We start from the raw sequence: 144179 nt of genomic DNA on the forward strand, positions 1-144179 counted from the left end.
TATAAACTGGGCACAGAGCCATCCATAATAAAGACTATTTGCCATTGGGATGCCTGGGTGGCTCAGTTGGTTAAGCATCCAACTTTGGCTCAGGTCACGATCTTGCAGTTTGTGAGTTTGAGCCCTGTGTCAGGCTCTGCTCTGACAGTACAGAGCCTGCTTGGGATTCTCTCTCTCTCTCTCTCTCTCTCTCTCTCTCTCTCTCTCTCTTTTCCTGACCCTCTCCCACTGGCACTCTCTCTGTGTCTCAAAATAAATAAATAAACTAAAAAAAAAAACAGGTTAAAAAAACACAAAAAAGACTACTTGCCAGCATTCCTTGCACTAGATGTTCCATGTTCTATGGTCAATGGATTTAAGTATTAATAGCACATGGTCTTCTCCTGATCCTTCCTTCCTTCTGCTGAATAGAATGCGAACAAAAATGATGGGGTTGGGGAAACTGCTAGACCAGGATGTGGAAGACAAATCCTGAGGACAGTAAACAAGGAGCTAGAAAGACTCTTAATTCTTGACACCTTGGCCCTATTCTACTTGGAGTTTACGTAAGAGAGCAATCAACCTTTTTCACATTTACTGTTATTTGGACTTTTCTTGCAACCAAACATAACTAATAAAGCAAAGTTGGATCATTGTAACTTCCTCCCCATACCAATACTGGGGGCTCTAAATGCTGGTGGTCAAATTACATGACTAAGCAGATCATCGCCTATATCTAGTACATTCTCCAACCTCACCTGGGCCCTCAGTGCTGCTTAGCGGTGTCTCCAATTCTTTCCAGTAGCCACTTCAAACCTCCTTCATGCTCCTCGAACTTTTCTCTCTTCCTTCTTCCATTTCCCTTTCAATTGCTTGAAGTGAATAGTTGACCTCTGCTTATTTCAGAGAGAAAATACAAAAAACCATTAGATAGGAACTTCCCCCCTCAATCCTCCCCCTCCAAGATTACTCATATCTATGCCCATTCCCCGCCCCCCGCCTTTCCTCTAGTTACAATGAAATTAGCTTCTGAAGGCTAATTCCTCCCCTGTGCTAGGGATCCAACCTCTTCCATCCCACTCAGGAACTACCCTCTCTCCATCATCTTCCTCCCCTATTCCACTGTCTCCTTCCTTTCAGTTTTCAAGTACTTCAAGTAGTTCTCATCTGCAAAATAAACATACAAAAACTTTCCTTCAACCTTACATCCCTGTCCAGTTTTCTCATCTTCCCTCTGTCTTCCCCCTCTACTCCCTTCCTTTACATCTCTCCTTTCTCTCTCCCTTCCCAACTCCTTCCCTCCTTAGCCAAACTACTTGACTTTACTAGGTCTCCACTTCTTCACCCCTCAGGATCTTCTCAAACTTCCAGGGCATGGTTTCTGCTCCCACCACTCCATGAAAATGCTGTTTTCAAGGTCACCAACACCTTCCTTATGGCCAAATCCAATGGCTATTTCTCAGTCCCCTACTTACTTTGATCCTTAGTAATGTGACTCTGTGGACACTTCTCCTTAATGCATTCTCTTGCCTTCCATATCGTTCATTTCTTCTGGCTTTGTCTTTTTTCCTTCTGACATCTCTTTCTCAGTCTTTGTTATGTGTTTCCTTACTTTTACCCTACCCCTTAAAGGTTAATCTTTCTGTCCAGGTCATAGCTTCCTAGGAAGTTTCATTCACTTATAGGACTCAGGCTGGTGATCCCCAAATCTTCATTACTATCTCCAAGGTGGATCTCATTTTGGGGCTTCAGAGTCCTGCATTCAACAACCAACAGAATAGCATCATGGATCTCTTATAGGGATCTCAAACTACATTCATCCCCCATCCCTAAACCTGCTCTTCTGTTATTCCAATATGGTAAATGAACAACCATCCATCTTGTTGCCCAAGACAGTCATGGGTCCTCTTTAATCAATCATAAAGTCTTGCCAAGTTTACTCTTAAATATGTTTCAGATCCATCCACTTCTCTCCATTCTCACAGCTACTTCCCTCACGCAGTTCCTCACCATCTCTCACATCGGCTATTCTAAAACTTTCACTCTGCCTCCAGTCTTGCACACCCATTCTCCACGGTATGGCTGAGTGATGTTTCAAAAGTGCAGATCTGATCTTGGCATTCCCTGATTCCTAGTGGCCATTAGGATAAAGTCCAACACCTCGGTTTTTCTTACAAAAGCTGTCTGATATGGCTCCAGCCTGTGTCTTTGGCCTCTTCTCTTGCTGTTCCCCTCCTTTTATTTTCCACTCAGCCCACATTCAACTTCAATTCCTCAAAATATCTGCTACTCTGTATTGGTGCTGAGCCTCTGCACAAGCAGAGCTGTTCCCTCTGCTGGGAATCCTACTCCTGCTGCCCTAACCTGCCACTCTCCCTCATCCTTGACTACCCTTCCCTCCTTTCAGGTCCCTGATTGATATCACTTTCATCTAGAGAGTCTTCTTTGACCTCCCAAGTTTGGTTCAGTGCTCCTCCTATGTGCTGCTCTCTACCAATCACAAAGATTGACACCTTTATTTCTGTCATAGCACTTACACATCATATTGTAATTGCTTATTTACCCATTTCCTTTTACTAGATTTTCAACATTGTGAGGGTAAGGACCATGTCTTTTCACTTATCTTTGTATCCCAGTGTTTCTCACTTACTAGATAGTCAATGTATTTTCAGTGAATACATGAACTCAAAGTAGGCATTTGGTATTCAATACATGTTTCCCTTTCCCAGTGGCTAAACACATCTGACTAGTCAGGCAATTAAGAGATATTCAATGAAACAATTCTCATGGTGAGTGAAAAGAAAGAATCTCTCTTTTCAGACATTATTTAATGTTTTTTTCCTTAATCACTAAAGTTTAACAAATCTCTTTAAATTGTGATGCTTATGCAGAGAAAAAGATCAAATTAAGATCTGCTCTTGCTTTCCAATTAAGTTGTCAACAGGCTTCCTTCTCTGAGGCTTCCCCAGGAATCCCACAGGACGAGGAGAGAGAAAAGGTGTATCAGAACTGTCAGCAAAGATCCTTATTACTTTCCTACTCTGTTCAGGAGTGGAGTTCCTCTCTCCTATCTTGTGACCTCAAGGTTGCTGGAAAATTAAAAATAGCTCTTTATCATTCATGAAGGATGAAGGGTCCACTGCTGTTCAAATATTCAAAGAATATTTAACTGAATGCTGACTATATGCAAGGCATCCTCTTATTTGTCACAATCTCCGGTTTTATGAGGGATCAAACTTTTTTCTCCTGTTTTTTACTTTCTTATAGACCTCCTTTCAAGAGGGAGCCCCTTATTCTATTACCAAAGGCCCCCTAGCCTTTAAGAAGGCATCTGACTTTGGCTCGGGTCATGATCTCGCGGTCGGTGAGTTTGAGCCCCACATTGGGCTCTGTGCTGATAGCTCGGAGCCTGGACCCTGCTTCAGATTCTGTGTCTCCCTTTCTCTGCTCCTCCCCCACTCATGCTCTGTCACTCTCTCTCTCTGTCAAAAATAAATAAACTTAAAAAAAAAAAAAGCAGAATGAAGTCAGAGAAATAGTTTCAGTCTAGGTCATCCATGTCCAAGCCACATTAAGACTTAAGACACTAAAAAGAATTTCGCCCTGAGCTGTTTTTGTAATCATATTGATCATGATGCATTACACTACTTATACTCTGATTCAGTTATTCCCGATGGCCCCTAACTTAAAATGGTCTGACTTAACATTTTGATTTTATGATAGGTCGAAAGCGACACACATTCAGTAGAAACTGTATTTTAAATTTTAAGTTTGGATCTTTTCCCAGGCTAGCGATAGGCAGTTCGATCCTCTCTCGCGATGCCGGGTAGCGGCATCAAGCCACAGTTCCTACCTAGTCAGCCATGCGATCAGGAGGGTAAACTGCCGATACACTTACAGTCACTCTGTACCCATACAACCATCTGTTTTTCACGTTCAGTACAGTATTCAATAAATTATGTGATATGGGATACTTTATTATACAATAGGCTTTGTTAGATGATTCTGCCCAACTGTAGACTAATGTAAGTGTTCTGAGCACATTTAAGGTAGTCTAGGCTAAGCTATGATGTTCAGCAGGCTAGGTGTATTAAATGCACTTCCAACTTAAAATGGGTTTATTGGAATCCAACTCCATTGTAAGTTGAGGAAGATCTGTATATATTAGCCCCTGATACAAGTTTGCTGGTCATAAAATGGCTTTTCTCCATGAGAAGATATTTGGTCCAGAAAGGGATCAAATTTTAGAATTATTAATAAGCCAAATCCACTATCTCCAATTCATTTAGAGAACTGATCTCCTGGAATTCCCGGAAAACATGGCATTCATTACCTCATTGGCATCCAGATCAGTTGAGTTGGCTTAGACACGATACCACAAAACAAAAAATAAATGCTGGCATTTTAGAAATGCTGTGTTAGCTGGAAATAAGCCATGCAAATTGAAGCAAATGAAGGAGGGTCTTAAAAGTCACTGTGTTTTTGCCAGCCAGGAAGTTGATGTCAGTGCATAAGATTCCATTTTGTTTCATCATACCTAGTTCTCCAAATAAAGACTTCTATCACCTTTCCACATAAGGAGAAACTGTAAAAAAAAAAGCAAAGTCACTAACTAGATTTCCTGGAAGTGTTCTCACTCGTTGCCATGTAAATCATCTCTAGCGGATGCTGGGTCCTGGTGGTTACAGGTGTACTTGTGAATCAGACCAAGGGTATTTATTTCGGAATCCAGAAGGTTAACTGGTAGCTCATCAAAGTGTCAGCTGTTATGAACAATGATAATGGTATATTATCACTATAAAGTTAATGTAATATTCTCAGAGTAAAAATTCAAACTACTACATGTTGTATCAATTCTTTCATTCGTGTCTCTCCCATTTTGTAGTATATTTCACGGGTAAGCAGGCTTAATCCATCATAATGAAGAAATACATAAAAAGGTTAAGATCCACTATTCAAATTCCCAGCATAATAAGCCCATGCAGATCGAAAACATGTTCACACTGTTGTCACAAATCAACATAGAACTAAACTCTGATACAGGCTCATAGGGGTGGCTTCTTGGAAACTGTTAGGGGATTTCTCAAGTTGCATCACTGCCCTGAACTCTGCCCCTCAAACCAGACCCTTTCAGAAGCATTTCAGCTATGAATAACTTAGAACATCCTTTTCATCAGCCACTGATTAAAAAACAAAAAACAAAAAACAAAAAAAAACCACTTAAACTGAAGATAATTTTATAACTTCTTTAAGATTCTTTGGTTTTGTTACATTCCGAAGAGGCTTCTGAGCTCTCCAAATGAAGAGGCCATACATCTACTAATCTGGGGCCATCTGCTCTGACAAGTCTAATTCCACACAAAGGACCAGCACCAAAGTCCTATGGGACTAAGGCGAGGTAGAATGAGTATTAGTTTATTGATGCCAAAGAGTTGGATTATCTTATTCCCATGGGTTAGCAGGTAATGAGATTCCTAACTGTAATAGAGCAAAGGAGTTAAACATAAAAGCATGTTACAAAATTACAGGAAATTCAGTATAACTGGATCCTCTCCAAAGGGGGACTTCTTATCTCAGTATTTTCGAACTCTCCTCACTGAGTCTCTAGTTTATTTACAGTGAATAACTGCTCATTGTTACCTGCTCTGATAAAAAAAACATCTAAGGACTAGTATCTGAGGCCAGACTGGATTAAGGTTTGGACTCAAGCCTTGTCTGAAGAATTCCTTGTGTTTGTGAAATTCCACCCAGATATTTTCAATGGTCTTTTTGTATTTCTAAAGGAATTAAAACACTTTGGTAAATAAATATGGCCATATTTGAAGTCAGTAGTAATAATGAAACCATGAAAGCACTTTTAAACAAACTCTGGGTTGTAAACTCTCAAACTTTTAAACTCTAATAGCACATGCCAAAGTGGTAAACGTTCTTTTAGTGCTTCTCTGCAAAAGGCCACGTCTCCAGAGCAGTATCTTTGACTTTCATAGCATCACATCACGGCTTCATTTCATAGTTCTATTCGTTACCTCTGTGACTGGATACCAACACCTCGTTCAGGGATTCCTGCTGTCGCTGAGTTCTGAGTAAAATCAACATTTGCCCTCATGCAGTGTGGCTAATATAGAAATTACACTAACGAATGTGTTAGAATTTACACACTCAGGTGAACACTGGTTCTTTGAAAAAGTCACCTTGAGAAGCTATATTCTAAAATTGGAAGCGGCTGTTTGGGGTGTGTGTGTGTGTGAGAGAGAGAGAGAGACAGAGAGACAGAGAGACAGAGAGCTCTAAGAAACTGCCAATCTTTTGATGTTATGATTCCTTCCTATAATTTCCACACCTGGATGTATGGATAATTATGGTTTGGGGGGGGGGGGCACAACAAATTCTGTCATCCCCTATCCTTTTCTTAAAAATTCTTTTAAAGAGATGGTGAGTAGGGGAGGGGCAGAGAGAGAGAATCCCAAGTGGGCTCTGCGCTGACAGCACAGACCCCTATGTGGGGCTTGATCCCACAAACTGTAAAATCGTGACCTGAGCTGAGACCAAGAGCCAGATGCTTAACGGACTGGGCACCCAGGCACTCCTGTCATTCCCTACCTATCCCCAATCCCTGTTTACACTCAACTTTGGAAGTAATTACTTTAGGGATCCTAACATGTTACCAAGACCCACAGTGGGAAATTCCTCCCGCTATACCTCTGCACGTGCACCTGAGCCCAGCCCAGCCCAGCCCAGCTTTGGGAGCTCTTACCTACTGTAGACCTTAGACAGTCATTTTGTGGGAAATTCCTTCTTTATTCCTTGTACAGCTAGCCCAATTCAACTACTGTCTCTCCACGTAGGGATCTGTCCCTCCTGAGTCAGGCTTTGGACAACTTTATGGACACTTAGGGTTTGGGTTGCTATTATTATTCGATTATATCATGGATAAAAAAAAGATCTTGAGTTGCCTGGCAATATAGTAATTTTAACATTTTAATGAAACATTACAATCACCATTTCAAATAACTCCTTTTCCAAAGGTCATGTGACAAGCCAACTGAAAGCGAGGAGTATCTGAATGTGTTGCATTCTTGCAGAGGTGTGGTATGCAAAACAATTGTGCTTACTTCACAATACACAGAAAAGGTAAAATAAGAGCCTTGTCATTTGAGTGAACACTCATGTTGGCTGAATGATTCAAGTAGAGTACTAAGGGGCTATTAGTGAAAGTACTGCACAAGGCTTTGGTTTTCACTTCCTATTCTTGTGTTTCATTTACAAAGCAGGCAGCCTTTTAGTTGAAAGATTTCTGAAACAGACTATCCTCTAAAATTGGGAATCACTGTTTATATCACAATGAGTTGATGTTTTTGACTCTATTGGCACCTTTAATTTAAAAATAAAAACAAAGTGCAACATAGTTGTCTCTGCTTCAACAAACAAAACTCGGGAATTTAACCAAATCTTGGTGACTCAAGTTCCTGTGTTAGGATGGACATAGGAAACAAGTTCTAGTACCAGATTTATCAGTCGGTAGCCACTTTGTCTGATTAGGCTTTGGTTTCTCAACTGTAACTTGATTGCCAAGATCTCTTCTAGTTTCATATTCTATATTTTTATAACAGCTACACAGTAATAAGATACAGTAGAACTTCAGGAAATTCCAAGGCAGACAGACTTTAGTTTTCCCTTTCAGTCTTGGATTGCTTTTTGTGCCTTTTGGACCGATGATAGGCTTTCAAGTCTGGATGACATGCTTTGAGGCTATGGTCGATATTCCTTCTCTTTTCTCCAGGAGAATCTTTTTTTGTTCTCTTCTGGCATCATCTATGGGCTTCTTCTTGTTGCCAAGTCACCTACTTATTGTCACTTTTGGCAATGTCTCCATGTCTTCCATTTTTATCTTTTCAGCCAATAATGACACATTTTCTGATCAAATAGCTTCGCAAACTTCATTCTTTTGACTGCTTTTGTTAATGCTCCTACTTACAGAGTGTTTTGGTAGCTTAATGGTTCAGAGTTCTAACAGTTTCCTACAATTACCTAAGAAATAGTTTCTGACGGGCCATGATAGCTCATCCGCTCGGGAAAGAATTCCTTCAGTGTGTTAACGTGGGGAAGCAGGAGACAGGACACCAAAAGCACAGGCAACAAAAGCAAAAATCAACAAGTGGGACTCAAAAGCTTTTGCACAGCAAAGTAAACAACAAAACGAAAAGACAACCTGTGGAATAAGAGAGTTTATTTGCAAACCATATCCGATAAGGACTTAATTTCCAAAATATATAAGAAACTCTTAGAACTCAATAGTAAAAAACCCTAGTAACTCAATTAAAAAATGGGCTAAGGACTCGAATATCTAGTTCTTTGAAGATATACCAATGGCCAACAAGTATATGAAAAATGCTCAATGTCACTAATCATCAGGGAATGCAAATCAAAACCACAATGAGATGTCATTTCACATGTCAGGTTGACTATTTTCAAAATACAAAAGACAACAAAGTGTTGGCAAGGATGTAGAGCAATTGGAACCCTTGCACAGTACTGGTGGGAATGCAAAATGGTGCAGCCCCTACGAAAACAAAAAAAAATTTTTTTAATTCCTCAAGAAATTAAAAATATAACTACCATATTATCCAGCCATCCCATTCATTTCTGGGTAGTTACCCAAGAGAATTGAAATGAGGGTCTTGAACAAATAATTAGCACTCTCGTGTCCACTGTGGCACTATCCCCTCGGACCCAAGGCATGGAAACAATCCAAATGCCCAACAGGTGTATTAATAAAGAAAAAATAGTATATACATACTCTGGAATACAATTCAGCCTTAAAAAAGGAAATTTTGCAATAGGCAATATGGATGAACCTCGAGGACATTATGTTAAGTGGAACAAGCCAGACACAAAAAGACAAATACTTCATGAATCCACCTATATGAAGTAATGCTACTACATCCTGGATGTGAATTTTTCTGGTTGCAGGACTAGAAATGATCATGAGTTTCTGCATCAGTGAATTTGTTGCTACCTTCCAGGCAGCGGCATGGATCTTATAACTAATCATGTTTAACCTGCGAACACCTTTGTGCTAAATTGATTTGTGGCTCACATTTAGCAAATTTATAGGTCTTCATTAAATCTATTCATGCCACTTCTGGTTCTATCTTCTTTTGTTATAATACCAAACCTTTTTTGTTGTTATTCTTTTAAAAAATTTTGATGTTTAATCTTCTTAGTTACAATTTTGGTTTGCTACCTTAAATCATTTTTTAAAAACTGTGCAAGACATAGACTTCAGATCCCACTCAGTGAAAAAGGGGGAAGGAGCAAATATGGTAGTTGCATACACAGGTATGCAGCAAGACTTCCAAGGTTCAAATTCCAACTCTTGTACTCATGAGCCATATGAACCTCGGGCAAGTTCCTAGGTAATGCTGTGCCTGGTTTTTGTTGTGAAAAGGAGACAAGAGTTCCTACCTCACAGGGCTGTTTTGAGCTTTAATTAATATACTTAAAATTGTGTATTTAGAACAGAGCTTGACACATAACAAATACTCAAATGTTAGCTGTGAGGAATTTATTTTACGCTGTGGTTTAACATACATAGCTGAATTTACAATCTAATGTCAGCCTGAAGACACCAGCATTCGCATCATATCATTTAAGAGAATGTTTGGATTTGGATGTGATGCTTTACAACACTTACTAGGAAAACTCTTATCTTATTTACTCCATTTTCTGCTGACAGTATTATCCAATACAGGCATATTTCTTTAAGGGAAGCTGGACTTAGAGAGAGGTTCAAGAATTCTTTGTTTTCCATCAACACCTGCATATTAAAAAGATTTTAAAAAACCAAACACAACTTGTGCTTTGCCACGGTCAGAAAGAATTTGAAACAGCAACATATTAAGATTCAATAAAATAGGACTTTTTTTTTTTTTTAAGGCAAGACCTAAGGAAAAAGATGTACATGAATGAGAAGGGAGAAAAACTGTATTAGGATACATTGGTTAAAGGAAGTTACTGTAGTTGAAAACAGAACTTCATTTCCTCAGAAGGCAGCTGAAACAAAGAGAAACATGAGAGGTGTCCCAACTCTCTATTTCAGTGAAAGGAAGTTTGCCATTAATCAGGAGAAATACTTTTTTGTTTCTAAGGCAGCACAGTGTATATGGAGAACATTGATCATGATGGTTTAAGAACTTTGACAGCACCTTAAAAAAGCAGAGACAGTTTACCTTTGGCAAATAACTTGTCTAACAGGGAGTCTCCATCTAATGTCCGTCCAAGGCTAAGTTCCTGATTCCACAAGCAATGCACCCTCCCCCCAAACTTTTATTTTCATAATCTCCACTTCAAACAGTAATTCTATTCTTCTAGTGCTCAGGCTAGATGAGCCGAGTCATTGACTCCTCTTCTTTTACAACCCATATTTGATCTGCCAGCAAATATTGTCAGCTCTGCCTTCAAAATATATCGATTCTGTCCACTTTTCAGACCAGCCCCATTGCCACCACTTTGATCCATGCCACCATCATTTCTTTCCAGGGTTACTGTGATGGTCTAACTGGTCTCCCCACTATCACTTTGGTCTATTTGCATCTATTAAAATAGAAGTCAGATCATGTCACTTCCTTGCTCAAAATCCTCCTGTTGCCCCCGTCTCACTGAGAATAAAAGCCAAGCCTCAGGAGGCCCTTCATGATCTAGTTTCATCCCCACACCCCACTTATCTCTATCACTTTTCCTTTTTGGCCTTTCACACTATATGGCTACACTGGTGTTTTGCTATTACAGAAATATTCCAAGCACACTTTTACTTCAAGATTTTTGCAATTGCTACTTCTTCTGCCCAAATAATCTCCTAGATGTGGCTTTCCCTTGCCTTCCTACTTAATACTGCAAACATTCCACACACATCACATAAAACATTTTGTATCTCCCTTCCCTGCTTTATTTGTCCCTTCAACACTCTTCACTATCATGCTGTATCTTCTATTTTTCTTACTCATTTCTATCTTCCCCACTAAAATATGAGCTCCGTGAAGGCAGGGATTTTTTTCTTGTTAAATCACCCAAAGTTTAGAACAAGGCTTGGTGCATAGTAGATATTCAGATATCTGTTGCAAGAATTCGTGGATAAAACTTGAGGGCATGGACTAAAAGCATACTTACTTCTGAAAGTGGGAGTAGGAGACAGAAAGAATAATGCAGTTCAGTAAGCAGCATTTTGATAATCTCATTTGCTACAGGGTTAATGCTTAGAACACAAACACAAAAGAATGGATCACCCATCTTTTGGCCAGTGGTCTCTAAGGTGGGATACCACAAAATGATCCATCACAATGAGGGGCCAAAGTGTTAAAATTATATTCATCTTATAAATTTAAAGAAATAATGGATGGATTTTCATTGGTGCCCTCACTCACTTGCTCAGTCTATATGTCAGAAGGTCATGCATCACACATGGTTCTTGAGGTATCCCGAGGGAGGAGTAGAGTAGCAGTATTCATGTTAGATGTAATTATATATTTATTTACATGATTATTTACCCCTATACTATTTTGCATGTGTCAGAATGTTTTTTAAATGATGGAAGTAAGCAATTACAGCTTCAGGAAGATAGCCTGGTAAAAGACTCCTCCTTCTGGATATTTACTCTTTCTTGCTTCATGACCCTAACATGTTAGATGAAGGAAATTCCCTACACAAATTAAGGAAGTATTTAGATAATTAGATCACTTTCATAAAAGAGTTAAGCCATAAAGATTACCTTTGGGAGACCTAAATGCAACTTTTTCTCCTTGGCCAGAATACTGACATTCCCTTAATACAACTGAGTAAGTAAAAGTGTTTCATTAGATATAGGCAGAATGACGGAACCAATATTCAAAATGCTTGAACAGAAAAACACCTAATGATTTAAATAGCCTGAGTTTTCAAAACTTGAATTTGATAGAAAATGAATCAGACTTTTCATAGCTGGGAGGAGAAAATTCAGGCACTTTGAGAAGAACGTGGACCTTTCATGGACATCGAGGCACTGTGTAAACAGTCTAGTATTCAACTTGCAAAGAGCCAACTCTCTAGCAGGACTTAACTAAAGCCTCAATTATTCAACCACTACACAAAGTTCCTTTATTAATAAGTAAGAGATGCTTTCCCAAGAGGACCAGCGATTTAAAGTGTTACATTAAATGCAAATTCTTCACCTATTTAAAGTGAGTATTTTTGAAGTGGGGGAGAGGTAGATTTGTCCACAAGTTTTTGTGTCTGGTTTCCCATTCTCAGTTATGCAATAATGAACTCACAGAGACAAATTCAAGTATCTATTTTGAAAAGTATTTACTTAGTTTGAATAAATTAATTGCAAATAAAAATTAGCTACAATATATAGCCTGAATAGAAATGACTAGAACAAATACAACACAGGACTTGATTTCCTTGCATTAGTCACAAAGCATGTGACTATGTGGAAAACTTCAAAATCAATTATATTTCTTTGAAAAGGGGATAACAGCAGTTACTGATACATCACAACTAGTAAACTTATAATACAAGTTTCCTGACATGCATTTCCTGAGTGAACCCAAATGATCATTTTTAAAAACAAGGAAATTCTGACAAGTTCAATTAAAGTAAAAATAGTTCATGGCTTCTAAGCAACAGGTTTTTTTTTTTTTTAAACTAAAAGAAAATTCAGAACAGCATAGTAATAGTTATGATAAATTAAAGCTATACTACCACATACAAAAATTTGCTAGAGTCAATTAAGTATTACACAACTTTCAAACTAAAGGAACACAAATCAGAAGATTAAAAAAAAAAAAAAAGATCCTGTCTAATCTAAAAGTGTACTGATTTCTACAAGGTCACAAAGGGTTTGATGTAGTGCAACTGTCTATGCGTCCCTTGTGGTACATTATGAAATGGGGAGGGGAGGGAGTGAAGAAACATTTTCTTGCTTCTTGAAGCAAAGAACTCATTGGAATTAGAGAATAAACATACCGTGCAAGTATGTTCCTCTACTCGGCTGTCACTGGTGCTCATCTGCCAACCAAACATTTCCTCGAGTCACACGGTGGCAACTCTCCTTAGAATTCAAAGCCCACACAGTTAAGGCTGGTCTGCTAGGTTAAAAAAAAGGGGGCACTGTTGTCATTCAACCCTTTATCTCTTTCTAGATTTCTTAATGCCTGGGAAGACCACATACAGAATAATCAATTAGTTAAGCATTTCTTTTTCTAAAAGCAAATCAAGTCACTCTCTTCCTTGTTAATTTATGCTTTTTTCTCATGAGAATGATTTTTTTCTAGAAACAGTGAACAGATGAACCACAGTTTATATCTAAAAAATAAACTTGCCAAATGTTGCTGGTACTAAAAACAGATTAGTTATCATGGGAGAAAAATAGATAATCTAGATTAAATTGCATATTCAACGGAGCATATAAAATGTTTCTTAGCATTAAGTTTTCGTTATATACTACACTTGAGAGAAACATTAAGAAAAAGAACTTTCCTGATTATATTCAACGTGGTTAAAAACAAACAGCTCTTACACAATAGTAATTAATATGAATTTGGTTTTACAAAGTATTCTAATTTACCAAATTCCATATTTAGAAGGGGAGTGGGGAGAGGCTCTCTTGTCCTTCTTTCTAAGCTTGCAAATCCTTGAGCTATACTCGCTAAACTACCATTCACACCAAGAGTGTGACACCATCGTTACCATGCTACTCTATCAAGAACATTCGAAGATATTTTCTATAATAAAGATAAATAGAAAAAAGTTAATATACACGTTGCTGTATTTTACAATGTTTGCAACAAACTGTAAACTAACATAGTTTGAACCAACAGTACCCTCAGTTATATAAAACAATTTTTCAACACTGAGGATGGGTGATTCAAAAACACTAAAAGGAAGGCAACAAATTAGACTATGTCTTTTTATCCTCAAAATAGATTTTCAAAACTCAGAATTCAGAAGTCTGGTACTTTCAGAAATTCTTTTCTTGAGTTTCCCAGATTTTTTGATCAGAAATTGTTGCTATTTATTATAAATGTTTAAAAAAATTCTTCATCTTAATGCAAATGACCAGAGCAGAGAAACTGTGACATGGACAACAGGTTGGAAAACCCAACTCACTTAGCTTATAAATTTATAATGTAGTCCTGGAGGACAACTGTCTGTTAGTCTAGAGGTCCTTGGAAAATAAGTCTGATGTAGCCTTGTTCACCAGCCAACTGATGTGCACAAAAGGGGCAGGCTGCGTGAAAAGTATGAGTACCATGAGGAAGTGGGATCTGGGACCAATAGGCAGTTGTCTTTTCTGAACACACATGCCCGCATGGGCTGAACGCATGGGTTGGAGGGCCGGCGTCCACATAAAATCCAGCTTCACATCCAAGCCACAGAGGGACATAGGGACCAACAGACCTACACATGGGACATTCACGATCTTTTCCATCACGTTCTTCTTTGTTTCCCCAGTTATGATAGCCATGCACATGGCCGCAGTTTAGATATACCCATGGTTGTTTTTCATCAACAACATCTTTCCTCTTCATACTAGGAAACGCTAGTGTGTTGAACCCGACAGGGCACTGAGGTCGTGCTGCATTGATTTCCTGTCTTAAAGCTTCTAAATGCTTCACTGTAGGAGTGTGGGAAAGGCCTTCTGCAGTACGCCACAGCAATGTTGCACCGCAGAGGTCAATTAATGAGCCATCTTGTAATTGATTGGTTTCAATTTCCACCTAGAGGAAACAAGAATCAAAAAACACATTCACCACTGTGTTTTCAATTCTCATGTGAGAGTTTTGGTCTTACATGCTCCTTACTCAAGAATTGAGATTTCCTATGACTGTTACTAAATAGAAGAAACTCTAATGGTAGTCATGAAAAATGTAAGCTTGAAAACCAAAGGTAAAATATTGAGCAGGAACAGATTTCTTTTCAGCCTTATGGTAAAGACGACAGATGATTAAAGCATGTGGCTCATCAGTAAGTCTAATATTTCCAATATATGTCATGATCGAAGAGATATAGATACAAGTAGAAAATCACAGTGCTATTTAACTTAGAAAAGCTTAGGTTTTAAAACATATTAACATGATATGAAAGAATAAATTTTTCAAGTGTCTTGATTAAAACATTCAGATATTATCCTCTAGTATAATATTTAGTAGTCCTTGTTTTATAGTCAGACTTGTGTCAGCAAGAGATTTAAGAGTTTTTGGAGGGGCCCTTGGGTGGCTTAGTTGGTTAAGCATCTGACTCTTGATTTCGGCTTAGGTCATGATCTCAAAATTTGCAGAGTCAAGGCCTGTGTCGGGCTCTGCACTGACAACATGGAGCCTGCTTAGGATTCTCTCTCTCCTTCTCTCTGCCCCTCCCCTGCTCATGCTTTCTCTCTCTCAAAATAAATAAACTTAAAAAAAGAAAAAAGAGTTTTTGTAAATACGTAATACATTCAGTCTAACTCACCTTAGGTACAGCTTACTGTACCTAGGTAAGAAACTACATCTCAATACTTACCATTTTTCCTCTCTGCTGAGCTGATCTGGTTTCCCGCAGGCTGAACACATTTCCACACACTGATATTTCTCTCCATATTCCAGGCTTGGAGTCTTCTGTGAACCCATTGCGTGGATGCATAACAAGAACGCCATTAGTGGTCAAACCATCCATCTGCCCATCTGATGTCTTCCATTTGGCAGCCTTCTCCTAGTAGCAATAAGAATAGTGAACTTCCATTTATTTGTAAATTGGAAACAGAAGTGGTTATAAAATAACACATCATTTAGGAAAACAGCTTTTTACCCCAAGGAAGATGTTTTTTGATGAGTCAAATCCTGCAGCATAAATCCGTGCTGTAAAGGGGGGATTCCGTTCACATATGATTCTACAGGCAAACCTTGATATAGTGCTTTGCACGGACTGGGTATCAGAATTACTTTGGCTTCCGGGAACTGTGTCAGTTACTACAAAATCAATTGGACTTTCAGTTGACCGACCAATCTAAGGGAAAAAGAAATATCTATAAACCTATTGAAAGGAATACAGTGGAAAATCCATTCAAGAAAGGTATAATAAGATGAAATCATTAAACTTCTAGAATTTCTAAAGCTTAATAAACTTATACTGAACTCTGAGAGCATCTACACCGTAAAAAACTAATCTGTCAAACTTGTTCTGATGTAATAATCATTTAGAGCACAGAAAGAATTAAGTGGGAACTTACCACCCAGAATATATGAAACCCTCAGGGAATGCAGAGCTTAGGATGGCTGAGATTTTAGATGGCTGCAAATTTTAGTTTTAACCCCTTTGGATGGAAATATGCCTACCATGTATTACTCTACCTTCTTTACCAGAATGTAGTGAACATACAAGTAAATCTTTTATGATGACTCAAGGACATTAAACTATAAATACCATTTAAATTAAACTGAAATGCAGTGATGTCTTCAGGTACTATAAAGGTGTACAAGAATGCTGATCCTTATGTTAATGTTAAGAGCTTACACAGGTTTGCTTTGAGGTCTTATGTATACTTTACAGATATTCTTGTGTGTTTTCTGTCAGCTTGTCAGCCATCATTTCTTACTGTTGGGCATGCTCATCTTTAGCAGCATGCTCGCCTCTAACCAGTTAACTATTATTCTGATATTGGTTGAGAAATCAAAAAAACTAAACCTCAAAGAACAGTATTTCAAAAGGTTCTTGGTGAGATCTTAAAAGAGTCTCCACAGAGCAAAGAAAAGGAATTTCAGCCCATGGCCTGTGTGGCCTTTATTTTATATGCCAGATGTCCTTTTTTATTTTCTTCCTGGTTCTTGGCCATATTTCTGAAAGATAAGGTTTCCAGCTAAGGAGAGTTCTGGTGGGTGGGTCAGCAAATTAAAACATCTTCAGAAGTACCAGCTAGTAAAGAAATTAATTTTCATTTTGAAAGATGAAAGTTGAAAAGGAAATCAGTGGAACAGATGACAGAACTGACAAGTGTCACAGGGCTTTAAAGTAAACATTTAAAAATGATCAGTTCATTCACGGGTTTGTTACAAAGTAGTATCTAAAATTGAGGAAACTGGATACTGAGAAAAAACACTGACCCTCCACAAAGATGACACTTCAGTCATTCTTTGCATAGTTGAGCCTCAAGAATTCCTCATACCTACACACCTTTGGATAAAATACTTTTAGTGTTTTTGTCCTATCATCAATTGTAAGTCATTAGTTTGGACAGTTTTTGAAAGAAATTGGTTGGTTAACAAATGTAAGACTGGATGTCTCTTTTCCTGCTTTTTAAGATAATAATAGCCAAAGAAAATGGTCTCTGACTTTTGAAACTAAAAATATTTCCAAAAATAAAAGCTCTTTTATTTTTTTTATTAAAAAAAAATTTTTTTAATGTTTTATTTATTTTTGAGACAGAGAGAGATAGAGCATGAATGGGGGAGGGGCAGAGAGAGAGGGAGACACAGAATGCAGAGTAGGCTCCAGGCTCTGAGCTGTCAGCACACAGCCCTACGCAGGGCTCGAACTCACGAACCACAAGATCATGACCTGAGCCAAAGTCGGATGCTCAACCAACTGAGCCACCCAGGCGCCCCAAGGCTCTTTTAGATCCAAAAGATGTAGGCCAGGAAATAGATTGAGGATTGATATTTAGAATCAAGAAATTCAGAAATGGCACTTATTTGGGAGGAGAGATTATTCCAGAAGAGTTGATATTTGATCTGGGACTTGGAGGATATTTAAGACAACAAAGCAATATTGGTAAAGACAGGTAAGAAGGAAGAAATCTCATGAATTTATAAAGAGAAGAAACCTCTGTGATCATGATCAGATTCCAAAATATAATTTTTGTGTGTTAAGATAAATTTTGTAATTCTTTCTCTTTTGAACTGCTACTATGAGCTTTAAAAACATATATCCCTATCATGTTATCTCCCACTCTCATTAAAAACCCCAATGGTCTCTTACAGGCTATCCAAACTTCTTAGTTTCTTATTTCTATAATAATTAGAAACTGACCTCACAATTTGCTTCCCACCAATCCAGTTTAATTTCCTATCATTGCTATTCACACGAAAAGTATATTCTAGCTACAAGCAGCTTACTTGTCAACCTACCACACTGTGTACTTTGCCATCTCTTTTGTCAGAATGCCTTTCTACTGGCTGGACTGGCAAAATCCTGCTCAACTTGACTAAAAAAAAAAAGGAGAGGGGCACCTGGGTGGCTCAGTTGGTTAAGTGTCCAACTTCAGCCTAGGTCATGATCTCACGGTTTGTGGGTTCAAGCCCCACATCGAGCTCTGTGCTGACAGTTCAGAGCCTGAAGCCTGCTTCGGATTCTGTGTCTCCCTCTCTCCCTCTGCCCCTCCCTTGCTCGTGCTGTCTCTCTGTCTCTCTCTTGAAAATAAACAATGAAAAAAAAAAGGCCCGGATAAAAAGGCACTACTATTGAAGTCTTTCCCTCACCCTTCTTCAATCCAATCAGAAGCTTCACATTTAGACTACCAGTGTAGGCTATGAATACAATCAACTTGTAATGTCTCCTTTATTTAACTTCACAGTGTCCACCAATGCAGAGTTGGAGTTTGTATAGCTAATGAATTGAATAATAAATTATCTTGTTCAGTTTGGAAGCAATCCTAGAATGTGTATACAACCAGTTTCTCAAAGACTGGCTAATTTATCAGGGTGGTTTCTGATGTATCTCCATTTTTTTGATATAGAAATGTTTGGATTTTCCATACACATAATGCTTGTAGAAGGAGCATCATGTCTATTATATTGGGAAAAACTCTCCATTCCTTTTTGAAAAGGAGAAAACCAAAAATGGCACAACTTATTTAAGGACCTTCATAAGATGGTAAAGACACTGTTCCATAATTCAGAATGCCCGGTTTAATCCCAATTTTGCACCCACCTAACTTTGTAACATTGAATTCACAAGATTTCAGTAACTTTATTGACAAAAAATAAGGGATAAACAAATAAATTTAAGGTATTATCTAAAACTAAAATTCTGGGGTCAAACATCTAGATAGCATCTTGATTCTTAAAAAAGTTAATTAGGCACATTCATTTTAACTGGCTATCAGTGAAAAAAAATGTGGAAATCATCCTAAAGCTTGTGTTAGGTTCTCATTAAGATCCCAACCTTCATCTTCATTAAGGGTGTTATTTATTTTAAATTTTTTTGGGAAAAGCAAGAAAGACATAAACATACAACCATATTCTAATATTAACTACAGAGACACTATTCTAGAAAATTCAGTATTCTATTAGAAGGGCAGTGAGTGACTTCAGAGAAATATTTTGTTACTGGTTATAATTAAAGACATCCCAGGCCTTTCCACATTCAATCTTGTAAATAAAGAAAAACTGCAAAGTCACTGGGACAGTAATTATAAGAGCAACATTATCAGGTACTAGTAATGTCCTATTTGTTTCCAAAAAACCCAGGGCTTTACAAAACCAAATAAAGGAGAAGACCATGATTTTAGTTTTCATCTTTCGGTTTGACCGCTCTATCATATATCAAGTTTACCAATGTACCAATCAGCACTGGATTGGTACAAAAATGAGAGAAAAAAACCTTTTACTGCATCAGTAGTAGCTTGGAGCAAATATGTGCTGGAAAACAAGCCTGACACATACATGATATGGACAGTTTACAGACTGCCCATACATTTTGTTGCCTCGAGAGGAAGGTGGGAAATAGTGGCAAAAAAGGTCATAAATATGTGCAGAATATTTCTTGGTTCCTTTTTTGGGATAATAGCTAACTGAACTATTATTATAACTACTATTATTAATAGCTAAGTGTTTACCAGCCACCTGGCAGAGCTTTGAGCACTTCACATGTACTAACACATTTAAGCCTCCTAAATGTCATTATGAGGGAAGCTCTATTATCTGCACTTCATAGTAGGAAACTGAGGCATAGAGTGGCTAAGTAATGTTTACTAGGAATTCTGACTTCAGAGCTCATTTCTTAACCATGCTATGCTGACTTCTATATATGAGATTTAGAAATCAAAATATATTTTAATGAAATATGTGGTTAAAATATACTAATCATTAATCTGAACACAGGAAAAGTCACTGACAATAGGTTTTTAACTTTTTTGTTTTAAGGAAAAAAAAAAATTCAGATGTCATAATACCTGAAACATATCAGTGTTGCTGTCATGAGTATATTCAACCACTACTGTCTGGGCCCGAGATAAGGTATACGATATGCTGTGCTGGTCCTTGTTGCTTATTGCCTAAGAAAGAAAAGATTAATAGCAAAAATTAGCTGGTAGGGTAATCAAATCAAATTTAAAAAAGAAAAGTAATGTATTACATACTTGACATATTTTCTCCTAAAATTTAAGGGAGAAATTAATAACTCTTCCATAACCTCAGCTGTGACAGTAGCTTCTTGGGTTGAGTGGGGTGTAAAAATAATCTGAAGATGTTATAGAGTAAGAACATAATTTCATTGTATAAAAACACTATAAAACATGGATCTCCCTTACAAATATTTTAAATGATAAAATAATCAAAATCAAGTCCCATGTAGAAACTGAAAACAGTACTGAATACTGTTCTAATAAGGAGAAAATAGAGTATTTTTCAAGATAATGAAGAAAATTATTTTTAAAGTAACTCAAAGAGTTATATTAAGTTACCACAAGCAGAGTTAACTGGTTTTAACCATTCTGTGGCTCTACAGATGACAAATATTTGCCATACGCTGGGCCAAATATGGAAAAATTCATAGAATGATTAAACATTACCAAAGGAAATGGACATAATGCTTACGACTGTATTTCTGACTTATCCCAAACTAAAAACATTGCTAAAAAGAACTTTTTGGTTTTGTTTTCAGGCGTTTTCTATGTATATGAGTTGAAGATAATATCAGAAAGGGGGAAAACCTACACAAAGGAAGTGGAAACAGACTGCATAAAAGGAAAACAGAAAAGAATGATTATACACAGCAAAGAAGCTAAATTTAAAAATGTTTCTTAACTAGAACTTTGGTATTATAAATCTTTACTTGGTTTCAATTTGTAGGTAATCTGTAATAGATAAAGCCCTAAAACAATAGCTTTAAAATTAATTAAGATTGTGAAATTTTCCAATATTTAAAGAGAATAAACAAAACACCTGGGTACCAACTACCCAGCTCTATCAAAGCATAATAATGCCACTTTTACTTCTGATTTCTTAAAAGAAATTAAATTCAATAGGTAATATCAATGCTGCTTACACGTTCTTCTTACTCTCCTCTCTTCACAGAGGTATCCAACCTCATTAAATGCACTGTAGATCCATTCCCATGCACGTTGTTAACATTTTAAAAATAAACATTATATAATCGTTTTACAGGCTTTAAAACCTAGAATTACTTTAATTCAGCACAAACCAATGATTTTTCAAATAACTGCCCAGAACCTTAGAAGTTAATTCTTAATGGCTAAAGAGATTTGAAAACACAGGGTTTTATGTACATTGAGACTGTAATCCCTGGCTTTTTTTTAGCTATTAAACCTACTCTTAGATTAAGAATAAGAACTATGTCAAGTTAAGTTCTCACTGGACTGAAAAGCAGGGTTTAATCATATCCTAGATGACTGCCAGAATAGGGTATTTTAAAAGTGGGATCAGAAATATTTTCCCTATGATAGTGGTTCTCAACCACAGGTAGTATTAGCTGTGTAAGGGGCACTTGGAAATATGTAGGTACATATTTTGGCTGTCACAATGATTTGAAGGCTTAAATGGCATTAGTGGTTGGGACAAGAATATTAAATGTCCTGCAATATACGGGACAATCCTGCATAGAAATGGCATACCCAAAATGCAATAGCACTCCTGCAGAGGCAATTCTGGAATAAAGTTCCTCAGGTTGGATCAATTAGCCGTTCACTTTCACTACCTGCTTAGCACATCCCTTCTCTGCAAAAAGAGACACTTAAAAGAAATTGTCCCTTTTCTACATTTACTGGGTCTCAAACAGTAATAGAGAAGGCCTCGTCAAGGCAAGAGGACTGTTCTAGACACTACACTGGACACAAACAAATCCAATTAACTTCAGGACTGGAGTTATGACCTAAAACAAGTCATCACATGTCAATTTCTCTCTCATTTATTTAGCTGACAAAGATATGCCTCAGATGGTATAATATTGATGCACATCCTGGGGCTGCTTAGCTAAAAACACAGGTATTTCCAGAAGCTCAGAGACACTTTGTAATTTTTATTCATTCAACACGATATCAAATACAGTTTATGTTACAAAGTTGGAAGTAGAGGAATTCATAGAAATGTAAAGATTTGAAATTCCCCCTAATTGTCTATCACTCCAGGAAAAGCCCAAGTGTTCTGAAATGAGGGCCCAGTTCTGGAGATTTGGATAAGGAAAGAAAAAGGAGCTAAGAGCATTAAATATGTGAGGAGACTGAGAAGTTAAACTGTAGATACAGCTGGGTATTTGCTTTTACAGCTTTGATTCATTTTAATAATTACTGAGGTCTACTTTGTTCAAGGCACTATATTAAAAGCTATGATGGTCAGAGGCACCTGGGTGTCTCAGGAGACTCTTGATTTCGGCTGAGGTCACGAAATCATGGTCACCATGGTCACCAGGGTCATGGGATCAAGCCCCGCATCAGGCTCCGCTCTGAACATGGAGCTTGCTTAAGATTCTCTCTCTCTCTCTCTCTCTCTCTCTCTCTCTCTCTCTCTCTCTCTCCCGCCCCTGACCTCTGCCCCTTTGTCCTGCTAGTGCTAAAAATAAAAAAGAAAAAAAAAAAAAGGAAAAAAAAGCTATGAGGGTCATAAAATGAGCAAACAAAACATATGAGAATACACAGAATCTCTGATAAAGACCCTTACTTTAGAAAAATCACCTCATCCAAACTATGCTTCTAGAACCTGAATATGCTTATATACTACATTCCTTGTCCAGCCCAGGCAAGACCTCCTTTGGTAATAGTGGAAGCCCTGGCCCAAACCTACCTTTTTTTTTTTTTTTTTTTTTTTTAAAATAAGAAAAGGGAATGTTTCCTTCTAATTTCCACCCACTGATCCTGGTGTGTCACTTAAAAAAAAAGTCTGATGCCCTTCCATACAGCGGCCCTTCATATATTATGTCTCCAAAGAGTCTTCTCCCATCCAAACAAAAGGAAACTTCTGGTACAGAATGTGAAATGAATGCTAGAGAATATAAACAACATGTACATGTCTTTCAATTTCTCCAAGTTAACAGATTTATTTTAATCTGTGTTTGTTTGTTTTTTACCTTTGCAGCCTGAGGAGTACAAGCAATATGCACAGTGCTGGGCTTCACCCCATTTGCCTTAGGTCTTTTAAACAAAGCAAACCTACTTTTCCTTCTTCCTCTATCGCCGTTTGGGAGAGATCCATTATACCTGGTGGAGGGAAAAAGTCTAGGTGATCTCTTTTAAGAACCACACAATTTTAAATTAAATGCTTTACTTTTGCCTTACAATAAGAATCAATCCCCAATTAATCATTTATTAGCACATTGTAAGTATCTCAAATTCCATTTAGTCACTGCTGATCCCCAGACCAGCTGTCTACGAGTATGAAACAAAATGAGATTTTGCTTACATTCCAAGTTACAAAGAAGTATTTTTTGGATTATAAATAGTCTTAAGTTATATGTATTTTTCTTCCCTCTTTTATTCAAGATAATCAAGAGCTGATTAATGGCATATCTGATTCCTTAGGACTCATTCTGTGTCTTTTAAAGGTAAATGTTTGCATGTGCTAATACAACCTTTAAAAAAGTCCAGTATGAATTGTCTAAAACAGAATCTCCTTTAATTGTCATTTAAATAGCTGAACTTTTGAGAGTTTTTAGATTTGTTTGATAAGTCTCAGTGACTTGAATGCACACATACACATTCACATACACATTGGCAAAACCTGTCCAAAGGAGATGCCTGATAAGTAGTGATTAAATACACTTTTGTTGTTCAGATCTCGTAATCATTTCTCCATGATAACATATATATGTCTTGAAAATAAGCAAGTAAGTGAGGACTGAATAGGAAAGAAGTTCACACCAAAACACTGGGTGTTTACTATGTATTAGGCACTATTGTGTTCTTTACCACATAACATCTCATTTCATCTATCCTCATAGAAACTCTTGAGATTGGCATCACTCAACCTTTACAGGTTAGGAATTAAGTTATTCCTCAGAGGAATAAGATTCCTTAGAGGCTTAGAGAAATTAAGCCATTTTCTGAAGGTCACACAAATGATAATGGAAAAACTAGGATTTGAATCCAGGTGTTTGTCATGCTTTTTTCATTCTTTATTGCTTCATTATGGCACGAACAGTGCCTTAATAATAATCTCCTCATTCACTGTCCCATGCCCTCTGACAAAATCTTTGGTTTGCTAGTCTCTCATATATAGTTGGTCAATCTGAGGGAAAATGAGGCAGGGACTAAGGACAGTTTTGAGGTTGAAGGAGAATATAATTGTAAAATGGCCTACATTAGTGGCTGAGAAGGAAGAGGAAGAAACTTACACTGCCACATACAGAAATTATACTAACTCTTTATACAAAACTAAACACATTGATTTCTATTGGAGAAAGCCCTTGCTAATCAGAGTTCAGAGCAGTGCCCCTTAGTTAATATACTACTCATTCCAGGATGTGTGTTGCCACCAGACCCACTGTGGGTACCTGACCCTTCTGTCTGCCAAGTTGCATGACTTGTTTCTCTTCTGGGAATATACTCCCCTCCCTCATTGTGTTACCATCGCTCAAAGCTCTTTTCTAAGTAGTGACAACACCAAACTGACAACCATATCCAGCTTTATTTCTCCTAGGGGGCTGAAAAGTATTATTTGTATTTTAAGATACCAAGAGTGCCAATGCAGAGACAACCACTAACTGAGGGTTAAATGAGAAACTGCTGGGCTAAGAAAGGCAGTTTAAACCATATACTCAATTTTAAATTCTAGTCTTCAGGGATGCCTGGGTGGCTCAGTCAGTTGAGTATCCAACTCCTGGAAGTTGAATCGCTGCCTGGGATTTTCTCTCTCCCTCTCACTCTGCCCCTCTACTGCTTGTGTTTATGCACATTAAAAAAAAAAAAAAATCAATTCTAGTCTTCAAAGGACTCAAATTTCCTGGCAGAAGAATTTAATTTGGAATATTTTTTGGTACTTAAAAGCTGTTTGTTATTAATACATTAAGATCTATGTGATTTGAAATTGTAACATTGTAGTTACTACATAATTTTCTAATCTTTTAAGTTGTTTTTATTTTTAGGTCTCAAAGGGTCTTAGATGATCTTGTCTGTCATTTTACCAAAGAGCAACCTAACGCCTAGAATGGTTAAGTAACTTGCCCAAGGTCATATATAACTAGCAATGTTGGAATAGGCACTGGAATGTAGCATTCCTGACTTCCAGTCAAGGTCATTAGCTCCATATGATCTGTCTAGTTTCTTTTACTCTCTCATCTGAAACAATGGACACATTCTCACTTAAACAAGAACTTGTACCAACCTGAGTCTAAAGCATGTTGTAATGTACAGAGAGCTGTTTTGTAGACAGAAGAGAAAGGGAAAGTAAATTTTGCAATTTCTAGTTTCTGAGATTTCTAGCTAGTAGACTAATATTGTGTCTCTGTTTTGATTAATGCAAGTTTAGACTAAATAAATTGAAATAATGGAATCATTTGTTCCTCAATCTTTAGATTGTGTTTATGTAAATGGATGAGAATACTTAGGAAGCAAATAAGTAGTGAGATCCTGGCCTTCAAAGTCATCGTATCATTATGTCTATACAACCCTATCATAAGCAGCACAGGGCCATAAGCACAAAGCAACAACTTCCTCAGAGGTATAAAGTAACAAATAAATGTGAACCTATGTGAAATGACCTCAAGGGGGGAAGGGATTTTGGTAAAGACAGCTGAGGCAAACTTTTCTAAAAGATGGGATAGGGAAGACAAATGTAATGACTATATGACTTTAGATAAATACACTATTTTATCTTAAGAGGATTTGTGCTTTCTGGGGGTGAGGGTGAGGCAAAATTTATGCATATTAGAGCACTTATAAGAGATGGCATAAAAATGAGAATTGAAAGAGTTTCTTGATTTAATATTATCAACATTATTTTGAGATAATATTACCTTGTAGCTCTAAATTGTTTTTGGAAATAGGTAGGAAATACATTCTAAAAAGGTTTGATTTAGATGCCAAAATTACTACCTATTATTCAGTTTTATGTGTCATCAGATGGGGAAAACTTACCCTAAGACAATGAGTTCACCATATTTTACTGGTGCTTTGGATGGATGATTTTCTTGATCAGGAGAAAACATGAGCTTGGCTGTCTTTCTCAAATCTTTGTTCACTGGTCAGGAGCCTTGGACACCTTTAGCATTATCTCCTAGAGGGAAAAGCTTTCATTAATAATATGAACAATGAATTTCAGTTAAAATAAAGATGTTGGGGCACCTGGGTGGCTCAGCTGGGTAAGCATCCAACTTTGGCTCAGATCATGATCTCACAGTTCATGGGTTCGAGTCCCTTATGGGACTCTATGCTGACAGCTCAGAGCTTGAAGCCTGCTTCAGATTCTGTCTGTCTGTCTCTCTCTCTGTCCCTCCTCTGCTCACACTCTGCCTCTCTTTCAAAAATAAGTAAACATTAAAAAAAATTAAAATAAAGATGTTATTTTCTAGCAGTCCTTGTGAGTACAATATTATGCAAAATATATCACATTATATAGAAGGTGTGTGACATTTTTCCAAAGAGTGGTTATATATTTGGTCCAACTGTTTAAATAGTTTAAAAATGTAAATTTGGAAATTTCCACTTCTAGGAAGATAGAGTAGGAGTATTTTTCCCTATTATTTGCACTAACTACAACTAAAAACTCTGGATATTATATATAAAATATAGGAAGACTCTGAAAAGTAGAGAAGGTGACCAGCTAGGGACCTTGGGGCACAAGGAACGACAAAGTGCTGAGTTCTCTGGGTTTTCTTTTTGCTTAATATATCCCAGATTTAGAGCTGAAGAGAATCCAGCAATCTGGAAATGTCAATTGGCAGAGACAAAAAAAAGCCACCTCCAAAGCTTGTTCACTCTAGTTAAAGGAAGGAGAAAGGGGCAGCCTTAGCAAGACAGGTTTTGACAATAGCTAGTCTACTGCAGCCAACCACCACAGAAATCACTGGCCCTACCACTGCCCACACAAGCAAGAGCCAAATGGGGAGCCTTGACTTCCACCTCAGAAGGCCATAATGAAGAGTCCCTTGCTCCTGACAACCAAGGTATTTGTAAGGGCAGCCAAGTAGGGAGTCAGGACTTCCACCCTCCTGGTTGGTAACATGTCTTCACCCCTACTCTAGCTATGTCAGTGGAGACCATATGGGGAGCCTGGACTTCCACCCTCATCTGACAGTAACAAGGATCTCCTTCCCTTGGGTGTCAATGAAGGCTGAGTATGGGACCTGGAGTTCTAGGTCTACCTGGCAGTAATAAGGAAGCAGTCCCTACTCCCCTGCCAAAGCAGTGTCAGAAAAAGACAGTGGAAGCAGATTTAAATAACATCCAGAGTCTCAGAACATAATGACAAAACGTCTAGGTTTCAATAGAAAACCATTCATCATAGTAAGAACTAGAAAGATTTTTAAGACAATGCAAAAAGAATAATCAATAAATATCAAAGCTGAGATGACAGAGATGTCAGAATTACCTGACAAAGATTTTAAACCAACTATTATAAAAATGTTTTAGTAAGCAATCACAAACATACATGGGACAAACAAACAAAAAATAGAAAGTCTTGACCCAAAAAAAAAAAAAAAAAAGATTTAAAAGCTCACTTTTTAGGATGGGCTCACCAGCAGAATAGAAGGGACATAATAAAGAATCAGTGAACCAGAAGATAGGAATTACCTAATCTTAACAAGAGAGAAAATAGGCGAAGAATAAGAAAGAAGAAAGAAGAAAGGAGAAGAAGAAAAGAAAGAAAGAAAGAAAGAAAGAAAGAAAGAAAGAGAAAGAAAGAAAGAAATCTTGAAAGCAATCAGAAAGAAAGAGAAATTACATCTTACTTAGGGGGCGAAGGGGAGGGGGGAAGAGCAATTAGAATGAGAATGGATTTCTTACCAGAAACTATGGAAGCCATAAGAAAGTAGCTTATTTTTTTCAGGTGCTAAAACAACTGTCAACTCAGAATCTTATACCCAGCAAAAATGGAGGAGAAATCAAGACAGTCTCAGGTGAGGGAAAATTTGTCACCAACAGATCTACTCTAATAGAATGGCTAGAGTAAATTCTCTAAGAGAAATGATAAAAGAGAAGAACCTTAGAACATCAGAAAAGAAGAAACAACATGGTAAGTAAAAGTATGGGTAAATACAATACGCTTTCCTTTCCTTGAATTTCTACATTATGTCTGAAAGTTATAGCAAAAATTAACACCATCTGATGTGGTTCTAAATGTATGTAAAGGAAATATTTAAGACAATTATATATGGCACACCTGGACATTTATCCTAGAGAAATGAAGACTTATGTTACAAAACCTGTACATGAATCTTTATAGCAACCTTATTCATAATAGCCAAAACCTGGGAACAATCCAGATATTCTTTACTGAGTGAATGATTAAACTGTCATACATCTATGCCGTGAAATAGTATCCAGCAATAAAAAGGAACAAACTACTGGTATATGAAATAACATGGATGAATCTCTAGAGAATGATACTGAGTAAAAAAAGCCAACCTCAATGGGTTACACAAATGATTTTATTCATGTAACATTCTTGACATGACAGAACTATAGAAATGGTTAACAGATAAATTCTTGCTAGGAGTTAAGGAGGGGGTGGGAGTAAAAGGGAAGTAGGTGTGGCTACAAAAGGACAATAGGAAGGACCCCTGTGGTGAATGGACATGTTCTGTATCTTTACCAGTGTAGTTTTGCAAGTATTACCATTGGGGAAAATTGTGTAAAGGGTATACAAAATCTCTGTATTATTTCTTCTGGCTGCATAGGAATCTACAATGACCTCAAATTAAAAAGCTTAATTTAAGGGGCATCTGGGTGAGTCAATCAGTTGATCATCTGACTCCTGATTTCAGCTCAGGGTCATGGGATTGAGACCCTACATCAGGCTCTGTGCTAAGCATGGAACCTCCTTAAGATTCTCTCCCCTCACCTCCCACCCAGTGCTCTCACTCTTTAAAAAAAAAAAAAAAGAAAAGAAAAGAAAAGAGAAAAAAAGCCTTATTAAAAAATATAAATTTGACACACATAGGGAAAACAACACTAACACTTCTGATAAGCCACAAAAACTGCTACTATAAACAATCCTCATAATACTAGCCTGTCTACTTTATCAGCAGTTTAATGGGATCAGGTATTCCTACATCTATTCTCTTTATGGTCTTCTTGTTAGACCTGTTACAAAGGTTTTACAACAAAACTCTTACTAGCTAACCCATGAAAGTCTCCTGGTTTTTTACATCCACCAACAGTTTTCATAGGAAACTCATGAAAAAAAAAAAAATGCCTTTCTACAGTACAGTGAAATACAGCTTCTATAGCAGCACTTTCAGAGAGAAGACAACACAGACTATTTGTAGCCCAATGAATGAGAACAAGCAAAAGGAAAAGGCTTAGCCATTTTCACCCTCTTTTATCTCTTGTAACTGAAATACACATCTAGACCAACAATTCAGATAAACACACTAATTTTTATTAGTAAATTTAAAAAAACACTAAATTATTTTAAAGAAATAAAACATGCTTAAGAACTATTTATTACTTTTTTAAAATGTTTATTTATTTTTGAGAGACAAAGAGGGGAGGGGCAGAGAGAGAGGGAGACATAGAATCTGAAGCAGGCTCCAGGCTTTGAGCAGTTAGTGCAGAACCTGACCCAGGGCTTGAACCCATGAACCGTGAGATCATGGCCTGAGCCGAGGTGGACGTGCAACAAACTGACCCAACTGGACGTGCAACAAACTGACCCAACCAGGTACCCCCATCCTTAAGAACTATTTAAATAAAACATACATCTCCTCCATTCAGATACACTATAAACTCCTTGCATCTCCCCAGATGAATTTCTCCCCAGAGAAATGTTTTATTTCAGTAAAATAAACTATTCTGATCATATCCCTCATTTGGAAAAAGAAACAATATAAAGCTAACTAAAATCTTCAGTGTAAAAATTTAAGAGTTTTAAAACGAATTAATTCAAATTAACTAAAGAACAATTTTGGTTCCATCTAACAAGACCTTCTGATCTATGTTAAATCATACTTTAATATGAACAAGAATTCATACCTTCTTATTTCCCCCATAAAGAAGCATCCTATTATAACAAAAAGCTAAGCAAAGCTTAATTAGAAGCTTTAACTGTGCCTTTCTTATTAGACAATTAAGGTACTGCCATCAAACAGGAAAACACCGCTTTGACACATTTCTGACCAAGAACAGCAAGAATTAAAAATGTAATAATAAGAATTAAATTTAAAGTTTAAATTAAATTTTAATAGCATAGCTTTGTCTTGATTTGGACTCCTTTTTAGAGTTACTTTGTATTTTTAGGAAGTGATAATTTTCCATTTATAGTAGTAAAATGTTCCTTTTAAAATAAACTTTAAAGAGGTAAGCAATTTAAATGGTATTAAATAGTATTAGTACTGTGATCTGAAATCTGGAAGTGATAGAAATGGATGCCCATATTTGGCTGACACTAGCACGTAGCGTGGTTAGCAAGTATTAGCCTATGTTCTAGTTCTAGCTCTCTTTGAACAAAGCAATGTTTCCTCATCTCTAAAAATGATGGGACTAAAGGAGAATGAAGAGCATTTTGGAGCTGTAAAAAAATATGAGACCATCTTCTAACATAAGAATTTACAAGTAATGTACATATAGGACTACATAGATTTGGCCCATTGCCTCTACAGCAAAAGGAACAATTTTTAGTTTTGACAAATAACTAGAGTAGGGCTAGCATACATTCACCATTTTATACTTCCTGGAGCCCTTGGCCTAATTAGCCAAGAAAAACAATAGATTTCCAATTATACTTATTCTTAGTCTGCTTAGATACATTAGAAGGCTTGATTTGGGGATATTTTATCAGTGATATCAAAGTTTCAATCACAGGAACACACTCAAACTTGGCTTCTATTTCTGTATCTAATAATCTGAAACCTATAATAAAACACTTTAGTAGTATTGTTCATACACTTAAATGACCCAAGATAAAACAGTTTTCTTAAATTTAAATGGTCAATGCTATATAAACTGGCATTCTTAAACTATGAATAACATATGCCATGATAGCTACTTCTCCAGGAACCTTCTATTACAATTCTAAAACATGTTGATAGGTGACTGTTGGAAAGAAGTTGTTAGAATCTTTATATTAGGTTCTGAAGAGTCATGATTTTCACAATAGTTCAGAATCTTTAACAAAACCCAGTTGCTAGACAGTGATATTGCACTCATTCTCTTTGTATATTCTCTGTATTTAAAATCTAAATAAGATATGGAATTCTTCAAAATTAATTCCTAAATTCAATCACTTGAGAACATGAAATGAGTAAATGTATAAATTCTAATGACTCAATTACTGGCTCCACCTGTTGATATTCAATTAAGTTAGTTGGTCTGACCACATATATTCAGTTCTATCCTAATGTGATGATCTAACAAAAATAATACTAAATAATGCCCTTAATTCTGAGACTGGAAAAAAATGACAGAAAAAAAATCTTGCTAAAATAGTAAAACTGTTTTCTATAATACCTATTATTTTAAACCTCCGCTTGATCCTTAAAAAGCGAGCATGTTCTCATCAGCAGGGGCCTTCCCAAGTTCAACAAATTTTTTTAAAGAAACCTATTCTAGAATAGTATTCTTTCTTCCTTCCCTCCTTTTCTTTTTTCCCCCTCCTCTTCTTTCTTTTCTTCCTTCCTCCCTTTCTTCCTTCCCTCTTTTTTCATCTCTTCTTTCTTTTCTTCCTCCCTTCCTTCCTTTCTTTCTTCCCTCTTTTTTCAACTCCTCTTCTTTCTTTTCTTCCTTCCTCCCTCCCTTTCTCTTCCTTCCTTCCTTTCTTTCTTTCTTTGAGAGAGAAAGCACAAGCAGGGGAGGGCCAGAAAGAGGGAGGGAGGGAGAGAACCCCAAGCAGGCCCTGCGCTGGCAGCACAGAGCCTGACATGGGGCTTGAACTCATGAACCATGAGATCATGACCTAGGGCGAAACCAAGAGTCAGATGCTTAACCAACTGAGCCACCCAGGGGCCCCAGTGTTATTTTCTGTATAGGCTGAGAAAACATTAAAAAAAATGAGCAATAAAATATACATTTCTTAGAAATAGTCTCATTACTTTGACTAATAAAACATTCTAATCATTTGTTGTTTAAAAGCCAGTGAAGTTGGGGCGCCTGGGTGGCTCAGTCGGTTAAGCGGCCGACTTCGGCTCAGGTCATGATCTCACGGTCCGTGGGTTCGAGCCCCGCGTTGGGCTCTGTGCTGACAGCTCAGAGCCTGGAGCCTGTTTCAGATTCTGTGTCTCCCTCTCTCTGACCCTCCCCCGTTCATGCTCTGTCTCTGTCTCAAAAATAAATAAATGTTAAAAAAAAAAAAAAATTAAAAAAAAAAAAAAAAAAAGCCAGTGAAGTACAATTGTTTTAACATCAACTCTTCCCAAAGGAATCACTTTCTATAATATATAATTGTCAGTTTCACTTAAAGAAGGAAAACTGGGAAATCAATCTTTTTTGTTCAGGTTGCCCTCTCAACATTACACATTTTTTCTTTTATTATCTACACTGCACACAGACTTTTGCTTACTACCTACTAAACACAAATACAAAATTCCTGCCCTGAAAAAATACAAAGCAAAACAAACACTAAGCAAAAAACAAAACCAATCTTAGGTAGATGTTTACATAATCTTCTGAACACTTCTATTTTGAAGGGGAAATGAGTAGGCATAAAGACTGCTGAGGAAAAAAAAAAAAGAAAAAGGAAAATGTTTTAAAACATGAAATGCTTCTTTATGGTGAAAAACATAATGTGGATTGCGTATATTGTCTCTAATGAAACAGATTCCCAGCTACACTAGAGTTCCCCTTTGGTTGATTTCAAAAGGATGACTCAAACAGAACTGTTTTGGTATATTTGTGATGGAGCCATTTTATGAAACCAATTAAGCTGATGATTGAAGGGAGGTGAATTTATAGCAGTTTCTTGATGAGTGAAAATCTAATCATCTTCTTCCTTCTTTTACAATCGGCAGGATTAATAAACAGCATTCATCCATAAAAGGAAAGAAAAAAGAAACAATGGAGTATGAGGTTACTACTGCCTGTCAGTGACTTTTTACTTTTAACACAGCAATGGAGGAAGTAAAGTCCATGTTCTGCTTCCCAAGATACAGGGCACCCCACGTGCAAACACCCAAGTCTTCCCTGTTAGGACAGCCAAATGACATGCTGATATTCTACCACCTACAGGGATAACATTATTTTCATCCTGATGGGAAAGCAGTTAACATCTTTCCCACACAGACAGTATTTGCTCCTCTAAACTAGGGTTTCCCAACCTTGGCACTACTGATATTTTGACATTGTGGGTGGCTGGCCTGTTCACCACAGGAGGTTCTGTAATACCTGGCCTTTACACCCTCTACATGCCAGTAGCACTCCTAGTTGCAATGATCAAAAATGTCCCACCTTCCCACCCTCCCCCCATCTCTTACTCTCCTTCCCACCCCTCACCCTATGAGAACCACTGTTCGAATCTCAAATTGAGGAGGACAATTTGTTTTAGGAGGGGGATTTCCCCTATTTTGGCATAGTGCTTGGCACAAAGTAAGATATTTAATACATATTTGCTTTCTTACATCATCATATTGATGTCTTAAAGGATTATTACCAAGCCTTGTGTTAGTGAAGGCAATGGCTTAGAAGGTAGCTGCAGTTTCAGTATTTTGTTAGTCGATAAGAGTGGCTGGAAGTGAAAACTAAAGAACTATCATCTTACCCTGATGATTAATTATTAATATTTCTGTGTATTTAAAATATCTTAATATTGTAGCAACCTCTCTCAAGTAGTTGAAGGAAAGGGACTGAAGTTGGGGTGGCCACAGAAGTAGTTTTAGAGGCCACTGCTGGGTAGTCTGACATTTAGAGAAAGGCTAATCTGTGAAGGCCAGATAAGCAATTATCTTTCTGACCTAGGGGACCCATATCTAGAGAAATTAAAAGCAAGCTCTGGAAAGCATGGGGAAATCTTTTTAAATCAAAAGGGGTGCCAATGTGAATCAACCTTGGATTAAAGTCTATCTTGCACTGGCACAGAATGTTAATTAGCAAAGTGCTTTCACATAAGATTATTTTACTTGACCCTCACAATAGCCCTGTGAATTAGGTAGCAAAGTCTTATTAACTCCATTTGCCAGATAAGGGAACTGAGTGTGTCAGTCAGAAAGGCCAATGACTGGGTTCAAGGTCAAACAGGTAATATCTGGCAAAGCTAGAACTGAAACCCATATGTTAATACAACACACATTAACTCATTTAATTTCTATCACAACTATGTCCAGTATAATCATTTGTCCCCATTTTATAAATGGAGAGACTGTGGCTCCTATAAGTTATCTGGGTTTTCTGACACCACCAATCAAATCCCACCCAAGATTGGGAGGTGGGGGCTAATTCCTACATAAGAATAAAAGGCGCTATTATGGGACCATTTAGGAGAGAGACGAGAAAGTATAGCTGGGTAAGATAAACTAAACAAATTACACTCCAGTATAGACTAGTAACAACTATGCAACTATGACTAGTATTTTTTGAGTCTGTTGAATAACTTTGTCACTTCCTTACTGCTCACTTAATTTGTCAATCCTGTTTCCTGGTAGCAATGAACAATAAAAACTTCAGTAAATGAAATGGACTTTGTATGGTTGTTTAAAAAAGGAAAAGGGAGAAAGTAACCTCAGGTGAAAAGCAGGGTATTACACCAGAGCAAATCCCTGGTACCACCAGGAAGAAAAACATGTATTAAAAGTGTCAAGATAGCTTATAGGCAAGCACCTTCATGTACTCCCTAAAAAGGGACAAGCAAGAAAAAACTGCAAGGCAGTATTCCTGACTGGCTGACCTCGATGATCACTTAATCTTGTATACGTAGAAACGTATTTTAAAAAGACACAACTAAGGTCTCAAACATTTGTACTGTTCCTGCCCATACTTGGCCTGTATGCGACCCTTTCAGATTACCAAAGTTCCAAAAATGATAATATGCTTCTCAGAAAGCAAGACTAGAAATTCCCTTAGGTTTAACCACTAAAGTCCTGAACAAAAGTCTGCAGAAAGCAGCAAATTCAGTGGGATTTGATAGCTATTTGGAACAAAAACATCGGATAAAAGTATACTCATGGAAAATTCTATCATTTTCTAAAGTCAGCACCCAACACTGGCAGTCAACTCATGCTTATGCTACCTTTTTTTTTTTTTTTCATAGTGGCTAACACTTACTGGGTTCTGTCCCTGTGCCAAGCACTGTCCTAAGCACTTTACATGTATTAACTGATTTAATCCTCAGAACAAACTTATGAGGTAGCAACTATTACAACCCTTATTTTATAGATAAGAAAACTAAGGTTGTTACAACTCAAACTCTAGCTAGTTCTCTGGAACTGCTGAAATAATTGAGTTTAAAACTATACGTGGGTGGTGGGTACACGGGAGAGAACTACAATGGGAAACCAAACAACACACAAGAAAACCCCCCAACTCTTCCTACTATAAAATATTAAACAGAGCTTACATAAATTCTACTGTCCTAACATGGAAATAAACTACAATACTGACTAGCCATTTTAATTTTCTCAGTAATTCAATCAATTGTTTAAAGCTGTATTTAAAAGTCCCTTGGGTAAAATTTAAACATGGCAAAAAAATGAATAAAATGGATTTTTCCCAACCACTTTCCCAACCATTAAAAAATGCAACAATGAGTCCATGGTCATCTTTTTTTTTTTTTTAAGATTTATTCATTTTTCAGAGACAGAGCCTGAGGGGGGGAGGGGCAGAGAGAGAGGGAGACACAGAATCTGAAACAGGCTCCAGGCTCTGAGCTGTCAGCACAGAGCCTGACGCGGGGCCCAAACTCACGGATGGTGAGATCATGACCTGAGCTGAAGTTGGACACTTAACCAACTGAGCCACCCAGGTGCCCCTCCACGGTCATCTTTTTAATCTTTAGGAGTAAACCATATTAATCTTCTGTAGGTTGTGGGCTCTTCCAAAAAGAGTATTAAGTAATAATTATTTTGGACAGTTAAATTACTCCTAGATATTTCTGGGTTCCTCTAGTCTTTATTTTTCTTGAAACGCTGACCAAGTTGTATGCATTTTAAAAAAAGCAACAACAATGGTCTCAAAATATCTCCCCTAAGACATTTATTACTTATACAGGAGAAAACAGAAACTTCATAGTGGGGAAAACCTGACAGACTCCATTTTAACCAAGTGATCAAGGATAACATTATCCATAATAAGACATTTTGAGATCATGTATCCCTTGATTATGATGCACCAAGGACCCATCACTTCTTTCCATGGTATGTTGCCAAAAAAAATGTATAACCTCAATCTAATTACCAGAAAACATCAGACCAACCCAAATTGACAGACAATATTTCCACAAAATAACTATCAGTACTCACTCAAAGTGCCAAAGTCATAAAAGACAAAGACTGAGAAACTCCCAGGCTGGAAAAGGTTAAGGAGATGCAATAACTATCTCGGACATGGGATCATGAACTGGATCCGGGAACACAAAAAGGACATTAGTGGAAAACTGGTTAAATTTGAATATGGGTTATAGTTTAGTTAATAGTATTGTATCAGTGTAAATTTCCTGGTTTTGATAAATACAATCTGGTTACATACACTGTTTACATTGGAGGAAGCTGAGTAAAGGGTGTATGTAAACTTGCTGAATTATTTTTCCAATTTTTCAGTAAGGCTAAAGTTACTTCAAAATAAAAAGTAAAAAAGACACAAAAACAGAACGCACAAAATAGCCCTTTAATTTAGTAAAAGGCATTAAAAGACGAATTCGAGATTCAAACTTTGCCTCCTTTCAGCCTTCTCCCAACCTAAAGGTGCAATGTATCTAAGCTGTGTGCTGGTCCTGTCAAGTCATAGCGCCTCCCAGGTCTCAAGTTCTTTCTCTGATATGAAACTGCCCATCCACAGCCCCCTTGCTCAAGAAAGTTGTTACTATACAAGTGTGGCCACTCGACGGACTGAGTGATACCAGAACCAAAATGACCCATCCCCACACTGACCAGAATTTTGCAGAACGATATTTCATGGATTTTTCTTAAAAAAAAAAAAAAAAAAAAAAAAAGTTATGCACATAAGGGCAACTTTACTATTAATGTTGTAGGTGGCTTTATTAGAAAACATTGTGGGGGCCCTTGGTGGCTTGGTCAGTTTAGCATCCGACTTCAGCTCAGGTCACAATCTCATGGTTTGTGAGTTCAAGTCCCATGTCGGGCTTTGTGCTGACAGCACAGAGCCCACTTCAGATCCTGTCTCTCTTTCTCTTTGCCCTTCCTCCACTGGCGCTATCTCACTTGCACTCTCTCTCTCAAAAATAGACACTTAAAAAAATGCTTTAAAGAGGGGTGCCTGGGTGGCTCAGTCTGTTAAGCATCCAACTTTGGCTCAGGTCATGAGTTCAAGCCCTGCATCAGGCTCTGTGCTGACAGCTCAGAGCCTGGAGCCTGCTTTGGATTCTGTATCTCCCTCCCTCTCTCTCTGTCCCTCCCCTGCTCACACTCTGTCTCTCTCTCAATAATAAATAAACATTAAAAAAATTTTTTTTTATATGCTTTAAAGAAAACACTTTGTATATGCAATAATATCATAGTTCCTGAATTCATGCATTTACATTTAATTTTCTTATCTATAAAGTGAAGGTTTATAATAGTTCCTTCCTCATAAGGTTGTTCTGGGGATTAAATCAGTTATACATGTAAATTCAGTTAATGTATGGACATTTACATGTAACTGACATCTTTTAACAGTATTTGAATTTGAGTTCTGTCCACCTATACACATGAATCCTGGTCTTAAAGAATTTATGAAAAGGAATAGAAGGGAGCAAGAGTTAGGAAGAAGCAGCATCAACCTATAATTCTGATATATTTCATTAAAACAGAATCTTGAAAAGCTACAAAGTCAAGGACTTTCCTGACTTATTCACTAATTACTTCATTATGATAGTGTTTTCTTTAAACTAGCGGAGACACTTGTGAAGGTCTAAGCTGTGACTGCCTAGGGTGAACCCTGAGAACTCTGGCCCTGGACAGTCATGAGGGCTAGATCCAGGTCCTTCATGAATTCTCCAATCTACTATTCTGTAGCACATGATTCTGCTATTCTGTAGCACGTGATTTTCTCTACCAATAAAATGGTGACAATATTCTCCATACTTCATAGAATTTGTCACTAGGACTAAGAACAACAAAGCTGCTTTGAGATTTGGATGTTGGGCCATCTGCTCAGTTCCTCACTGTATACTTAAGTCATAGACTTTTGGGTCTCTTAAAATTATTTAAACTGTGAGAGTAAAAAAAAATTTAAGTACTTGCTAAAATACCTAGTATGTATTTAGTTAGGCATAGAAAGTAGGTCTTATTAATACTTCGTTAATTTATGGTGATACTGCTTCATCACTTTAGATTTTTCTCAGAGATTTATCTTTATTTCTTAGTACCTAAACAAATGTTTACAATCTATTCTTTGTAAGTAAATTTGACAGTATGAAAGTTCTAGTTTTCTACTTCTTACAATATAGTTAACAGGCCCTGAAATACAAACGAAGTCCTCAAAAATCATCGCAATTAGTTTTAAGGTTGAATGTTGTATAAATGTTTGGTTTTTAATAGGGTAAAAATAGTACATCTAAGTCCAGTTGGATTTTGTATACATATTACCTGCTCATATAGGGAAGTTAACTTCAACTTTTAATAGTTTCCTAATTCCATTATAAGTTCTACTCAAAAGGACTGGAAAAAGAAAAGTGTAGTTGAAAATTCAAATTACAAATCATCTCCAATATTGTTTTAACATTAAGGTCAACTACCTATAGAAAGAGATCATTATTTTTTAATTTTTTTATATTAAATATAATTTATTGTCAAATTGGTTTCCATACAACACCCAGTGTTCATCCCAACAGGTACCCTCCTCAATGCCCATCACCCACTTTCCCCTTTCCCCCACCCCCCCATCAACCCTCCGTTTGTTCTCAGTATTTAAGAGTCAGAAAAAGATCTTATTAAAGGATGACAACTATTATTAATCTCACTAACAAAAAAAGTTTCATTTTGTAAGTTTTAGTTTTCTTTCTGGCTCATGAAAAGTTCTCAGAAGTAGCAGCTGATCTTTCTCTGACCAAATCATGTTTTCCCCATAAATTTTTATAGCAGTAATTTAGAGACATTGTGTGTGGGAGGCTAAGAACATCTATTTTTTAGCAGAGTGAATACTTTAAATCACTAAGTGTGGCATTCCTATTTAACTCTTTTCATTAGGAAAATGATACATACATATAGCTGAGGTATTTCTACAAATTTCCTCTCTCCACTCTGATTAATGTTATATTATCACATTACAAATACCCCAATTATGTAAAATTATCATGATAAATTTTTCCTTATTTGCAAGTTTTCTCTTGTTACTGACTTCGATTTTATACATGTACAAGAGAGTGAGTACCTCCCTCTCACTAACAAATTAGAAAATTTGATAAAAAATGAACACACATTACTGGGCAGCATGTCAGTATTCTAGCAAACAGATTCCGTTTTTAATAAATTTCCTATAAAAAGAAACAAAATCTCAATTATAACCATTTTTTTTAAATGAAAACACAATGCTTCAGAAAAGAATACTGGGGAACTTATGATTGTTCATTTTATAGCAGAAAGCACCCCCTCTCATCAATCATCAGATCTAAATTATTAAATCTCTTCCTATCATATCAGAGGAGGAACAACAAAACATTCAAGGTAGAAACATTACTTAAAATCCTTAAAAGCAAGATTCTCAATATTAAAAAATCTTTACAATTTTTCCTTATCTTGTAAGAATGTCTAAATAGTAAATTGTAGTTATCTCAAAGGCCTACATCTCTTTGAGAGGATCTCAAGAGGAGATTTATGGTCAAAAGACAAGATTCTGAATAAGCTGTCAATAGCTAACCAAAGTACAATAACAGCACCATCATTCTGGTTTCCAACTAATTTCCTTCAGAGAGCAACATAATTCTCAAATTTAATAATTTAAAAGAAAACAATGGACAACATTAAGTTCTAAAGCATGTAAAAAACTACATACTTGGATTGGAAACATATTACAAATGAAGAGTTTTCAGGTTTCTGTTGACCAACAGTCAATGGACAATAAACACCTGCAGTTATTTTTCTGTAGGACTGATGGGAGGTGAGATTAACATTTGTAAAGCCTCTCTAATGACACAAAAGCCTTGGAGCTTGAGATTTATTCAACCTTTTCCCTAAGACAGAAGGAAATGTAATTCATACATAACATACTTCTAAAGCTGAATGTGAAAAAATCAAACATAAGCAATCTGATTATGATTCAAATCATTCGTTACAACTACAACCTTACCTAAAACCTGAAGCACTGACGTGACACTTAATATTAAGCTACAGAATACCTACCTCTTCATTCCATCGCTATCACCACAAGCTAGATAAACAACCCACTCAGCAGAAGATAAAATCCAGATAGTATTAAAGCATCTCCCAATTACACTTGGAATCACACATTGAATAGCAGCCTGCTCAGTGTTCTTTCAGTTAAGCACTTCATAATGTGTAGGTGGGCCTGTGTTACGCAAAATAGGTAAACACTATATAACTCTAAATTCTATTGGCTCAAGTGAGAATTCACTTCTCCCTCACCTCCTCCCTAAGGAAGTCTGTGGCCCAAATGGGAAGAAACGGAAGTAAGAGGGAAGCATAGAACAGTTTTTAACACAGGCTTAATTTCAAGTTATGGAATAAGGTACCTGAAAAGGAAATATTCTATTTCTTAAAAGGCTGACTGAATTAACTACATAAATGCTCTAAAAATGTCAGAAGTATAACTAAGATACCAAACTACCCTTTCACGATAGTGTAATAGTCTATTTTTACCAGATTTGGTATAATACTCAACCTGTTAAGAAACATTCCATTAAAAAACACAGAAGAATCGACACAATTCATATGTAAAGAAACAGTGTCTGTTTAGCACTCTCTAATGAATCAGACTCTTTTTGTCTTGTTACAAAAGACTACATTATCCCAGGCATAACAACAGGTGAACATCTGATCACATTTTCAACTGATCATGTTTTTTTATATCTAATTTTGTATTTTAAAATAAACTAGGTTCATTTGGTGCTCATGAACATGGAGAATCAATAGCAATACCCAGAGGTGAGCTGGGACTGTTTAAGCTTCACCAAATAGCTACTGGACACACCGTTCAGTACAGACTTCAGATGCTCTTTTACCATCCTACTTGTAAACTTCATTTGAAGAGTTAACTTCTTGTTACTCCAAATTCCCCCATTCCTCTTAGGAAAAGAAATGTGTTTTCTTATGAAGGGTTGTACATGGAACTCATCTATTCCTCAACACAAAGGTGAGCGTGCTTTGTGCTTAATTACATTTAAGATTTTTTTAAAGCACGCTAATTAAGTCATAAGAATAAATGCTGGTTTATATCTGTTCAATAGGCTGCCTATGCGATCTATACTCTCCACTCATTAAACTGTTGTCCAAATCGAGTCTAGGGGTTGATATTCTGTTACACAAAAATAAATGCTTTTGGCTGGCCTATGTCTAATAATACCTTGTCACCTAATGCCTTGGCACAAACTACACCTCCCTCTATCTTATAGCTGCAAGTTTACTTCTGTTGCTTCCCAGCATTCCCTATCTGTGTCACATGCCCTGAAGCTGTTCTTCAGTAAGTCTACATCATGTTTCTTTTGCCCGTTCTGCTGGCAGTAGGCCTTTAAGGTTACTGTGAAGTAAATCTGCTCTAGTATCATGCTTTTGTTTAACCAGTGTAGATGCATGTCCAGTCTAGGAAGCATATCTGTAAAAATGATCTGCACACATTCTAAGATTTTGCTATTTGTTGATCCTGCCTTGTCATGTGACTCTAGGCTGACGAAACTGCTCAAGAAGCCGGACATTACAGGTTCAATAGTCATACTAAATAGAATGCAGTTGTGACGGACTATGCCTTAAACTGGATTCTACAACAAAACCTGAGGACTTGCCAGTCTTTAGACCAACATATCAACTCTCTTAATTTTGGGAGTGTTTCTTGCTCAACAACTAAGGTAACTGAGATATCAATAGCTCATATGCTATCATCATGAACTACCTTAATGATTAAAATTAAAGCATTAAGACTATGAAAGTTCCTTATATATTTCAAACTCTGTGTTTATACCAAATAGTTTCCTGAGGGAATATAGTTTTCTTAAAGAACTCTAAGAAGACATTAAAGGCAAAACATCCATATTTTCTAAGTGAGTATGGTGAATTATTTTTATAATGAAACAAAGACCCATATTCATAAAGGAGAGAAGGGCAAAAATTATATCTCCAAGTTTTTCTTTCCCAATCTGAATTCTACTTTTTGCTTTTCACATGTGCTTTATTTACAATAATGTCTGATTAATAATATCATGTAGACCAGTCAAATACAAGAAAACTTTAAGTACTCTTCTTGGCTAGTGGGACTCAAAGCTCCCAAACACTGGCAAATGGACTTGAATCTTGGTGATCTTTCTCCTACACTTCTTCCATATCTAGCTTGGCTTACAGCTGTCTTAAATTTCCTTGTCTCCATCTACAATGTCTAAACTTTTGGCCAATATCTCAGTTGAGCTTGGAGACCAATGATAAACTTATAAAAATCATTCCAGAGGGGCACCTGGGTGGCTCAGTCAGTTGGGCGTCCAACTTTGGCTCAGGTCGTGATCTCACCGTTCATGGGTTTGAGCCCCATGTCAGGCTCTGTGCTGACAGTTCAGAGCCTGAAGCCTGCTTCAGATTTTGTGTCTACTCTCTCTTTCTCTCCTCTGCTTACACACAGACACACACACTCTCTCTCTCAAATAAATAAATAAATATCATTCCAGAAAAAGACTAAACAAAAGTACACTTACCTCATGATTTATAGGCCTTTCCAGATGTTTCTTTTCTTATGGTCCTATTTTTTTTCTTATTCGTTATAGCCTAGCTTTTGATTTCACCTTTGGACACAACTAACCTCTGAAAGCTTGCTTCTTCTCTAATGTGATCTCTGAAAACTTCCGCGGATACAATCAAGGACTCATTCCTCATGGTCCCTTCACCTCTAGCCACACCCACAGCAGGTGTGTAAATTATTTCATCCTTTAGTTCTACCTCACTGATGATGCACAGGCCATGTTCTTCTAATCCATAAGCAAACCCACACAGATGGCACTGGCTATTCTATCATGTCTATACCGAGTATCTACCTGTGCCTGGTTTTTTACTTGCCAAATTCATCTAACTCCATTCCTTTCCAGGAAAAGATACACTGGGGCCTAAGATTTTTCAACAAGGGAGGGAAGGAAGAAGAAGAAAGTCACAGGTATTACTGCACCATATAGTCACATTCTAAAGCTGGAAAGAACCTTAAAGAATATTCTGTTCAACTTGCCCATTTTTCTGTTCAATTTCCTCATTTTACAGATGAGAAAAATCTATAGGTTATAGAGGGTAGGTTATTTGATGAGGTTGGAGGGCTAAGGAGTGGAGCTAGCTAACAGATATTCTGACTTCTATGTTAGTCTGGTTCATTAGTTTTAGAGGCAATACTGCAAGTACTAAATAAAGAGCAGTCAGCCAACAAGTAACTCATACTTTGCACTGTGCAAATATTATCACATGAGATAGCTAAAGATCCACCTTTAGCTCTATTTGCTGTATTGGTTGTTATAATTTATATCATAAAAAGCAAGCTGAAAATTACATAAATAAAAATTTGATGATGGAGATTTCTCTTTGCTCACAGAGATGCTATGCCTCCCTGAATTGTCTGCTCACTCTCCCACTTTGTAGGCTTTTGCTAACCTGGAAGTCTCCTTAAACCAAAGAAACCTAGATGTCAAAAGTACTGCCATAGATAACCCACAGAATGGGAAAAAAGTCCTTGCAAATCACTTTCTCACACAGATATATCTATATCTAGATACAGATATATAAAGAACTCTTGCAATTAAATGATAAAAATATAAAGCCAATTAAAAACTGGTAAAGGATCTGAATAGACATTTCTCTAAAAACGATGAACAAATGAGCAGTAAGTACATGAAAAAATGCTCAACTCACGAGCCATTAGGGAAATGTAAATCAAAACCACAATGAGATACCACTTCACAGCCACTAGGATGACACAGTAAAAGACCAATAGTAAGTACTGGATGTGGAAGAGCTGGAACTCTCAATCACTGCTGGTAGGAAAGTAAAATGGCGCAGTCACTTTGGAAGACAGTCTGGCAGTTCCTTAAAAGATTACACATTAAGTTATCATATGACCCAGGAATTCTACTCCTAGGTGTATAGCCAAGAGAAATGAAAACATATGTCCACACACAGACTTGTGCACGAATCTTCACAACAGCATTACACATATGGTCAAAAAGTGGAACAACCCAATGTCCACCAACTGATAAATGAATAAACAAAATGTGTTATGTTCATACAATAGAATATCTGGCAATAAAAATGAATAAAGAGCTATTAAAATAAAACACAAATGGTGACCAGTATTGAAAACTCCCTGAGCAGTCATACAAGCAAAGTTTAATTTAGCTTATTATGCAAGACAGGTGAAGTTAACTTGACCTGTGTCACTTCTAAAAATCATAAACAAAATAGTTCCCCCAAATTGATAAGGGGTGACCAGTTACCAATTCTTTTTAAGAAAATTCCAATATTGCAAGTATCTGAGCCTCATTTCATGTTTTGGTTGAATGCTCCCAGTTTACAAACTGTCTTTTTGGTGTATGCGCAATAAACTCTTACTAATTTCTCCTTAAGTGATTCATTGATTTTACTTGTTTTTTTAATGAACTTTTGACAGTACTGATAAATGCTACAACATGAACGAACTTTGAAAACATGTTAAATGATTGGGCACCTGGGTGGCTCAGTCGGTTAAGCATCAGACTTTGGCTCAGATCATGATCTCACGGTTTTTGAGTTTTGAGCTTGAGTTCGAGTCCCTCATCGGGCTCTGTGCTGACAACTCAGAGCCTGGAGCCTGCTTCAGATTCTGTGTCTCCTTCTCTCTCTGCCCCTGCCCCACTTGTTCTCTGTCTCTCTGTGTCTCTCGAAAATAAATAAATGTAAAAAAAAAATTTTTTTTTTAAGAAAACACGTTAAATGAAAGAAGCCACTCACAAAGGACTATGTATTGTATGATTCCATTTACGTGAAATGACCAGAATAGGCAAATCCACAGAAAGAAAGTAAAATTAGTGGCAGAATAAGGTAAGGGCAGGGAATTGGGGTTTGGGGAGTGATGGCTAAAGGCTAAGGGGTGTCTTTTTCAGGTGAAGAAAATGTTCTAAAATTGATCATCATGATGTGGGTAAACTGTATGATACATCTCAAATAAAGCTGTCATTAATAAATAACAAATAAATAAAATATTACCACATTAAAAAAACCCAACTCTTACATAGACTTGAGATCACTGAATGCTGGCATTCATCTGGAATTCAAATACTGATCTTTTAAAGAATAAGAGATCAGAAGAACTTATGCAACTTTAGAACTTGCATAAGTTAAAAAAATTCTAAATATTTTAATTCCTACTACTTGTTGAACCAGAGAAATTGAGGAAAGTAATCATTTGAACATTCTACAAGTTTTCACAAACAGAGCTTAATTAAGACTTTTCCAAACCAAATGCTTTTTGTGCCAGAGATCACAAAATTCACAATTAGGCTTGGAATTTCTAACCTCATATTATTTTAATCTAGCTTTAATTGTAGACACAAATTTTTTTGGTTCACGTTTTGCTGATATTTTACATCACGTTCAGTTGATGCAACTGAGCACAGTGTTTCCTCTAACACCAATCAATTCATCAATTCTCTGGCAGCAAGTGGGTGTCCAACAATTCAATTCAACTGACAACATCTACCTGGAGTTAACTCAGATCCCACATGTTAAAGGGCTCAATCCCAAAAGACCATCCCACTTCCAATGCCAGTCACAAATCCCAGGCTATCTTTACTTTCGACTAACAGGCTATCCATCCGGGGTTCCCATTCCCCACTCCTCATGTTCCATAATTTACTAGTATGGCTCACACAACTCAGGAATACACTTTACTTACATTTATTATAAAAGTAAATATTAGCTACATATAATACCTTACAATCCTGTTTGGTTAAATAGCTAAAAATAGTTTAAAAACTATAATTTCTAGGTTATCAGATGATGCAATCTCTACAAGACAAGATTTCAAGAGCTATCCCTCTTCCAATATTCTAGGTTGGTATTTTCCATTAAATGCTTATTAATGATTTTTTTTCTACTAAAAATAGCAACTGTAGGTGTCCCTTGTGGTTTAATTAACTTGGATGTTTGAGTAGTTTTCAAACTGAGGGCTGTGATCTCCTTACCTTTAATTTTGTGCATCTAGAGTAACTAGTAATGCAATTACTAATTCAACAAATTATCAGTGAACATTCACTATGATGCCAGAAGCTCTGGGAGTATTCAAATGAATGCAAAAGGTGTAATTCCCTACACCACCACTTGTTTATTTATAGTCAGCCCAACCTAAATCAGAACAGGGCAGATACTATATTAAAGCAAAAGACCAGAGGTACTGAAAGACTGCAAAGAAAAGTATTACCACTTTGGTGGAAGAGGATCCAGGAAAATCTTCACAGAAGGGGGTTTTTGATAAGCAGAGAAATAGCAGTTCAGGTGAAACAAACACATGCATCAAGACAAAAAAGGCAGGGAGTAAAAACTGGATTGTGTGCTCAAGAAAGGGTAAGTAAAAAGGTTCCCTGGAGGGAAGTGATTGGTTAGGAGACAGATAAACAGTAAATCTGTGGAAATCAAGGAGCATGTCTCTGTAAGCTCTGGCACTATCAGCAAACACTGAATAAATGTCTATCTAATAACTGAATGGGATGCAGCTGAAAGGCAAAGAAGTGCCTGATACAGTGGACCTTAAGGACCTGGAGTTAATCAAAAGTCTTTACACAAGGTTTCAGAGAGGGGAAGAAAACAAGTGTGTCATCTACTGGGTAGCAGGTATTAAGAACTTTGTTAAGTGTTAAACTCAATCTTTACAACTGTCTTCTAACAGATGAGGAAATCAGGCTCAATAATTTACTCAAGGTCATTTTGAAACTGCGCAGCAAAAGTTATGATCTGAATTTAAACCCTTGTCCTTTCCACCATTCCACACAGCAAAGGTCAATCAATCAATCAAACCAGGGCCAGAAATTGCCAAAAATGTTTACGATAAAAACACTGTGTTATGTCAAATTATGTCAAATTTGGGTGGAATTTTGGGACAGAGTGACCAAAATTTAGGCTGTAGTATCACACATAAAATTCACTTTGGGGATTCTTGGAAAGTCATCTCAAAGAAACAGTCATCCTTCAGAACAGATTAAACCGATACAAAAGTGAATCTGAAGATGCATAGGCATGGAGACAAAATGGATGAAGTAATGTATGTAAAGGTACAGGCAGCCTGGACTTTTTTTTCTAGTTACTGATTCTGCTCACATGTCTTGGCAATTGTTTACTATTTAGGAAATTGTAAAATATATACTGATGAATATAGGAGGCTGGTGTGGGCTCCCTCAGCATTTGTGCACGTTATTGTTCAACTTCTCCCAGAGGGAAGGCTCTTTTCCTAAGGAAGGCAGGAGACCATTCAGGTCACTAAGAGGGATGGGTTTATACCTTTATTGTTTCTCAGAGCGAATGGATCAAGAACAGGCCAGTAATGTGGGCTCTTAGAGTGAGATGAGTTACATAGATGTTTCTGCAATGCAAGTTTGTAAAAGGAATAAGAAACTGTATATGCAGCTGGAAGATGTTTATCAAACCATTTGAAACCAGCCAGGTCAAAACTGATCAAAAGAAATCTCTGATGTTGGACATGGTCTCTATACTTTTGGGTACTGAGAACCAGGACAATCTTGACTAAGTCTGAGTTTACCTTTAGGAATGAGAAGCTGGGTTGAGGCAGGCTGGAAGAAAACCAAAGAAATTCCTCACCAATAGGACTTTCAATATTTGTACACTAAAATATGAAACTTCACTTACAAAAACTCAGTTCAGGGCAAACAAAAAGCATGTCAGCGCTTATCGATTCCCCTTTATCACCTCACAATAGAGAAAATCTCTTTACCTTATATTTTTTCAACAATGGACAGACTACCAAGACCAGAAAAAAACATTCCCTTAAAACATATTAATTTGCAAAAGCCCAGGTTGTTAATATCCCTTTTTGCTGATGCTTATTAAGAAAACAACACAAGGGAGAATGAAAGCATAAAACCTATTAAATTCCATGCCATTAAGAGTTGACCTGAAAACTTTTCAGAGGCATGTTTCATTATATACTTGTTGCGAGACTATGATTTGGTAGATTATGACATCACAGCAATGTTTCCTAAACAATGTTAAGTGAGTCAGGTTTTTAACATTGGTTAACATGGCTTGAATTGGAAGTGGATGTCATCTGGAACAATGCTGTGCCAAATATTCATTTAATGCTGTTTTAACTTTTTCTCAAACTGTATTTCCAATGAGCCCCCCCAACAACTGCAATTTTGCTAATCCTAGTTTTATTCCTTGTTGTCAAAGGATTGCTGTACCTGAAATTGGAAAATACTTGTACCTGGAAAGTAAAATCTAGGCTTTTCCTTCAGTTAACATTTGAAAGTTAGAATTTAGCTACCCTCTAACAACATCTGTTAGGACTGACCACTAGATAGGAAAATTTCCCATCAATCATCTCAGATAAAAATAGACTCTTCCCATTCATATCATTTAGAAACTATATTCTAGACTCTAGATACCTGAAAAGATGGTATGCTGTTAAGTCAAGTTCCCTTTTGGGTAATTTCAGCTCAGGCTAAGATTGGGGAGATGAAACTATCAACCAGTTTTCTTCACGCTCAAAACTGAGAACCTATTTGTACCAAAATTGAGGTACAAAAGTGGGTGTGTGGGGAGGGGAGAAGTACAGTTTTATAGCCCAGAAAGATAATACTATCCTATTACGAAATTCCTAAAATTGAGGTTAGTTCAGTAAACATTTACAGGATGCCTACAAGTATCAGGTACAGTGCTAGGAGTTGCAGATACAAAGATTAAATGAGGAATATTTCTTTCTTAAAGGAGCCATTAAAATTAGGAGAAACACTTTTTTCCCTTTTAGAATTTTTCTGATATCCTTTTTTTAAATCATGTAAGCAAATACAAGCTTTAGATAAGCAAATATAAGCCAAGAGGCAAATAAAATTATACATGATACACTTCTATGCTTTTAAAACTAAAAAATCAGATTTGCAAATGTACTTTTTAAAAGTACTGCATACATTTTAATTGCCATCAACATTTCTTTCTTCTTTTCCTCTCAATGAAGGGAAAACATTTTTATAAGACCTCAAAAATTTCCTAAAATTTTACATTTTTAAAACAGTTACAGACTGAATTGAACTAATGTGACAAACCATAATGAATTTTTAAAAAATTCTTAATTTGCTTCTATTGTCATCTCTAATTATTGGTGCTAATAATGACTCCTGCTTTTATTGGAGATTTATTGTAGAATATATGATAGTATGTTTAAATTCTACACATATCTTTGAATTTCATATAGCTTACAATTCTCAGCAAGGATCTCCATTAATATTTTCACATATCAACATTTGTCAAACAATTGGACTTTACATAAGTTAACATAATTATTTTTCATAATAGAAATAAACAAGATTGTAATTAACATATTGTTCTTTCTCTTTGAAGGCCCTGACTCGGACATAAAATTGCTGATATTTGGATTAGTAAGTTTGGTGGACTGTTTTTTTTCCTTAACCTTTGACCATAAAGTATTTGGTTTATCACTGTGTTTACTGAGCCCAAATATTTATAAGGACAAATGGCAAAGCTTCCTATTCATTCCAGCTAAATCAATTAGGTCATTCACACATTTACTGAACACTTGCCAAAAGCCCCCCTACCTCTTTTGTGGTATCAATAAAAAGCAATCTTATGATAAAGGTTTATTTTGTTTTGAAAAAAAGCCAAGGTTCTTAAATTCACTGTTACTTTGCAACTCCTGCTTCACTTGCCTTCTACACTGTGTGTAGGTGGAGGAAAGAAACCAAGACATTCAGAACAAAATGTGAACTCAAGGGAAATTTTTAGACAGCAATAAATTGTGAAAATGGCTTAAAACTACTGTCAGAACAATCTTTTTCAGAGAAACATAAATGTAGAAACTTTAACATACCTTTGACATTCAATGAAAAAGTACTAGGCTCAGAGTATCATAAATTTAAATCTTATTTACTTAAACTAATTTGAGCTCTTTGACATGTAACTCAATAAACTGCAATTAAAATCATATTCAAATAGGTTCTGTCTAATCTCTTCTTAGTACTTCAAAAAAGGACATAACTTCTTAATAACTTATGAAATATATTATTCTTTTTTGTGATTATGAAAATGTTCTGCAGTAAATACTCAGAGTATTTATAAATTTCCCAAGACCACTCATTTAAAGTCCCACTGTATTTTGGAAAGTCCACTTTAAATGAACAATCTTATATTTGTAAAACACATTAATATATACATAAGAACTAAGCAAATAAATACATTGCTGATTCTAGCAGATGTAGAGTACAGACTACAATCGCTAATATTGCTGATCCATACACAATCACAGGAATTTCTTTAATGACTAATATTAGAAGATTAATCTAGCACCTTCTAAGGTAATGTATATACTACTAAGTTTTTATTCTTATCATTGATTACCTCTTGAGAAACAATGTAATTTATGTTAGAAATTATCAACTTTTATTTATACTACAAAGTGTTATTGTGGTGGCTGAAATAGAAAACTTCCCATTTGATATGTCCCAATAAGTTCCATTACTTTTGATTTTTAAGTTTTAAACCATATATCTTTAGGATCCACCATAATTCAAATTCTTCCAGCTTTTCTCTAGATTTAAAATGATATATAACTTTTTTTGACAAAAAAAAAAAAAAAAAAGAAACAATGCTCAGTAAACAATAGTTGTTTTAATGTTTATCACCACTTACTTGTAAAAAATTCCCATGTTTCAAGATCCATTTGGTATGCCTTTTCCAATCAGGAGGTCCTTCCTTACCCTCTAAACACTTATCCTCATATCCAGCTTTAGATTATAGTAGGTACAATCTTGTGCTATCTCCTATTTGAGCTGAAAATTCCTCTAAGGGAAAAACTGTTTTGCTCATTTTGTAGAACTTAATAATAAAGGAAAAGAAAATTTAAATATATGTTTAAGTTAGATATTGTGAACTCTTCATTTTAATTTGGTGAGTAAAGAATAAAGATTTCTATAGTGTTAAGAAATCTAAAAGAAAAAACCCTAAAATTTCCTAAATACTATAGAATGGTAAGGCCTTATGGGGATGTTTGTACTCATTCACATATATTAATGTGACATAAGAAAGACATGGAAGGAGGAAAAAAAAAAAGGAAGGAGCTAAGGAGCTCTCTAAATGATTATATTAGAGACTGAAATCTAAATATAATTTTCCACTTCATTTCATATTTTTGGTGTTAAAAAGAATAAAAGTACAATAGTTATTTAATTTTCCTTTTCAGTAATAACTGAGTTTCCATTTTCAGACTAAAATCAGTTCCAGTAATGAATACATAAAGCCTTTGTTAGTGTCCCTCATCACCCCTTACTGCTTCTCCTCTCCCCCAAGGCCCTGAGTATCTAGGGGAGGTTCTTTATGAACTTCTTGTTCTCAAAACCCAGTGTGCTCAAGGCATTAAAGTCTTAACCTAGAAAAACACAGAATCTATAAAGACACTGTTGTATATCACAAGAACTAGTAGTTATCAGCAAATTTGATTATTACAGCTAATAGGAAAATTAATAGCATGGTATTTGTTAAAGTAGGACCACATTAAAAAAAATTGATATTCTCAAAGTTCTTCAAAGGTGAAAAGTCTTAGCAATTACCATTTATATATTGCTTTAAAACAGTAATTTGGAAGTGAAATCATATAAATTCCAAATTAGCACTAAATATTAAATTAAAAAAAAAAAATCAAATTGGTCTTCCTTAGATGAGCCCTAACTCTTAAAATGGAAAAGATACAAACCAGAGTTAAGGACATCTATTTTCTGCTGCTCAGCATACATTCATGCTTCCTGTAACGGTATCTTCATTTCCTTTCTGGAAATTACAGTTTATGTGTATCTGGTGGTGTTGATTGTGCCCTCAAACTCGATGGCTGGGCATATGGCTTATTCCCAGACAAGCCAAGCTTCACATTCCCATGGCCACAAGGGGAGTGGGCCAGTCTGAGCCAGTAAAATGCAATGAGACTTTTGCTGGGGCTTCTAGGAAAAAGACGGTCCCTCTTTCCAGATACAGAGGGCACCTTAAGGATTTAGGGGCTGAAGGGATTAAAGTTATCTTTTGCTCAGGTAGGGCTCCAGAATAAAGCCAACAGGGAGGAAGCAGTGCCAAGAAAAGCACAGAACTTGAGTGTTGACATTATTAAATCCTTGGGTGGAGTCATTCTTGAAGCCATACCTATCCTGGTCCAGTTTACACAAACCAGTAAACCTTTTCCCCTCTTAAGCCAGTTTGAGTGGAGTTTTCTGTCTCAATAGAGTCTTAACTGATATAACAACTATTTTAAGTGTGTTTGTTTCCCTCAAGAGTAAATACAGTAGGTCATAGAATTCAGTTCCAAAAACAAGGTAAAACAGACTCTTCCTCATAAATGATTCTGGTTCACAGTCTACTCTCCTTCTCAAAACCCCCTCTCCTTGCTAAGTTCAAAGGCTACAAACGACTTTTTATCTTCTGCCTTTATATTGTCTTAACACAAAGGAATTTTTTTTTTTTGCCACAAAGAAATAATAAAAAACCAACAATGGAAAAATTATAAGCAATGGAGAAGTGGGGGAGTAAATCATCTATAGAAACTGTAAATAATAACCAAATGCACTTTTTACTAAAGGCCTAAATGAGAGTCAGGGACTAAACCTTACAAAATTAAGCAGATTCAACTACATACAGAACCTAATACAAAGACCTCAAAGTACTAAAATTGAAGTTCCTATTCAAAAAGCAGCTGATAAAATCAAAAGGAAAACTTCCTTGGGAAATTGAAATGTCTTTTAAAAATAGGCAAATAACTACATAATTTCAAAAGAGGTGATCATAATCACAAAAATTATTGCTTTTAAGCATACTATGAAATATGACATGTTTTTGAGCTCCCAAGTTATCCTGAAAATATTTAGCAGAACAAGATTTAACAGAGTAATTCACAACAACTAAAGACACTTAAGAGTAATATAAAATTAGTACTTCTACTTCTTAGGGATTTGTGACTTAACTGCTAACGAGAGAAAAAGAAACAATGCATGTGGAATAAAACGGAATTAAAATGCATATCCTTGTGTTTCTCATATCATATTAAAGTGAGCTTTTACCTGCATATTTTAGATCTTTTACATTTTAAACACCAGGTATGAGTGCTAGAATGAATTACAATACTCTCATGGTCACAATGAGACCATTAATATGAAGTCTGTGTGCAAGAGGATGAGACAGATTATTATTAGTTGAGATGAAGTACAACAGAGTGGTTAATGGAGTTCTGGAGTCAGACTGTCTATGCTGACTCCTGGTACTGTCATGTAATAGCTGTAAGTCTTGGGCCAACCCTACTGAGGCTCAATTTCCTCACCTGTAAACCTAAGATAATAAGTAATACATTAACATGTACACAGTGCTTATCGTAATAGGTGCCAGGTATTTTTGAAAGAGCTTTATATATTTATTCTCTAACTCCTAATAACGTTCTTGGGAGATGAATAATATCATCTCTGTTTTATAGATGAGGAAACTGAGGCCCAGATCAGTAAGTTACCAGAGGTCATACAGCTAATTAAGTGGTAAGGCTGGCATCTGGAATGGGAACCTGAGAAGTCTTGGTTAAGAGTCGATACTTACAAATAAGCATTATAGTCTATTACCTTTCAATAACATACCATCACCCACCTCAAAGAGTTGTTTTCCAAAGTAAGTGTCTAGCACATAGCAACAGCTCAATAAAGATTTATTGTTATAGATTTTTGACAGTTAATTTCTATTTACTTGAATATTTATATTGTCAATTAGTTTAAAATATTTACTTTAGTATAGAAACTACCTTCTGCAAAAGAGAACTGGGGTGAGGCAGACAACAGTGGAAATTAATTTCTATGAAGGGTAGTAAATAACTCTTCAAGAACTTTTGTAGCCAGGTACTCTTGAGGCTTCTGTAAGTTTGACTTTGAGCATGGCAATCTGAGGTAACTTTCAGATATCCATGGAGAGTAAGAAGCAATTATATATACAAGTCTGGAGCTTGGGCTGGAAATATAAACCTGGAAATATTCAACATACAGATGAAATTACCTAGGGAATGAATACAGAGTTTGAGAAGAAAGTCTAGAGAAGCACTGAGGAGTTCAAAAATTTAGGAATCTGAAAGAATAGCAGCAGTTCCTGAAAGCGATTTTAAAAAGCAACAGCATCAAGGTGCTGGTGTATGGTGTATGATGTCCTGGAAGTGAAGAAGAATGCTTCAAAAAGTAGGAAGCAATCAACAATGTCAAATGTTGCTGAGAGGTCAAGTAACTAAATACTGAAGAAAGTATCACTAAATTTAGCAATATGGAGAGAGTAAGTGACCTCCAGAGGTATTTCAAAAGAATAACAGGATTTTATTAAATACAGTTATATATCTTTTTATCAGGAACAGCAAACTAACATTTGATGTATGTTGATCATTACATTGAGTCTCCCTTCTTCCTACCTCCAGCTCCCATAATGCCCATCCAAGGAAGGCTGTATTGATGAAATATTCCACAATATGAAACTATAGTCTACTGGAATTTTCCTGCATGTTAAGCACAGTAATGGGCACCACATAAACAAGGAAAACCAAGACTCGGTTTTTGTCCTTAAGAAATGATGTAAAACAATTTAACATCAACGTAATATGGTAAAAGTAGTCTCAGGGCCTCATGGAAACAAAGAATACTCATCCTAGTTTAGGGGTAGGATTAGACTGCTTTATATAAGAACAATATCCAGTCATTCACTTTCTGAGCAGCTGCTATACACTAGATCCCAGGAACACAAAAACAACAAGCTTAGATCTCTGGATCCACATAACCCATGGTTTAATGAAATGTGTCCAGGTATGTCAAAAGAGAAATTCTAATACAATGTGATCAATGCTATAAAAGATGTATTACCAAATGTTAACCAAATGGCAGTAAAAAGGCCCAAGACCCTAACCTAAACATGAAAAAGTTGGAGAAAATTCTATAGAAGAGTAATATTCAAGATAGGATTTGAATGGCAAAAAGGCCTCAGCCAGAGAGGTTTATTTCAGGCAGTAACATATGTAAAGGTTCAAAACTGTTTTGAGAACAATGAGAATTTCATTATGGCTTATGCACAGTAATAAAGGGAAGTGAGGGAGAAGCTAAGGGTAGATAAGGGTCAACTATTTAAGGACTTTATAAGATAGAATTTGGACTAGATTTTTAGGAAATGGGGAACCAGAATAGACTGACATAATTATATTTGTTTTTTTCTGACTCTTAAACTTGACAAACTAGACTCATGATTCTACCCCCTGCTCTCACCTATCCTATCCCTAATTTATTTCAGTAAATGGCACCACTATTAACCCAGTAATTGCTCTTACCAGAAACCTGGAAGTCCTTAATAACTCCTTCCCCCTCATCTTCCATATACTGTCTATCACCATGTCCTATCATTTCACTTTTAAAAACCTACTCGAGGTCTTTACACATGCTGTACCCTCAGCCTGGAACAGCACTGTCCTGCTCTTTACCTAGCTGACTCCTCATTCTGGAGATAAAAGCTTAAATGTTAATTCCTTAGAAAGCATTCTCTGACCACCCAATATACAATATAACACAGGTCCCCTTCTGTCATTCTCTCTTAGCACTCTGTTCTGTATTTACTTATATATTTACTTGTTTTTAATATCTATTGCCCTTCCTAGTCTGTGACTTTCATCAGGAGCTGTCTCATTCTGTTCTCTCACCATACACTCAATGCCTGCAACAGCCTTCTACATAGTAAGCATTTAAGAAATACTGGTTGTAAAAATTAAAAAAAAAAAAGAATTTTTAGGAAAGTAACTTTGAAAGCACTATGGAGGATGTGAAAAACATGAGGAGTCTAGAATCAACAAGATCAGATACAAAGAGCCCAGGTGAAAGAGGATAAAGAACCCAGGCAAAGGGAACGTGGAAATGAGGATAGAGAAAAGCAGTACCTGAGACACCAAGGCGGAACTGACAAGTTCCTGGCTTGGGCATGTGGAGAGTGAAACATTAAGTTCCATCAGGACTGAAGGAGGCAGAACAGACAGGGAAAAAAATAATAAAGAGATCTTTTTGACAATGGCAAGTTTGAAGAATTTGGATTAATATGTCTAGCAGGCAGTTGAAAATTTGAATGTGGCACACAGCGGGGAGGTCCTGGGTTGGGGACAGATCTTTTCTTCTGTTTTTCCACTTCTACAAATCAAGATGCTAGTAAGAATAAAAACAGCTTCCAATTTTTTTTTTTTTCAACGTTTTTTTATTTATTTTTGGGACAGAGAGAGACAGAGCATGAACGGGGGAGGGGCAGAGAGAGAGGGAGACACAGAATCGGAAACAGGCTCCAGGCTCCGAGCCATCAGCCCAGAGCCTGACGCGGGGCTCGAACTCACGGACCGCGAGATCGTGACCTGGCTGAAGTCGGACGCTTAACCGACTGCGCCACCCAGGCGCCCCAAAACAGCTTCCAATTTTTGATCACCTACATCACACTTGACATTGTGCTGAGGGCTTTATATATTATTTCTATTCCTTTCAACAACTCTGTAAGAAGGCTTTCAAAGCTTTGAGAGGTTAAGTAAACTAAGTCAACTGTCCAAGGCAGCAAAGCTGCTAATCAGTGGTAGGACTTAAATCCAGTTTTCTTTAAATCAAAGCCTCTTTTTAATATACTACCTTACCTCTAACTTGAATGACCACCTATGAAGTTGGTTCTGGGAAGAGAGAAAAAGCAAACCTAAACGAACTATCAAACTAAGAAAATAGGGAATAAGCCTAGAAAAATGAGGCTTCAAAAATAGGTTTAATGAAATTTCATGTGAAAGAGTCAGAGAAAAAGAAGTGGAGTTAAGATTTGAAGACCCGGGCAGAAGAAACTCAAACCATCATAACACGTTTATAAAACATGTTCCACGGTACACAGCAGTTAACACACTTGGGAGCCTGTTAAAAACATAGAATTTCAAAGACTCATCCAGTCTTAGAGAATCAGAATATGTATCTCAATATGACCCCCAGATAATCTGCGTAATGCATTAATGTTTGAGAAGGAATGGTCTGAAACCATTACACGAAGACACTAACCAGGTTAGTGTCAAACTTCTAAGTTTGCAGAGCTAGAACACTTCCCTCTCAGTCAGGCATTCATTCTGCTTCACTATGTGCCCTTCAAACAGACATATCACTTTGAACCTCACTAACCTGAAGCTTTGCCATAGAAATATTTAGGAGTTGAAAGGAGTTTAAATCAAGCCATCACTAACCACTCTGAATGTTTCCACTCCACTAGGGATTTTAAGTGTTCCCATGAATCTTCTCCAGTATTTGTTTTTAACATCACTTAGCCCACTGGGGCTGTTCGAACAGGATACTACAGACTGGATGGTTTATAAACAACAGAGATTTATTCCTCACAGTCCTGGAGACTGAGAAGTCCCAGATCAACACTGGCAGATTCGGTGTCAGGTGAGGGCCTGCTTCCTAGATGGTCATCTTTTCACTGTGTCCTCACACTTACAGAAGGAGTGAGGGATCTCACTGGAGTCTTATGGTCACTAATCTCATTCATGAGGGCTCTGTCCTCATGACCTAATCCCTTCCCCGAAGGTCCTACCTCCAAATACCATCATATTAGGGATTAGGTTTCAACACGTGAATTTTGGGGGGACGCAAACATTCAGTCTATGGAATTACACAAAACATAAACATGCCATCTCTGACTACATAGAATTCTTAATTCACACAGTAAGTTTCAATTCTGAATGTTCAATGTGAAAAAACAGTAAAGACTCAGAAAGAGACAGCCTCTATTGGCAAGTCATTTAAACTCATGGAATCATGGAGATGGAAGGGACTTTATAAGGTTGAGGTGACAGACTTCATCTAGAATGCCAACTATACAGCTGCTGACAGTGCAGCACCAAAAAGGGAGTATGAAGCTGGGATGGGGTCAGCTATTAGCTATATCTACCATGGACTGGCTCCAAAGAGGGCAATCATAGGGCAAGCTGCTGACCTTGTAAAGATGAGGAAACTAAAGCCCAGAGAGGTTAAATGAAATATATGAGATGCATACTAAATAAACGGACCAGAACTCTCAGTCTCTTAGCTTCTGATATAGTGGTTTTTATCCTGAATCCTCCTGCTGTTCCTCTCTGATACATTTATTCAATATAAAATCCTTTAAATATAATAGGAAAAATCAAACCAATTAAAAATTAACTGAGAACAAACAAGTCCTCACAATTTCAAGTCCTGTAACAAAGACTTACATGCAAGTACATTCAGAGATTTAAATGAAGTCCACAAGCTCTAGGTTGTATCACCGTGATCAATGAAGGATCTGTGACTCAGATTGTTTTCTGACAATTTTACTTCATGGTGAGTTTTTCCATGTTACACTTTTTCTTTAGAGTTTAGCCATGATGACTCAGGGCACCTAGATGCTATGAAGGAGCTTTCAATTTAAGAAGTAGGAGGAGAATGAGGGGGCATATTGAATCATTAACATCCTACTCAGTTCTGACATCTAGCAAATCCTTTTTTGGAAGCCATTTTAAAGAGCTTCAGGAGGCAAATCCTGGCTGAAGACTTTAAAGACTGGTCTTTAAGTGCTGAACTACATGCAAATTAACTGGCATACAATTTCTAAAAGAGACATAACCAAGAAGCTTTAGCAAAATGTGATTTTCTTTTTGTTTACTAAGTATCAGTGATGAATTATAAAAAAGGTCTGGTGTCACTGAAGTAACAGATAGCTCTAGGATGAAGAGTTTAAGACACTAACTCAAAATTCACTGCTCCTTTGGTGAACTGAAAAAACTTAGTTCAAGGCTGAATCATCCCACTTTAATGAAAATTACAGTAAAGCAGTTAAGTAAATTTAAAAAGCTTTCAGATACATGAAGCTTGTCTATATGACTGTGGTTTCTAATCAGAAGCAACCACTACTTTATAAAAGAAACCCACATCAACACATTTTCTCATGAATGATAAACTTAACTAGTTTTGTAATTTGGAAGTTTTGGTCCTTTGGTAAATTTAAAGAATAGTAGTGAGAAACAATTCAAAGGAAAATCCATTATGTTAACTGTAATCTAAAATTAAAGAAACTCAGCTTTTAGTGCTTCCAGTACATGTAGCTCATTAAACTCGGCATGACCCAGAAGAACATGAGGTACTGTGGATATTACCTGCCAAGAACCAGGAATCCAACACTAAGGTTTTGAGGAACCAGCAAAGCACCTCCAATTGTTTTCACTTATTGTTAAAAAAAAAAAGTTAATGGTGCCTTCTAAAGATTAAGCCAACTGATATGTTGAAACTACAATGAGCATTTAAAAACGGGCAACAAATCAGGGCCAATCACCTTATAATTCATTCCACGAAAGGACACGGAAGTTATTAACTTGTTTACCACATTACTGATTTTTCTATCTTTTCCTCTTAACTGTCAAAAAGCATCTTAACTTAAGTTCAGACAGTTTTTCTCCAAAGCCATTTATGATTAACTATTATTACAATGATGATGAAATCCCTGATTGAGGTTTTTGGAAAAGACAACATATACCAAGGGCTGAAAACAGCACTTGAAATTCCACTAGGCTAATAATTCTATCAAATTTTGCTAGTTTAGGTATAGGTTCTGGATGGATGCAGAATTAACTCATGAAGCTCTCAAACCAATGACTTTACTACTGTTTCCTACATTATTCATTTCAAAAAGTGCTATATCCTCTGTGTCACACAGTTATCTATTAGTGCCTCGCTGATGGAATATACCATCTCTCCACTGTAACACACCCACACACAAAAAGGGAGAAAGGAAAGTTAAAAAGAAGCTAAATAGGTAAGACAAAAAGAGGATGAGTGTTATATTTGTCATGAATGTTATATTTGTTACTCCTTTTGAAGTATATAAAAGTACTCCTTTTATACTTGTGAAGACCCTGAATTCATTCCAAGCCCACTTTTAAGTATAAAAATGGCAGACGTGTAGAAAACATGACAGAAGAACAATGGGCACTAAAGCAAGTAAAGAAAGATAAACAAAGCCAGTGACAAAGTGAGGAAGAGATGAAAGTAAGAGAGAGGTGAAGTGAGAGAGGCAGAAATATGGAATACACGTATCTTGCAAAGCACAAGTTGAAAAAACCCTGGAAGCTGATGCTGCAAAAATCTACAGAGCTTAAGTAATAGACTGAATTTTCAAATAATTCTTCCTTACTGTTAATTAGCATCATCATCATTATTAATATTATCAATTCATCATTATTATTATTTCCCAAAATAAGTACAGGCTTTATCATGGTCACAAAGTTTAAGCCACCATGAAATTTAAGATGTACCTTTTACAAAGCAACTTTTTTTCTTGAAATGGAAGCTGTATTATTATTACTATTCTCTACTTAATTTATACATTTTATCTATTAAGTAGATCCAAGTTACAAGAATTATCCATGGTCACGTTTACTATTTTGTGAGAGACGATTTTTTTTTTCCTTCCTTCCCTTCCCCTCCCCCTTTCTCTTCCTTGTCCATCATAAGTTATTTATTTCACAAAAATGGAAATGAAACACTGACTCATAATCCTACCAACAAATCAACAGACTGAAAGCTATTTCTAAAATGAGCCACACATCAGTATGGTCCCATCACAGAATTTCAAAGTCATTCATGAAAAAACTATTATTATTTTATTGTATTTTACAGATGAATCAAAGATAGCTTGGAAATACCTTCAGAATTAATGGAAAGCCCAAGAATTAAACATGGGCTCTGTGTTCATGCTAACAGGCTAGTGTGTAAACTATATTAAACAGGGGTGCCCGGGTGGCTCCATCAGTTAAGCGACCAAATCTTGATTTCAGCTCAGATCACGATCTCACCATTTGTGAGATCAAGCCCTGCATCCGGCTCTGTGCTGATGGCGTGGAGCCTCCTTGGGGTTCTTTCTCTCCGCCCCCTGCCCTACTCATGCTTGCTCTCTCAAAATAAATAAGTAAACAAACCAAAAAAAATACATTAAATAATCTAGCCTACCATCTCAATCTTAGTAGTAATATATAGTATATGAAGAAACGTTCTGGCTATCTACCTATATGTACATATACACATATATACACACCAAGAGGACCAGTGAGTGAGTTAAAGAAATTAAAGAATTTTCTGGGGTGCCTGGGTGGCTCAGTCGGTTAAGCGGCCGACTTCGGCTCAGGTCATGATTTTGCAGTCTGTGAGTTCGAGCCCCGCGTCGGGCTCTGTGCTGACATCTCAGAGCTTGGAGCCTGTTTCAGATTCTGTGTCTCCCTCTCTCTGACCCTCCCCCGTTCATGCTCTGTCTCAAAAATAAATAAATGTTAAAAAAAAATTAAAAAAAAAAAAAGAAATTAAAGAATTTTCTGAAAAATGTTCAAAACAGGGAGTTTTGTTAAAGTATTCCTTATACTGTTACGTACTTATATTCTTAGTGGTCACTTTATGCAATTTATTTTATTTTATGAAAACATTTTTTTTTCAAGTAATCTCTACACCAATGTGGGGCTCAAACTCACAGCCTTGAGATCGAGAGCTGCACGCTCTACTGACTAAGCCAGCCAGTCACCCCTGGAATTTATTATATATTAAAAAATTCTCAAATTCTACTTAATCCCATTAAATCCTATATATTATTGGTTAAAGATACAGAAGAAAATATTGTACCCTCCTATTATGCATAGTTAACTAAAAAAAAAATGGTTTTCTTTATTATTCAATGTTATCCATAAAGTAAAAATCATTGAAATAAGTTTAGTTTCTCAGTTTGGAAAACTTATTCCTACAAAAAATGAAAATCATTTATCATTTTAAATCATTTAGTGTCAAATCATTCAAAACTAGAAATCCCTACATGTATACTGTCCTATCAGTAGAAGATTTTTAAAGTCCATATTTATGCAGGGTTTTTTTGAGGGAGTCTTTCAAACGTTTGAAGGATGGGTTCAATTTTTCTGTAACAATAAAGATTTAAATACAGTTCTTTATGGGAAATCATTATGTTCTGGAAGCAACTATTAATCTGAGAAATGAAGCATGAATGTAAGACTTGAGAGCCAGATTAGTCTCTAACACTAAATGTGCGCTGGTCTTTCAATTCTCCTAGTGTATGCCATAGCAACAAGAAAGTTATACAACTTCATTACATTATAAATGCCATCTCTTCAGTCTTAAATGCCTGACACAGAAACTTATCTGCAGTGACTGTTTTGAGTAGTTAATTATTAAGAAGTATGTATAGTCTTGTGTGTATGTATACGTATGTTTCAATGCACCAGACAAAACACAAATATCTAAATGAGTGTAATAGTCTCTTCCATATCAGTTACTCTCAGAGGTTAGATCCTTATTCCAAATGATGCTACAATTGTCCACAACATTATTGAAACTCCTTTTCAGTCTATGGGTAGACCTGATTTTTAAGAAACCATAATTGCCTTCTTAAAGAGGATCTGAATTTTAGAAATAGCCTGAAGTTATTTCTTATTTTCTTTCTTTCTGTCTGTCTTTCTTTCTTTCTGTCCTCTCTGAGTCATATCTGATAAATGAAATATCATGTCTTTAGACCTCCTTTTCCCCTAAAAACATGGGGCAAATATATAGTACTGAGCTATTTTCATGTGTGGCTCTTAAATTGGCTTAAAAGGCAATTACCAAAATAAAAAAAAAAAAGTAGTTCCAAAAATATTTTGAGTAATGCTAGTATCATTGAAGTAAGTGTACAGATAGCTCCCAGGGTGACTAAAGTAGACATATTTTAGGTAAGTATAAAATAAATGTCCTTACTTTAAAGCAAGGATAGATAATTAACCAGGCCCCACACAATCTGGTCTCCTGGCCCCTCCCTTTACCTTTCTGACCCTATCTCCGGCTACTCTCTCTTTCTAACCCAGCCACACTGGTCATCCTGTAGTTTCTTGCACAGTCAAGACTCTCTACCTCAGGGCCAAGGTACATGCCCTTCTCTGTGCCTCCGCCCTGCTCCAGGATTATCTGCAAGGCTTACTCCCCTTCACTTACCTCAGGTCTTTCTCAATGAGGTGTGTTCTGCCATGCTCCTCCCATCCCATACTCACATCCCACCTGGTCCCTTTTCCCCTTCTCTCCTTTATCTTCTCGTGTGTGTGTGTGTGTGTGTGTGTGTGTGTGTGTGTGTAACACTGTTCATTACAGAAATTTTCAAACATACACAAAAGTAGAGAGAATATGAGAAATCTCAGGTATCCATCATCTACCTTCAACAACTCTCAATACATGGCCAATCTTGTTTCATCAATGCTCCTCTCCCCTCCAAATTATTTTGGAGCAAAAATCCAGACATGATATTTTAATTAATAAATACACTAGATCTCTAAAAGTTAAGGCCGCTTGTTTAAAACCCAGAATACATTATCACACCTACAAAAATTAACAATTCCTTTTAATCAAATATTCAATGTCCAAACTTCCCCTATTTTTCATAAATGCCTTTTTACAGTTCGCTTGCTCAAAGCAGGATCTAACTAAGGTCCATATACTGCATTTAGTGGATATGTCTCTGAAGTCTCTTTTAATCTTAGAGCTTCCTCTCCCTTTTTATTTCTTATTTATTTCTTGAGGAAATGAGTTCATTTATCCTTAAAACATGAAATTTTTTATTTATTTTATTGGCTGGGTCTCAGAGCTTTTAATTTTAATTTGCGTGAATGGTATCAGCATCTAGACCAGTGCCTGACCCATAAAAGACAACCAATAAATACTTACTGAATGAATATTTGGTGTTCATGCCAAAAGTCCACTGCCCACCCAATAGCAGAAACTGCTAATCACAGCACTCTTTCCTGTTGAGTCTGAACTAGGACTCCAGTTTTCTAAATATAGTCCAGGGAGCCACCACCAAGCAATCAGATTTGGTACCCAAGGTGAAATCTATTTGCTGTCCCTGCTTTACCTCCCTCCTTTCAAAATAAGTGTACTTCCATATCCAAAACAGATTCAATGGCCCCTGTATGTTGAAATTTAGCTGAAGTTTAGCATAATAAATGACTGTATTTCTTGTCAAATATGTGTAAACATTTCTTAGCTTATTTTAGACAATTTAGGGGAGAAAGCATATTGTAGCCAAAAAATGATACAAAAAGAAACTGCAGAAGATGGTGGGAAACTAGGGGTAATACATATTTTTAGAATTAGCAACATCCCAAGAGGTTCATTATAGAAGAAAAATCAGTAATAAATTCTTTGAAAAGGAAGTAGATTACATGTGTATTGAATTTGGAACTTTTTTTTAAAACTACAGGAATGGTCAAGATTAACTGGGGAATAACAAATGTCAGAATTTTCTCATTTACAGGCAACAACAACATATTCTATTTTTCTGTAAACGGTATTTTGAGGTGTATAAAAGTTTTACAGAGGTAATGCAAGTAGTACTATGTAAAATTCTACTTCTCTGAAACAGTTTATTGTGGCAAAAAGAATTCTAAAACATTATGTATACGTTCTGAAAAAATAATCACATCTTCTTAGACTTATTTACAATTCATTTCTCTTAAATTACCTAACAAATCTCTTTCCCAAATTACCTAACAAATCTCTTTTCCTCAACTTTATTTCTGAAGGAAGCTATGGTAATTGAAAGGCTCCAATCATATGTTCATGTTTTGATTACTTATTTCTATTTAAAAAGAAAAAAAGTCAGAAATTCCCCGATGTTCACTCAAGAAATCTTTTTTTTTTCAATGTTTATTTATTTTGCAGAGACAGAGACAAAGCGTGAGCTTTGTAGAGAGGGGTAGAGAGAGGGAGACACAGAATCCAAAGCGGGTTCCAGGCTCCAAGCTGTCAGCACAGAACCCAACATGGGGGTTCAAACTCAGGAACTATGAGATCACGAGCTGAAGTCGGATGCTTAACCGACTGAGCCACTCAGGCACCCCTCACTCAAGAAATCTTGTACTTTCTCTTTATTACTTGCAAAGTAATGCAGCAATAACAACAAAAATTATGTAGGACCTACTAAGGGTAACATGTTAAACAATTATTTTCAACCTCTGGAAAGAAAAAGAAGTGGTCTTTCAAGATAATGTAAGAAAAAGCTAGTGGCATAACTTGAAATTATATCTAGTTCTTTCAGTGACCAATAGTTCTTGTTCTGAGATTTCCATACATTAGTGTGGGGAAAATCTTCTCTGGCAGAGGCTAAACTTAAAGAAAAACAATGACCGCCTCCTCCCCCACTACCACATGTGTAAAAAAAAATCTCCAACAACCCAAATCCCTTGAAAGAATGATTTCTATTTACTTTCCTTGTGTAACATATTTAGAGGAAATCTGGAAAAGATGGCTAGAAATCTATAAACAGAAACTGCTAAGTGGAATTCACTGTTTATAGACTTTAGCTAGAATTTTGTCCCTTATATAATGCCAGGAATCTTTCATATTGTACTTTTTAAAAACATCTTCATCAGGTTTCTTTCTGTTGATTTTCTTCTTTCTTCTTTCAACTGGCTTTTAAATTTGTTTTATTCTCTTCAATGAAAAGACATAAATGTAACTTTTGGAATAACATGATTTTTTCCAAAGAAAGTCCTGGAACCAACCATCTTAATGCCATCATATACCTGATGTTTTGAAATTTTAATATACACTGCATAGCTAAAATATATGTAATAAAATAATCCATACAAGCCTTTCTGATTTCATAAATACTAGGATAGCTTTATACTGATGTGCAATGGCAAGATGTATGTGTGTGAGAATGTTAGAAAGATAGTTTTCAGGGCACCTGGGTGGCTCAGTAAGTTAACCATCTGACTCCTGATTTTGGCTCAGGTCACGATCTCTTGGTTCATGGGTTTGAGCCCAGCTTTGGGCTCTGTGCTGGGGCGCAGAGCCTGCTTGGGATTCTTTCTCTGCCTCTCCCCTGCATGTGCTCTCTCTCTCTCTCTCTCTCAAAAATAAATAAATAGACATTGAAAAGAAAAAAAAAAAGATAGTTTTCAATTCTAAGTTTGGGCTTAAAATCTTTATTAGCTCCAGAAGTTTCTGTGTGCAACCAGTTGTTCACAAAGCAGAATTGGCATAGAAAGTCCTTATCATCTGACCCACCGGACAGTATTAATGTGGCACATTCTAAATGACAAGACTCTGAACATACAAGTGACATTACGACAACCTGAAAAGAAGCTGAAACGACGTCAAAGAGCAATGTACGGAGGCTTCCCCTTGAAACGTGCCTGTTTAGCATCTGGCAGTACCAGACTCAGTTCCCTACCCTGTACCTTTCTGCCATTTCTTTAAGGGGTCCCAAAGATATCAGGAAACCTGCAGTGCCAGCCTTGGCCAGTCGACACTAACTTCTGCCTTTGGACTCCACTGACTGAGCCAAGAGGTCCTGTTAGTAGCTTCCTTTAAAGTACAAACGCCTCTGGTAAATTTGGTTTGTAAAAGCTACAGAGAAAAGTTCATCGTAACCAACTGCAAGGTCACTGAAATGACAATTTTAAAGAGAGCACAGATTCTTCCCCTTCCCCCCAAATCTGTCACTAAGGCACAATTTCTAGCTTTTTTTCAAGTCAATAAGTACTACTATTATTGCATTACAGCACCTCTAAAACATTAATGAAAACCCGAGTGAACGTTTTCTCTTTACAAAGTGTCAATTTATTAGATGAGGCATTAAAACCACTCCACTACATGCAACTTTCCGTACATTTAACTGTTCTACTTCCAATTGTTTGCTTTAAACTGAAGATCTCTTTAAACATCCCACAGGATGGGGACAGGTTAGAGGATTTGGGAGAAAAATAAAAAAAAACAAACGTCTCACTTTCTTTTTCTGATGGAACCACCAGGATCTAAAATCTGGGGGCAACTGTATCACAAAAAATTAAATTCAACAGTAATAGGTAAAAGTATTCACTACAGTTCTGATCATTATTCATCTCAAGAAATAAATGGTAGAAATGATGCTTCACTTAAATTTTTGGTACCATCCAGTTTGGTTCAACTACCAAAAATAAACTTGTCCTCAGAATTAAGCATTCTCTTCCAGAAGAGGCTGTTGGTGTGAATAAAAAAAACAAAAGGAATTCATATGATCTATTTGTACAATAAAGACAATGTTTTGCGATGTAAATTTGATCACTTTGAGAAAACATTTCCTGTTTTAAAGAAAACATCATAAGCTCAAGCAGAAGAACTGAAGAAACTAAACCTTCTCCACAATTCAAAAATTTAAATTCACACTACAATTCAAATTAAAAAACAAACACCTTACATCTCTCCTCAGTTATAATACATATTCAAAGTAGAAAAAGACAAAGCCAGTTCTGAAACAAAAGATCAGCTGCTATGAAAACAAAATAACATTTTTGCAGAGAAGGAAAAGTACACAGCTTTGAACCAAAACAAACAGATGACCTTTTCATACACTTAAAGCTTCAGTTCTTTGCACATCGAGTACCTTATGGGTAAAATGCTCACTCAATTATTTGTTAACATACTGTTTGATGATTAAACGATGGGAAGGCTGTTGATGCTGTTAAAACCAAGATACATCTCCTCGTGTGTAGTGATTAAAATGTCAAATTCACATTAAAAAAAAAAAAAAAGAAAGAAAAACCCTCTGTCCTCCTGCTCCCCCGTCACTGCACTCTTGCCTCATAAAAGACCTGCATGTACAAAAATAAAAGTAGATGGTGGGGTGGGTTTATGATTTACAGTATTTTCCACACTCAAAGCATTTTTCAAGAGTCCTTTGAGGTTTTAAGATTCAAACACTATGCAAGAATTATTGTTTGAACTACCTAACAATTACCCAGACTTCTTTTAGACTTCAGTTAACCTTTAACTAAAATGAGCATCTATAACTTTTCCACGGGGCATCGGAGAACGAGTTCTTACTCATAAATGCTTTCAGGTCCTCAGACACCAGGCGCGGTGGAAGATGAAGAGTATCCATCAATTAGAGAGCTCTTCCGGACCTCAGTTTACCCACTCAGGAATACGGGCGTATTAACTTGTTTCGTGGGGACCACGAAGGTGTAATTAATTAGTGTTTTTAAACGCTCTGAGATCCAGAGATGAAAGGAAATGCGAGAGACACGCAGAGGAGATGACAATAATCACAACAATAAAAAGAATGACTAACTTGGAAGTCTGTGTTATGTAAGGAAGGAGAAAGAAGTTAGCAGATTCGCACAAACAAAAGAAAAGCCCACCGCCCCCTTTGTTTCTCTTTCATTTCCCTCTTCCTTCCCGCCCCCGCGGAGCTCCCCTCCCGCAGCAGGCGGCCCCGCGCGGGGCGCTGGGCTCGGACTTGGCCGCCGCGCGCGGGGCTCCGAGGTGGAGGGGGAGGGCGCGCTGGGCCGGCTCCTGACAAAGGCGCTTCCTCCTGCGAGGGCGCGGGATGCGGGAGCCGCAAACTCCGTTCCCGGCCGCCTCGAGCGCGGGGGCGCGCAGGCGGGCGGGGAGAGCCTGCCGGCCGCCCCCGGCAACCGCCGAGGAAGTTGCGCGCCCGCCTTGCCCGCACCCCTCGTTGGCCTCGCCACCATCCCTTCCGTGGCCCGCCGCGGCCGCACTCACCGGACAATTGCTGGCGGCCGCAATCCAGCACGGCCCCGAGACCCGGAGCGAGGGGGTGAGAGGTGTGCGTACGCGAGGAGCGCGAGCAGACAGCCCAGCGTTCTGCCGCCGCCTTCTACACGAGCCGGCCAAGCCCCGCGAGGGAAGTTGGCCGCGGAGCCGAGCGCTGAGGAGCCGCGGGCGGAGGGAGAGGCACGGAGCCCGCTTTGTGGTGCGCTTCCGAAGGGCTCGAGGCAAAACCGAACGCGCGGCGCCGCTGGTGCTGCTGGTGGAGGCGGCGGCCGCGGCGGCGCCCCCCGACGGTCCCTCCGCCTCACACCGCTCTGGGTCACTGACACACACTCGGAGGGAGGGGAGGGGACTAGCAGGAGGGCGGGGCGGGAGGGAGGAGACAAGGCAGGGCCACAGCGGGAGGCGGTGACGCGGCGCCGAGTGGTCTCTTGGGAGTTGTAGTTCTCCGACTGAAGAAAAAAGGGATACATCGTGGTTGAGGAAGCGTCCCGGCTCTCACTGCACTGCGCATGCTCGGGGAGAGAGGCTCAGCCCCCTGCTGTTACTATGGTCACCGACACACTGAGGAAGAGAACGTGTTCTTTGCTGCTGCTGGCTGAACAAGGGCCTTCTTGTCTTAAGGTGCTGTTAGGGACCCCGCCCTCAGCTAGTCCTTCCTACTTCGCTCCACCCCCAACTCCTAACCTCACCACTCACAAGTGCCTACTGAAGTCTGACTTCCTGTCGATATTTCGGTCTTCCCTCCTGCCTGATTTTCTGTCACAAATACCCATTTCCCTCCCTTCCCTCAAACGAGTCCTCTGTGTCTTAAATTCAAGTTTGTTTTTTACCTAAGACTTGTAGAGATGTAGTTGCTTCCAGTAACTGAACAATTAAGTGACAACTGTTAAGAACATCCACTGTCAATCCCATAATGTTTTCACCTAATTAGTCACATCAAACTTTAAGGCCAGCAAAGGTAAAAGTTCAGGATTAAGGTTAGCATATTTCACTTGCTTGGTGTAAAATAATCCAGATTGGATTATTTTGAGGCCTATGACTTTTAAGAAATACTCATAAATTCAAAAGATATGGGAAGTTGAAAATGGTTTACTTTTTACATATATTGGCAAACTTTCATTTGGCAGTAACAGAAGTCTGAACCAGGGTCTGAGTAAGTTGTTGGGCTGGTCAGCTAAGTCTACACCCATACAGGGCACCCAGGTGTGAATAGGTGGTGGAGGAGGGTGATGAAAGGCAGTACACAGTTACTGGATCTCAGAAGAACTACAGGCAACCTGTCCCAAACTCTTGGTTTCCTTCTCTGCCTGTCTAGGAACCCATACCCTGGAAGAGAAAGATTAATGTTTATAAATCAGAAACACATGTAGAGGAAGAAAATTTGAGGTTTTCAAATGGAATCTCAAGATCAGAAATCCTTGTGTTTGTAGACCACATAAGTACTCATTTAAAAAACATTTACTGAGTTGGGGCGCCTGGTGGCTCAGTCTGTTAAGCGTCCGACTTCGGCTCAGGTCATGATCTCACGGTTTGTGGGTTCGAGCGCCGTGTGGGGCTCTGTGCTGACAGCTCAGAGCCTGGAGCCTGCTTTGGATTCTGTGTCTCTCCATCTTTTGGCCCCTCCCCTGCTCATGCTTTGTGCCTCTCTGTCTCTCAATGATAAATAAACGTTAAAAAAAAATTTAAAAACAACAACAAAAAAAACATTTACTGAGTACACTCCATCCCAGGCACTTTATTCTCAGAAATGGAGATACAAGAATATGAAGGAAACATTCCTTGTTTTCAAAGTGCTTGCTGTGCAGAGAGGAGACAGATAAATAAATTGACTCATTGTGACAAATACCATAACAGGAAAGCACATCAGGTGCTTTGATACACAGCTGCCCCAGACTGAAGCAAGGTCGGGAGATGCTTCCAAGAACATTTGAACTTGAAGATGACTACCAGTTAGTATGTTTGTGTGTTTTGGTAGAGGAAGGGGAAGAGAGAAATGGGTGGGAGCATTTAGGAGTGGAGGTGGAGGGCAACAAGAGCAAAGCACTAGAGGCACGAGACCAAACAGTGTTTTGGTTCAGCAAAGAGTTCGGCATTGCTGGTAGAATAGGGTTGAGGGAGTGGTGAGACGAGACACAGAAAAGGTAAGGGAGACGACAGCTTAGATCATGAAGAATCTTATACAATATGCTAAGGAATGTGAACTCTTTTCTGGAAGCAATGGAAACTCATGCCAGGACTGTAAGCAGATGAAATGTTGATTAAGATATGTATTTTAGAAATGAATTTTATGCATTTAAAAAAAGATGAGAGCCTGAACTAAGACATTTTCAGTCTCAAGAGACAGATAGAATTAATAGAACCTAGTGAGCAATTGTCTGTGTTTGGGGGTGAAGGGTGAAGGAGAGTTATCAATTATGATGCTTTTGGTTGCAAGCAGCAAAAACTCACTCTAACTGGGTTAACCAATAAACCAATATTACCTGTCTAGATAGAAAGCCCAGTGAAAAGGTGGGCTATGGAGCTGAATGATTCAGCAGTTAAATGATGCCATTAAGGACATGTTTCTCTCTTGTTTTGTTGCTTTTCCATCCTTAATATTAGCTTTATTTATATTTTTTATCAAAGCAGGAGTGGGGAAGGGGCAGAGAGAGAGGGAGACACAGAATCCAAAGCAGCCTCCAGGCTCTGAGCTGTCAGCACAGCGCCCGATGCGGGGCTCAAACTCACAAACTGTTGAGATCATGACCTGAGATGAAGTCGGGCACTTGACTGACAGAGCCATGCAGGTGCCCCAGTATTAGCTTTATTTTGACCATATAAGATAGTGACCAGAAATTCCTGTGGTTTTAAGTTTCACCATCCAGGTATATGAAAGAAGAAAAAGGAGTAATTTTTGAAAACTCTTTTAGAAAGGAGAGAAAACATCTTACACCTTTCTCAAAAGCCTCAAGAATTGGTTCATGTCTCTATGTATGGCCAGGGGATGGCATAAGGCTAATCATCTTAGGATAAAGACAAATGCTCTGCCCCTAGATCCAAAGGAGTCAGTTTCCCCCAAAGTTGTGATGAGGAGGTATGGCTCTCCCAAAGAAAACTAAAGTGATTGCCCAGAAAAAGTAGAACAGAGGCTGACGGGGAGGGGGAGAGCACAACAATATGTATGACAAGGAAGGAGAAAGATGACTCAGATTTCTGAGCTAGTGATGCCATTCACTGAGTTAGGGAATGCAGGAGATTGAACAGCTTTTGAGGGGGAATTTGATTAATTCACTCTGGATATGTTGAGTTTGAGACAACTCTGGACATCTCTGTGGAGAAGTGGAGTAGACAGTTATATATGTATGACTCTAGTGCTCTAAAGAGAGATCTGGACAGTAGGAGATATAACTGGAATATACCATCATATAGATGGTAGTTGAAATTATGAGAATAGATGAAATTGCCCACAGGGAGTATATACAGCAGAAAAGGAGGAATCAGTAATAGCACCCTGGGGAGCATCAACACTTAAGGAGTAAATAGGAAGATCTTGAAAATGCCTGGGAGTTAACAAGAGAACTAGGACATACAAAGAAGTAAAAAAAAATGTAATCTGTAACCAGGATAAAAGTCAATCAACACAAACAAAGCCAGATATTACACAGTTGGTAGAATTAGCCATCAACAACATTAAAAGTTATTATAAATATGCTCCATATGCTGAAAGAGAGAAATTAAAGATATTAAAAAAATGGGATTTCTATGGGCATAAAAATTTCACTGGATGGGATTAACACTCAAACGGATTAGACACTCAGATGAAAGGATTAGTAAACCTGAAGACATAGCAGTAGAATCCAGCCAAGGTAAAAAGCAAACCAAGAAAAAAACAAGAACAAAAACAAGAAAAAAAGATTCTCAGTGATCTGCAGGATAATACCAACAATTCTAATTTTTGTGTAACTAGAGTTCCAGATGAGAGAAGGGTGAGAAGGGGTGACAGAAAAATTATTTGAAGTAATATAGCTAAAAATTTGATAAAAACTACAAACCCAGAGACTCAAAAAGTTCAATGAGCCCTAAGCAGGGTAAACACACACATTTATACACACTCACAAAACCACTGCAAAAGACATCATCATTACATCGTTGAAGACTAGTGATAAGAAGAAAATATTAAAAGCAGCCAGTGGGAAAAAAGGTACATTATATATAGAGAAACAAAGACAAAAATTAATAAACTTCTAATCAGAGACTATGCAAGTCAGAAGACAATGAAAGGCATTTTAAAAAGTGCTGAAAGAAAAAAAATCTGTCATATAGAATCCTATATTTAGAGAAAATATCTTTCAAAAATGAAAGCTAAGGGGCGCCTGGGTGGCTCAGTAGGGTAAGCATCCGACTTCAGCTCAGGTCATGATCTTGTGGTCCATTGGTTCGAGCCCCACGTTGGGCTCTGTGCTGACAGCTCAGAGCCTGGAACCTGCTTCAGATTCTGTGTCTCCCTCTCTCTCTCCCCCTTCCCTGCTTTCTCTCTCTCAAAAGTAAATAAACATTAAAAAAAAATGTTTTTCAATGAAAGCTAAAGAACACAAAACCTGAGAGAATGTTGCCAGCAGAACTGCACTACAAAAAATGCTAAAGCAACTTCTTCAGCATTAAAACAAACAAACAAACAAACAAAAAAAAACACATATGGAAGCTTGGATTTTATACTAAAGAATGAAGAGTTCTGGAAATGGTAACTATACGAGTAAACCTAAAAGGCTTTACCCCCCTTTAAGAAATTTTTAAAAATGATAATTGACTACTTAAAATATATAACAGTGTTTTATAGGGTTCATAGCATATGTAGAAGTAAAATGCTTGACAATAGTAGCTCAAAGGAGGGGTGCCTGCGTGGCTCAGTCGGTTAAGCATCCGACTTCGGCTCGGGTCACGATCTTGCGGTCCGTGAGTTTGAGCCCCGCGTCAGGCTCTGGGCTGATGGCTCAGAGCCTGGAGCCTGTTTCCGATTCTGTGTCTCCCTCTCTCTCTGCCCCTCCCCCGTTCATGCTCTGTCTCTCTCTGTCTCAAAAATAAATAAACATTAAAAAAAAATTAAAAAAAAATAGTAGTTCAAAGGATGGAAGGGGAAAATAGAATTATATTGTTAGAATTTACATTATATGTGAAATGTACTATTATTTGAAGGTACATTGTAATTAAAAAATGTACATTTTAAATCTTAGAGCACCCATCAGAAAGAAAACAAACATGTATAGCTAATAAGTCAACAATGGAGATAAATGAAATCCTAAAAAAGTATGCTTGAATGGAGAAACAGAAAGATGAAATCTGTGTCCTTAATGACCATGGAGTTGACACACTGGACTATCTCTTGACCTCGTTTTTTTTTTTTTTTTAAGTTTATTTATTTTGTGAGAGAGAGAGAGTGTGGAGGAGGGACAGAGAGAGAGAGAGAGAGAGAGAGAGAGAGAGAGAATCCTAAGCAGGCTACCTGCTTTCAGCACAGAGCCTGACACGGGGCTCAATCTCACGAACTGGTGAGATCATGACTTGAGCTGAAGTCAAGAGTCGGAACCGATTGAGAGGTGCCCCTTTCGTGACCTCTTTTAAGTGAGAGAGAAATAAACTTCTATCTTATTTATAGGTGTTTTTAAAGTTTATTTAGAGAGACAGAGAGGCTGAGCAGGGGAGGAGCAAAGAAAGGAGAGAGGCAGAATCCCAAGCAGGCTGGGTACAGTCAGTGTGCAGAGCCCAATGAGGGGCTTGAACTGATGAAACCATGAGATCATGACCTGGGCTGAAATCAAGAATTGGATGACTGAGCAACCCAGGTACCCTATAGGCGTTGTTATTTTGTATTCTATGTCATGTACATGCTTATAGTAGTTTCATGAAATAAAGTATATTCCCCAGAATCAGGCAGACCCACATACTGCTCAAAATTTGGTTTTATTGCCAGCAACATCAACATAATTCTGGATTTTATGTACTTGTCACTAAAATTCCAGGAAGAGTTTATCTTTTGTATGATCATCACTTGCTGTTAGTTCAATCAGTTTTTCTTGAAGGAGAAAATACATGTAAAGTCCTTGGAATATAGTAAAGTCTCAGTCAATATATATTACTTTGAAACACCCACCATAATAAGGTTAAGATACCACAATTTAGGCATACTGTGGGGTTTGTACAAATCAAAGTGGCATTCATTTATACATGAAAATCCATGAATCTCTTTTTGAAATTGTGTTCACCATATATTTTTTTATAGTGCTTCAAAATCTGCAGTCCTTTGAATTCGTGAAACTTTGGTCACAGAAAACAAGTACACCTTCAATTACCATCTCCTCAGTCTACATATCTAATACCTACATTTCTTTGACCAAAGCAACTCTCCTTTTGTTGCTTACCTGCACTTTCAAATTTGGTATATTCAAATACCTAGTCATTCCAGTAAGAAAGTGAGTGCTGGGGGACTAGTAACTTAAGTTTTGTTAGATCCCTTCAATGCTAAAAAAAAAATTGATCTTAGGAATTTGCTGAGTAAATTCCAACGTTTTTATCCCCATCTGACTATGTAAGAATCAGCTAAAACTATGTTTCTACTCTCCTTCCAAACACACATAAAAATGGCACTTAGAATATGAATATAAGGAAAAAATCACAACATTGATACCTTTCTCCAAAATATCATGCAATTTATCTAATTTGCTAGTAAATGATGCAGAGGGAATTGGATACACCAATCTTTTCTTATGACTTGAAGAAACCGTTGCAAGCTTATTTTTCTCCTTTTATTGCAAATGTTTCATCTGTAGCAATTGAACATATCTTTTCATATTTTCCCCAATTTCTCACATTTTGTACTGACAAGTAATTATATCCTATTAGTCCATGTGTGTTGAAATTTGTTTTTTTACTAAAAATGCAGGCAGACTTCCCTTTGGAATCAGGAAGACCCAAACTGCAAACTCAAGTCTTGTTGAAACTCTCGGATTTGAAAGTAATAATGTTGGGGGGGGGGGGGGGGCGGGCAGAGGAGTTTGCATTCAATATTCATATATTATGTAGTTTATCTCTTAGAACTGCTATCTTTCAATAACCCTCCCTAAAATAAAATTATTCTCTTTTTAATGTCCTCAAAGTCCCCAAATAGCTCACAGTCAACATGGAACATGTTCCTATTTTAAACCTGTGAATGGCACACAATTCGAAGGCCTGGGCTTTCACTCAAAAGATTTGTAGGCCCCAAATGCTGGCTCTGACATTTTAGATATATTTGGAAAATGTCAAAGACAAGCTAGTTAAAATTTTAATGTTTTAAAGCAGTATGCTTACATACCGAAGAATGCAGTCTGTATACTCTCAGTATTAGGCTAACCAACATGTATGCAAGCAGTTATTTTGGAACTTAAAAAAATTACTAAATAATGTGAGAAGTGGAAAACTCATGGAGAGAAGATTCAGATTGTGTTTCCATCCCTATTGATTTATCTGCTTGTGGAATAATTGTATTTTTATACCTCAAATTTCATGCATTAATTCTTTCTCTGAATATTCATATAGTGGCAAGCTATGTATGTAAAGATTAGTCATGTTTGCAACCCTCAAAAAGCTTATAGGCAAGTGAATAGATAAGTACAACAAAATTTTATAATCACTTTTCTAGAAGTATGTTTAGGGAACAGTGGGTATATAGACAAGAGAATAATCAATTTTACACGAGAATACAATCAGAAAACACCTCAAAGAGGAGATAGTGGTTGAGCTGAGTCCTGAAAAATGAGTAGGTACTCACCAGGTGACCAAAGAGATTTTAGTAGAGCTCGCACTATAAGAAAAGACTGGAACGTGAAATAACATGGGCTCTCCAAGCCCACTTGGAGAACTACAAGGAATTCAGGCCAGATCATAGAATGTGATGTGGGCGCCCTGAATCATGAGGTTGGGTAAATTTTCTGGGATCAGATCACAGAAGTCCTTGAATGCCATGCCAAGGAGTTTGGGAATGAGAAACTGCTGAAAGAATTTTAACAGAGGAGTGATAGAAATCACATTTGTGTTTGAGCAGGGTGACCAGTTAAAAGAATATGTAATAATTCAGGTGAGAGATGATGGACAAACTAAGTAGCTGTGGGAAACGGAAAAAGAGAGCAGAGGCCAAAGACATTCAGGAGGTCGAATGAACAGGACTTAACTGCTGATCGGATGTGGGACATGAGAGAAAGAGGAGAGGAAGATAATTTTGAGGTTTCTGGGTATGTAACTGGACATTATACTTTGGGGTTATTCATTAATACAGTGAACACAAGAGAAGAAGCAACTCTGTGGAGAACAATGGATTTCATTTTGGACAACTGAGCTTGAAGTGAATGTGATGATATCCAGTAGGCATGAGTTAAATATTGAGGATCCATCCATCCCATCACTGAAGCTGAGAGTGGATAAGATCCCCCAGGGGGAGTGAGTAGAGTAATAATGATAACAATAGTTAACATTTACCGCATTATTAAGATCTTGGTTGTACCAAGCATCCTGCTATATGTTATCTCATCTAATCTTTGACACAACTGTGAGATAAGTACTCGTGACTGGTAATTTTATGTGTCAACTTGACTGGGCCAGATATTTGGTTAAACATTTTTCTGGGTGTGTCTGTGAGGATGTTTTTGGATGATACTAACATTTGAATCACTAGACTGAGTAAAGCAGATCTTGTCCCCTAATGCGAGTGGGCCTCATCCAATCAGTTGAAAAACCGAATAGAATAAAAAGGCTGGCCCTTCCACAAATAAGGAGGAATTTCCTCCTGCCTGCCTGACTGCCTTAAGCTTGGACATTGGCTTTCAGCTATTTGAACGTCCTGGTGTCAGCAGGGGCCCCAGTTCTAACCTCTGCACTGCAAGTGTAAGTGCACATCTCCTATCCCTACATGGGCATTAAAGCCCTGGCCCCAGGCCCTTAAGGCCTATATTTAAGTCTCTGACTTTGAGTCCCCTTCCCTTGACACATTTTCCCCCACTCTGGCAGTAAGGATTTCTCTTGATTTGTCTCAAGCTCAGCTATGTTGTTGTATTTACCCAGGACGCCTGTTTATTTGTATCAGAAAATGTGTCTCTAACTAGCTCAGCCTGCCATGTTGTAGGAGCCTATTTTTCATTTGTTTTTGAGAATGGTTTCTTTTTTTAATTTGTTTTTTTAATTGAGAATGGTTTCTAAAATCTTTTACCAATACCTTTAAAAACATATCTGACTTTCTAAAATACTACTTCACTAGTGTCTAAGTTAAAAAAAAAAGAAATATACTGACTGTTCAGCATTACCATCTCTGGAGTGGTAGTATAGACACTCTGGTTGCAAGGTTAGGGAATACTGGGGAGCCACGGTAGGTCGTGGAGGGGGGTTTAGGGTAAACAAACATATTTAAAGTTGGCAAGTTCATGACCCGAATATAAGACTCCTGGACTCTGCCAATAGAATTTTCCTAGTTCTGCCTTTTTCAGGATTGAGTCCTCATGACTAGGTCTCCTGAACTGGGACTGCTTCAATATTTTCTCAAATAATTTCCCTATTCAGTTTCACAACCTGCCTTAAGCATCTGTGTCTCCTGCTTGTCCTGCCTCCACAGTAACCTCTCAGAGATCAGTTTCTTCACAACCCCACCCCACTGTGTCACTGTATAAAACTCCCAGCCTCCCAACCTGAGTCACCACACGCCCCCTTCCAGTGTTACCAGCCTGGTCTCCTGCCCCCAGCCTGTCTCTTCTCAGATAAAATCAGCACTGCACGTTAGCAAAGCGCAGTTTCATCCATTTGACTAGACTTAGCAGCCTGGAGTTTTTCAATTTATGGGAGTATGTTTTTAATGCATTATTTAAAAACTTTTTATTATAGAAAATTTCAAAATATACAGAACAGAGAATAGTCTAACAAACCCCATGTACCCATCATCCAGCTTCAAGAATTTTCAACCCCTGGACAACCTTGTTTTGTCTCTACCTCCACCACACCCACTGATTTATTTCAAAACAAATCCCAGGTGCCATATAATTTTATCTGTATATCCATACGTTTCTCTTAAAAACCAGGTATCTTTGGGGCAGTTGGGTGGCTCAGTCAGTTAAGCATCCGACTTTGGCTCAGGTCATGATCTCACAGTCTGTGAGTTCGAGCCCCATGTCAGGCTCTGTGCTGACAGCTCGGAGCCTGGAGCCTGCTTTGGATTCTCTCTCCCTCTCTGCACCTACCCCGTTTGCACTCTGTCTCTGTCTCTCTGTCTCTCTCTCTCTGTCAAAAAAAAATTTTTTTTTAAGTTTTTTTAAAATAAAAACTGGGTATCTTTATTTTAAAAACAAAACTATAGCACAATCATCACACCTAAAAGTATCCCTCTGAATATTTCTTTAATAACCTCAAATATCCAGTTTTTAAGACTTGAGATCCAAAAATGCCATTGGTTGTTATTATCTCTTAAGTCTCTCCTTTATTTATTTGTTTTAAAAAACTTTTAAAAAACGTTTATTTATTTTTGAGAGGGCAAAGAGAGAGAGAGAGAGGGCACAAGAAGGGGAGGGGCAGAGAGAGAGGGGGAGACACAGAATCTGAAGCAGGCTCCAGGCTCTGAGCTGTCAGGAGAAAGCCTGAAGAGGGTCCAAAGCCCCAAACCATGAGATCATGACCTGAGCCGAAGTCAGACACTCAACTGACTGAGCCACCCAGACACCCCTTAAGTCTCTCTTTTTAAAAAAGCTTTGTATTATAGAAATTTTCAAACATACTCAAAGTAAGCAGTATAATATATGTACTCAACACCCAGCTTTGACTGTGATCAGCAGTTTGTCATTCTTGTATCATCTATACCTCCACCCAGTCTCCAATTTCCATTCCATTATTTTTTTAAGTTTTTGAGCTAAAATGTACATATATTTAAATATACAAATCTTAGCTGTACAGTTTTGACAAATGGATATACCAAATGTAACCCACATCCCTATCATCATGTAGTCATTTACATCTCCCTAGATGGTCCCCTTGTGCCTCTTACCCCTTCACAGGCAACTTCTATGTTGACTTTTTTTTTAACCTTAGATTTGTGTCTGTTCTAGACTTTATCCTGTTTTATAAACAGCTTCTTCTCAGTATAATGTCTGTGAGATTCATTCAGTCTGCTTCTTATAATTGCTGTCACTACTGTAATAGGTTAATCCTTTCTTCTGTTAATGGACATTTGGTTAATGAAGGTTTTTCTTATTGAGAATAACGCTGCTATTAACATTCTTTCATAAAACTGTGCTAAGTCTCTTTTAAGGTCTAAGTTTGTGTGTGTGTGTGTGTGTATAGGGGGTTGGTTGTTGTTGAAGAATCCAGGTCAATTTGTCCAGTAGAATATCTAGTCTGGATTCTGTCATTGCATCCACATGTTTTACATATTCCTCTGTCCTTGAATCTTCTGTAAATTGATAGATCTAGAAGCATAATAATAATAATAATAATAATAATAATAAGTCAGGGACTTATTATAAACTATAATATGCCATTTAATGAGGTATTAGCTGGTTTCAATAATTTTGCTACATAGAAATATACATACACACACGCACAGTTGAATTTCATTATTTGTTCTCGTTATGATCTTTAAAGTTGCTGCAAACACCAAATTAGTGAATACTGAACCATGCCTCCTAGAGGAAATATGGGATTAAGTTCCTGTGGGTATCTGGTCACGGTATTTTAGTCAATTGAGCAATAGATAACCTTATTTTATGTGTACTTCTGTTTAAAGACACCTTATTTAATATATGTTGTTGATTCATTAATATTGCACTCACAGTTAACAATACTATAACTCATGCCTGAATGAAGCTTATCTAACACATATTTTCTCTGAGGGCAATGTCACAGCCCTTCTGTACTTAAAAACACTGGACAGCACCTCAGCACTGTTTGTGAGCCATTTTGAACAATGAAATCACCAACTCCCCCCCGCCCACCAAAAAACACACAAAAATTTGAAAAACGTAGTGCTAAATGGACCACAAAAAGGACACTTGTTTAAAGTGTGAGAATTGAAACAAGAGGGCAGAGCACTGCCTGGTTCAGCCCCTGCTAGGTATGCGGGTGTCAGGTGGCTCAAATTTTTGGCTGCTTTACATGTGCATAAATGACCTGCAAGAGCACTATGAGCATTGATTTTAATTTTAGTGAGTAGGCAAATTCACTCCATGAATAAGGAAGTTCAACTCTATACATAAAACAGGTTCTCATCTCTTTTCAATCTCCAGAAATTGGGCAACTAAAAAGAAGAATGAGCTCCCTCTTTTTACCAAGCTCAGCGGGACTATATTCCATGAGAGCTGGGTTTGCTGGAGGTATCCTTCCTCAAAATATGTGTAGATTTAAGAGTAACCATAACTCATTGTGATTGAAGATGTAGGTAAAATTGGGTTTGCTAACATTTTTACTCTTGCTTAGGGGTGGAAAATAATATCATATGGAGAGGCAGAAATGGCACGAGGTCTAGAAAGATAAATACAAAAGTGTCTAAAAAAACTATCTTAAAATCTGACTTGAAAGAAGGAAAAGACTAAGGACTTAGTACACAATAAATGCAAAAAATATAGTTCTAAGATGTTTCAGTGAATGGGGAGTGACAGACATACTACCTAAGGAGGATGTCTGGTGATGAGAAGAATCAATAGACCTGGGAGATGAGAAGTAATAGAAACAGAAAAGTCTGCCTCACTAATGAAAAGGAAAATAGTTCTGACTTGGACTTGAGGGTATGTGTACAGTAAACCATAGCAACAATAGACCAAGTGACTCCAGAATATGGATAAAGAAAATGTCCCATTCTATTTTGAATCTTAGAGAACAATTTGTAAAGAGTCTGATTAATTAACTGAGTGACATCAAGTCAGAATAATAAAACTGAATGCCTGATGATTTACATATTGAGAAAGATTTTCTTCTCTGAAAGACCTCTGTAAATCATAGCCATACATTTGACTCTCTGCACATTAAGCAAATGCTGATGTAAAGAACATTATCGGAGATACTAGAGGTGACACATAGGATAAAGGCCAAATTCTCCAAATATACCAAAACAATTATTTTCCCACCCGTTATCCCTAGTGCTATTCTCTTGAGAGGTGACAACAGAAAATATACCACTAGATTTTTGCTTCAGACTCACCCTTAAAATTTCTTTCTAGGTCAGATATCAGGCCGAAGATACTTCTTGGAGTCAAATCACAGAGACATTCTAGTGCTTGACCACAACACTTATATCCCTATGGTGAGAGACTCTAACCTCCTTCTTAACCCCAACCAGGATTCCCATAAAACTCTCCTGTAATTTTCTCTCCTATGATGCTCTCATAAATGGCATGCCCTAAATCATGGGTCACTAGCCTGGGTCTCACTTTGCTTATTGGACATTTTGCCCGCTCTCACTAGTTACTCTCCGGCTTTAAGAACTTCAAAGACCATCTCTAGGAAGTGGCGGGGCAGGGGGGGGGGGGTGGGAATCCTTGATGTAGAGGGGGAAATGGTACTGTAAAAGCCCATTAGTATTATATACTTTTAAAGAAAGCAACTTGGATCATATAAAGTTTATCATTACTATGACAGACACCTACATTTTAGTTTCTGGCTGACCAGACATAATGATACTTAGGGAAATAGAAGTAATTCTTATCTTCTAGAAAACTAGAATTCATGAAAGCTCTGCCACTCAGAAGTGACTTGAATTATTGAAAAGAATAAAAAGGAATCCAGTAAGAACTCTATCCTATACATATAAAGTAGTAGGATTGATATGAAACAAAAAAGTAAATTTCATAATTGCAGGTTCAGTTTGAGCTTTTGTTTGTTCAGTTTCTAAATGCCATTGAATTAGAACCATATAATAACACTCAAGAGATTATTTTGCTATCCAAAGCAATTTGTCACTATTCACTCCTCAACTATAGCTCTCTACCTTCATCTTTTTCTCTTCAATGCCAAATTCCAACAGATTATTCAACTGGAGGAGTAGACTGAGCTAAGAGTGTGATACTTAACACAAAGAAATGGAATACATTATGTAAACATTCCATTTCGAAATAAGTTAGATGTTAAGATTTGGAACTATAATTGCTGTGAATTTTTATTGATGACATGCTGAGTTATGGCCTTGGCTATTAATACGGTTGGTCACACATGAAGAAAAGGCAAACATTTCTACATGAGAACAAGAACAAACTGGTTAGCTTAGAAGAAACTTTAAATCTATCTTTATAAATGGAAGAGAGAAAATGGAATCAAATGACACAACAGGAAAAAGAGAAATAAAAAGATAGGTTATATCATAGTCCTATATGGTGAAAATCTCAATTATCTTGAGATCATTTATCCAGCAATCAAAATAGGACCTATTAACCCAAATGTAAAGCTTCTGAGCTGCTAAAAAGAAGAAGAAGAAGAAGAAGAAGAAGAAGAAGAAGAAGAAGAAGAAGAAAGAAGGACGAGGAGGAGGAGGAGAAAAGAAAGAAAAAAAGGAAAAGAAGGAAAAAAATGTTTAAAAAGTTGTATACTAAAGCTCACAAACTTTATTAGTAGAAAATTTCTAATATTACACTTGATATTTCATTCCCCCAGCCACAGAAAATTAGAAGCAATGTACTGTTTTTTTAAACTCCAGTTATTATAGACTCTAACATTTATTGTGTGTTGACTATGTGAGGGATAGTTACATAAATAGCTAATTTAATCCTATGAGGTATATATTATGATTCCCCTCATTTCACAGACAAGGAAACTGAGATGGAGACAGGTGACAAAGTTGCCCAAGATCACAAGTAGAAACCAGGAGGGTTAGGATTCAAATACAGTACAAGTGTTTTACCAGAAACCACACTTTCAGGTATTGATGGCAGACATCAGGGACTATGAATACAGTGATGAACAGGTCCAGGGAAGCTTCTGATGTCAAGATCTACAAGGGATGGGGAATGGTAAGAGGAATGAGCTGGCAGGAGCAAGAACTGTTGGGAACAGCACAAGGCAGTGGGTGGAGGGGTGAGAGCACCAGACTCTGTACAGTTATTATTTAATTCCCTCTTTGCAACCATTCTGCAACTTGGAAGCTGCACTTTTTAGATGAAGAATTGAGGTTGTGAAGCGTTAAATAAATTTTCCCCAAATTACATAATTAGTAAATAGTAAACCAGGTCTGTTGTCTGACATGAAAGGTTAATTTCTTTCTCCCATACCTCACTACTATAACAAACCCCCAGAAACAGGAACCTACAGAAGCATTTAGTCTACCATCCTGTATAAAAGGGAAGAGCCCTGAATGCTATATCAGCCTGTGAGGGCTTTGTTGAATACATAAAGTAGTTGAATATAAAAATGGTACAATAAAATATGTATAATTAAGACCTTAATGATCAAGAACCAGTGGCATTATGTTGATTACTCTCTGTTAAAGAACACAGGGGAAAGTATAGCATATTTTAAAAAGTCTAAAAATAGATACGGTTAAAGTAAAACTTGTGCATTTAAAGGGATGAGCTTCAAGTATCTGGAAAATTCTCCTATGTGGAATACCTCTTTTCTAATGATAACAGACAAACCAAGTTTCCTATTTTGGGAAACAGTACAAATAGGCATATTAAAATAAAGGTTAAGAAAATTTTGTATCATAGGGCCCAATAAAAACAGTGCCAACACTTTAATACCAACTTAGATTATGTGTTAATACTGAATCATAGAGTATCTAAAATATGTTTCTACAAGTAATAAGAAATTATAATTTATTAGGAATTCAAGCTATTAGAAAAGTAAAATAATTGGATTTCTCCTCATTCTATACTTCTGTGAGACAAAAAGGATACCACGTTCTTCAAAGACCTCTGAACTTAAAATTCAGGTAGTCAGCACCAAGTAAACCAAGGGTTTACTTTAAAGAGCAATATTTATGGTCTGTCTTACATGTAGTGTTGAACTCTATTTCCTATACTTTCCCCATCTGTAGTGCTATATTGATGATTGGTCTCATACTGATAATCATGATCCATAGTGTGCCCTCTGTGCTACAAAAAGGCAAAAGAGCTACTACATTAAATGTAATTTGAAAGTAATACATTTGATTACTACCTTTTAAAAAATGAGCCAACAATGCTTATCTAGCCTCTTTAAGATAATTCAAATACTAATTAAAAAATTTCCCTCTCCAACCTATTCATGGGAACATTTGAAAAAAAAATTATGAAGAGGATTCCCAGAAATATAAGAAAATAATGTTTTCATCTACTGCACATTACTTTTGTTGACTTGTATGTTGTTTTAAAGCTCCATGTTCTGTTTAGGTGTTTGATGTGTTTTTAATGAAAATTTTTAATAATTTAAAAATAGGTATTAAGAAGCTTTCAATTGGTTAATGATCGTAGACAACATTCAAACAAACAAAAAATACCATTTGTTACTGAATAGCTTTAACATTTTACTTGGGTTACAAGAAAACTTTGTGTGGGAGATAATTACTTAATTTAGACCTATATATGTATTCACTCAGAAGTGGTGCTTTACATCAATGACAAAAACATAATTATGCATAAAGTTAGTTTTAAGCCCTTTTGTTAATTGTGGGGAATTAGAAAAATCAAAGAAATGGATGTAATTTAAAGTATAAGAGGAAGGAAAATATTTTCTTCCTGGGCAAATACATGGTGGATGGAGTCTGTGTACTATAACTGCTTTTTTTAAGATTTTCTAAGACAGATCCAATTTTAATAATCCATTTAAAAACCACATTAGACCATTCATTTTGATTTTTGTTTCAAAGTGTTTGGACACCCTGGAGAGTAATGGTCTAATATTTTAAGAAAAATCTTACTTTGACTTTGTTTCTAAAGGATACTTAGGAACTTCAGAGATTTTCTACAGGTGGGTCCCACACTCATTAAAGACTTAGAGCATCTAATTAATAAAGTGTAACTAATTGTGAATAGGTCTTCTAATGGGCTTCAGAAATTTTGTGAAATTTGATATAAGTTTATAACAACACGGAGACATCTATTTATGAAGCTTACTTATTCCAGAGACACTCTGAAAATTCTTTCTTCCAGTTTAAGGTTGCAAAGAGCACATATATACTGATTAGTCTGTAAGTTGGAAAGAGTCCGTTTATTATCAGGACAGCATTTCAACCATGTAGGAGAATATATTTCTCCTTTTAAAAACACTTATTTTATTTTCTAAGCAGTCATTTAAATATTGAATCAGTATGACAGGCCTTGTCGAAGCAACAACTGAGCAATTGGCCTAGAATAGTACTTTGCACACCTAGAGGAGGCTCGGATAGTAGACTCACTGAAAGAACACAATGTCCTGTTTTCTTCCCCTTTAAAGGAAAGGAAGCATTCTAGCACCAGCAGTGTAAAGACAGGATGTACTTATCCCTTGCTTATTAAAAGAAAATGTTGAAAGGGAACCTTCTCTCCAACTGCGTGACATCTCAGAAAAGACGAATCTTTTAATTTCCTTTCCTTTTTCTGTTTACAACTTTTAATTGGTTCACATGTTCCGGACCTCAGGGGACAATATGATCTCTCATTTTTAATGTGTTGTATCCTCAATATTCTAATGCCCAGGCACACACAATGGGCGTGATACTGGTGGCTTCTGAGACATACTTGTTTTTGCGTCATACTTATGTTACATATCTTTTGTGATAGTTATGACATACTTCTTACTTATCAAATAAAGATTTAAAATTTGCTTTTTCTGAGATTAATGCATATAGTCTCCCAGAAAGCTGTATATTAGTGTCATTATTACCGATTCGTCTGATGACTCCAAAAGTATTTTTTAATGACAAGTTCATACACATGTACCAAGTAGGAGATCTCTTACAATCATCTACATATTCATATAGATTAGATCTAAAAGCTGCCACAGAAAGCCCAAAACTCATTTCATGTCAGAGGACTGGAAATGAGAGAGCATTTCTGTTTGTATTTTGTTTCCTGGTGCTGTGTCTTTATAATACTAAGAAATGATGCAAATTCACATGATCATGGCCAATAGCCAGATCTTCCACAAGCATTTGTGAGTGTATGTGTATGTTCATGAATAGATATATCAAAGATTCTTATCTTTGTAATTTATAAACATTTATGTCTAGACAGAAACAAATACAGTGCAATGTTTAAGAATTATTTCTGATGTGTATGATAATAATTTGCATAGACCATTTAGACAGACTAAAAATATATGCATTAAATGTGGTCCTTCTAAAGAGACCCCTCTTTTTTTTTTTTTTTTTTTTTTTTTTTAGTCTGGAGAAAATAAGTTGCTTTTACGTTACTATTTTTTTCCTTATGACTCAAGGGAACCCGTGACTTGACTATATTTTTCTTATAGGTATTTAAAATAACATACTATGAAAACATACAGTATTTTCAAATTTAATTAAATAGGGAAATATTTAAGATTGTAACTTTCAGACAATAATACTCTTCCTGAAAATTTAGACAATACTCTTTTTTGATATTTTAGTGAGCTCCATTCATAAGTGTTTTTGCCCTTTACTGAATAAAACACTCAATAGGTAATTGGAAAATAAAAACTTACCTATATCAGTATTATCATTGTGTCTGTACATTGTATACAGTACACTATATTATGTGATTTACCAATTTAATCTATAAATGATGTATGTGGCCACTATTAGCAGCTCAAAACAGCCAAATGAAATAGATGTTGACTTTTAAACTTGAAGAGAGCATTGATGGTTCAATTTAAGTTCATCACCTGGGCAGAGGAAAACCTTTTTTCATCCTTCATGGTCAAATTGATTCTTCTGCTATGTTATTCTACCTTTCTCAGTGTTCACCAGAATGATATTCAGGTACTGCTCTCACGGCCCCTATTTTACCATCACTCCATCTCAGCTTGCAGCAGCACTTCTCTCTGAGGACACCTCTGGTGTCTCCAGAGAGCCCCTCTACTGGCTCTCTCCCAAAAATGCCCCCAGGACCATACACCCTCCTTTATCTATTACCTTCTCTCTCCCCTTCTCTTCCCATCCAACCTTCTTGAGAAAGGGCTACCTTCAGTCGTCCCTACATTTTCTCATCTCTCATTCAATCCTTGACTGTCTCTTTTTTCTTTTCCTTTTAGTAAAATATACATAAAACTTGACATCTTAACTTTCAAGTGCACAGCTCCTCAACATTAAGTTCACATTGTTATGCAGCCATCACCACTATCCATCTCCAGAACTTTTCTCATCTTCTCAAACTGAAACCATACCTGTTAAACACTAATTCTCTTTTCCTCCTCTCCTCCCCCATCCCAGCCCCTGGTAACAACCATTCTACTTTCTGTCTCTATGAGTTTGACAACTCTGTATACCTCATATAAGAGCAATCATACAATGTTCATGCTTTGGTGGCTGACATTTCATTTAGCACAATGTCCTCAAGGTCATTCATGTTTCCTTTATTATCTTCATTCTGACCCTGTCTTTTCCATGTCATTGAAGTGTTCCTTGCCAAGGTTACCAGTGACCCCCAACTTAGTCAATATTGTGGAAAATTATCTTTTTTAAATCTTTCAGTGGCATTTCACTGCACTTGGACTTACTATTTTTATTTTATTTATTTTAATTTCAGTTAAGTAGGCTTCATACCCAGCAATGGAGCCCACCATGGAGCTTGAACTCATGACACTGAGATAAAGACCTGAACTGAGAGGAACTCCTGGGTGGCTCAATTGGTTAAGTCTGACTCTTGATTTTGGCTCAGGTCGTGATCTCACAGTTGGTAATGATCGAACCTGGCATTGGGCTCTGTGCTGTCAGCACAGAGCCCGCTTGGGATTCTTTCTTTTTTCACTGCCCCACCCCCCCAAATAAAGAAATAAAATTAAAAACAAAAGACCTGAGCTGAGATCAAGAGAGAGACACTCAACCCACTGAGCCACCCAAGTACCCCTGCACTTGGAACTTCTTAGTATTCTCCCCTCTTTTCACCTCCAGGACATCCCTCTATCCTGGTTTTCTTCCTACATTCCTAGCACTTCTTTGGTTGCTCCTCTTTACCTTAAATACTGCTTTTCTTCTGTGTCTACGTACATCTTAGAACATGTGTTTTGGGTGATCTCATCCATTCCCGTGATCTCTATTACCATCCAGTGGACTGTGACCCTTTATAATCAACCTACATTTCTCTCCTGAGCTCCAGAGGAGGGCAAATGTATGTAGGAACATGTGAATGCTCCACAGGAAAAATGTTTAAAACTGAACTTACTGTATTTCCCTCTAGTTTAACATCAACAGTAAATAGAACCAGGCTTGACTTAAAAATTTTCCCTATCTGCAACATTTAACTGACTTCTTAACATTTTCTCAGTTTTGCCCACTTAATATCTCTGCAATATCCTTAATATCCACTTTTATCTCTTCTCACTGCTACTGTTACTGGTCAATTCAAGTATTATTATTCTCTCTGGGACCACTGTCGTAGCTTCCTAATGAATCTGCTTCCCTTGCTTCAGTTTCATCCCCATATAATATATTCTCCACCTGTTGTCAGAATGATTTTCCCACAAAGCCAATCTGATTATATCACCCCCTGAATAAAAGTTTTGAATGCCTTCCCACTGCCTTTAGGGAGAAGTTCAAACTCTTTACATCGCATGCTGTGCTCTGCAGGATCTGGCCTCTACATCTAAACCTCAGCACTCACTACTTTCTCTTATGCATTACTTGTTTAAGCATGATAAACTGTCCCGAATGTATTCTCCTCAGGCTGCCCAATCTTCATACATGCTGCACTCCTGGCTAACTTGTCCTTTAGGACTCAGCTCCAGGGCCATCTTCTCCAGAAAACCTTCCCTGAAAGTGGGTGTGGTGGATTGAGGGGTGTGCTGCTTGGATTCCTCTACCGCCTTAAGACTGGAACATTCATTCCCCTAACTGTTGAGAGCATTGGTAACAGATCTCAGCTAAGTTTCATTTTGGAGATTGACCTTGGTTGAAGAGAGGCACTTGCTTAAGGTCATGCCCTCCTTCCTAAGGGCAGCCCATATGCAATGACTAGTTGAAACAGAAGTATAAAGCCTTGGTCCCACTGCTCCAATTGGGACAGCACTGCAGGCCACCCTAGCCCTATAATCATCCCATGAAAAGGCCGAGGACTTTGTTGTGACTGCACCACAGTCCAACTTCTTCTGTCCAGTTCAGTTTCTTTCATTTCCCTTATAGGTCTTGATCCAGAAATCAAGCCTTCTGTGCACAAATTTCCATCTTAGAGTCTGTTTCACAGGGAACTAAGAAGCAACACTGAGTAGGACCCTCAATATCACTTGCTTATTTCTATCATAACTCTTATTCCACTATATCATCATAACTGTCTGTTTACTTGTGGGGCTATGCCTAAGTATAGTGAGCAACTTGAGAACAGCGATTGTAGATCTTGTCTTTTTATCCTCACTTCCTTTTTATCCTCATTTATTAAATGAATCAATGAATGCCTGAGATCACCATCTTCAAACGCCTTGAGGGCTTTTCTAAAATCAACTCAATCCTTCCTGAAATTTATTTCCTTTAGGAAAAGCCCCAGAAAATCTGGATTTTCTCTTCCAAGATGTATTTGAGGTTTGCTGCTGCCTGTGCTTCATAAAATAGTGAGAAGCATGGATTTGGAGATCTGGATTTAGAAGTCTGGATTGAATTCTCAGTCATCATAGCTGTGTGACTTTGAGCAAATTGTATAACCTCTTCATGTCTCAATTTTATCAACTGGACAATAGTAATATCTAGCCCATAGATGCTTGGTGGTAAATAAATTAGGTAATGTCTGTATGAAGTGATGGCATGTAGTAGATACTTAGTAAATTTTAGCCACCCCCCTTTTCTACTTTTTAGATTGAACTTATTCTTTCTATAATAATTTACAAAGAAATAAATTACAGTAGTTTGGTCATCTACAGTAGTAGATGATCTCAGTAGCTCTCATTATCTTCTCACCTGACTCCCCTGCCTTCTCTGACACATGGCAAAAATCCATCAGTCTGCTACTGTTCTTATTTTAGAAGGGAAAAAAGCATCTACTGAAAGCATCTAAAAGCATCTACTCGAGGATGCAAGTGCCTGCTTGCTACAAGTTTTGTTACATTTATTGTGAGACATCAAATGTGCTAGTGACAAGAGAGCTATGGCTAGGTGTGTCTGACAGTGAGTCAAAGGTGAGTTAAATAACATGAATGTAACACCACCTGATGGGTTTCAGTGAAGCATAGGAAGGGCTAAAATGATTAACATAAAGTGCCAAGTAAAGGTTAAAGGTATGGTAGCAAGGTATCCCATATTTAGGTACCTGATTCACTCATATTTCCAGTTTTCTTTTTCCCAGTACTTGGAAAATCACATTTCACAGTTTCCTTGTCATTAACTGGATGATGTGATAAGCTCCAGCCAATTACTGGGAATAGAAGGGCTACATCACATGTAGGGAGAAGTATTTGAGTCAGTGGTCAGGTCTCAGCTAGAAATCTGGAATTCTGAAGAACATGTGCCCTGAACAGTCTTTTACATCTGGAGCGAGTTCTGCAAAAAGTGAAATAACCTTTCACTGTGTTAAACTGCTGAGGTATTCATGTTACGTGTTACCTTAACCATTTAGTTAAAACTTAACCATTTCTGACGAATGCACTGGGGTTCAGGAGAGCTCAGGATAAATATGAATAAAAAAACATCTCAGGAAAAAGAACTACAGCCAGCTGTCTCAGAAAATAGAACTGGAAGGTTGTTCATGATGCTTTTTGCCCACATCTACTCTACTATTCTACCACTAAAGTAACTTAGCTTTTCCCTTTCAATATGCCCTTTTCTGTGTCTGTCTTCTCCCAATTCCAACTGCCAGTTGTCTTTCTCTGTATCATTGCATCTCTGCATCCCCAAATCATTTATCTTTCAAAGAGATAGAACTCGATTGTCCCAAGTTAGACCGCCATCAGAAAGCGCTCTCAATCCAGACTACATAGGCTGCTAGGTAGTCTACAAATAGGCTTTCCTTGAATTAGAAAGGCCTCCCCTGGTCCAGGTAGCAACAGCCACGAGGTTGGGTCATGAGATAAAAAACATGGCCACCCATGCTTAAAGAAAAGCTTGAGGTCTCTTCTCCTCCCTACCCACCAGCAGGAACTGTGGGTTGGAGTCCTGTTAGATAGGTGCTGTAGATATGGTAGGTACCATTTTGTCTTGCTTAGTAAACTAGGATACAGATCCTTCAGGCCAGTGAGAGGATGTTACTCCATTGCTGTGCCCACAGGGCATTGAACTGGTTGCACAAATGCCTTGATCTTGACCTGAAAATTTGACCTGTGACTTCTGGGTCAGGACAAAATTTTTGTTGAGCTGACAAGTCTTTCTAGATGAGACAGAAAAAGTAGACCCAATGACCCTAGGTCAAATGCAGGAAATTTCTGGCTTCTTAGATATCTTTGATCAAGAACGACATATTCAATTTTGAGAGTGTCTTTTTGGTTGATGATAGGCACAAAAGGCAACAGTTGTTTTCGAGCAGTGTAATAATCAGTGATTTAAAATCAGTTTTGACATCAAAATAAAAATTAGGAACTATTTCACTTCACCCTGAGCATTTGGTTAACTTATTAAAAAATGTGAAATAAGAGTTTCCCTTTGCTCTTAATACCACCATCTTACCTGCCATAGTTTCTTTTTTTTCCTTTTTTTGAGTTAATTTATTTATTTTGACAGAGAAAGAGAGCAGGGGAGGGACAGAGAGAGAGGGAGAGAGAGAGAGTCCCAAGCAGGCTCTGCACCAGCAGCATGGAGCCCAGTGTGGGGATCCAACTCACGAACCGTGAGATGATGACCTGAGTCAAAACCAAGAGAGTCAGATCCTTAAGTACTGAGCCGCCCAGGCACCCTACCTACCAGTTTCTTACAAATATTCTTATTAATGTATGGTTGTCTCTATTTGGAGTGTGTTCACCTTCTGAAAATGTTTCATTTTAAACTTTACTCCTTAACCTGACCCTTTTGTTTCATGTTCCCTGGAGGAACCTTCTTATCTTCCCACAGCATTCCACTACCCTCTCAAATGGTGTTAACTCCCTCACTGGCCTCCATTCCACTCCCAATCAAAACCCTCATGGCCTCTGAGGGGATCTCAGTTGAGGTTAAGAGGACGTTAGCAATTAAACTGCTATTAAGTCAGCTAAAAATTTCTGATAGTTAAGTGACAAAATAAAAACAATGCAGAAAAGTTTTTTGATCAGATCTGTCTTCCTACAGCTCTTTAAATTATTGCAGTTAGGTTCTTCCAGCTTTCTTTGGACACTACAAGCAGAAGTCTCCAATACTAACTTTTAGTCAGAGGTAATGATACAGGATAAGGATGGTGAATTTAATATTTTTTGAGAAACCATGACCACATTTCAAGTAATTTAAAAGGCTATCATTTATAAAATGCATTTCTATTTCAGGGATGTTAAGCTATGAAAAAGGTGTGCCATAAATTCTACCAAAATGTGGCATTGGGTTGGTTCACTGTGGAGAAACGGCAGGGGAATGGAGTGAGTGCTGAAATTTAATTGGGACTGGGTTCAGCTTCCAATCTTGCCCCTGATTAGTTGTGAGACCCTGGGAAAAGCATTTAACTTTTTTGAGCCTAAGCATCCTCATCTGAAAAATGGGGATAATAATAGCTACAGGTTTATTAGATGTTTTACATAGACTATTGGACGTGAACTGTCTTGACACATAGCAGGTTCTCTGTGGGTGTTAACTGAATTTGAATATTTTTAAGCTCCCTGTAGCTTTCAGGAAAGAAAATCTGTCCTATCAAAAGGATTGATAGGGGACTGGAAAGAACTCTCTGGTTGAGAGAGAAAAGGCTTCATCCATAAATGCCCCATCCTCCTTTGGACTGTTATTGACTTGATAATAATTTGTTTGCTGTTCTTTTATTCATTTATTCATTCACTCAATCGTTATTTTGAGAGTCCCTACTTTTTGTTAGGCAGTGGGGATTAAAAAGATGATTAAGACATGGTGGTCTCCACGGATCATAGAACCTGGTAGGGAAAGAAAGTCACTGTAAGCAAATAATTGAGAAGCATTAAACTATATATTCTTTAAAATTGTGCAACCCTTTCCTTTAAAGAAACAATGAAAGACAAAAATAAGATAGAGTCCCAAAATCCTCCATGACTTGTAAAATGTTACAAAGCATGGATGATTCAAACTAAACTCTATCAAAAAGAAAATTTCCGGGAAGCTCAGTTGGATGGGTCAGTTGGTTAAGCATGTTGACTCTTGATTTTGGCTCAGATCAGGACTTCATGGTCATGAGATGAAGCCCTGTGATGGGTGTGGAGCTGGGAGGCACTGGGCATGGAGATACTTGGGATTCTCTCTCTCCCTCTCTCTCTGCCCCTCCCCTGCTCATGCTTTCTTTCTCTAAAAAAAAAAAAAAAAAAAAAAAAGAGAGAGAGAGAGAGAGAAAGAAAATTTCTTCCTTCAACTTTTCCCTCTTGTTAGAGTTAATTTTGACTTTGGCATCAGGACACATTTTGTTTTTCTTTTGCTCTCACACTACATCTGTTACCTTCTCTGTCAGGCAAGTATAGAAAGTAAATTGTCAGGCAAGAAACAATAAGCTCAGCACACATGTAGAATCTGAAACAAAATTGGGAGACATAATTTTAGCTGTACCTGTTTTCATAGTGCTTTGCATATGGAATACTGTATCTATAGAACTTTTAGAGTTTTTTTGGTTAGGCAGCATGGCACAGTGGGAAAAATATAGGCATAGGAATCAGAATAAATTTAAATTTTGGCTTTACCACTCACTAGTTGTGTGGGAAAGTCATTTAACCTCGCTGACTCTCAATTTCCTTATTTGTGAAAATACAAATTACAGGCTTATAGTAATGAACATATATGCCCACACATATGACTTCAATAAGTATAAGTTATTATTCAAACCCTAAGACACAAAAGAAAATATTTTCTGAGCCCTTGGATAACTGTACAAAATACTCAAATGCTTTAATATAAATTGCATATATTAGAGGCAGAATTTGACTTGATTATATTAAACAGGCAAATAGTTATTAAGGTTATCTTAACTTGGGACACCTACTGTGACAAGGTCATTATAAGCTGTAAATGCCTAGCTAGAGTGGTGAACTCTGGGAACCAGGCTGGCCATAGGTTGGAGCAAGTCAAGATGGGAGTGTGGAGTAGGGGATTGAGCTCTGCCTCCTGGAGGGCAATATCCATACATAATATTTGGAGTTCTTTTGTAAGGAAGAATTGTTTCTTCTTCTTAATTACTTAATCTTATTCATTCATTTATATTAGTATGGACTAATGTATAGTTTATATTTTAGGTAATAATCTAATGCGATGTTATTTATTTTGTTCAAAATGCTCCAGCTTTGTCCAAACTTTCAGGTTGGTTCCTGTGCCCCCTTTGACATACTCTGATCCTTTTGTTTTTGTTATTTGTTATTTGTTTTGTTCTGTTTTTTTTTTTGTTTTTTTTTTTTTGTTTTTTTTTTGTTTTTTTTAGCACTTCTTTGTTTTCTGGGACTGTAAGATGTTCTGGGCTTATCTTGTATTTTCCCTGCTCTAGTTCTAAAATCAACCATCTCTCCAAAGAGTCCTGGTTCCTTTTATTAGGGAATGGCATTTAGAAGCCAAAATCTGAGTGCTACGTATGCTCAACAAATATTTCCTGAACATTTTCTATCAGCCTGGTATTGTTCTGGGCACTGGAGGTACAACAGCAAAGTTTTCTGATCTTATGGAATTTACTTTTTAACGGATCATGAAATACTATGAAAAAAAATGATACTATGTTCATGATACTATGAACAAAATGTCTAGGAGAATACTTAGCTTGTAACAGGGCTTAGTAAATGTTAGTAACTCCTTCCCTCTCTCCCTTACTATGCTTTCTCTAAAGTTGTTCAAACTCCTTTCTTGGGGACTGGAGCAAACTGGGCTATGCTGAGGGCCAGAGTCCCATACAGGGGTGCGTGTAGAGATTATTGCTATTGCTGGGCTACAAAATACATGTATTCTACAAAGCATGTTTGAAGTGTTCCTGAGAAGGCAAATCAGTATTTGTAATAGAGGATCACCATCTAACCCTAACTCAAGAGGTACAGCTCAAACTATTGCCAGGGACATGAGGCCAAAGCTCAGAATGTCAGTTGACCAAAACCAACTGTGGAAGCAGAGGACAACTTGATTTAGGCAAAAAAAAAAAAAAAAAAAAAAAAGTCCAATTGAAGGCTATGATTGAGTAGTGGAGCTCTTTTTTGGGTGCTGCCTCCATGGTATGAGAACACCTTACTGCTCATAAGCCCAGGCAATGCAAACACACTTGTTTGTTGAATGTCCACCTCCCTGCTTTGCAATCCCTCCATATTTTCTGTCCACCACTCCCCACTGCCCTGCCAGTGTTACAGAGTTCAGGTAGAGGAAACCTTAGTGCAAGTATAATGTTGACACTACAATGGCCACACTATCCCCCAGAGTCATAACACAGGGACTGGAGTGAGCTGTTAATAGTTGCCCCAGAGTTAAGGGAATACCATGTCTCTCTGCTTTCTACCTTTGTGTTCACGTCCCCTTGGTGCTGGGTCAACCGGGAACTTGCTACCTGGGAGAGTCTGTGGGGAGGAGTAGGAACCCATGGTATCACTGGGTATCCAAATTGTGAACAGAGGGAGAAGCAGAGGTTAGCACGAGGGAAGTGGTAAACAGCATCATGCCTGAGGCTGTAGACAAGAGAGTAACCCAGGATGCTAAAATCTGGGAAGGCTGAAAACTAGTAGAGAAAAGAGGTGTGAGACGGGTATACGAAAAGGTACAGGACAAAGGCTGAAGGTGATGGGACTCCATGTGCCCAGTTATATGTGGCTGCTAAAGGGATGGGCTTAAAGGGTTAAGGTGGTTTTCCAGGCCCTGCCTCAGAAGCTCCAGTGGACTAACATTGCCCATTCTTTTCACAGCAATAGCAAATAACGAACAATTATTTAGTGTAATGATAATTAAAAGATAATTACTAACTATTAATTTTTATAATAATGCATACTATATAAATAACATATGGAAATTTGCCTTCTGATGCCATTCTGAGGTTGTGGTAGTCTCTTAAGAGGCAAAATTCACCAAAATTCAGTGAAATGAATTCAGGAGAGAATTAGTCTTTTAAAATAACTGGATTTAGGGGCGCTTGGGTGGCTCAGTCGGTTAAGCGTCCGACTTCAGCTCAGGTCATGATCTCACAGCTTGTGAGTTTGAGCCCAGCTTCAGGCTCTGTGCTGACAGCTCGGAGCCTGAACTGCTTTGCATTCTGTGTCTCTCTCTCTGCCCCTCCCCTGCTCACAGTCTGTCTTTCTTTCAAAAATAAATAATAAAACATTAAAAATTTTTTTTTAAATAACCGGATTTAAAAAAATATGTTGAGTCAAGCCTGCCCTTCTAAAGCTCACTTGGGGGCAGGAAGAGAGCAACTGGTTGTAAAAGCATGCTTGGCGTCCCCTTGTTCCTGTATAGCCTGTTCCTTTGACTGGAGACTATGATATCAAGGTCCAAAGGAGAGAAGGGATGGTTTTAGGGCAAGGTTGTCACATCTTTTATCACTGTGCTCTCATAAAACCTGTTCTCCTGGCACCATCTTGCCAAAAGCATGCTGACCAATGCTTAAAATGCAAGTCAGGAGCAATGCATGGGCAATCATTCGGGATGATTGTGGGGATGAGACGATTTGTCCTCAAAGTCAGGCATAATGTCCTCTCGCCTCTATGCACACCAGGACACTCGAAGAGCACTTTCTGTACCCTGAACAGGATATTTTTAAAGGCTTAGGTGCTTCAAAGTAGAAAATAAAGCCCAACAAGATTTTAAATTAATTTCTGTGCCTCCTTGGCAGCTGTAATATTAAACATAGTAAATATCTGGGGTAAACCAAGTAGTCACAAGGGAAAATGATATTTCACACCTCTATTTTCGAATTCTGTGCAGAGTTTGCCACATCCCTCATGTTAAATATCACATAGTTAAATTATCACCCCAGTTGAACATGATGATCTGTAATTAAATTATTCATCATTGTTCTGTTGCATAAAAATAGTTGATTTCTCAACTCATGGACAGAGTCTGTAACAAAGGTTGCTGGCTTACAAGTTGATATTTACCAATGACTCTTGTGAGATTGTAAAAAATTAATTAGCAATGGCTAAAGAAAAGGGTGAATAACGTGAGAAATTATTAGGTCCTCTGTTAAAAATAAAACCTTTATGACATTTTAGATTCAGTTCCTAATAGAAGAATAAAACCACAAGGACATTTGCTTCCTTCACAGCTGAGCACCAGCATTCTGCAATCCTCCAGCATATATTAGCTATGCTTAAAATTCCCCCTTTGTGCTGAAGGGGACGTATTGGCAGACCAAGTAGAGCTGGGAATGCCACTATCCTGTCCCCTTTTATCTGTTTTTCCTCTGCACTTTCCTCCCCTCACCCCATTGCTTACCATAGTTCTTATCATTTCCTCCCTGCTTCCTTCTAGCCATGTTACCTCTGTTCTTTCCCTCCTCATTTATATTCTTCAAGTCTAGCCTCTTTCTTCTCTTCCTTTTCCTTCCTTCAAGGCAATGATGCATAGTGGTTATTAAGAACATGGGCTTTAGAAACAAATTAAGTCTTCCCGTTCTAGCTCCATCATGCACCTAGTGACCCTGGGTGAGCTACTTAATCTTGCCCCAATGCTACTACCTTGTATATCAGTCAAGGTTTGATTAGGGAAACAGAACCACTAGTGTGAGAGGCACTGCAGAAGTGAAGGTCTGAAGGGGGAGATGGAAGATCAGAGGGGTCACCCACCAGTCCCTCTGAGATGACAGGCGTGACCAACTGCCAGAATGGGCCTGTGAATAGGGAGCTGTGAAGAAATCCATGGGGAGCTGTTGCCTCAGAAGCTTTGCATGCAGGTATCTGTGTTTCATCAACACGGCCAGAGGTCCTCAGAAGAGCAGGATGTGGAGTGGAAGAGAACCTACCGGCTCTACATCTGACCCTGCTGCATCTAACCATGATGACCTTAAGCAATGGCTGCTGCTTTATTTCTGCATTCCAAATCTAATGTGAATTTCACTTTTGGCCAAATCAAACTGAGAACCGTACAGGGAAGCAGCTTCTGGGGAACCTAGGTCTAATTTAACTAGGTTTTTGCAGTACAAATCACCCTATGAGTCATTTTCAAAATGCAGTTATTAACAGTTCGTAACTTGTGGAGATGTTGTAAAAAGTAGATGAGACCTAATACATGTAAAGAAAGCACTTATCACAGTGTCTGACACTTAGTGAGCCCCCAATAAATTCTCCTTTGTTTTCAAACCATTTCCTCTTATGTTGAATCCAAATTGTACCTAAGCACTATTACCAAATTTCTCACTGTCATTGGCGTTGTATCATCATCAGGATAATTAGTAAATGACGTGAGAAGTGTTACAATAAAATAGATATTATTTACTGAGTACTCACTAGGTAACATGCACTGTAGCTTTATATGCGTCAACACATATGATGCTTACGACAACCCTATGAGCTAGATACCATCATCATTTACATTAAAAGTTGAGGAAATTGAAGTAGAAAGATAATTTACTTGGCCCACATCACACGGTGGGTACGGATTTGAACACGGTACCTGTTTATTTGCAGTGGTATAATGTAAGCCCAACCATTTTAAATACTCTGTTCCCATTAAAAGTGGGAGTACCATGTGTAGGAGGATCATCTTCAGGCACACAGCACCTTCAAAACCTGCAAAGGATCTCAGAAGTCCGTTTTTGTTGTTATCATCTCACACAAAACTGGAGCAAATTCTAAATCTCTCCGTGATGCGGACAACACCAGTGGTCAGAAAGGATTGGTTAGTATGTGGCAGTGTTGGGCAAAGCACCTTTGTGATCAAGCCAACAGAAGGCTGAGGGATTTGGGAGATAGAGAAAAGTTGAAGAAAGGTTAAAGTTAGTTGATAATTAGATATAATTTTACAACCTAAAACTTGAAAAACTTGTTCTAATTGGACTCTCTGGCCCTTTTAAAAGCATGGCCTTGTGACTTTTATTGGCATGCAAAGTCCCTTAAATTACACCAGCCAGTAACTCTGGCTTCTGCCCTAAGCTCGAGCAGAAACTTCAAATTTGCAACTCCACAGATTGTACTCAATGGGCTTGGGCTATCTTTTAAATACTTTTTAAAATTTTTAAATGTTTTCAGATGGGGTTTATCACAGTTCCCACTCATCCCTCCTTATCTGTCACCTAGCCTTATGCCACTCATCAATTATTATATCCCTTATAGAAGAAGGCATGGAGAAGGCATGGAGAGTCCACGTAGAAGGCATGGAGAGTCTAACTCCTGCAAAGTAACAGTCTCTCAGAGGACAGATTTCAAAGGGGTTAGCTGGTCTTGGATTTCCACAGGGAAATTAGCAGAGATGAGGGACATGAATCCTCTCAATTCTTTTTTCTACTCATCTGGCCTCTCACCTTCGAACTTTTTCTTTAAAGTTCTTTATCGATAAACTTGCTGTGTGGCATTCTGACAACCCCTAGGTTTATCTTCTAAGAAATAACATCTGAGTTGCTTAAAAGCCCAGTGGTGGAACCATACAATTTCACCTTTGCCAAGTGTGATGTGCATTTGGTAAACAAAAAATCCGGAGACATAAAGGCTAAGAGCGAAGTAGAAAATCCAAGGCTGTTTGTAGGTAGGCACTTGATAGGTGCAATCCCTGCAAAGGCACTTGGAAAAACAAAAGTTATTTGTGTACTTTTCAGTTTGCAGGGCTTGAAGTTTTAAAGTGTACTCTCAGGGTGATATTTGATTTCCTATGGTTTGGAACACCTGTGGAATGAAAATTTGAAGCTATCAGAATATGGTAAATGATAGTGTTTTAGATATGTTGACAAGCATGTTTGGCATTGGGGTTGTTGCCTGTCAAAAATAGTGCTAGTATTCATTGCATTTATTAACTGTCCCTGAAACCTGGGATGTGATAATGATGGTGCAGTAAAAAGTATCTGGTTCCAAAACTGGTTTGGGTATTTTCTGATATAGATGGACAGGTTTCTGATCAATATAATGTAAAATATGGATGCAGTTATGGTAACCATAGTATTTACTAGAGGACAACTTTTTTATAGAGATATGAAGAAAAATGGGACTATATATAGTCTAGCTTGCTAAAAGGAGACCAAACCTGTTTTTCTTTCAAAAATTTTAAATGTTTTTTTATCTATTTTTGAGAGAGACAGAGAAAGGGAGAGAAAGAGAGACAGAGCTTGAGTAGGGGAGGGGCTGGGGGAGAGGGAGACACAGAATCTGAAGCAGGTTCCAGGCTCCAAGCTGTCAGCACAGAGCCCGACCCGGGGCTTGAACTCATGAACCCCAAGATCGTGACCTGAGCTGAAGTCGGCTGCTAAACCGACTGAGCCACCCAGGTGCTCCAGAACCTGTTTTTTTATTACAAGAGACGAAAAGCTTCCTAGAAATCTGAATATTTCTCCTGGTGTGTTCTGTTTCCTGTTTGTGTGCCTGAATCTGAGCATCATATCATCTTCACCACTCTCTTACCTTTTTCTAGCAGTTGTATCACCACTAAAGATGCTTTTGCTTATATGAGTATTTAAATCAAATCATTACTTTTAATTAAGTATCAATGTCACAGTTTTGTTCTCCTACCCCCTGGCAGCTTTCTAGTCTCTGCTCTCGGAGATAAAATATTTGCTTGTAGTGAATGGAATAAGATGACTATAACTATGGTCTTATATTTTTAAAAATGCTTAATTGTTGAAACAAAAAAAACCTCAGTAAACATATTGAATGCTATTCATTTGGAAGGCTATACAAATTTAATGCATAATTACAATTTCAGAATGTGTGCAATCATACACTTAACATAATTAAATAAATTAATACAAATCCAAATCCCTCGTACACTAATGATGACTTCTAGAACACATTATATCTTTCCCATTTTTATTCCCAGTATAGCACACAGAGGCCCAGCCTGTGTCATAAATGCACTTTTAGAACAGTAGGTTTTCTCAATTTCAAGGACTCTTTCGAATACTCGGGAACGTAGATAGAACTACAGGTGCTTGGACTCTTATAAATCAAAGCAGCCAAATGATTTATTGATGATTTGGAAGAAAAAGAGATGAAGATTCTGCTCAATCATCAAATGGAGAACATTTTTTATAGGAAAGGGGTTTAAGTCACCCAGTTAGTATTAACAATAGCAGTGACAATAATGAGCTGATCGAGCCTGGAAGAGTAATACTCTCCTTTGACTGGGATTTCGGAATTACTTAAGCTGTGCTGTCCAATAAAACTTTCTACAATGATGGAAATGCTCTGTAATCTGCACTGTCAAATATAATCTGTGCTATCCAATAGCCACTAGATGTGTGTGACTATTGAGTGTTGGAAATGTGGCTAGTGCAAGTGAGGAACAAGATTCTTAACTTTATTAATTTTAATTAATTTAAGGTTAAATTTAAATAATGTATGTGTAGCTAATGGCTATTTAATGGACAGTGCTATTCTAAAGTGTTACAGATAAAGTCTTTTTGAGCAATTTCTTTACTTCATTCATCTATCTATCTATCTATCTATCTATTTACATTCATTAATTCAATGAATATTGTTTGAGCACCTTATTTGTTTCAGGCATTAGGAACATAATGGTGAACAAAACTAACCCAAACCCTACCCTCATGGAGTTTATAGTGTCTTATGGAATAGATGAACACCAAGCAAATAATCACACGGCTGGTAGGAATTAGGAAAACATGAAGGTTGTAAGATTATCCCACGTGGGCAATTTCTCTGAGGAAATCCAGGCTTTTCAACCTCTTTAAAGTCTTCTGATTTTCCCCAAGGAAGTGACCGCTAACCTGGGATCTGAAAGCTGCTTGGCTCTATGAAAGGGATAGATTTTATCAGTTGACACTACAGAGATCAAGCAGGGTTGGCAGAAACACATTTAGAAAATTATCATATCAACATGTGTAAATAAAATCCCCGTTTCTCTTTAGAAAGAAGAAGAAGAATATCAGGAACTTGGTGTTACAGAAGCATTAAAGCCGTCAAAACTGCAAGTACAACCATTGGTCAGAGGATATCCAGGGAGTTTCCAAGTCATTTTGTCTCCTTGCATAAAGTCAGAGACACTTTGAAGAACTTTTCTCTTAACATGAGGTGTAGAAAACACACACAAAAACACTCATGCACACACCTGGGTACAATAAAGAAGTTAGAAGTCACGTGAATTACATTTCCTTAAAGAAATATTTTAATATCCTTGGAAACCTAAACCGCCACTGAATACTATGTCTCTCATATAGACAAACTATGTCTTTTGCAAATATGCCATATGAAACAGTACTGATCTCTCCCATTAAAATACTTCCCAGTGCCCTAGGATGGTTATCTGTGAAATACATGATCTGAAGGTTCAGGAAATAAAGTTAACCAAAAGGAGCATAAATAGTGATCAGAAGAATCTAGTTTGCATGTAGAATTCCAATCTCCCTAAAAGTTCTAGTTGATAATCTAATTTAACCGTGAAATGATAAATGATAATTTGAAAATAATTATGTACTCTTAAATGAGAAGCCACTAAAGTGTGGCAGCACAGAATTAAAGTAGCATGTGACACTCTCTAATTTTACTTGCTGTAATTTTAATTTGGGGTTTGGAGTCAGGGTGGCAAAGCCTCTTCAAAACATCCTGATGCTGGTAAAATATCCAGGCAGAATGGCCAAGAAAAATACATTCTGTCATCCTCAGAAGAGTATAAGATTGTATCTACCACTTCCCCCAGTGCCATGTTTTATAATAAATCTGTCCAATTTTACTGAATGCTGCCAGGTGGCTGAGCTCTATCCTCCCCCCACCCCCCTCCACCCCCCACCATTTACCTGATGTGCCTGCAGCTGAATTAGGCTAGGGGCATGACTCTATCAAAATTATATTGCACTTAATTAACAGAAATCCCTGCATAACACACCTATGGAACATTCTGGGGACATGTGCTATATAGAGCCATGAAGAACTCTTGGGTCAATGCAGTATTGAATGTTTTTATCTCACCTACAAATATTGACACATATACCTCCCTGAGCCTACATGTAAGATCTTCATGAGTGATTAGAGGGATGGAATACTACCTCAAAATTCAAGTCTGCAGATATCGTGGAGCCCCTGAGCTTCACTGATTGGATTTTCGATTTTCTATAAAACCCACACTGACTATTTTCATCAGGACATGTATTCATTCTCTCTCCAGAGGTAGGCATTGGTACCAGGGCATTCCCTGAGTTATTACCCTATGCTTACTCTTTCTGACCTAGAGTTTTACATGAAGGAATTCTTGTTGCACAGTCTTCTGTGTGTGAAAGGAGAGGCGGGGAATAGTAGTGGTTAGGGAGGAGAATTCTGCTTCTTTCACCATTGATCATCAATGGCCTATCTGTCCAGTCAGTCCTCCAGGCCCAAATCATTATATTATCATTTGTAGCCATTTACATGTAGTTTATTACCTAAGAAAATGATATGGTGAATACTTTTAACCTTTTTTTTTAAATGGTTTTAATGTTTATTTATTTTTGAGAGAGAGAGAGAGAGAGAGAGAGAGAGAGAGAGAGAGAATGAGTGGGGGAGGGGCAGAGAAAGAGGAAGACACAGAATCTGAAGCAGGCTCTGGGCTGTCAGCACAGAGCCCGATGCGGATCTCAAACCCACAAACTGTGAGATCATGACCTGATGCTCAACTTACTGAGCCACCCAGGTGCCCCCATTTTTAACCTTTTTTTAAAAAAACTTTTTTAAAGTTTATTTATTTTGAGGGATAGAGAGAGACAGAGTGTGAGCAGGGGAGGGTCAGAGTGAGAGGGAGACACAGAATCCGAAGCAGTCTCCAGGCTCTGAGCTGTCAGCACAGAGCCCAATATGGGGCTCGAGCCCACGAACTGTGAGATCGTGACCTGAGCCAAAGTCAGACGCTTAACCTACTGAGCCACCCAGGTGCCCCACTTTTAACCTTTTCTAATGTGGAATTTCAAACACATGCAGAAGTGGTGGTGAAGTTCTGTGTATCCCATCACTGAGCTTCCACAGATTAACTCACAGGTCTTATTTCATCTGCTTGCCTATCTACTCACTCCTTTATGTATTATTTTGAAGCAAATTCATGAATAGTTTGCACCTGGATGGGGCTGTTAATCGAGGAGGGCACTTTCCCCCTACAGCCAACTTTGATCCTTCTCTTTCCAGGAGGAAGAAACTGCCATCCTTGAGACTCCCTAGCTTTTTATCTCTATTTTTTTAGGACTTCTTACTTCTCGTCTGGAATTACTGATCTTTTGGTACATCTTACCTTTCTTATTGAACTTAAAGTCCCTTGAAGGAAAGACTTGGCATTAATTCATCTAACATTCAACATTCTTCTTCAAAAAGAAGAAATGTAAAAAGATGGGCTACAATGACTATAATTCAAATTCAGATCAAGATGGATCCACATCCAGCACCAGGAGTTGGAGAAACAGACATCACTTTACTTTGTGATTTCATCTGGCTTTTGTTTATAGATCTTAAGTACAGACCTTGAGTGTCTTCCAAATGCCAATACAACTTTTAGGCAAAATATTTATCTTGAGTGGAATGATAAAGGAGCTGAATGGGGTAGAAGACGTATTGGTTATTTGTGATAATGTAGATAAAATAAGTGGTTTCACATAGCTATGCATTAATGTAAAACTGAAATGGCAATCCACATTTTTCAGGAAATAGCAAAAGAAATTTGGAAAGGACAGTTTTCTTCCGTGGTGGAAGAAAATGGACTTTGGAGTCAGGTAGACCTGACTGCAAATCCCAGCCCTGCCTTGAGCAAGTTACTTAACCTCTCTGACCCTTACCTTCCTAATCTGTAAAACTGGAAGAATTTGTCCTTGCTTCACAGGATTGTGAAGGATTAAATGAGATAGGATATGTGAAACCTCCCAGCACTGCCTGTCATATAGCTGGCACTCTTAGGTGTTGGTAATAATACTAGCAATCACTTATTGAGAGCTTGTTGTATGATGGCACTGGATTAAGCAGGATACAAGTATTGTTCCAATTAATCCTCAGAGTAACATTGAGGACAGTGTTGATATTTTCATTTTGTGGATAAGGAAACTGAGGTCTAAAATATTAAGTAACTTGCTTAAGGTCACACTAACTATTAAGAGGTGGAGTTGGGGTTTGGAGACTTGAACCTGGGTCTTTTGGACTCTAAAGAGGAATTCTTTGTAATTATTGTGCCACCTTTCTTTCATTAATTTTTGTTTGGAAATTTTGCATGGAATGGGGCTTTTCTTAAAACTTTAAGGGAAATGTATCTTCTTTCAATCACTTATCAACGCTGTAATCATATATAACAGAACAGGAGAAATGTGCAGCTTTGAAAAATTGGGAATTTTTGAAAGCAGAAGATGGAACATTCCATTAATAATGGAAGAACGAACAGAAGACCATATTCATTTTTATTTTAATGCTTATAAGAATAGTGATCTTACAGAAAATTAATACATTTACTTAAGGCATGTAGAATATACAGAGGCTTTTCGATAACACTAATTTTAGTGATGTGGGAGGAAAATACACCTAAAAGCATAACTTTCAGAAGACACCAACAAAAATAGTAGCATCAGGGGCGCCTGGGTGGCTCAGTCAGTTAAATGTCCCACTCTTGATTTTGGCTCAGGTCATGATCTCATGGTCATGAGATCGAGCCTCGCATCAGGATTCCTGCTGGGTGTAGAGCCTGTTGAAGATTCTATCTCTCCCTTTGCCTCTCTCCCACCCTCAGGGAGAAAAAAAAAAAAAAAAGAAAAAAGAAAAAGAAATAGCAGCATCAAACACATATAAAATTTACAAAATTTGGAAGATCTTATGTTAAAAAGTTAACATTACTAAAATGTTTAGAACAGTGCTTGATACATAATGAACATGGATTAGGCATTTGTTGGATAACATGAAGGATGAGGTGTAAAAAAAACTAATATATTAAGTCAGAATCTGAGGCAGTGTCCAGTGCTTAATTAAGTCTTGGGAAAACACTAGCACACCTCTAAGAGGGTATATGTTTTCTTTTCCTTCTTATTAGACGTTCTGGCATTTCTTAAATTTTTTAGTTCCATTGGTTTTCCCAGTACAAAAGCCTAGGGCTTCCATTAAAATATTCAGGTTGTCTATTGCAAGTTGTTGTTACTATCCTCTTTGAATAAAAATATTTAAAGGGTTTGTTCTTCTAGAAAGTGTAGTCTAGCCTGAAAACCTGTCTTTAAGGTTGAGCTGGAGTGGCTGGTCCCTACAAATTTCCACATGCTGAACACAGATTTACCGTAGTAAAGAAAAATCTGAGTCAAGTGTCTGAAGAACAGGGTGTGATTTAGCTAAAATTGCCAATTTTGTTACAGCATGTTTGGAAAAGTTGCCCCCGAACCGGCTGTCACGAGTATTTCTTAAATTAAAATAATTCCCACTGAGTCTTTTGAAAGTAAATAGTTGGTGTCCAAGAATCTCCCAGAAGAAGCCATTGTAAAGTCTCACCAGGACAGGCACCTTTGTCTGTGGCACTTACCACTGCATGCTCAGGGCCTGGCACCTGGCAGACACCATCAATCTGTGTTGACTGTGGAATGAAGAGAAATTATTTATGCCACAGTTCAGCCCTACCAGGAGCCTGGCTTTGTGCTTCCTCTTACAGTTAAAGCTTCCCCTAAGCAGGCTCCCAAACTCCTGAATATTACAGCAAACATCCTCAAATAAGTTTGGGATAATAGCCTCAATATGGTCCAAGATAAACCTGCTCTAGCATTGACTCATCTTAAAACTCTCCATGGATTTGGCTTTGGCAGAGATAAGGCAGACCCCAAGATGGTCTCAAGTGGACACATGCTGAATAGAACAATTGCTGCCTCCTGTTGCTTTTGACACAAGTATTTGGTGGGGTGCGGAGCAGAGGAGGACAGTATGTTTACTGTTCGTGGACAGGCTCTTTTCTCTCTTATCCTGTAGGCTTTGGAAGCTAATGACAATTGATACTGTGGGGTCCTCAAGGTAGGACACACAGGTCAGATATCCTATATCCGTGGGTATTCACATAAGGGGAAAGAGGAAGTCGCAGTGGTCACTTGCGTTTACTAGAAATGGTGCTTGGTGTCCTGGCAGTGCTCTGTCAGTGTGCTTTGGCTTGGGTGTGGGGTGGGCAACACCCCACCAAGAGGTCCTTGAGGGAGGAAGGCTTGAGGGGAGGGGCAGTGTGATAGACGAGCCACCAGACTGGAACACAAGTCCAAAAATATCCATCTTGTCCTTGTCTCATCTGAAAAACATTTGAGGAATCAAGTTACTCCTGCACTGTTAGTGTGCCTTGGTTTCCCCAAGTTTAGCCAAGGGCAGAGTACACTATACCCTAGGGGCTGCTGCTTGCAGCAGGAGATAATGCTCTTGTATGCATCACTAAGCACAGCATGAAATTAGTCCCCAAAGGGAGGAGGCATGACCAATGCGTGTCAGATGTTGAGGCTTTCTGTGTGACTCCAGTCAGGGGCAGGGATGTGGCTACCAGGAACACAGGATCTGGGGAGACAAAGGAGCTTGAAGGCAACCAGGGCTCCAGGCTAACTCCACAGTATAAAATGCATGGGGTGGGGGTAGGAAGGAGGGCTAGTGGGAGGCAGTGCAGTAACAGCGAGGGAAGGGGAGCTCTTGTGAACCGGCTTGGCCACTCACCAGAGTGTGACGTGTTGTAAGTTAACCTTTCTGGGCTTCACTATCCTCATTTGTAAAGTGGGGATAATGAGAGTACCTATGTCATCAGGTTGTTAAGAAGTGCAAATTAAACATGGAAAACATATAGGTTTGCACCTGGCCAAAACCCAAAACGGTCAAAAAACATTAGGTCTTGTTATCTGCAGCTCAGGCTTGCTTTTATGATGTGGTTTCATTCGTTTATCTACAGTTTGTGCCCTGGGAATATAGAAGTTCCCCTGGGTATCCCTTCGTAGTTCGAATAAAATCAGGTACACTTTAAGGGTGGTGATCCTTAAGAAATGTCCTTAAGAAGGATTACACCTGCCATTAAGCCTGAATTATTTGGCTAATTCAATGTTACATATAACAAAAAGAATGAAACAATAGGCTTTCCTTACGTCTACACCAATTTGATAACATAATAGGACATTTAGTGGCTCACGGTCTCACTTGCTCAAAAAAAAAAAAAAAAGACAATTGAAGAACTTGACAAAGGAGACAGTACACATCTTGAGAGAGTCCTTTTCTCCTGCAGGAATACATTCTCATTAGGTCCTGGGTCAGTCTGCATCTGGGATTTGGGAGCGAGTGCTGGCTTGAGGCAGACCTCTGTACCAGTGTACAAGAGGATCTGATTAAAAAGCTCATGGGAAGAAGAAAGATGCTGTGAGCTTTCAAATAACTACACAGATCTGAAAATCAATGTGTGATCTAGGCCAGGACATGCCTTTGAGAAACACAGGGGATAAGTTATTGTGAAAGTGTCATGTCACCTGGCCCAGCAGGAGAAAGGGGAAAAAAATGTAAAAAAATCCTGGGGTGTAAATGTCGATTTAAATCCTACAGCGAGGGGGTACCCAATAACCTTTTAGGTTACTTTTCACTATCTCTTCCACAGGAATCAAAACGCTTGATACAAGGTCATTTTAAATGAAAACCATGAATAACGCAGAGGCATAATTATTATATCCTCAACATTAATCACACCAAACAAATTTTTATAGACTCAACTAGTTTAGGTCAAGAAGAAAAAATCCATAGTGTAACCTGAGGGAGGGACTAATACTTGAATGACTGGAAGGTCATTATTCTATAGGGTTTCTTCTATAATCAGTCTATGATTAGTAGGTCCCTGATAGAAATTAACTCTGAAAAAAAGCATCCTTGGGAATCTGGGTTTTAATGCAGAGTTTTGTAAGCTCATACAATGGGCAGTGGCCTAAGGAACGGAACTGGCTAAATTGAAGTGAGTTGTTACCAAACCGTTTGAGTTCAACCTTAGTTTACCTCTTATTAAATAGGCAATTTGTTTTCTGGACAAATAATGTGAATGCTTCATAAATGGAACAAATTAAAGTTATACATTAAATTGCTATAGTTAATAAAGAAGGGAAGAATTAAAAGGGAAAGAAAAAAACTTGAACTTGCAAGTTTACAATCAGAATCTTGGAGGCTGGATCTTGCCTACCGGTGATGGTGTGATCCTGAATAGGCAACTTAGTTTCCCCATGTAAGGATTTGAGCAAATCACTTAATCTTTCTGCTATAAATTAAGAACCCTTTATGAGCATTTTGTCAATGTCTACAGAGCAAAAACCAAAGAAATGATTGAGGATTATTTGGTTTAGGTGATCAGTGAAGTGACAGAAAAAACCAGCAGAGTCTGAGGTTTATTGTGCTTGACTTGCCTGCCTCGATTACTTACGTGGCCTTAATTAGCCAGCTTGGTGTGGACTTCCCTTCATTTTATACTCGGCAAATATGACTGCAGGGTTGTTTCCCTTGCCAGTGAAAATGAGCAATGTTTATATTAGTCAGATCTAAAGGAAATTTTTAAAAGATGACTAAAAACTAGAAAGTAGAACATCTTCATTTACTGAACTCCCACTTTCTATCTCCTTTATCACCAAAGGATGACTCCCCACTCCCTTGGGTCACCAGCTTCTAGCTCAGTGCCTCTTAAATTTGACTCACTTTAGACTCACCTGGAGGGCTTGTTAAAACAGATGGCTGGGCTCCACCCCCAGAGTTTCTGATTAGTGGGTGTAGAATAGGACTGAGAATTTGTATTTCTAACAACTTGCCAGTGATTGTTGATGTTGCCCATCCTGGGACCATACTTTGAGAACCACAGAGGAAATTGGCCTTCTGTCAGCTCCTGAATTGTGCCCTAGCATTCTCTCCTCCCCACCCCCAGCCTTTATCTCTGCTTTGGGCCATTGCTTCCATCACTGCATATCACCAGTGGGATCCCTGGCCTCTAGCTGCTTCCTCTTCGTGGCCACTGCTGGGAGCCCATGGGAAGAAGGTTTAACTTCCCCACATCCCCTTTAATACAAGGTTTGTGTGTTTGTTTGTTTTTTATTTTTTTTTTAATATTTATTTATTTTTGAGACAGAAACGGAGCATGAGTGGGGGAGGGGCAGAGAGAGAGGGAGACACAGAATCTGAAGCAGGCTCCAGGCTGAGCTGTCAGCACAGAGCCCAACGTGGGGCTCGATCCCATGAACCATGAGATCATGACCTGAGCCGAAGTTGGATGCTTAACTGACTGAGCCACCCAGGTGCCCTGAGGTTTGTGTGTTTAATGGAAAGATAGAAATACAGTAAAACCTTGGTTTGCAAGCATAATTCATTCTGGAAACATGCTAGTAATCCAAAGCACTTGTATATCAAAGCAAATTTCAAGAACCACTGGCTCAGTGTGACGTTGGGCATCGCGTACTACTCGTATTGCAAGACATCGCTCGTTTATCAAGTTAAAATTTATTAGAAATGTTTGCTCGTCTGGTGGAACACTTACAGAACAAGTTACTCACAATCCAAGGTTTTACTGTAACTAGAGGGAATTATGAACAGAAGTGGGTAATGTGAAACTGAAGCTGAGTTCTAGTACTCTGTTCCTTAGCATTTTTTTTATTATCACCCCCTTAAGGAGACTTAAAAAAATTTTTTTTAATGTCCCTCTCTCAGAGAGAGAGGGGGACAGAAGATCCAAAGCAGGCTCTAGGCTCTGTGCTAACAGCAGCAAGCCCCATGCAGGGCTCAAACCCATAAACTGCGAGATCATGACTTGAGCCAAAGTTGGATGCTTAAACAACTGAGCCACCCAGGCACCCCCCACCAAGGAGACCTTCTGGACCTTTTTTTCTCCAACTCACACCCCACCCCATCCCTCATTCCTGCCCATAATATTTAAACACCATGATACACTGTATACCTGTTTATTCACCACAGCCTTTTGGAGAGCTACAAACCACTGTAATATCGAAAAATTTTTTCACCCTCCAAAGACCAATTTTACCCCCTTGGGGTGTTACCATCCCTGCTGAAAACGCATCTTCTGGCAGAGCAAAGTAAAATCATTAAAGCAATTTAAACTGTCCATAAATTTTCTTTGTAGGCACACTTCCGTTCTTAACCTTGCTCTAGTGTTTCAAAGACTCTTCTTGTCTCTTCTTTCTGAGAGGGGCCCATTCTTCAATTTTTCTAGTGCTTATGTCCAGTCCAGCTTTTCCCTGACTCTCTTTTTAAGAAAACCCCTTCCCATTTCTACCCCTCAGGTCTAAAAAGTGTGAGCAGGAAAGAGGAATGGTAAAGCCACCTAAGAAATCTAGAACCCTATGTTTTCCTTCTTAGTTCTCTGCCAACTGGACTCAGGGATGAAACTAACTGCCAAAGGGGGAAATTCTATTTATTTATTTATTTATTTAAAATTTTTTTTTTACATTTATTTATTTTTGAGAAACAGAGTGAGACAAAGCGTGAGCAGGGGAGGGGCAGAGAGAGAAGGAGACACAGAATCCGAAGCAGACTCCAGGCTCTGAGCAAGCGGTCAGCACAGAGCCTGATGCGGGGCTTAAACCCACAAACTGTGAGATCGTGACCTGAGCCGAGCCACCCAGGCACGCCAGGGAAATTCTATTTAAATTCAGTACCAGATGCTTCTGTTTGTCTGAGGAGGTAGTCTAATGGTGCCACAACACCATTTCCCAAGGTCTGAGTTATTTAGTTAAGAACAGCCCCATGGGAACTTAAGTAAGATAGTTAATAGCAGGCTCTAGCCCTCCAGGAAAGGTCCTCTCTACAGTTTCTTCACTGCTGGGATGTGCAAAAGTTTCCTATTCTTCCTGCAGGCTCTGTTCTGGGTGGGTGAATAGGAGAACATCTCTCCTTTACTCCCCTCCTTCCCACAACACACACACACACACACACACACACACCACAAACACATACAGGTATGCAGGTGCCCATGAAGAAAAAGCAACAATTCTGAGACTAAGTAGACTAAATTCAAATTAAGAGCAAGACCCCCCTCCCCCGCCCAACTTTTTTCCCTTCTAAATACAACATAAATGCCCAAATCCCTGTGCCCACAAGGGAGATAGAATTTTACATTTTTCATGCAGAACACACTTTCAGTTCCTTTTTCCTGTCACCAGATAATGCCCTAACTCCTACCATGAGAAGCTCACTAGAACATCTTGCCAAACAACAGAACCCCCTGCTCCCACTAGAGCTCAGAAATCACAGCTTTAAAGCTTTTTCTTTACTTAGGAACATTATCTACTTTACTGGGCTCTACACGGAAGAGAGGAAGTTCAGGCCTTGTTATCGTCCCATCTAGAATAAACACTTGGAGATATATTATCAGGTGGTGGTGCTGGGAGAGTATTGTTCTTCTAGTCACATTTTTTAAAAAACAGAAATCTGTTTTTATTGGGTTGGGATGTGGATTTCTGTACTTCTTCTAAATGGGAAATGGGAGAAATGTCATTTAATTCGTTAGATAAGATTTTATATCTGGCCCAGGTGATGGGTTGGCAGCTAACATGCAAAAAAGCAGAGGGCAGATGCTTGGATTGAAAACCACACCCCTGGTGGCCTAAGATGCTGGGTCCAGTACAATGGCCATCGCCTGCCTAATGAGTGACTCCAACTTCCTAGCCCAGAAAGGACTGTTGAGGTGCCCTAATGAGCTTTCTCATTATATATTGAGGAGTGAGATCCAGAGGGGTGACCTGGCTTGTCCAGGGTCAGCAAGGTGAAAAGGAAAAGAGCCAAAGATCAAACCCAAAGTCATCTCGTTCCTGCTTAGGTGGTTCTTTCCATCACGTCATATCTACTTCCTATGGTTCCTTCCTCTTCCTTTGTTGTAAGGTAGGATTCTGGTTTCTTCACAGATACTAGTGAGATGTGTAAAGTCTCACAGTAGAGAAGTCTGAAAGGTCTGTCTTGGTTTAGATTCTAATTTTCTAAAACGTCAAAGGAAACAGGATGACCTTTCTGGCTTCTGAATGTAAGGGTAAGGAGAGACCACAAAAGAAGCCTTCAGAGTTTTAGGAGGCTTCTCTACATTTTCAGGAGCCTCATAGTGAGAACTCCAAAACATTTGCCTGTGTTTGTCACATGACCAAAATGGAAACCAAGAAAGGAAAAAAGGAACCTAAGGGTGAAGTCTGGACAAAGATTTCCCTTGCTTTCTCAAGTTCCTCTTCTAGCATGTGAAGCTGTAAGAAACAAGATTCAGTGACATCAGCAATTTTTGTTGAAAAGATAGAATTGGAGGGTATGTGAGAAGGGAATTAGCAGCCTGAAGGCACCCAACCTAGCAAATGTAACGTGGGCGTACAGCAGCTAAATTAGTGGAAGCACCATCTGAATGTGGCCTTAGTTTCAGATTTGGGCCTAGATTCATCTGTAACTTGACCTAATTCACATTAACAAATACATAGTAAGTACTGATTATGTGTTGTGGGAAATAGGAAGATGAACATGACATGGATCCTGCTTTCAAGGAGCTTATTATCTAGAAGGAAAGAGAAGGGCTGTATATAAATCACTAAGGTACAAGATAGAATGTGACTGTGCTAAGAAAGAGGTAAAAACAAGGTTGTCTGGGAGCCCTGGGCTATGGTGGCACAGAACTCTGGGCCAATATCTTATGCGTCTAGGCTACCATTAGGTTTAGAGAAGGCAGAAGTAGAAGGATTGGATGGCAGTTAGTTGGGGTATTTAGTGATCAAGAGGTTATCAGATGACTGCAGAAGCAACCACTTTTGCTATTTGTGGTCATTGAGGCCAATTTTCAATTTTAGTCTATATATTTGCATCCCCAATTTTGTGAGGTCCTTCTTCCTACTCACAAGTCTGTGCTTTTAAATGGCCAACCATTTTTTTTTTCACTTGGGTAGGCAAGTTATTGCATGTGCAAATTCAGGGGTTTGGAGACAAACACAACTATGTTGGGGGTTGTGTTACCCAAAACTGGCAATGGACAATAGGCAACCTGTGAAAATCGTTACTAATGGTTTCTTTCTAAACTATCAAAACATAAAGTTCTATACTTGGTCTTTGGAACATGATAGAGTAAACATCTATCTTAGACAAGGAACACAGTAATTTTCTAAGTAGCGGATGCCTTGTTATTTGAGTAAGATCTATATTAATAACAACAACAACAACAACAAAAATAAAACCAAACCATGAGGTCCTGAATATTTTTTGGCCATTCCAATTTCAGCATAAGTGGGTCTCGAAATAAAGCCTAAACACGTCCAGGATAGGGAGTCTGAAATTTTGTGTGGCAGAAATCATTAGGAGATCACCAAAAATTCATCCTCTCCCTTCCCTAGTGGAGTTGTTGTGGCCATTCAGGCAGAGGCTACATTTTTCACCACAACCCATTTCTCTGACTCCTTGCATTCAGGTGGTCATCAATAAATGTGACAGAAGGGACATGTGTCTCTTCTAGGGCCAGGCTTTTTAAAAGTGAGTGGAGGGGTGCCTAGATGGCTCAGTTGGTTGTGTCTGACTTTGGCTCAGGTCATGATCTCATGGTCTGTGAGTTCAAGCCCCGCGTCGGGCTCTGTGCTGACAGCTCAGAGCCTGGAGCCTGCTTCAGATTCTGTGTGTGTGTGTCTCTCTCTGTCCCTCCCCTGCTTGTACTCTCTCTCTCTCAAAAATAAATAAGCATTAAAAAAAATTAAAAAAATAAAAAGTGAGGGAGCTTCTTTCCATTCCTTCTTCCCCATCTGCTGGCTGCTTGCAGATGGTGGAAACACAAGATGGAAATAGCCTGGGTCTGAATGATCACAAGGAGGAAAGCTGCCTGGAAACCAGCAACACTTGTACTGAACTGCTATGTGAGTGAGAAACAAAATTCTATTGTTTGACAGATTGTGCTATTGCTCCCATCATTCTGCTGCTGCACAGCTACAGCAGGGGTCTTTGGTGGTGAGCCTCCCTGAAGGAAGATTGTACTTCCTGCTCACTGATATTGGGCTTGGCCATACGACTTGCTCGGGCTAGTGAAATGTCAGCAGAATTGGTATAGACCACATGTGAGCAGAAACCGCAAGAGCTGTGGCATGACTCCACCATTATTCTTTGTCCCGCCCTGAGAACAGCAAGCTTCACGTAGAAGCTTTCAGTCTGGGTTCCAGATGAAGAAGACATATGGGGCAGAGTTGCAACTAACACATAGTCAACATATACCATGAGCAAAAAATAAGCCTTTGCTGTTGATATGGGGATTTTTTGTCATGGAAGAATAACTTGGAAAGGCTGCCAGATATATTGTGCTAACCTATTAACATTTTGATAGTTATCTAGTATAGCACTAGTGTTACCCTAACTAGTATACTCTGAAATTAGAAGAACTGAGTGTGTGGAAAACTGTAGAGTGGGGAACAGTGAACAAGATATCATAAATCATCATTTTAAAGAATGGTTAAACACAAAATACTCTAATGGAATTAAAAGTTTTATTAAATATTAATTGACAATTCACAACCAGGTGAAACAGCAAACCAATAAAGTAATTTTCAAACACAAATTGGGTAACAAATCATTAAGCCAGTGGACCGACCACCTTCTGACTCCTCTCTGACTCCTCCTGACAATGGAAAGTTCTTGGCATATCAGAAGATGTAGGTTGAAGCCCAAAGAAAGAGATGATCCCACAAAGATTTCTATGTTCCTACAACCCCTCTATCTTTTCCTCCTCCTTTATGGAATGTCAGAGGAGAGGGATACCAGAGAGTGCAGACACGGTGGAAACAAAGGAACATTTCAACTTCTCATTTTTGCATGAGCCTGGACCCCTCACATGGCTGGTCTCTTCATATGAGGCTACAAAAATATGAGGCTCACTTTGAGGATCCAAGGCCCTCAGAGACAGGCATGCTGGGTGGGTGTGTGGGGACAGGGCATTGTGGGAAGAGGTAGAGAGGAAACTTGTGACAGAACCACAATGGTAGCACTACCCAGAGGTCCAACCAGCTAATACCTGGGCACCTCAGGCAAGGTTCCCCATCTCTCTCTTGCTTGACAGGATGGTTAGGGTCCTCAGAAGTGAGTAATTTAAAAACATAAAAGTGAATTATGTCATAGGAAAAAAAAATGAAATATGCTCCAGTCAGTAGAAAAATGTCTGCCATTTTTATTTGTTTATCTTGTTATTATGACCAGGGAATTTATTTCCACAAACAATAAGTTTATGGAAAATAGTGAAGGCATAAAAATGGTTATTAACAACGTAGGGAATAAAAAGGTCCATGGTGACGTCTGGCGGAGTTGCAGAAGGCAGTAGGTTGTAATCATTAGCTGTGCCATTCTCCATGCTCTCCACCGCATCTGCTGTAGGAATACGGGATGGGAAGCCTTGTCACACTTGGTGCTACATGCCACCCAACTCTTTTGAAAATCTGATTGGCCCTGTCTCATCATCCTCTGGCTGTGGTCTTGTTCATGTGATATTGGTCATTCATTCCATTTGGGAGATAACTTCCATTTTTTACCCTGGCAATAGTCTTGCTATTTCTTAACTTGGGAGCCCCTTGGCAATGCTAATAGACGTTACATAATATTGTGATTTATGAGAAATATATATTTGGTCATATGAATGACCAAATATATATTTTTTATATATATTTGGTCTTCGTCCATGGTTTCTAGCTCACAGTTCCCCAAACCCGTAGAATTTCCTCAGTGATGAGAACGAAGGTGTCTTTTGTTATGTTAATGATGTGACCACTGGACCCTACCTAAGGATGGAGGCTGGTTACCAGTGGAGCCAACCATGTGATTAGAGAGTTAGAACTTTCAGTCCCCTCTGACTTCCTGGGATGGAAAAGGGGCTGCAGGTTAAATCAATCGCCATGGCTGGTGATTTAATCAATGCTTATGTAATGAAGCCTCCATAAAAACCTAGAAGAACCAGGTTTAGAGAGCTTCCAGGCTGGTGAACACATGGAGGTGCTGGGACAGTGCTCCTGGAGAGGGGGAGAGGGCATGGACGCTCCTCCTCCTTTTCCCATACTTTGCCTTATACATGTCTTCCATTTGGCTGTTCCTGAATTATGTCCTTTTATAATAAGCCAGTAATCTAGTAAGTAAATGTTTCTATGAATTTTGGGAGCTACTCCACCAAACTAATTGAATCCAAGGAGAGGGTCATGGGAACATCTGATTTATAGCCAGTTGGTCAGAAGCACAGGTAACAACTTGGACTTGTACCTAGAATCTGAGGTGGGGGGAGGAGTAGTCTTGTGGGACTGAACCCTTAACCTGTGAAGTCTGATGCCATTTCTGGGTAGATAATGTCAGGATTGAATTGGATTTCTCAGACACCAGCAGGTATCTGAGACTTGTTTGCTGGTGTTGGGGGGAAAACTCCCTCCCCACATTGGAAATTGACTCTCAGAACCATTTCATACATTCTAAATGGGAATGACGGATGGTGACCAGGACCAGGCTTAGCTCCTCCCTGCACCTGATATTACATCACATTACACTGGCCACCAGTAACACTCCCAACCATACCATCAGCTCCAAACCCAAATATTTTGGTGGACAGCTTAACTTTATTATTCCAAAACTAGTCTTAACTTTTTTGTTTGATTAAAAAATTAAATTAACACTATCTAAGAGCTCATGCCAGATGTTTATAAGGCTGGTAGTATTGGATATGAATAAGTGCAGTGTTACTTCTTTTAAAGATATGTTTGAAGCACTGTTGCATGGATTATACTATGTAAAGTCACATAAATAAAAGTGTTTATAATAATTATACAGTTTTTGTATGTCTGGATATAGTTTTTCAATAAAAGAATGTTTTCAGCCCATGTAAAAAAAATTAAATTAAATGTGTGAAAGTTAGGAGGTTGGTGTATTTAGCGTGAGTTGGAACTTTGGCAGCAGTGTGTAAAGTCTATATCTGGGAATGGTTGAGGCCAAGAGTTTAATTGCAAAGCTTGGGATTGCAGGATTCAGTGAATAAAATGGATATAAAATAATTAGGCAATAACTTTTGCTTCTTCCTTTCCTCTGATCGTTAATAAAGAGTAAAGTCCATCTGGTTTGTACTAAAAATATACTTAAAGGTTTGCAAATAGATCAGCAAAAAATTCATTTAAGGAAAAAAAAGGGCAAACTTTGGTGTTAACAAATCACAAATATTGTGATCCAAACTTCACGTTTTGTTGAAAGTGCTTTTACATTTGTATTATTTCTAGTCCGACCTTTTATTTTCCGAGAAGAGCAAACTGGAGTTAGAGGTGAGGGAGGTGGCAGAACAGGAGGCCATAAAAGTGGCCAGAAGGAATATAAGAAACTAAATATTGATCTTTGTTCTTTCAGTGAGGACTCTCGTGTTTCTAAGGATGTCATTACAGCTATGGTGGCATTGGTTAATCTGATCTGCTATTCAGCTGTGGTCCTGCTCAGCACTGAAAGAACACTTTGTTCATGGGCTTCAGCTGACAACCAGAGAGTTTTCTAAAGTAAGGGTTATAGTGAGAACATTCCTCTCCATGTGTTATGTAAGATATTTGGGGCATGCAGGACTCTGAGGCAATGAATAAAACTTGCTTTAAAAACAGACATAACTAAAAAAAAATGACACAATTTATACATTCAAATTAGTATTATCCTTCAAGGAGTCACATTGGGAGACATATACTTATTCTAGCAAAGACACTATTGCTCCAAAGCATTTTGGAACTTTTTATTTTAGAGTTGCCTATAGAACCAGGGTTAGTCTGTGAACCACAGAGGACTGTATAGGGTTTCACCTCAGCTTTTAGCCCTGTCACAGAAGGCTGATGACTTATTTTTCTCCTCTATAGACTTAACTCCAAATAACTTGGAATATTAAAGAAATCAGAACTACCCATTTATTCATTCATCTGTTGATTCATTTATTCAGTAAACATCCAGTGACTGTTTTGTGTGCCAGGCTGTGTTAGAAGCTGAGGATTCAGTGATGTGCAAGACAGAAATGGTCCCTGCTCTGTTGGAGCTGATGGAATTGGAAAGATAAACCAAAACCACCCCCATAACAACATGCTAACAAACAAATTAAAAAAAAATAAGTGCCAGTTGGGATAAATGGTATAAAGGAAACAGATAAGGAGCTGAGCTGGAGAAGAAACCAGCTTGTTAGATGGGAAAAGTGACATCTAAGTACGAATTCGGCATTAAAGGGTGTCCACTTGGCCACCATCACAAATATTCAAATGAGTAAGCTTTAATTTTGGAGGACAGTTTTGAAACCTGAATGGACGGGGCAGAGCCCACTTTTCCCACAGCAAATTTAGTTGCCACAAATAATCTGTAATATCAAATAGATTGTATCTCACTTTTTTTTTTTTTTTTTTTGCTTTTGGCTTAAACACACACACACACACACACACACGCACGCACACACAGAGTTTCTCTTCTCTTCAATCAGTGAAGCCATCTTGACTGTACTACCTGCAAGGCCCTATAGGATCTTCAATCCTTCCTCTACTGAGGACCTCAGAGCCACCAGGGAGATATCCTGGAGGCCCTCATTACTGTAGAAGTGGCACCACTTTCTGCTGTGTTTGCTACTTGCAGGCCAAAGTGGGATGACATCAGCACCATGTTAGATTGTCAAACTCCTTCTCTAGGTGGATGCCATCCATCTTGAGAAAGATTGTGAGGCTGTGCCCTGGCTTCATGGGAAACTGCGCTGAGAACCATTCATGATGTCTGCTATGGGCATGGAATGAGGTCACATAACATCAGTTTGTCCATTACGGATGATGACGTTGGATCATTAGGTTAAGGAGTTGTCTAAAAGATTTCTCTATTATGTAGGTATCTTCCCCCTTTGTAATTAGGAACTACTCTGTGGGGCGATATTTTGAGACCATGTGAATGTCCTGTTCTCCAACAACATTTCACTGCTAAATGACTTGCCCAAGTTTGTAGCTACAAGTCACAGAACTCTGACTCCCAGTCCCAAGGACTTTCCTTCCACTATGCTTGTTCCATTCATTAGCCCAGGAATATTTCAGGCAGGATAGAAGACAGGATTTCTAAAGACTCAGAAAAGCTAGGTGCCGCTTAGACCTTCATTGTTTATTAAGTGTGTTGAATAATAAAAGTTTCATTAGAAACTCCCGTTTTGGGAGAAATAATTAGATTTCCCTTGATGGGACTGAGGAAGAAATGGCAATATAACTAGATAAATGAATTATTACTATTACTACTCAAAAGAAACAGACAGATGTTGTGGCCTATTCTCCTTCCCCCAAATATTCTTAAACAGGTTTCTTTTGCCTTTCTTCTCTTTGAATGTCATTGTGGATTTGTTGGACAGAAGACTCTGCGTTGGGTGTGAGTGACATTATCTTTCCTTAGGATTATTATTTTTTAAAATTTTTTAATGTTTATTTATTATTGAGAGACAGAGAGACAGAGCATGAGCAGGGGAGGGGCTGAGAGACAGGGAGACACAGAATCTGAAGCAAGCTCCAGGCTCTGAGCTGTCAGCACAGAGCCCAACTCGGGGCCCGAACTCACAAACCGCAAGATCATGACCTGAGCCAATGTCGGACACTTAACCGACTGAGCCACCCAGGCGGCCCTTTCCTTAAGATTATTAACTATAACCCTAAATCAGGTGTTTCATTTTTTAAAACCACACTGTGGTGACTTTTATATGAATTGAATCCCTGTTGTTGAGTCTTCCTAAACTCCAGGAGTGGTCCCGATGACTTCCTGTGGCAGTGTAGTCCATGGGGTAATTATATTAGGATAATGGGGTTGGAACATTTCATAATTTAATGAGTTTTTAGATTTCTTATTCCCAGAATTAAACAAGAACCTCTATGAATGTCAAATTCAGTAATTATCAAACTGAACAGAATTTGGCTCTATGTAACCAACTGGCACACTTTCTGTAGATAACAACATGATTTGATATTTATAAAGGGCCCATTTCCCACCCCCTCCCCCCAGTTCAGACACCAGAAATTCATTAAATATAAAGACTTACATAATTCTGCGAAAAACCCCCTTACTTCTCTAGAGCTTTCCTAGCCTCTAAGTTAGATATTTAAAAAGAGATATTATTCTTTTGGTACAGGCTTTCAGTTCTCCCTGAAATGGAGGGGCTAGTTACAGTCCAGCCTACAAACTGGCTCAGATTTAATGAAATTTAATGAGTAATAATAATAAGTGCAACGCTCCCTTGATGTTAGAGTACAAGCAATTAAATTCTGAGGAGGTTGATGAGAGAAAGGCGTGGACCTAGTTTACAGTGGCCTCGGCCTAACAGCTTCCTCCTGGCATTAGGTATACACATTTGGGTTGATTTGGATTGGAAACATGAAAGCATAATTTTTTCCTTTAATTAAAAATTTATTTCCAATAGTTTTCTTGCCTGACATCCAAAGAAATATAGAGCTGGATAAGAGTAATAACTCATATTCATGTTCTAGGTGTTTCACATGAGTATCATTTAACCCTCACAAACAACCCTTTAAGTAGGTACAATTATTATTTCCTTCTTTAAGAGATGAAGAAATGGGGGCCTGGAAAGTTTACCCAAAATGCTGTAGGGTGATCTGTCTTGTAAACCCAAACAAACAGTCTGACTGCAGAGTTAGATCCTGAGATCCCAAAGACAGGCCACACCACCTCCCAAACTCTGCTGCCTCTCCACGGAGGGGTAGGGAGATTTATAGTGCTTTTCATAGGAGGACTGCTAAGCGCTTCTCTTGAATGTAATCCTTTGATGCAGCTTATAAACCAAGAACTGGCGGTCCATCAAATGGGAAAGTGACTTGCGTAAGACATTCCCTGTGCTCCTGGGAGATCTGGGCAGAAAGTAAAGAGGCTCTCACCTTCGCTCCTGGGAGTTCGCCAATGGCTAGTACCCTTCTCAGTTCCTCATCATGAAAGATAAATAGCGTTCTTCCCAGCTGGAGTGCACTCATCCAATATCTGCATTTCTCCCCAGGGACCAACATTCCTGGCAGAGAAAATGAAACCAGGATAATAACCATTGTAGAGATTATGAAATTGCTTCTTATCTGAATTCATACTCCAACCCATTTTTAGTGCTTTCATAAACCACCCCAGACTGATAGAATTATTTTCTTTATGACTCATAGATATATTTTGCTTCTCCATTTTTATCCATTTTACTTTCAAGGAGAAGATTAGATGATGAAGTAAGATTCACCCTGTAGAGCTCTGTGGGATTTTATTTAACCCCAACACATGGACTGTGGACTGAAAAAAAAGAAATATGCTCATATTTTACAGTATTACATGTAAATACTTCCAAAAGTTTTACAAAAACATAACCTAATTATAAAATTTCATTTTTAAGTATCTTTATATATTTTAAGAGAGAGAGAGAAAAAACATAAGCGGGGGAGGGGCAGAGACTGAGGGAGACAGAATCTGAAGCAGGATCCAGGCTCCAAGCTGTTATTGCTGAGCCAGACGTGGGCTCGAACCCACTGTGAGATCACGACCTGAACTGAAGTCAGATGCTTAACCAACTGAGCCACCCAGGCACCCCATAAAATTTCTTAATTTAACAAGCATTTATTGAATTCTTTCTAGGTGTAAAGCACTGTATTAGGTGTTGAAGATATAAAAGTAAACAAAACATCATCCCTGCCCTAAAGACGCTTCTGTGACTGTTCATCTTGACTGGCCTGGTCAGTCCTGGTTTACACCTATTTCCCCAATAATTATGAATAGCACCCCCTTTCGCTCTAAAAAGTGTCCAAGTTTGGGTGATAAATTACATATACCCTATAATAATATTTCCCACTATTTCCCATGATGTTTTTGAAATACTTGTAATTTTTGGATATAAATAAAAACACAAACAGTGAAGGCCCCCAAAATGTACTGACACTCTGTCTTCATTTTGGAATCACTATTTCTGTCACCATGTGTCAGGTGAAGTAAGTTCATTGGGAAAGTGTGGCATTTGGTTTTACGTTATTTTTAAAAAATGCAAGTACTGTTCAATCTCCAGCAGGAGGACAGAAAACCAGTTAGAAAACTCAAGAAGAGAGAGAACACTGAGGTAAACGGAGGTAATACTATGTATTGTACACTCAACTCCAATTTTGGTAGGAACTTGAGGTGAATAGGATGCGAGGGCCCTTGGCAGCCAGGAATGTGTCAGGTGGAGCAGGCAAAGTCATGGTTGGAGGCATTTAGGGTCAAGAGCCTCTGATCTTAGAATTCAAGTTGGCATCTGCCTTTCCCTCCATTGGACACTTTGGTCTCTACCCCACTTCTAAAGGTACTGAACTCATTGTTTTTCAAAGCTACCTGCAATGTGCTTTTGTGAAAGGTTGGTGTCTGCAGAACATCTAATTACACATCATTTTGTGTACTGTTGTCTGAATATGTATATGTATGTATTTTGATATTGAAGACAAGCTATTTTTAGTTTCCTTTTGGGTATGTTTGGAGAAACTCTTAACTGTTGCTATGCTGCTATGGAAACGGTATCCATGTATACTGACATGTTTACAATTGTTTAAAACACTATAAACTTTCCAGGGCAAAGGCAAACAGCTTATTTCCATCAAAGTTTCTCCCAGCTTTCCTTTTTTTTTATTAGTTTATTTATTACTCTCAGACCCATGTTGGACTCTGTTTCATCTGTGCCTGCATGAAAGGACTGTTTTTTTGCTGATGTGCATTATCATTTAATTGATTTCACATTCATAACTACAGTAGAGCTGAGAGCAGATGAAAAATTTCCCCTGAAATCAGAAATATTCCTTGGTCTTGTTAGGAACTGTGGGTTGACTATCTCCTAGGCTCCCAAATGAAAAAAATGGAACAATACCTATTGAGGGTTTGTGGATGATCTATCCAGAATTTGCCAGTGTAGGAGACTTTGATAGTGATTTAAATGTAACTATTGTAATTATTTGTGTATACCGGATGAATTTAAAGACTATTCAAATTGCATAGAAACATGCAAACCCAAAGCCAGGAGTTTTCTGGCTTATTCCAAGCATGGAGAAAAGTAGGTGGCTGAGAATGTTTACAACTTTTGGAAAGAGAATCTTAACAAAGCCCCATGAATTGAAGTGAGTAAGAACCATGTTTGCTCGAAGGTACCAGAAAAATGATTTGTTGTTTTCTAGGAGTCAGAAAATATTTGAAAGTGGAATCTGTAATTGTGAATCACACAGTGATAGGTCCTGACTCTGTAAAAGGGCACACATCCTGTTAGAGCACAATATATTATAGGATTTTAAACTCAGAGTACTTTGCCTTTAAAAACTCCTCTTTACCAAAATTTGATACCTATTTTGGGTAAGTATACAGTAAAGGAAATTTTAGCTTTCATGAAGGAGACTACTTTCCTCTCTCTTTTACTAAAATCTCATTTTTGTCATCTTCCTAAAATGGTCATTTTAAGTCACCCATCCCCCCCCCCCCAAAAAAAAAAAAACACATAGAAGCCCTATCAGAAGGGAATGATTTGTGGAGAGCTGGTTGACTTGAGCCTCAGTTGCATGTGGAGATCAGAGAACCACAGAGCCAACAGTCTCCCCCACCTCCGCTCCCCAAGCCCCTTTCCTACAGTCTTTATACACTTTCTGTGCTACAGTTCATCAGTGGATAGTCCTTCTAGGCTCTTCATAGAACAAGGTTTGTGTGATTTTTTTTCCCCCTTCCCTGTGGGAAGGATTTTTCCCTGCCTCCTGGAGCTTAGCAGCAGCTAAAAAATGTGACCCTCAAGGTCACATTCAGATTAGAAGTCAGTAAAACCTGATGGGAAACTTGCAGTATGACAACTGTGGCTTGATAGTCTACCATGGGGAGGAGGAAAGAGAGAGGGAGGGTGTACAGGAGGTCCTAACTGGAAGTCAATCTGGCTTAGCAGCAGCTCAAGTCAAGAGGCTAAGAATTGTGGTATTAGTTCCCCTGGCTTGGCAGTGTGGGGAAGAGTGGGCGTCAAGCGGCCCTGGCAACTGGGAACCTTCGGGGCTACCCTCAGGATCAGGATGAAAAGGAGGAAGGTGGGCAGGAGCAGCGGAGTGGCTTTACACAGAGAGCTCCCCAGGCACCAACTAATTGTCTTACTCTGTTTAGATTCCTCTGAAGAAGTATATTTCCGTTGCTGTTCTGTTGCCTCTGAGGGGATTTCCCAAATTAACCTTCTCTAAGCTTTCTTGAGGGACTGTTTTTGAGGGCTGGTGGGGAATTTCCCTCATCTGACCAAACTGTTGTCTGGAGAGATTATTGCTGATCTTCATCTGGGGATTTTCTCACAGGCTTTTTGCTACTTCCTGTTTCCCAAGAGTCTCTGCTCTCTGGGAACTGAAGAGTTACCAAGAGACAGGGACAAACAGGCTTTAGGAAAAAGGGAAGGAGCGTGTATCTGATACAGTGGTGCTGTTCTCCCCTCCTCCAGCTCTTTGCCACAGTGACATTGGATTTAAAGATCCAGGCCCAGGGAACTTGCTGGGGGCTTCAGACTGATTACATTCAACATTCTAGGAACACTGGGGTTGGACCGCATAATCACAAACTCCAATAATGACTGGTTAGAATAGAATATTGGAATAGCTCTCCTGTATTTGGGATGGATAGAAACTCCCATGTTAAAAGAAACCATTAAAGAATCAATACACCTTTTACTTAATGATGATGCTCTACCACTTTTCCAGTGCTTTCTGTGTATCATGTACCCTATTAGGGGCTTTACATACACTTCTCATTTGATCCTGGCAACAACCCAGAGAAGTAGACCTTATTAAGACTCATCTAGGGGCGCCTGGATGGATCAGTTTGTTAAATGTCTGACTTTGGCTCAGGTCAGGATCTCACAGTTCATGAGTTCAAGCCCTGTGTTGGGCTCTGTGCCAACATCTCAGAGCCTGAAGCCTGCTTCAGAGTTTGTGTCTCCCTCTGTCTCTGCCCCTCCCCTGCTCGTGCTCTGTCTCTCAAAAATCAAATGAACATTAAAAAATTTAAAAAAAAAAGACTCATTTAAAAGATGAGCAAACCAAGGCTCTACGAGGTTAAGTAAGTTAGCCAAGTTTTTGGGCTGTTATTAAGAGATCTCCAGTTTTGTGTGACTCCAAAGGCCATGCTGTATTCTTGCAGCTATAAATTTGACCCAAATTTGGGATTTGTTTCATAGCCTTTTAGGTGCTATTACCAGGAAAGTAGTGGGAGGGACCCTAAGAAGAAGCAATTCCCCTAAAACGAGGGGTGCACATATCTTAGGGGGCAGTATTGATGGTTGTCAGCTTAGCTCTGTGCATCTGCCAGGCCCTCTTGCTGTATGTTCACCATTTTTTCATCATCTGGAAAGAGGTGCTGATCAGGGAGGTAGTAGGAATCAATATTTAATTAGTTCTTTCTCTTAGAGAACCCTTCTTTCTAACCACTGCTTTCACGTTGCTACTTCCTAGTCTAGCTTTGTACATTTTATCAAGGTTCTTAGAAATAATTGCCCTGAAGATAGGTCCCAGAGTATCTCTGACCTTGCTCTAGCCCAGGGGAAATAATGTTCTAGAGTTGCCCTACCTTCTTGATTTTTGTTGCTCTGAAGCCAGAGCAGTGTCTATGCGTGCATGGGTATGTGTGTGTGTGTGTGTGTGTGTGTGTGTGTGTGTGTCTTCTTGTGGTATGGGATTCTCAGGGGAATGGATAATTAGCCACAGTTAGCCACAGTTGACTTTTGCAAAGTTCTCCATGTACTTTCAGTTCCACCAGAGCAGTTATTAGCACAGGTGAGGGTGTTGGGAGCAGTATGGGGACTGATGTGGCCGTTCCTAGGATTTCCCAAGGACAGGAGATGCACCTGCTGCACTGACTCCCCTTACCCACTGCACACTTTGCTGCAGACCCTCCTCTCCTAGATCTTTCGAGGAGGATTCCTAATCATATCCTCTTCATCCAAATAGTGAACTCTCATAGTCCCCAACAGTTGAGGGTTTACTAGTTACCGAGCGATTTATCTACATTAAATGATTTGATCCTTACCCATGAAGTTAGGCAAAATGATTCCCATGTATTTTACCAGTGAGAAAACCATGGCCCTGGCTGGTTAATAATTGGCCCAAACCACCTAGCTAGTAAACTGAGGGGCTGGGATTCAAATACTGGACTGATTCCTAGTTGGGGCTTAATTAGGGGAGGAGGTAGTAAACCTTATTTATTTTTTAATCACTAGGCAAATATAGCATAGCCTTGAAACGTCAAACATACAGGCTATGTTATTACTGTAAGTAATAAGTAGTAGAAAGCGAACAAGATCCTAATCAGCATGATGCCAGTGCTGAAGAAGGAAGATGGCATGGCCCAGAGGCCCCTGGCCTGACAGGAAGTGGTATTTGGTAAAGGGGATGCTACCCCTCCCTTGAACTGAGGGATCCATAGCTTCCTTATCGTTATTGTTGCCAGAGCACCTTTTCAGGGGCTCTGCAATTTCAGGGGGCTAAGTAAGCAATGCCTGCCATGTTTAGACCTTAATTCCATTTGCTTGAGAAAAAAAAAAACAGGTCTTCCCAAACCCAGTACTTTACAACTCTTCCTAATTAAGCAGCCAAGAATCCATCTTTCATTGTACATTCCTGGACATTGGTACATATTATAATTCAAATCCCCCTTTTCTTTCAAAGGCAAAGTGTCACTGTTCTTCCCACCATTCTCCTGCAGAATAGCAAAGGAAGACAGGCTCAGGGGGCCATCATGGCAGCTGGTGAGAGGGAAGTTCTGCTTCTCAAACCAGTGTGACACGTACCTCTCAGGTATCATGTGGGGTCAAGGCTGGAAGATGCGATGTGCAGGAACCTCAAGAAAAGCATAGCTGTGCATTGGTAGCAAGAAAGGCACATCCATCAGGAGCCTCTCAAACTCTCCTCTTGACCAGTCCTCTCTTACTTCCACATCTTAATCAATTCCAGGCCCTTGAACATTAATACAAAACCAAGCAAAAGAAAAATACCACCCAAGTATTTTTTCTCTTCATATTGGATATAACCGCATGGCTGTTGCTTCATGGCCAGTGGGAAATGATGCGGTAGTACTGTTGGTATATGAGAGGTTGGCAACAAACACAATTACCCCTCTTCAAACTGCACCAGACCACAAGCAGGATAGAGGATACTCCCAGCCTACTGCTACCTGTCTATCAAGAGCAATCTGGTACCTAGAGGGCTCTGGCTTGCTGTGACAAGAGAGATCCATAGTGTCAAAACAAGCTCTCATTGCATGAAATCTGGGCTCTGGAAAAATCTTGTGTTAGCCCTCTCCTAAAATTTAGCACCACTTTCTTCTGTTTCCAATTCTATGGATTAAAATGCATAATGGAGCAAAGCATCCAGTAGCAAATAACATATGATTCAAACTTGCTGCCATTCTTGATTTCATCATTTCCTAGTTTTGCTTAAAAGAGAAAACATTCCATTCTTTTCAATAGATTCCTGCTCCCATCTCTGGTGGCCCTGTAGGCAAAATTTCTCATTCCTCAGTGAATGAGAGGGGGAAATCCCTTCACATTTTTGATCATGGAAGTAATGTGGTTTATGTGCCTGTCCACATACTTGCTCCCTACATCCAACGAGTCTCTGGCTTAGTTGTTGTAATGTGGGTTTACCAGGCTGGCTGGTCCTGGAACTTCTCCAGCTTACAGGTCACCATGGCCTGAGCACAGCAGCACTTTATGCATGGAGCTTCTGCTGCATGGAGCCCTACTTGCCTTACAGCAGCTGCGTTGTTCTGTCTTCCAAACCCTGCACCATGGGAGCCACTGTCTCCTAGATAAAACCCTGTGCTATGCCTGCGTCTGCAGTGCACTGGTGGTCTCATGAGGGTGAGCCCACTCCTTTGTCACCCCTTCACAGGTCATCAAAGTCACTGTGGGTGCCGGTGCTAGAGCTCTCCATCACCCTCAGTAGTGCAACTGGAGGGTTGCTAGCACAGCAATGATAGCAACACTATCCTCATAGTATTTTAGGATACGTGTAATTCTGAAACTTAGTAGTTCTTGGTAGTTTGAACAATTGCCATTCGTTAGAAAGTCTTCTCTTAATATAGTAAATATTATTCCAACATCTATTCTTTTTTTTTGTCTGTTTTTACTTTCATTTGCATTTATTTTATGCAGAATTTACTCCCAGGCCATACATTTTTGTTGCTTCAGTTTCTTCTGGAACATCTTTTTCTTCTGTGCAACTTCCTCTTCCAGTTTAGGAACAATCTGCTCTTTTTCAGTAAGGATCATCTCAATGTGGCAGGGAGAGCTCACGTATGGGTTAATCTCACCATGAGCCCCGTATGTTCTATGCCACATCTTGGGGGTTTTGTTCACCTGGATGTGCTCAATGACCAGAGAAGCTACACCTAAACCCTTAAGTTCAGCATTACTCCCTGCATTCTTAAGCATGTGCAGTAAAAATTCAGCACTCTTTTGGGCCACCGACCCTGTGTCCAGCGCCACTGTTTGGCCTGGGCACATCTACCAACCCACCATTGTAGCAATGGAATGGCACACACTGCTTCTGCAAAGTGACATCTTTCAGATACTTGGTGGCTTTTCAGATATGCATACCTTTGATGGTCTGGGCAGTTTCACGTGTGTTCTTAAAGTGAACACGAGGATTTGAACCTCTTGATTTGCATGATTTTGTTGGGTTTCCGGGTCAAGTGAATAGCAAACCGTTTTCAGAGATCACCTCAGGCTGCTTACGGGAAGAGCCAACATTTATTCTTATAAAATGAAACTACTTATATAGTTAGCTCAGTTGAAATGATTCACATTAGTGAAAAGATAGAAGATAAAAATATTCCTTTTACTCAGAGATGATCTTTACCTATGATCATGGATGCAATATTCACTATTATCTTCTCTTTTTGAAGATGTTTTCAAAGCTCCTTACATTAAATCAGGCTTTTAAAAATGAGTTTCAGGAGTGCCTGGGTGGCTCAGTTGGTTAAGTGTCCGACTCTTGATCTTGGCTCAGGTAATGATCTCACAGTTTCGGAGTTCAAGCCCCACGTCAGGCTCTGTGCTGACAGCACGGAGCCTGCTTGGAATTCTCTCTCCTTCTCTCTTTGCCACTACCCCACTTGTACTCTTTCTCTCTCTCTCTTAAAATAAATACATAAGCTTAAAACTTTTTTTTAATCTTAAAAGAATAATAAAAATGAGTTTCAGAATATTGGCTGTGTCTTAAGTATCATGATATGGTTTAGACAACGACAAACGTTGGAATGTGGTAAGGACCGGAACAGCAAGGAATTCCTGCTGTTCCCATCCCTCCAAAAGAAAGGAAACCTTTAAAACACACACCCACACACACACACACACACACACACACACGCATGCACACATGTGTGTGTACATACAGAGCTTTTTGGGTTTGAAGTTAGCCTTTGTTATTAAAACAAAACACCAATATTACAGTGAAAATTGGTTACCAGAGTTAGAGCTGACTTCAGAGATACTATTTCTCCCCTCCCCCCATCTTCCCAACACCCACCGTGCCCTCACACCAACTCACTCCCCCTTCCCTTGTACTACTGGAAGTAAGGCACATTGTAAGGAGACCTTCCCAGGGTCTTAAGTATAAGTAGCAAAGAAACTGTCCTCCCGCCTCACTGCAGTATTCCATCTGAGATGAATGGTAGCATTTTGAGAAGGATGGGAGTGAGAAACACCAAAACATGTATCAGTTAGCATAAAGAATCTTTTATAGTGGAGGTGATTTTCTCATCTCTGAAATGACCTTGTACAGAACACAGTATTAACAGTTTGTTAAATAACTCCATAGTAAATAATTGTGTTTAGGACACATTTGTCTGCTTAAAAAAAAAAAAAAAATCAGGACTTTCATTTGGCAATTATTAATTTTTCATGTTTTTAATTGTTATTTATTTGTGTTTAAAATTACAATTCCAGTGTTAATGTATGGTGTTATAGTAGTTTCAGATGTACAATATAACAATTCAACAATTCTATGCATTATTCGGTGCTCACAATAAGTATACTCGTAATCCCCTTCACCTATTTTACCCACTCCCGCTGGTAACCATCAGTTTGTTTTCTGTAGTAAAGAGTGTTCTTCTGGTTTGTCTTTTTTTAATTTTGCATGTTTTTTTTTTATTTCTTATATTCCACATATGCATTATACTCTCTAGATCCATCTATGGTGTTACAAATGGCAAGATTTCATTCTTTTTTATGGTAAGCAATAGTCCATTATATATATATATATATATATATATATATATATATATATATATATATTTATTTATTTATTTTGAATTAGTGTTTTCACATTCTTTGGGTAAATACCCAGTAGTAAATTTCTGGATCATATGGTAATCCTATTTTTAATTTTTTGAGGAACCTCCATACTGTTTTCCACAGTGGCTGCACCAGTTTGCATTCCTACTAACAGTGCAGAAGAGTTCCTTTTTCTCCACATCCTTGCCAACACTTTTTGTTTTTTGTGTGGTTTTTCATATTAGCACACAAAGAAAACATTAAGAAAACCCGGGGCTATAGCCCCATTTCTTTGTTCTCTTCCAAGCACAATTTTTCTAAAGGGTTGTTTATATTTGCTGCCTCTAATTTTTCTCTTCTGATCACCTCTTAAATCACTCCAAACAGGCGTTTCTCCCACGAATACTCCGTTGAAACTGCTCTCTCCAAATATACCAGTGACCTATATTTCCCATAGGTTAGTTCTTGTCCACAGCTTGGGTGTGTGTCAGGAGCATTTGACGGGGCTGACTACTCCCTCTTCTCTGAGACAGTGTCTTCACTTGGCTTCCCGCACACACCCTTTCTTGGTTTTCCTCATCCTCACTGGGCATTCTTCTCAGTCTCCTTGGCTAGTCCCTCTTCTCTCTAACTTCATAATCTTGGAGGGTCCCAGGCTTTCTCCTTGGGCTCTTCTCTTCCTTGCTCTCTCGCTTGGTGATCTCACCCAGTTTCATTGCCTTAAATATTATCCAAAAGCAGCCAAATGTGTATTCCCAGCTCTGACTTCTCTCCTAAACTCCAGACCTTTATCCAATTTCTTCCTCGATGTATGAAACTTAATAAGTCCAAACTCGAACTCTCGTTCTTCCTTTTAAAGCCTGCCCCACCACCTCAGATGATGGCGACCCGATCCCCAACTAGTTCAAACCAAAAACTTCAGAGTCATCCTTGACTTCTCCCTTTCTTTCCTCACATCCAAATCATGTTGGCTCCTACTTCACAATATATCTGGAACCCAATCACTTTTCACCACCTCCTCTGCTACTTGCCTGGTCTGAGCCACTGTCGCCTCTCTCTTGGATAATTGCAATCACTTCCTAAGCAGCCTCCCTGCTTCTACCCTTGATCCTAGATGACAGTCTCACTGCAAGAATTAAGTCAGAGAGATATTAAAAAATGCAAGTCAGATCATGTCCCTCCTCTGCTCAAGCCTTCACAATGATGTCCTGTTTCATTCAGAGGAGTCAGAAGTCCTTACAAAGGCCTACATGCCCCCAATGGCCTGCTCTCCCATCACCGCTCCCACCTCAACTCCTGCTAATGTCACCTTCACTCATTCTACTCCAGTCATACTTATCTCCTTGCTCTTACTCAAGCCCCCAGACATGTTTGTTCCCTCAGCCTGAAATGCTTTCCCCAGACAGCTACATGGCCCACTCCTCACCTTCACATGTTTTCTCAGTTGTCCTGTTCTCAGTGGGACCTACTGTGCCACCTATTTAAACTGGACTTGGCTTTCTTCTCCATCTCTAACACTCCTGAGCCTCTTACCCTAGTCTAATATTTCCTTTGTCCATAACATTTATCCTTTCTAATGTCTCTGGAAATTACTTATCATGTTTATGGTTTATTTTCAGCTTCCTACTTAGAATGTAATCCTCATAAGGACAGGGATCCCTGTTTGTCCCATTCTCTGATGTATTTCTTCTAAGCACCAGATCATTGTCTGCCACGTGGTAGGAAATCAATAAATATTTTTGAATGGATAAAAGTTCAAATCTTCAGAAACAGGAATGACAGAAATGAGAAAAGTCTATAAAGATCACATCTGTGTTGATTCAATGATTTTGAAAGGGACTTTTATCTCTTACTTCCTGGTGACAGAAATGAGCACACGACTTTGTAAACTCACATATTAAAACCATCCGCAGCAGTTTGTTCACTTCAACTGTTGCTTTTGAAGAACTTGATAAGCATTTGTCCTTCCATCCCTTCTTCTGTGGTAAAGCCTCCTTTTAAATACTCAGGTAACCTGGGTCTTTCTGCTCTGAAGACATCAGAAGGGCATTTAGTTGAAGGGTGGAATTTGTCAGGCTTCCTGGTCAAAACAACTCCTCAATATTTATTTTGTATTGTCTTTGAGGGAAATACTCATAGTCCTGTCTGGATAGTCCTCATGGTATTTGTAGCGCTGTTAGGACCCTCAAATTCACGGAACCTGTATCCTCAGCTGAAAGTGGGTAGGATTCTGGCAGCAAGTTGGTTTGTAGGTAAACCATTGACACCATTGGTCCAGGTCTGATGACCACCATAGCTGTTACGTATTTATGTGAATACTTCCCTCTTTGAGGTATTTCAAGAAGTACTTTTCTCGGTAATATAGGATGGACTGCATGTGCTAATGACAAAATTTCTGAAGCTGCTCAAGAATGTTTTCTGGTAAGCCTAACCATGACATCATGGGTGCTTAATAAATGGCAACATGCTCGGTAAAAAGGTTAAAAAGGGTCATTCATCTCACTGTCCTTTTCATCAGAGGGCCAAAAATAGTATAAGCTATTTTATTCTCTGGTTTTCACTCATTCCCTTTTCCCTACCCCAGGGAAGCCTTAAGTGGATTTGCTGTAATAACTGTGTTATGCATATGATAGATAGAATCTATTATGATGATTACATAATTGACTTTTGTTTTAAAAAAGCAACTGGTTTACAGTGAGAGTTCTATTACTTCAGGTAACTTTGTTTGCATAGATCAAAATTCATCACTCAATTTTTAACACTAGCATTTGAAATTTCTGTTGTATTTTTAATTAAAAGCATTAGAAGAGTACAATACAATTATAGGATTAGGATAACATTGTAGGAAGTTTGGACAATTTAAAATGTCTTCGTAATTCCATCTAATTGCTATAATCATTTGTAAATTTTTTCTGTAATCATTTCCCATAAACATGCTGATTATTCCTATAACTGAAATGAATATCATTGTCACTGGATGGTGATGGGAGCCCTCTGAGATGAAGACCTTTTCTGACCATTGCATGTATACCCATAGTGTAGCACAGGGTTGGGTATAGACAGCTGCTTGAAAAATTATTGCCAAAACAATGAATTTATTAATAAGTGGATTTGCAGAGGATCTAAGATTTAATTAAATATAACCAACACTGACTGGATTATTTTGTTGATTCACATTGAGAGGCCAAAGTTCCAACACTTGGCAAGCATCAGCTATTCTACGACTCTCTCTTCTGTCCAGATCTCTAGGAGCAGCACAGGGGGAATGCGACAGTCCAATGGTGATATGGTTACTCTTCTGCCTTGTTGGAAAACAATAGCACTCATTCGTTTTCCTTCTCTACCCTTTGCAGATTACCTGGGCCCAGACTGGTTTTAAATCTCTGAAACAGACTGAGCGCTAATAAATGGATCGCTGGTCCGAAAATAAAATTGCAAATCAGGTTTAGAATTTGATGTAAAAGCTTGAGAGACACAGGTTTGTTGCTACTTTAGATTACAGATGTCATAAAAAATAGAAACCAAAAAGGTTAGGTAGTTTCTAAATTAAACACTTTTTCTTACAATAATTACCGTGTTCCAGCATCTGTGTACTTGGGTAGAATTTGAATAACACTTTATTGCTCAGAATAATGTTCTATTCTTGTCACCAAGTAATACTTGAATACATGCCCTTGTACTCCATGACGGCAGGAAGGGTGTTGCCCTAAATACTGTCCCACCCTCTGTAGCAGGGCTCGGTTTTGTTGGAACATTTCAGATGCTAAAAAATCCTTTTCTCTACTTTCCATTCATTCACAGGCAGGAGGCCTGAGATTTACTATTTTTTTCTAAATCTAAATGGATGGAGTCAAGCTCGTGCAGTCACCATTAAGGACTGACCACAGTAGCATGGGGAATATTGTTTGAATCTTCTTTCCATAGGGAACTGGCTATGAAAAGGCTAAGCCCATCAATCATAATTTGAAAGGCAAGTTACAAATCCTTTGATGGAACTTTCCAAGCCATCACTGCAGCAAGTAGAACAGGGATCAGGGTTTTTTTTAGTTGAGTAAACACACCTGGTCATTTTGCACATTTCCATTTTGATAGCCAGTAGGAGAAGTTCTTGGGCTTAAATAATAGCTTTTCAGCATTTCATGTTTCTAAGTCTGAATCTGAATTTAAGGAATGCTAGTCTGTCTCATTTTATACCACAGCAGCTATAGAATTCCACAGAATTTTGTCTAAAATGACATGAACAGGTTGTCATAGTCTGGGAGATAGTTCTTCACTAGGACACAGCACTATCTTTATTCGAAGGCCCAACATGGCATAAGCAAACAATGGCTGTGTTTTGTGTGTTTCTGTGTTACTTTAATGCATTTAAATTTCAATTATGGGAATACAAGACATGAGTTGTATTATTAGGCTCTCCTTTATGTTCCTTAATGATGACTTTTTTTTTTCTTTCTGAGTTAAAAGTAAACCCTTTAGCTTAAAAGACCTGTGTATTCTAAAAATGAATGATTGCTTTGCAGACACTGTTCTCCTTTGTTCTGTTGTAACAGAACCCCTGATTTTTAGGCTGGGCGTTTAGCTGTCCAGACAAAAAGGCAAATGGGGGGGGGGTGCTATTTCCCAGTTTCTGTTGCAAAGGACTAGGTGAAAGTATTATATAGCAACTTCTGGAACTTTCCTTAAATGATAGTTGTGTACCTCTTGCCCCTTCCCTGTCCCTTCTTCCATCCTGCTGCTACAACAGTGGACACACTAACAGAAGCCCCAGCTGCCATCCTGGACACTGAAGACAAGGGCAACACAGAAGATGAGTAGACAGAAGTGCCATACCAATTTGCCTACTTTGCCTGATACGAAAGAAAGAGAAACTATCTTGTTTAAATGACTGCTCTTTTGGGTCTGCTTTTCTCAAAATGAAAAACAATCCTCATGTACATAGTCACCTATAATACAAAATATTGTATTATTTAATCTGACCCCCAAAAATGAACATGCTGTAGCAGACACCTCATCACTGCAACACTGTTTTCCAGAACTGACCTTCTCTCTACGACCATCCACATGGCAGTAGTGAATTTCCAAATTCTAGAACATGTCCTCACCTTTGATTGAAGGATGCTTCCCCGATCCATGTTGGGCCAATCAAAATCCTTCTCCAGGAATTAAAAATAAGGTAGAGAAAAACAGATTAGTCTCTTTCAGTTAGTTGTAAGACCACAATAATAAATATCTGAGCTGTTAACAGCTTGACTTTCCATCATGTATTGGGGGAAGTAGACAAAACAGGCTTAATGAGAAAGAACAATGAATCAGAGTCAAAGAGGGAAGCAGAGATTTAGAGATGGAGAGGATAGAGGATTCCTAGGCTTCTCATAGTTGGTCAATGCTTCGTGGTTTCAGCACTGTTGCTTTCTTACCTAATATCCACTCTCCATTTTCTCTTTTCTAAGCAATGCTGATCTTGTTCTGGATTCATCCCTTCTTAGAGGGGGATACAAACTGGTCTAAAATGAGATGTGCATGGCAATCCCCTGGCACTTGTATTGATCCGGTGATGGGCATGCATCCTGAATTGGCCCAATCTGATTAAAAATTTATATTCCATATCGAGGGGGAAGTTACTCTTTCTCCTGCTGAGAGGAACAAGGAAGTACATAGTCCCAATTATATTGTCAGCTCTCTTGCCACCATGAGTGTGACCATCCTGGGATGAGGGCAATATTGAAGATGACTGTAAAAAGAATTCTAAAAAGCTGGAGACTTTGATGGAGTTTTTGAGCCCAACTTGGACTGAATCAATTATATTAGATAATAAATGACTTATTATAGAAGCCATGGGTCACCAAACTTTTTTCTTAAAGGGCCAGATAGTAAATACTTTAAGATTTGCAGGCTATGAGGTCTTTGTTGCAACTAATCCACTTTGCCATTGTAGCTCTAAAGCATTCCTACACAATACAGATATGAATGGCCATGAATGTGTTCCAGTAAGACAGGTGTCCAACCTACATATAGGTTGTCATTTGCCAGCCACTGTTATAAGCCAGTTTGAGTCAGACTTTTCTGTTGCTTGTTGCCAAAATTACCATCTATGATACACAGGCTCTGGTCCATTTCTGAGGTCTGGCTGTGTCTTGCTCTTGGAGTCTATGAGGAGCTCCAGTGTCCAGAGATGGTGGCCAAAATATTTAACAAAAGGTGCAGCATGAACACCAACCAATCACAAAAACATAAGATGTCTGTCTTAGGGTGAATTGGCTGGAATATCATTCCATCATTATTGTTCTATAAAGTCCTCTTTATTACTTAAACCAGCCAGAGTTTATTTCTGTTATTTATAAACAAAAGCATCCTCACATTGTTTTTAGATTTTCATTTGGGGTACTTCTTTAATCATTTCCCTCACTTTTGGTTGAGATGCTGATCAGCTTTCTTTCCTTCCTTCCTTCCTTCCTTCCTTCCTTCCTTCGGTTCTCCATTTCTTAAGTTCGGTATGTCAGTGCCAAGATTGTAATACTGATTCTTTTAAAAATTGAGTGGATGGGGGTGCCTGGGTGGCTCAGTCGATTAAGCATCCGACTTCAGCTCAGGTCACGATCTCATTGCTCCAGGGTTCGAGGCCAATGTCAGGGTCTGTGCTGACAGCTGCTTCAGATTCTGTGTCTCCCTCTCTCGGCACCTACCCCGCTCATGCTCTCTCTCTCTCTCTCAAAAATAGATAAACATTAAAAATTTTTTTTTAATTCAGTGGATGAAAACCTCCTGTGATAATGAGCTCTTTTTTAAATTCCTGCAGGCCACATAATCTAACACCTGACACATGAGTGTGACTATAAAGTATCAGAAAGACTTTAGCACACATACCACTACTCAGACATCCAAAGTATTTTGTTAAATGCTGTTGCAACTGGAAGTTATATTCCAACAATGTCTCCATTTCTCAAAGTATCTTTGGAATTCCTCCAATCTCTCCACTTATTACAATATCTGATATTGATGGAGATTTATCACATTGTCACCAGGCTTGGCTCTGGATTCCTGCCATTTGGGGGGAAAAAAAAAAAAAGAAAGAAAGATTTCTCTTAAATATTTGCAGTCATTAAGTATTTGCTTTTTCCCTTTCCTTTCTCACATAATTCTTAAGCACTGAGCTATGCCTAATATACACACCCATCACTCTTCTAAGTGCTGGTGACATAGAGTCCCTATTATCAATCTGCTTATAGTTTAAAAGGGGAGGAAATAAGTAAATAAGTCATAATGTAACCCAAATTTGTCCAGGCTTCATCAGTCCATGAGTACAAATATGGTTCTCCTAAGAGAAGTAACCCAGATTTTACAGGCTTTGCCCCGCTTACATTTGTGGGAACTTAGCCTCCTGCCACCTTTTCACATGGGCTCCCACACTGGCTACTTATGGTTTCCCATTTCAGCTCTTGCCTGTTGATATCTACCGCTTCCCAGCCTCAGGGATGCCAGGTGTCTGGTGTTTTCCTTCCTTTCCTTTCCTTCCCTTTCCTCTTTTCTTTTCTTTCCCAAAACTTTTATTTAATGGTGGAGGAAAACAATAGTACTTGTTATACTAGTTTAAAGTTTTTCACATTATTTTTAAAAAATTCTAGAAAACAATTGAACAGGGGATAAATCCCTGTAGTAGGCAGCCTGACTGGCAGCTAGTGTCTCTAGAACAGTTTAGAGTAGAGAATTCTTATTGTTTTCCAGACTGACCTGCTCCAGAAAGAAAGAGGCTAGTTTAACTCAGTAAGCAAATGTAGAACTAAAGGACAGGAGGAAAATGGGCCAGAAGAGTGACAAAGACCACATTTTCTTCTCAAGCTCAGCCAGTTTCCCCTCCTTTGTGGTGGTAGTTTAAAAAAAAAAAATTTTTTTTTTAACATTTATTCATTTTTTGAGAGTCAGAGAGAGACAGAATATGAGTGGGGGAGGGGCAGAGAGAGAGGGAGACACAGAATCTGAAGCAGGCTCCAGGTTCTGAGCTGTCAGCACAGAGCCCAATGCGGGGCTTAAACTCATGAAACATGAGATCATGACCTGAACTGAAGTCAGATGGTTAACTGACTGAGCCACCCACACACCCCTGTGGCCATAGAGGAATAAGCTCCAAGAGGGCAGAGGGCTTTGTCCATTTTATTCAGTGTTGTAGTCTTTGGGCCTAGAACAGGGCCAGACACTTACTAGCAGCTTACGATGCGTGGACATTGAAAGAATGAATGCCAAAATAGACTGAGTCCTCCAGTCCACGTTTCACTGCAGTCCAGTTGTCTGCAATCCATGCAGAAATGGAGAGAATGTCCCTCCCTTTCACTGAGGGCTACATTTGTTTTCTGGGTGCTGATGCAGAGGTATCTCGGCCCCTTCTCTTCCAAAGTCCTAGGTGATCACAGTCTTTTCCAAATGCTCTCTCAGCTCCGTTTTCTAAGAACTCAGGCCTTGTTCTCGGGTCCGTGCTGGGAAATAGACATATTTGAACTCTAACTATGGCCTAGGTTCAAATTTAATTTCCCGACTGAATTATAATATAGAGTGATAAGGGTTACAGTAGATGTGCTTACAAGGATGCAGCAAAGGAGACAAGAAGCTGAAGACAGTAGGAAATCAGAAGGAGGAGGTCCGAAGGTCTAGAAAAGATGATAGACAAAACTTGGCCTGCTTCATATTTTTGCCTTTTATTTGCCCTCAAAATTTTGTCTTTGTAACCTGATTGTAACCTCCTCTTCCTTGTTTCGTAATTTCCTCCTTCAAGGTGCATAATAAGTGCTAGTTAAATATTTGTTGACTGGTTGACAAAAGAGAATTAAGGCTCTAGGGGTGTCTCTTTGCTTTGCCCCGAAAATCTGCTTCCCTTATGGATTGCTCTGTGGTCCCACTGGGCTATGTATGGGATCCTGGCTAATGAGAACTGAATACACCCTCATTTGTTCAAGTCAGTAACTACTTAGGGACCATATACCATGTGCCAAGCTCTGTGCTGGATAGAAAGGCACAGAGATTAATCAGACGTAGCTCTCAAGAGCGAGGCAGAGATAAAGCTAAGAGAGACAAAGCTAGGAGAGACAAAGCTAGGAGAGATGAAGCATGTCAAATAACTACAACGTAAGGCAGAAAGAGTTCCATGGTGTACTAGAAGATCACATAACTTGCCATGAGAACATGGAGGAAGCAGGATAACTCTGATTTGCAAGCTCTGAGAAAGTTCCACAGAGGAGCGCTGTGAAGAATATACATAGGACTTGAACCAATGGAGATGGATGGGGGGAGCATGTAGGCAGTTGGAACTTCATGAACAAATATATGGAGGTGAAATTCAATCTTCAAAAGAACACATATCATGGATGTTTCCAGTATTTTCTCTCATCCTTTCTCAGTTATGTGCCAGTCTCTTAAAACCTAACAGCAAAAGAGTGGCAAGGCATGTTTTTGGAGTTTGCACCGAAGGAGAGGGTTTCATGGAGCAACAGTGCTGGCAGTGTTTTAAACGAAGAATAAAGTACCATGCTGCATGTGAATCGGTCTGTCCAATTCCGCATGCAAAGCAGATGGCTGTTAAATGTTCTGTCCTTGGTATTGTCTGCCTTACAAATGCTAAAGAGTAGCTGAAATGGAGAATTCTGTCACATTAAAGGAATTTTTGCCTATAATTTGTTTATAACACTCTCTCGGCTAATGGTCAAGCTCCCTATTCCCCGGGGCTATGCTCCAAGTGCACACACATTCCAGAACGATTAGCCTCTCCCCTGTTGCTGCTAAGAGCCCTAAAAGCCATGGAAATCGATACATACAATAATTAATCACTGACAGATTAAAATTTTCTATTGATTTCCTCTGGAATGGGAATTTGTGCCCCCCCCCCCCAAGATCTTTATTCTTTTAATAGTCGACTCGGCAATGAGTTGTAACTAAGTTTTGAAATGCTTTGGCAACGGTTTTTATGTAACACACAGAAGAAAAATGACAAGAGGCCCTGGATAATTTCAAAGTCTTGCTGAGATGTACAGAAGTGAATGTTACTTGTCTGCCTATGCCAACTGTGAGCTTCAGTCCCCTGAAACAGATGCTCCGTCCCTTGCCATGCATCTGAGAACTGTTGTCAGTCTGCAAAGTACGGGAAGTCTGATGGGATCCTTGTCTTCTTTTCCTTTCTGGAAACAGTTATCTGCTTGAAATGTAATCTGAGGCCATACATTTCTAGAGACTAGCAAGCAGTTGGTATTTGGAGGATCCATCATTCGGGTAGGCTTCATATGAGTGCTTTTCAAACTTGAATGTGTGCACGAGTCTCCCTGGGGACACTTAAAATGCAGAGTTGGAGTCTGGGGTGAGGTCTGAGATTCTACAGTTCTAACACACTCCCAGGTGACCTGAAGCAGGACTTTAAACTTATCCCTCTTCAAGGTAGGAAGGACAAGTGGTGTGACAAGGGTCGCGTGCTGAGCACTCCAAGGACACTTGATAATATGAAGCTCTGATCAAATGTTCCACAAATGCCATGAGCAGAACCCAAAGGGAGAGGCTTAACTCTTTACTGGTAAAGCTTATCTTTATTTACATATTTCTCTGAAGCAATACAGGAAGGAGGTAAAAGAGAAAAAGAAAGAAAATAGATCATTCTTCCATTCTGTGCATTTGAATCCCCTACTCCATGCCAGTCATTGGAGGCACAGGGAATATAAAATATAGTAAGAAATCGAGTAGAGAAATAGTCTATTTTGGAAAGGCGGACGTTGAAAGCATTCCCTAAAACCCCTTTAATTTTGTCAGGAAACTTTTACTCCAAGAGACCCTGTAAGAATCCAGCCATTCAGCAATTCCCAGCAGAACAACATTATCTGTCATTGTTCTTTGTGTTCAAAGATACTTCTGGCAATAACGTTACTATTCCTGTGTGTGAGTCTGGCAGAAAGCCCTAAGATGTGACCTAATTTCCAAATAGCTTGTCCTTCGGGTGAGCTGTTATTGGTCAAACCTGCAGTAGTTTATGACTCTACCCTATAGACTTTGAGAAAATGGGAAGGCAAAGGAGATTTCCACCTGCATTAGTTTGTGTGACTAGAAAATCTTTTTGGGTTCATAGCTTATGCCCATTCTACGAAGAGATGACGTAGAGACCAAACACAGCATCTTTTCTTTCTGAGAGAAGGATTCTTAAAAGCCTGGAAGTGGAAGATCATTAGGTAATTTGTTGTTAGCTCAAGAAGGGCACATCCTGATATATTTATAGTCATGCTGCCCATAGGGAGAATGTTTATGTATGGACCTGTCTTATCATCCCTTCTATCTTGAGTAGA

At 38.4% G+C, this 144179-nt stretch overlaps 1 protein-coding gene, 2 long non-coding RNA genes and 1 pseudogene across 3 annotated transcripts; 1 reads left to right on the forward strand and 3 right to left on the reverse strand.

Moving 5' to 3' along the window:
* Positions 1-12298: 12298 nt before the first annotated feature.
* Positions 12299-69537, reverse strand: PELI1 (pellino E3 ubiquitin protein ligase 1). Its single transcript, XM_019436205.2, has 7 exons — positions 69423-69537; positions 26291-26429; positions 23287-23416; positions 20159-20260; positions 15799-15996; positions 15514-15702; positions 12299-14732 (listed from the first exon to the last, which is right to left on the reverse strand). Exons 2-7 carry the CDS (start codon positions 26359-26361, stop codon positions 14166-14168), a joined length of 1257 nt encoding a protein of 418 aa, XP_019291750.1. The 5' UTR covers positions 26362-26429; positions 69423-69537; the 3' UTR covers positions 12299-14165.
* Positions 69538-69802: 265 nt separating this feature from the next.
* LOC128773528 (uncharacterized) lies at positions 69803-84496 on the forward strand. Its single transcript, XR_008417868.1, has 3 exons — positions 69803-70055; positions 82631-82713; positions 84322-84496. It is a non-coding gene; the product is annotated as an uncharacterized LOC128773528 (long non-coding RNA).
* A 33248-nt stretch (positions 84497-117744) lies between these two features.
* LOC109259012 (uncharacterized) lies at positions 117745-124250 on the reverse strand. The gene is made up of 2 exons (XR_002076532.2): positions 123485-124250; positions 117745-117965 (listed from the first exon to the last, which is right to left on the reverse strand). It is a non-coding gene; the product is annotated as an uncharacterized LOC109259012 (long non-coding RNA).
* A 6505-nt stretch (positions 124251-130755) lies between these two features.
* Positions 130756-131209, reverse strand: LOC109273566 (60S ribosomal protein L17-like; annotated as a pseudogene).
* Between the last annotated feature and the right edge of the window lie 12970 nt (positions 131210-144179).

This window comes from Panthera pardus, unplaced genomic scaffold (genome assembly GCF_024362965.1).
Source record: "Panthera pardus isolate Hobbes unplaced genomic scaffold, ASM2436296v1 HiC_scaffold_25, whole genome shotgun sequence".
NCBI classification, from domain to species: domain Eukaryota; kingdom Metazoa; phylum Chordata; class Mammalia; order Carnivora; family Felidae; genus Panthera; species Panthera pardus.

What these genes read in the sequence shown, in the direction of transcription:
- PELI1 (XM_019436205.2), bottom strand. Translation starts at nt 26,361, where the DNA reads ATGTTTTCTCCTGATCAAGAAAATCATCCATCCAAAGCACCAGTAAAA. An exon ending in GCAACACTGATATGTTTCAG is followed by an intron (nt 15,997 to 20,158) that starts GTATTATGACAT and finishes TTTTTCCCTTAG; the next exon opens with ATTGGTCGGTCAACTGAAAG. An exon ending in CTCAGCAGAGAGGAAAAATG is followed by an intron (nt 14,733 to 15,513) that starts GTAAGTATTGAG and finishes TGTTTCCTCTAG; the next exon opens with GTGGAAATTGAAACCAATCA.